The sequence below is a fragment of the Durio zibethinus genome, chromosome 27 (genome assembly GCF_047325235.1).
Source record: "Durio zibethinus cultivar Kanyao isolate XHJ-2024 chromosome 27, ASM4732523v1, whole genome shotgun sequence".
Taxonomy (NCBI): Eukaryota; Viridiplantae; Streptophyta; class Magnoliopsida; order Malvales; family Malvaceae; genus Durio; species Durio zibethinus.
Window position 1 is genome coordinate 1,686,209 of NC_143188.1, and position 130,306 is coordinate 1,816,514.

General features: G+C 30.8%; 10 protein-coding genes, 1 long non-coding RNA gene and 3 pseudogenes across 21 annotated transcripts; 6 read left to right on the plus strand and 8 right to left on the minus strand.

Annotated features, from left to right (window-relative positions):
* Positions 1-790: 790 nt before the first annotated feature.
* On the minus strand, positions 791-1,480 carry LOC149510825 (uncharacterized). Its single transcript, XR_016334870.1, has 2 exons — positions 1,168-1,480; positions 791-909 (listed from the first exon to the last, which is right to left on the minus strand). It is a non-coding gene; the product is annotated as an uncharacterized LOC149510825 (long non-coding RNA).
* Positions 1,481-24,701: 23,221 nt separating this feature from the next.
* On the minus strand, positions 24,702-27,092 carry LOC111279166 (uncharacterized). Of its 5 annotated transcripts, XM_089756720.1 has the most exons (7): positions 26,753-27,079; positions 26,377-26,494; positions 26,191-26,296; positions 25,755-26,025; positions 25,495-25,592; positions 25,179-25,358; positions 24,702-25,096 (listed from the first exon to the last, which is right to left on the minus strand). In XM_089756720.1, exons 1-2 carry the CDS (start codon positions 26,951-26,953, stop codon positions 26,387-26,389), a joined length of 309 nt encoding a protein of 102 aa, XP_089612846.1. In that variant the 5' UTR covers positions 26,954-27,079; the 3' UTR covers positions 24,702-25,096; positions 25,179-25,358; positions 25,495-25,592; positions 25,755-26,025; positions 26,191-26,296; positions 26,377-26,386. The 5 variants fall into 5 exon arrangements, with proteins under 5 accessions (XP_089612846.1, XP_089612845.1, XP_089612848.1 ...); XM_089756719.1 differs by having other exon boundaries at positions 25,495-26,025; positions 26,358-26,494; positions 26,753-27,092; XM_089756722.1 differs by having other exon boundaries at positions 25,495-26,021; positions 26,358-26,494; positions 26,753-27,080.
* A 20,388-nt stretch (positions 27,093-47,480) lies between these two features.
* Positions 47,481-53,940, minus strand: LOC111279164 (ISWI chromatin-remodeling complex ATPase CHR17-like; annotated as a pseudogene). The gene is made up of 13 exons (XR_016334762.1): positions 53,637-53,940; positions 53,265-53,397; positions 53,091-53,184; positions 52,844-52,931; positions 51,995-52,092; positions 51,680-51,859; positions 51,376-51,597; positions 50,846-50,981; positions 50,486-50,767; positions 50,332-50,405; positions 49,912-50,131; positions 49,520-49,837; positions 47,481-47,984 (listed from the first exon to the last, which is right to left on the minus strand). The product of XR_016334762.1 is annotated as an ISWI chromatin-remodeling complex ATPase CHR17-like (transcript).
* Positions 53,941-58,277: 4,337 nt separating this feature from the next.
* On the minus strand, positions 58,278-58,779 carry LOC149510826 (uncharacterized). Its single transcript, XM_089756314.1, has 2 exons — positions 58,640-58,779; positions 58,278-58,464 (listed from the first exon to the last, which is right to left on the minus strand). The coding sequence occupies exons 1-2, from the start codon at positions 58,777-58,779 to the stop codon at positions 58,278-58,280; spliced, it is 327 nt and encodes a 108-aa protein (XP_089612440.1).
* A 155-nt stretch (positions 58,780-58,934) lies between these two features.
* On the minus strand, positions 58,935-59,611 carry LOC149510827 (uncharacterized). Its single transcript, XM_089756315.1, has 2 exons — positions 59,273-59,611; positions 58,935-59,165 (listed from the first exon to the last, which is right to left on the minus strand). Exons 1-2 carry the CDS (start codon positions 59,609-59,611, stop codon positions 58,935-58,937), a joined length of 570 nt encoding a protein of 189 aa, XP_089612441.1.
* Positions 59,612-59,616: 5 nt separating this feature from the next.
* Positions 59,617-66,637, minus strand: LOC111279163 (uncharacterized). The gene is made up of 6 exons (XM_089756316.1): positions 66,071-66,637; positions 60,639-60,698; positions 60,429-60,548; positions 60,145-60,199; positions 59,984-60,063; positions 59,617-59,877 (listed from the first exon to the last, which is right to left on the minus strand). The coding sequence occupies exons 1-6, from the start codon at positions 66,635-66,637 to the stop codon at positions 59,617-59,619; spliced, it is 1,143 nt and encodes a 380-aa protein (XP_089612442.1).
* Positions 66,638-70,661: 4,024 nt separating this feature from the next.
* Positions 70,662-74,521, plus strand: LOC111279861 (lipase-like). Of its 2 annotated transcripts, XM_022866923.2 has the most exons (10): positions 70,662-70,967; positions 71,195-71,274; positions 71,603-71,668; positions 71,763-71,810; positions 71,917-71,984; positions 72,183-72,255; positions 72,339-72,500; positions 72,720-72,914; positions 73,611-73,699; positions 74,021-74,521. In XM_022866923.2, the coding sequence occupies exons 1-10, from the start codon at positions 70,901-70,903 to the stop codon at positions 74,238-74,240; spliced, it is 1,068 nt and encodes a 355-aa protein (XP_022722658.1). In that variant the 5' UTR covers positions 70,662-70,900; the 3' UTR covers positions 74,241-74,521. The 2 variants fall into 2 exon arrangements, with proteins under 2 accessions (XP_022722658.1, XP_022722659.1); XM_022866924.2 differs by lacking the exon at positions 71,195-71,274 and having other exon boundaries at positions 70,730-70,967.
* Positions 74,522-75,246: 725 nt separating this feature from the next.
* LOC111279324 (uncharacterized) lies at positions 75,247-76,351 on the minus strand. The gene is made up of 3 exons (XM_022866345.2): positions 75,733-76,351; positions 75,530-75,624; positions 75,247-75,416 (listed from the first exon to the last, which is right to left on the minus strand). The coding sequence occupies exons 1-3, from the start codon at positions 76,256-76,258 to the stop codon at positions 75,369-75,371; spliced, it is 669 nt and encodes a 222-aa protein (XP_022722080.2). The 5' UTR covers positions 76,259-76,351; the 3' UTR covers positions 75,247-75,368.
* Positions 76,352-81,231: 4,880 nt separating this feature from the next.
* LOC111279667 (E3 ubiquitin-protein ligase MIEL1-like) lies at positions 81,232-83,564 on the plus strand (annotated as a pseudogene). The gene is made up of 6 exons (XR_016334685.1): positions 81,232-81,528; positions 81,617-81,704; positions 81,842-81,898; positions 81,989-82,021; positions 82,892-82,933; positions 83,025-83,564. The product of XR_016334685.1 is annotated as an E3 ubiquitin-protein ligase MIEL1-like (transcript).
* Positions 83,565-83,984: 420 nt separating this feature from the next.
* LOC111279268 (putative 4-hydroxy-4-methyl-2-oxoglutarate aldolase 3) lies at positions 83,985-86,654 on the plus strand. Of its 3 annotated transcripts, none has more exons than XM_022866252.2 (3): positions 83,985-84,334; positions 84,428-84,535; positions 85,934-86,654. In XM_022866252.2, exons 1-3 carry the CDS (start codon positions 84,178-84,180, stop codon positions 86,452-86,454), a joined length of 786 nt encoding a protein of 261 aa, XP_022721987.2. In that variant the 5' UTR covers positions 83,985-84,177; the 3' UTR covers positions 86,455-86,654. The 3 variants fall into 3 exon arrangements, with proteins under 3 accessions (XP_022721987.2, XP_022721990.1, XP_022721989.2); XM_022866255.2 differs by having other exon boundaries at positions 85,997-86,654; XM_022866254.2 differs by having other exon boundaries at positions 83,986-84,334; positions 85,946-86,654.
* A 373-nt stretch (positions 86,655-87,027) lies between these two features.
* Positions 87,028-91,175, plus strand: LOC111280170 (uncharacterized; annotated as a pseudogene). Its single transcript, XR_016334688.1, has 11 exons — positions 87,028-87,464; positions 87,630-87,737; positions 87,826-87,980; positions 88,076-88,169; positions 88,378-88,448; positions 88,532-88,638; positions 89,211-89,332; positions 89,663-89,751; positions 89,870-89,929; positions 90,503-90,607; positions 90,740-91,175. The product of XR_016334688.1 is annotated as an uncharacterized LOC111280170 (transcript).
* Positions 91,176-92,377: 1,202 nt separating this feature from the next.
* Positions 92,378-94,125, minus strand: LOC111280148 (CASP-like protein 1E1). The gene is made up of 2 exons (XM_022867332.2): positions 93,767-94,125; positions 92,378-92,923 (listed from the first exon to the last, which is right to left on the minus strand). Exons 1-2 carry the CDS (start codon positions 94,009-94,011, stop codon positions 92,581-92,583), a joined length of 588 nt encoding a protein of 195 aa, XP_022723067.2. The 5' UTR covers positions 94,012-94,125; the 3' UTR covers positions 92,378-92,580.
* Positions 94,126-101,113: 6,988 nt separating this feature from the next.
* LOC111280147 (CASP-like protein 1D1) lies at positions 101,114-103,256 on the plus strand. The gene is made up of 3 exons (XM_022867331.2): positions 101,114-101,541; positions 102,465-102,591; positions 102,850-103,256. The coding sequence occupies exons 1-3, from the start codon at positions 101,291-101,293 to the stop codon at positions 103,072-103,074; spliced, it is 603 nt and encodes a 200-aa protein (XP_022723066.1). The 5' UTR covers positions 101,114-101,290; the 3' UTR covers positions 103,075-103,256.
* A 701-nt stretch (positions 103,257-103,957) lies between these two features.
* On the plus strand, positions 103,958-105,328 carry LOC111280195 (uncharacterized). Its single transcript, XM_022867385.2, has 3 exons — positions 103,958-104,366; positions 104,495-104,632; positions 104,815-105,328. The coding sequence occupies exons 1-3, from the start codon at positions 104,295-104,297 to the stop codon at positions 104,926-104,928; spliced, it is 324 nt and encodes a 107-aa protein (XP_022723120.1). The 5' UTR covers positions 103,958-104,294; the 3' UTR covers positions 104,929-105,328.
* Positions 105,329-130,306: the final 24,978 nt, after the last annotated feature.

The following is a 130,306-nucleotide window of genomic DNA, read 5'->3' on the forward strand; positions in this document are numbered from 1 at the left end:
AAATACCTGGAAAGGAAAAAGAAGAAAGTAAAGAGCATATAAAAGATAAACGAAACCACTTTAACTGAGCACCCTTTCCAGGCTCCACTAAAAAAAGTAAAAAACACATAAAGCTATCAAAATTCTCATTGATAGCTTGGATGGCCATTTTGGATCGACTAAGTACCCTTTCCAGGTTCTACTCGTGAAGTATATCAGACACTACTCCTTGTATTCTTTGTACTGAGAAAGCAGAATGTAGGATTATCTGTTTTTCTTGTGTTGTTATGGTCGGACAGTTTGGAAAAGTGTTCATAGGGTGTTTGGAGAGAGAAGGAGAGAACTTATAAGAAGGCTGAGTCACCAATCGAGTGTTTCCAGGCAAACCAACTTCTTCCTCCTTGAGGCACTCTTCATCTTCTTCCCCTTCAGTTATTTGCTATGCATGATGGCCCCTAAATTTAACAAGTGGAAGAAACCATTAGTATGAAAATCATTAAAAACCAAATAGAAAACAATACCAATCACTCACAACCAGTAGTATCATAAAGACACCATAAACAAGACAAATCATCATTTTCAACATCTTTCGCAAAAAAAAAAAAAAAAAAGTAGACATGTATACCTTCCTTTCACCTTCTTTTGCGATGTCATTGGTCACCTTTAGCAAAATGAGCAAACAACTCCGTTTGCTGCAAAAGATACTTCAACCGCCCTTTCCCCTAATTATTCTGCCATGAAACAAAACATTAGTGAACCATATATTACGATTAAAATTAGCCGAATGCAAACCTTTACACAGAATATGCACCATATCAGCATCAATGGCAGCATTTTGAGCATCCAATATTTCCTGAATCTCCTGCTTCTTCAGTTTCCGCAATTCTTTAGCCTCTCCTTTTCTTGCTTATCAGCCCCGTTAGACTTATCCTATACGGAAAAGAAAAGACTCAAACATCATAAAATGTAAATATAAATAACAATAGAGTTTAAATTAAGCTTCTCAGCAACCTATTAAAAACTCTAGAAGCAAAAATTATTCAAAGGTGGAAAGACTAAGTTCTACAATCATTAGCAAACCCTAACTAGAAATAATGAGCAAAAAACTAGATCCGACAACCAAAATCGTAAAAATTCGAAAGCAAAATAAAGAGAGGACGTTAAAGAGGGGAAAATGAAAAAAATTACCTCGCCAGCACCGTCAGTGTTATCATCACCGGCGGCGTCATCGTCTTCGACGGAGGCAGCGGCAGAGCGAGCAACGCCTTTGTGCACTTCTTCGTCATCTTCGTCGTCGTTGATCTGGTCGTCGATTCGCTCCTCTTCTGATGAATTGGAGCCGTTGGATAGGGCTTCATCGGATGACGCCGGCTTCGACGATTTTGCCATCTCTGTCCAAATCGAGGGATTTTTGTTTTCGAGAGAGAAGAGAAAAAAAAATACACAAGAGAGAAGGAGGCTTGGTATATAAAGGAGGCTCCAAATAAAAATAAGAAGTGAAATTAGGAGGAATGGTAGGTAGGTTCAACTACCCCTAGCATTTTTCTTTTTTAAAAGCGAGTACTGGGGTGACTGGCCCTAGATAGGGGAGACAAATTGTAGCCGTTGGATTTGGCCATTTGGGAGAGTGAAGTTAATGTTTTAAGTGTCAAACGAGGAATTTCACACCAAATAAAGAAATGAGGAATTTCAATGTCCTTGTTCTGAACTCCAGGCTCATAACACAAAATTCAATTCAAACTTGTCAAATATGTCATAATAGATAAACATAATCCCTGAATACACATTGAAATTCAATTAAAAAAAAAATCCAATCCCGAATTACAATCATTTTCCATGGATACTGGAAACATCTAAAATTTAATAAAAATAAAAATTATTACACTACGTAGAGTTATAACATCTACAACAATAACAACAATAATAATAAAGAAACAATTATCGTCAAAGCCATAGTTTAATATAATTCGACAGCTTATTCTTCAGTAGTGGAGTTTATGAAACCGATCGATCATGGCTGCTCATAACCTGAAATTGGAGGAATGAAAATAGACATTGTAAAAAGCATTATTCTCAGAAGAAAGATTCCATTGCAAAATACATCAAGTAACCACAAAATAATCAAACACTACAAATACAAGAACAGAACAAAGCAGATTGTTGGTATAAAATAACCATGTGTGGTTTTCCGATTCTGATTCTAAGAATCTAAGCTTTAGCTACGGACTCAGTTTGTAGCTCAATCACGATACCCACACATGTGCTTCTCTCCTCCCCTTATTCTTATATGATTGCGTCGTCAATGTAATACCCTGCAGATTCAAACACGCCAGCATGGCTGCTACTTTGATTCGCTCATAATTCCATAATTTGCTCTCTCTCTCTGAAACTTGTTAATTTTTACTCTAAATCCTGTCCAAAAGGTCTTATCTACGGGTCTGCTTTGTTAATGCAATTCCCCTGCCTTTCTCAACAGTGGCTTAACCAGAAAAAATTTTCAGTGTGGGATCATATACATATAACGACTCCAATTATATTTATAAACGTGATATTTTTATTCATTATTAAAGAAATATCTGACTATACATTAAAAATAAGAAGAAAGTAAAGATACTAACAGTAAGTTACAAAGAACAGAGTACCTGGCGGGAGCACATCTGAGTTTTGAGCAGCCAGTTCTACATCGACTTGAGCATCATTTGGACGGGATCTGAAACACTTATATTTGATCGCAGTTATGACAAGAACAGACCATATGGCTAGTAAAATGAAAGCCACATTTCTCTCTTTCTCCGTAAACTCGAAGGTTTCGGAGATGCTAACACCCCATGATGATGATGATAAGCTGTTATTTGCCTTCATTGTTAGTTCAAACTAGCACAAATGTTTTCTATCTAAAGAAATGGAAGATATAGGGGGTGAGTACTGCGAGCCACCAAAATAAGATGCTGGAGGACAAGGAAACAGGCAGGAGGAAGAGGAAGAAAGAAGAATAATGGCCGGGTATGTTTTTTTTTTTATGGGCATAAGGTTAATTTATAATGGTTTTGAATTTGCCGTGTGACCACTGCCTTAAAAGAGCAAAGATAATTCGAGATTTTTGATGCTGTCGCTTTTTTTGATACTGCCTTAAAAGAGCAAAGAAAATTGGAGATGCCTTAAAAGAGCATAGATAATTGGAGATGCCTTAAAAGAGCAAAGATAATTGGAGATTTTTTATGCTGTCGCTTTTTTCGATATGGAAAATTCGAAAAGTTTATATGTTGAATTTTGAGATTTTTGATATTTTAGAGGTTGGGTGTTGTTTTCGCTGTTTTCGATATTCCGAAAATTTGTATGTTGAATCTTGAAACTTCATAGGTTGGGCGTTGTTGACTTTATTTCTAATCGAGTTTATTCTATTTGCAAGTTCGAATCTTCAGATTTTTTGTTTTTTAGTGATTAACTGTTGTTATCCTCGTTGTTGTCGTTGTTTCTGATGTTTTCGGAAAATTTAAAAGTTGAATTTTTCTTCTTTTTTTTTCTGTAGAAGTAATTTTAATTATAAAATTAAGGTTGAGTAGCTTTTTAATGAGCATTTTTTTTTGTCTTTAACGTACAGAGCCCTACATAAAAAAAAAAAAAAAAAAGATTAAGGCGGAATCTCAACTTTGCATCTTTTTAAAGTTTTTTTAATCACTAAATCAATAAATTGAAGATTTTTTAATAGGCATTGAAGAGGTGAAATTCAACCTCCGGTTTGTATCACCTAAAATTATCTTACAATTCTATGATTTGGACCAAAGAAATATTGACACGAGAACATAAAGTGTTTCTCACTCTTAAAGCTATTGTTAATTGCAAAAATAATTAAATTATCTCAAACGACAAGTTTTCTAAATTAAAACAATCAAAAATTAAAAATCAATATATTTTGCTGGATCCAGCACAACCATTTAACTCCATCAAATCTTTACATTTCTCAATAATCACAAAAAAAAAAAAAACCAATAATTTGAAAATTATTTTTTTATATAAAAAAATCCAAAACTCAAACTGAAGAAACCAAAAAAAAAAAAAAAACTGGCATAAGTTTTTCAAATGATCTGATAAGAAACATCACTCTAATGTGTTTTAGCCACGTGGTAACCAAGCCCCCACTTCGGTAATAACTGAGCTACCTTGAACAGGTTATTCATTGTTTTTTTGGGCTTTCTGGAGAAGTGACAGATTTTTGAGCCAAAGTCGGTGAAGCGGTTTCTTAACAAGTTGTTTTTATAGCCTAATACTACGATTTTGGGCAGCTCTGTTTGCTGAGTGTCGTCGCCATTTTTTGGTTTTGCTTTTGTTTCTCTCCTTCACTCTGTAAAACAGTATATAAAACCAGTAGTTATTTTTTGTAACAGTGCACAGAAATCATAAACAGCAAAAGACAAAAGGATGTCAATGCTCAATCAAAAAATTACCAAGGCAACAAAAGTCAAAGATGGTTAACGAAAAAAGTAAATATAAGGGTCACTGCAATGTAAATTGTCAAAAAAACCAAAAAAAAAAAAACAAAATGATAAATAAACTATAAATAAAAAATAAGTAATACTTATTTAACATGTCAGGCACAAAACAATTGAAGGGAATTAAAACCCTACCACAAAGAAAAGATTAAAAAAAAAAAAAACTCAAACTTTAAATGATATCTATGACAAGATAAAAAAAAAAACTCAAGCATTAAAATATTGATGATATTGATAGATCATGTACTTAAATGATAAAAAATTTTGTGACTAAATTATGATAAATAGTAACAAAATATAGAAAAAGTTGAAAACTAACGACCAGGGAACATCAAACGTGAGATTTAAACTAACAACCAAGGAACATCAAACATGATATTTAAACTAGAAGCACAGTTTCCGAAGCACCATTGATTCTTATTAGCTAGGACTACTATCTTATACAATAATTTGCCAAATATTAAAAGTTGAATCTCTTATTTTTTTAACTAATCAAGAGAAATTAATAGGATTAATATATGAAATAAATTAATCACATTTTAGTAAGATTATTATATCTAATTTTTTAACATTATTTACAAATCAAACCTATTAAAAACGTCCAAAAAGTTACAAAAAAATATACAATCAAGCATCACAATTCTAAAATTAAATGTATAAAATTTATGTAATAAGACAATTAATGGTACAATTTGATTTTGTAAAATGCTAATTACGATAATAATCGATAATTTAATTTTAAATGAAATTAAAGGAAATCTAATATTATACTATTATATTTTGAAAAAAAGCAAATAACATATTTTCTTCATATTGAAATGCTCTCTAGAATGATAAACAACAATTATTAGGTTTTTTTTTTATTAAACTTGTTAAAAGATTAATTTAGCCAATTAGATTTCATTATAAAAATTACATAAAAAAATATATTGTAAAAGAAAATATAAATAATACAAATCCAATCAAAAAATTCAAATAATCGATACACAAACTTGAGAGTCAGTAAACATAATTAAAAAAAATAGCAAAAAAGTGAGCTTCACCGTCTAATCACTGAGAACAACCCAAAAACACAAAATGCTAAAGGCTTTCCCATTGTTGACCAAGAAATTCCCTCATTTTTCTTTCTTTAATTAAAAATAAATTCCCATTGTTGCCTTCTTTTTATCAATCTTTTTTTTTTTCATCATAAATATTATATTCTACATATCTTTCAATTGAGAATATAGCAAGCGAATGAAAACTCTTAAGCATAAAGGCAAATAAAAAATAACTTTATTTTTTATTAATCAATAAATTATTTTTTATTGATTAATTATTTTTTTGTTAAATAAGTATTTAAAAATATAAAAATTATTTTTCGTCAGTTATTTTCCTCAAAACAAAGATGGCATGGATGTTTCAAAATTGTCACTTTGTAGATACAAATAGACATTTTCTTTTATTCTTATTTTCTCTTATATTCTTAATTTTAATGTTGTGTAATGCTTTTATTTATTTCTTTATTTACTGATTCCTATTCTTTCCTTCCCTTTTCCAATATCCAAAGCACACCTATAAATCACGAATAATAAAAAATTAGATACTGAAAAGTAGTGATGGGTGGGATAGATGAAAGAATAGGATATGGTTACCCAAATACATATGGACCGCATACTCTGTTGGGGCCTTGTTCAGGGTCAAGCTACTGATTCCTATTCTTTCCTTCCCTTTTCCAATATCCAAAGCACACCTATAAATCACGAATAATAAAAAATTAGATACTGAAAAGTAGTGATTGGTGGGATAGATGAAAGAATAGGATATGGTTACCCAAATACATATGGACCGCTTACTCTGTTGGGGCCTTGTTCAGGGTCAAGCTACGCGTAGCAGTCAAATAGAAGGGAGGTAGAATCAAGAACAATGACTGCAACGACGAACGTGTAGATTGAACATTTGCATCCAACTTTTAGGAAACAAATACCACACGCAAACTCATAGCTAGCACAATGTAACTTCTCTCTAAAGAAATGGAAATAACTGGGTTTATAGTGCAATATGACAGGAGATTATTAAGATGCTTGTCATAAATGACCAAACTCCACACACAAAAAAAATAAAGAATACTAGCATAATATTTGATCCTTAATTTAAACTAGAATGAAATTGAAAATGATTACAAACCCAAAGATAAACTAATTAAAAGGGTAAAAATTTTCAAAGCCTTAAAAGAGAAATCTAGTAGAAGATGAAAGTTTTCGATGGTAAAAATTAGAATGATAAATAAAATCATATAGAAAATCTTCAAGATAGTCGTGATTCATAAGAGATAATGGATATTTACTTATATATAATTTATGAAGAATATTTTAAGTTTTTATTTATCAATGCTAACTAGTAACCTATGAGTTATTAGGTTCAGTGTAGCTTTCAAATATGTTTGAAAATTCACACATAAATAATCATAATTAATTATTTAAACTCTCATATTTATCTCATATTAGAATTAAATTTATTAACTTATTTTATTAAATTATAAAATCACCTTACCAAAAATTTTTACAAGGCATTCCTTCATATAGACAAAACTGAGCACTTGACAACAGAAGAGAGTTAGGTTTAATCCAAACAGGTGAATTTGAAGTTTTGAACAGCCATGGAAGACTTTCTGTCTTATGAAATGAACGGAAGGAGCCAATATAATAGATTCTTTTCAAAGACTTTTGGGTCCCGCAAACAAAAATTTTTTAAAGAATTTTTCAATATAACAACCACATTCAAATTCTAATATTGCAAGTAATTAATTAGTTAATTATTACAATCAAAGTTCATATAAATTAGTGTAGTAAATTAACAGCCACAAGAAAGCCTTTGAGTAAGCAAAAGGTTACGGAGGAAGATTCATGGAAAAGTAAATTATGGAAATAATGTGAAAGCATAGGAGCCGTGGAAAGAAATATGGTTGACAAGTTGGCTATATGGCCTAGCTAAGTGAGAGTAATGTAACACTAAACATACGATAAGCCATGACTTGATCAATCCAAAATCTAAGTCAAGCCAATTTTAATTTAGATGAGACAATAAGATAGTAAATGATAATATATTGTAATTAATTTTGCGTTATGTTTAAACTAATATTTTGGGATTAAAACATAAATAATTAAATTATTAATGTAAAAAGATTAAAATTATAAATAAAAAATAAAAAATAAGTGTTAATATAAAAAAATAAAAATAATTGCAGAATTAGTATTTTTTTTGAAAAAAAATGTGTTAGAAATATTATAATATCTTAAAAAATGTTATGATAATTTTAAACGTATTAAAAAATAAGAATAAGCGTAAAAGATATTATATAACGTAAATAATTAAGTTGACAATATAAAAAAATTTTATTATAAATAAAAATAGTTCTAAATTAAAAAAAAAGTATTAATGCAAAAAAATGAGAATAATTGTAAAATTAGAATCATTTTATGTAAAATATGTTAAAAGTGTCGTAATATAAAAATGTAAAAATAGTTATAAAATTGATGTCACTTGACATAAATTGGATTAAAATTATCGTAACACCCTAATAATTTTAATAATTTTAAACATAATAAAAAGTAAGAATAAGTGCAAAAAAAATTATTGTAACATAAATAATATTTTTGGCAACATAAACTAATAATTATTACAAATAAATAATAATTCTAAACCAAAAAATAAGTGTTAGTATAAAAAAGGTGAGAGTAATCATAAAATTAATATTATTTAGGATAAAATGATTAGAAGTGTCTTAACACTTTAAAAAAAAAGTTGTGATACTTATAAGCTTAATGAAAAGTAAAAATAAGCGTAAAAAGATATTATAATATAAATAATTAAATTAACAATATAAAAGAATTATTATTACAAATAAAAAAATAATTTTAAATAAAAAATTAAGAGTTAACGTAAAACAGTGAAAATAATTATAAAATTGGTATTATTTAACGTAAAATAGTTAGAAGCATCGTTATACCTTAAAAAAATTATAATAATTCTAAACGTAATACAAAATAACAACTAACGTAAAAAGATATTATGAAAAATATAATAAATTGGTAACGTAAAAATATTAGTATTATAAATGAAAAATAATTCTAAACCAAAAATAAGTGTTAACATAAAAAGATGAGAATAATCATAAAATTGATATCATTTGACTTAAAATATGTTGAAGTATCATAATACCTTAAGAAAAACTTGTGATAATTTGAAATATAATAAAAGGTAAGAATAAGTGTAAAAAATTTTATTATAACGTAAATACTTAAGTTGACAACATAATAAATTATTATTATAAATAAAAAATAATTCTAAACAAAAATATGTATTAATGTAAAAAGGTAAGAATAATTGAAAAATTGAAATCATTTGACATAAAAATATGTTAGAATGTCATAATGTAAAAAGGATAAGAATAGTTGTAAAATTGATGTCATTTGATGTAAATTAGATTAGAAGTGTTGTAACATCCTAATAAAGAGTTATGATTGTTTGAAATGTAATAAAGTAGGAACAAGCATAAAAAAAATATCATTGTAACATGAATAATATTTTTGGCAACATAAAAAGAATTATTATTACAAATAAATAATAATTCTAATTTAAAAAATAAGAGTTAATATAAAAAAAGGTGAGAATAATTGTAAAACAGTTAGTACTATCATAACATTTTTAAGAACAAGCGTAATGTTAAAAAAAATATTATTACAAATAAAAAACAATTTTAGACAAAAAAAAAGAGTTAACATACAATATGGTGAGAATAATTATAAAATTGATATTATTTTACATAACACAGTTAGAAGTATCATTACACCTTAACAAACAAAATTATAATAATTTTAAATATAATGAAAAGTAACAAAAAATATAAAAAGATATTATTGGAATATAATAAATTTGTAACGTAAAAAAATTAGTATGTAAATAATAATTTGTGCTCTGAAGAGTCCTTTCACACCCTGGGCACATACTATCTAAGTATTATATGTAAATATTAATAAATATTATATGTAAATACCTTTTTGAAGTATTGTATGTAAATATTAATAAATTTTAGATTATAAATAATTATTTTATGTAAGCGTTAATCTAATTCACCTAATGTGTGTTTTAATTGAAAGGAGAAAAAGGAAAGAAAAAGATATAAAAGAAAGTAAAGGAAACAGAAAAACATTCCCTTTATTTGGATAAACTTTTAATTTAAAGAAAAAATGGATGAAAACTCAATAACCTTTAGTTTTTCTTGTAATTTTATATTTTTAATATCTCAAATTGATGGAAAACTACGAAAAAAAATTGTAAAAATTTTATTTTTATAAAAAGATTATTATATCTATATTTTTATTTAACATTAAAAACTTAATCGCATTACTATTATATTGTAATTTTTTCCCCTAATCTCTCCAAGTAAGTTTCACGTCTCTTTCAATATAATTGTTTTGGTAATTTGATTTTTTATGAATAGTTGAGAATACTAGACATATAGTTTGGGGTTTATGGGATCTCATACAACTATCCCATAATTTTTAGCTCAAGTCTAATGATTTTTATATGTAGGATAAGTACTTGGTGTTTATTTAGGTTGGGGCATGCTTTTTAAAATTTGAAACTAAAATTTATGTTTTTTGTGCTTATATCATTCTAGTTTTGTTTTTTATATATCATTATTAATTAATTCGATCTTGTTATGATCTATTTATTTATAATAAGAAAGCATGTATATTAATTGTATATGGCTATTTTCAATCATAGTCTATTAAGCTTCTTGCTCTAAATCATCATAGTGTGGACCATAACCGTAAAATGACATTCATTTCATGGTAAATTGTTTGTGAATTAAGTACTTGCATAAAGATTGTAAATTATTTGATATGTGTTTAAATTAAGTATTTGTAGAAAGATTGTAAATTAGTGTGATATGTGTTGCATATGTGTTAGATATGGTATGGATATAAGAATGATAGAATTTAAGTATTAATCCATTGAATATGGGGGACTATGTTATATTAAAACAAGAATCTCCATACTATATCTAGTTGTACAAGCTCTAAATTGAAAGGCTTCAATATTTTTTTTTTCTTTCATGCAAGTGTTAGTGTATTTATTTTTGCAATAATAATAATTATTGTTAATATTTTATTATTGTAGATGGATAAACAAAGAAATGAGATAATGATTGAGTATTTGTGGAAGAAAAGTCATCGAAAGACAGTTGTTTACATTATGTGTTTAGTTATTTATAAATATGTACATAAAAATAATCATGAAAGAAGTTATTTATCATTGTATGATTCTAAAAAGAGATTGGGTTAGAGATGAAATAATGAGTCAAATTGTTATTGTTAGTAATGAGAAAGATAAAGATATTGTAACAATGAAACCTAAAATTTTTCTAGATTTATGTGCAATATTAAAAAAATATAGTGATCTAGAACTAATAAGATGAGTTATAATGGAAGAACAAATTGCTAAAACTTTTTATATATTATTTCATCATGCAAAAAATAGACAAATAATGTTGGTTAAATGATAGATAACTAATTGCCATTTACATCAAATTTTAAGAACTAGAGATTCCTTAAACAACCAAATGGCTCTCTTAAATAAAATTTATCTAAAAATAAAATAAAGTGCATGAAAATCATTAAAAACCAAATAGAAAAACAAGAGAGGGATATGTTTACCTTGAAAATCATTAAAAGGCAAATAGAAAACAATACAAATCACTTTCAACCAGTAGTATCATGAAAACACAACAAATATAGCAAAAACCATTTTTTTAACATCTTTACCAAAAAAAAGTAGACATGTATGCCTTCCTTTCACCTTCTTTTGTGATGTCAATTCGTCACCTTTAGCAAAATGAGCAAACCACTCCATTTGCAGCAAAAGATACTTCAACCGCCACTTCCCCCAATTATTCTGCATGCCATTAAAACAATCATTAGTGAACCATATATTTCACTTAAAATTAGCTGAACGCCAACTTTTCCATAGAATAGGCACCATATCGGCATCAATTGTGGCATTTTGAGCATCCAATTCTTCCTGAATCTTTTGCTTCTTTAGTTTCTGCATTTCTTTTAGCCCCTCTTTTTCTCGCTTACTAATTTCAGGATCAGCCCTGTTGTTTAAACTGTAACGTCAATATGGGAGACTATTCACTGGCAGATTTTTTGGGTCAATTAATATTAGACTTTGTTATATTTTATTCTACCATCCTTATTAATATAAATATATATTACAAATAATATATTACTAAAAGTAACAAGCTTATTAAAATATATAATAAAAATATTATTATGATAATATTATACTTTCAAGAATAACAAAACTTGATGGAATTACTAATTATGCAGTTATCTTTCAATGAATTATAAGATCTTTCTTGATTCTTTTTTACTGTTTAAATCTAAAATTAAAAAATGCATAAATCAATTTTTTAGAAGTAAAATCAATAATTAAACAATATATTTTTCATAAAAACAATAAAAATAAATATACATTTAAAAGAATAAAACCTTATAAGATTTCAATTTCTGCAAGTTCTGCCCATTCTGAAGGTGTTTCTGGTTTTGAATTAAACCTAACAATATAAAATATGAAACGAACACATATGAATATAAGACACGAATGTGATATTATTTAAAATTTTAATAAAATTTATATATTAGTTTAATAAAATAAAATATATATATTTTATATTTTTATATCGACATAAATTAAGATACATAATTTTTATATAAAATATTATATAAATACATAAATTTTAATATTTTTTATGATACGAATAACTAATGCTCAAGTGAACTATTATCTTGGTTTTAGATGTCATGTCATTTGCCTTATTTTGTTACCTTTGCACCGTTTGCTTGATTTTTCAGAAAATGACTTAGCTTCCAAATAATGACCCAAGACCCAGACAAAAGAAGTATTTGATGGAATCAAGTAGCAAAATGCAAAAACAAACTGAAGCCTGATAAAGTTGGGTCTCTTTTGATTGGGTTTTCATAGCCCAATGAAAAGCAGACTTGAGCCCAAGTAGCTCTCCTGATTAATCGAAACTCAACTCTCTCTCTTAATAGTGACTTGACAAATAAAAATTAGGTTATTGATGAATGGAACTTGTGTTTGGCTTACATACTAACAGAAATCATAAGTTCAAGTTCCCGAGAAAAACACCAAATCATTTTATCTATTTCTAATAAGCTTCGCCACATAAAATAAAATCATGCATAAAATAATAAATAATTTAAATGATAACTATTTTTTATTATGTTTAATTTGTATCTAAAAAAATAAAATTCAGATAAAAATTTATCATTCTCTTTACATAGAATAATTCAATTCTCTTAAATTATTACTTAAGTATTTTTTGCCAAAATATCAAATAAATAAAAGTTAAATTTAAAATTCAAATTCTCTCTTAATTGATAACAAATAAAGATTATTAAAATTTGAAACATTCCACAAGTATAAATTTTACATATTTTTTATAATAAATGATAAAAAATTTGGATATAAATTTAAATATCCGATATTATTTATTAAATTCTAAATAAATTCAGATATCAAATATTGGATATCTTGTCGGTTATTGAGTGTTCCAATGATTTGACAAACCAATCAAATTGAAACAAGGGTGATGTACGGAATACTACCTTCAACTCCTCCTAATTCCCATAACCAAGCTTGTGAACCATGCATATCTGTATATGGATGCAAAGGCATTAATATCAGAACAAGATTATGGTGGACCAAAAAATACCAATAAACAGATATGTATGCCTTTGCATCCATAAACAGATATGCATGGTTCACAAGCTTGGTTATGGGAATTGGGAGGAGCTGAAGGTAGCATTCCGTACATCATCCTTGTTTCGATTTGATTGGTTTGTGAAGTCACTAGATGACTCAAGAGCTGACAAGATATTCAATATTTGATATTTGGATCTATTTAAAGTTTAATAAAAAATATGACATATTCAAACTTGTATCTGAATTTATTATCATTTACTATACAAAAATATGTAAAATTATACTTGTTGAATGTTTCAAACTTTAACAATTTTTATTGATTATCAATTAAGAGTGAACTTGAATTTTGAATTTAATTTTTATTTATTTTATATTTTGATAAAAAAAACTTAACAATTTAAAATAATTGAATTTTTTTATGTCAAAAAAATTATTATCATTGTAATTTTATCTTTTTTTTAATATAAAATAAATATAATATAAAATAATTATTATCTTATTCTATTCATTATTCAATGTATCAAACACGATATCATTTTTAAAGGTTGCGAAGCATATTAGAAATAGATACTTTTCTCCTGAACTTCGAACTTATGTTTTTCTGTTATCATGTTAGCCAAACGCAAGTTCCATTCATCAATTACCTAATTTTATTTGTCAATTTATTATTAAAAAGAGAGAGAGAGAGAGAGAGAGAGAGAGAGAGAGAGAGAGAGAGAGAGAGAGAGAGAGAGTTGTGTTTCGATTAATCAAATGTTCTACTTGGGCTCAAGTTTGCTTTTCATTGGGCTATGAAAACCCAATCAAAAGGTACCCAACTTTATCAGGCTTCAGTTTGTTTTGCGTTTGGGCTACTTGATTCCATCAAATACTTCTTTTGTCTGGGTCTTGGGTCATTATTTGAAAACTAGGTCATTTTCTGAAAACTCATGCAAATGATGCAAAGGTAACAAAATAAGCAGACATCTAAAACCCACGGATAATTGTTCACTAGGAGATGCGAATATTCATATTGTGAAATATTAAAATTTATATTTTATATTATTTTATATAAAAATTATATATTTTAATTTATATTATAAAATATATATTTTATTTTGTTAAACTTAAATTAATTATTATTAAAATTTTAAATCGTATCATTTTTATATCTTATATTCATATCGTGTTTGTGTCACATTTTATATTATCAAATTTAACACAAAATCAAAAACACTTTCAGAATGGGTAGAACTACTTGTAAAAATTGGAATCCTATAAAGTTTTATTTTTTTAAAAGTATATTTATTTCTATTGTTTTTATGAAAAAAATATATTGTTTAATTATTGATTTATGCCTATAAAAAATTGATTTATGTATTTTTTTATTTTAGATTTAAACAGTCAAAAGAATCAAGAAAGATCTTATAATTCAGTGAAAGATAACTGTATAATTAGTAATTACATCAAGTTTTGTTATTCTTAAAAGTATAATATTATCATAATAATATTTTTATTTTAAGTGTAATAAATGGTTCATTAATGTTTGGTTTAATGGCAGAATAATAGGGGGAAGGGTCGGTTGAAGTTTTTTTTTTTTTTTTTGTTTGGCTAAAGATGTTAAAAAGATGGTTTTTGCTATATTTTGTGGTGTTTTCGTGATACTACTGGTTGCAAGTGATTGGTATTGTTTTCTATTTGGTTTTTAATGATTTTCAAGTTAAACATATCCCTCTTGTTTTTTGTCCCTAACCCTTCTGTTTGGTCTTTGCTAAGTCTAGTGTTTTAATAGTGCCCTTTATTAACGGTTAGTTATAAGAATTTTCATTTCTCAAACAGAAAAAAAAATTAAAAAAAGAATTTAATTATAAGAGAATTAGTGCCTCTACCTCCGAAATCCGTAGGTTATAAGAGGAAGACCTAATTTTTTTTTAAAAAAAAAGAGAAATTAAAAAGAATTGAATTTAATTAGTACCTCTTCCGCAAGAAGATGCAATTAAACAAGTAAAAATCGCCAAAATTAGCAACGATTTTTTGCCCCATAATCTGCAATTAAACAAAATTTTATTAGGAATCGTAATGAGCGACGAAAAAGAGAAAGAAAATCAAAGCAAACGAAGCAGAAACGGAACTGGTCAAGAACGCGGATTTCGGAACTCTCTCGAAGAGTTGTCATGTAGAGTTCCTTCTTTTTTTTTTGTGTTTTTTTATTTATAATTTTCTAGATTTTTTAAATATTTAATAAATATTTTAATAAATTTAAAAAATTTTAAGCTGAGACTTATTTTATATTATTTTTTCTTTTTTTTTTTTTGTCTTTTCTACCATTCTCTTTTTTCTTTTTATTTAAAAGATTTTAATTAAAGTTTTTAAAGATTTAATTTTTGTGTAAGCCAATATCAATGTGTGTTTTTTTTTTTAATTATTTATTATTTATATATTTAATAAATATTTTTAAAATTTTAAAGTTTTTGTGTGCCCAATCATTTGCTTTTTGCTTTATTTTATTTTATTTTATTTTTTATTTACATGCCCACCTATCAATGGTGTTGACTTTTTTTTTTTTATATATTTTAGTTTAATATAAATTTTTTTCGCCACATAAAACTTCACTTCTCAGCAACACATAAGGTGCTGAGAAGCTTAATTTAAACTCTATTGTTATTTATATTTAGATTTTATGATGTTTGAATCTTTTCTTTTCCGTATAGGATAAGTCTAACGTGGCTGATCCTAAATTAGTAACGCGTTTAAGTGTGACGACAGATAAGCGTGGCAGATCTCACGTTGCAATTTTACGTCAGCCAATTTGTAGTAGATGATTGGCAGTCAATTAGACAAAAAATGATTTGTCCTCGTTTAACAGTTGCATTTGACTTTCTGTAGGTATTGGTTTTCTTCGTCTTAAAGTCTCTGTACTTCTGGAATTTTAAGAATTTAGTCTATAGGATTTTTCTCTACGGTATGCTTACCTCTCGCTAGTTGCTACAAATCATTTAAGGTTTGGTTGGTAAAAACTAAAGAATCCGATTGTTTCTTTGTACAGATGAAATCTTGAAAACTTTGCCCTTCTTTTTTAAGAACCTGCAGATAATTCTAAATATTGATTTTGCTTTTCATAAGGCTTTTATATGTAAACTCTTTTTATTTCAAACTTTTCTCTTTTTATTTTATTTTTCATAAGTTTTACTACTAATTATGAGCCAAAGCCTGTGCTGGTAACTCTGGTTTTGCTTTTGCTTTTTGCCTTTTTTCGGTTACATTCTTTGTTAGGTATATATAAAAGGGGAGGTGCTTGCTAAGGTGGAACAAAAGAGTGGAACATAAAAAGCATAAACAGAAGAGCACTGCAAAAGGATTTTCAGGGAAGCACAAGTCAAAAAAGAGCTTTGGTAAGAAAAGGAGGAAATTCCAGTTCACGTTCCTATTCCACTGGAGATGGTTAATTGTTTTGAAAAAGCACAGCACGATTCTGATGATGTGGATTTATTGATTTCAATGTGGTATTTTAATAAATCCAAGCGAAATTATATTAATAACCAATCAAAATTATACATTAACAAAATCAAAAGTTACATTAACAAATTTGATAAAAAATCTTTGAAGGTGTCAAGGACTGAAATTATCAAATCAATTTAATAAGAAGTAACATTTCTATAAACTATACTTAAGAAATTAAATTTTAAATTTCGTATGACTACTAAGATATTATATAATTTGACTATTTATTAACTTAGCATGAGAGATATAAGGAACAAAATTTATTGAAGGATGCAAAATTTTATGTAGACATGTTCACCAATACCTTATAAACTCGAGGGCACAACTTCGAAATTGCATGGAATTTTCAACCCGTTTATATATCAAGCTTTATTTTGCATATATACCATTTTATGTACCTTTCTTTTGATCATGTTGAAGCATGCAAAGGAAAGGTGGACATATTGAAGGATTGAAATTTTCATGCAATTTCGAAGTGGTGCCTTTTAAAACCAGAAGTTATGATGTATATATGTTCACCAATACCTTTTGAAATTGCATGATAAATAAAATCATGTTGCAAATCTCTCAAGGAAAACTCAAAAGATATATTGTTGTGATTGATAAGAGAGAGAAAATGGATGTTCTTACCTAGCTTTTTTCATGGTGTGAACCTTAGATAGTACGAAATATTCTCTTCTTCACTTTTGATGGCTTCGGTTTGAAAACGATTCCTCTCGTCTCTTTTGAGTCTCCCTAAAGCACACTAGCGCTTGTGGCAGCAATAGTAGTGGTAAGTTGTTAATGGCTAGGAATTTTTCTTCCACTTCTCTTTGCCCTTTTATTATCCTTTTTTCCTAGTCTTTTTGTGTATGTTCTTCTTCCAAACTAAAGATATGTCAAGATAGATAAACTTAATCCTTAAATAACCAATCGTAGCATAGTAAAAACTTTATGCATATATAAAAAATGTACTCAAAATTAAACATAGACCCAAAACATTTGACCCAGAAAAATAATGTTCATTATTATTATTATTATTATTATCACAATAGCCTCATTCTTCACTTTGCGAAAACAGACGGACCATGGTTGTTGTTGATGATAACCTGACACTGGAGGAATGAAAATAAATATATACCTAACTTTAATTATATAAACTTGATATTGAAAATAAAAAAAATAAAAAAAAATAAAAAAGTAAAGCACACTGATAGAAGTCACGAAGAGGCATGAGATCCCATGTTATGAGTCTGGAGCTGCTAGCTATACGCGGATCTGAGCTCCCATCTCTACGTCGCCTCCGTAAGCTGCTGGCTCTTCGCCGTGGTTATCATCTTTTGCACCATTTCGGCAGGCTTCCATGCATTTATATATGATTAAGGTTATGAGAAAAGCAGCCATGGCAAACAAAAGCAAAGCTACAGTTGCCCCTTTCCCATTAGACTTGAAGGTTTCGGAGGTGGTAACGGTAACGCCCCATGTGGATGACGATGAGCTGTTATTGGCCTCCATTGTTAGTTGAAACTAGCTTACTTTTTTTTGTCTAAAGAAATGGAAGATACAGCAGAACGCAGGGAAAGAAAGGCAGAAAGAAGAATGATGGTACCAGTTCGTTGGAACGAAGAATGCCCAAGATCAGTTGATGCCTTTTTATAGCATCATGAAAGTGGGTCAGGAAATCTGTTAGAATTGGATGAAAAGATGTATTCCATGGAATCGGATGCAGGTATCCAAAATGAAAAGATATGAATGGAATGAGACTTAAGTTACAAATAAAACTCAAAGATATCTCCAAAAAATAACATTTCAATGCCTACCTGAACCGGAGTACCCATAATAAGAAGACATCATTAGTATTGTAAAGCCTAATTGTTTTTGAAAGGAGTGAATTTTTATTCTTAATTCAATGTGCTTCATCAATAATTATATAGCGCCAACTAAAACGATGCAAGGCAGACTTCTCCTTGATGGCCATTTTAAAACTTGTGACACAAATATCAAATTTCCCAGCAAAATTAAAATTGTTTGTATATATGAGTATATTGTTTGCATATATCTTAATTGGAGCTCAATTGAACAATCTTTTTATTGTATTATTTGAGGATTATTTTTATCAAATTATATAATTAGTCTTTGTATTTATATAAAATTTAAATTTTTGTTCCTATATAATAATAATTCACAAAAATTACATGTTTGTATTAGTTAATTTAATAATATTGGTCTAATTGATGACATCGTCACTTTGTCTCCATTAAATAGCTTACGTAACCCATTGATCATGCTAATATAGTAATTAGAATTGATGAAATTAATTGTTAAATTATACAAATAATCTCTATACTCATATTAAAATTGAAAATTAGTTTCGTACTCGCATAAAATTTGAAATTTAATCTCTTTAATATAAAAATATTTTAAAATATTTTAGTTTTTTTCAAAATATTAAAATTTAAAAATATTTTAGTTCCTCTAATATATTAGTTTTTATTATATATATAATTTATTATTAAAAATATCATATTAATAATATTATTATCATTTATATTAATTAATTATAATATTAATAATTTAAATTAATATATCAAAGTTAATATTATTTTAATTAGTATAAATATATCATAATAAGAACTTTCAATTTTGTTGGTCTTAAAAAAAAAAACTTATTTAAATAATTAAGTTTGAATCTAACTTAATAGTTTTTTAACAAAACTAATAACATGAAATTAATATAGTAAGAATATATTAAAATAAGTAAAAATAATATAACTGAAATTTATATAATTTATAACTAAATACATCAAATATTTGCTGAAAAATATTATTATATAATATTATACTTTCAAGAATAACAAAACTTGATGGAATTACTAATTATACAGTTATCTTCAATGAATTATAAGATCTTTCTTGATTCTTTTGACTATTTAAATCTAAAATAAAAAATGTATAAATCAATTTTTTTATAAGCATAAATCAATAATTAAACAATATATTTTTCATAAAAATAATAAAAATAAATATCTTTTAAAAAAATAAAACCTTGTAAAATAATTCTGATATGATTTGTATTTAAAAAATACTGTAGGATAACATGAGATAAATATAAAAAATAAAGTTAAAAGTGAAAAATTATATGGTGAAAAATAATTACTAGGCTAAAATAAAATAAAAAGGTCAACATTGCTAATAGTGTGTTTAGATTCTTAGTTTTAATAGCCTCAAATATATATGAAAACACATTTAATATTTGATTAGAGATTTAAAGTTAGAGATGCGCATGAACATAAAATTCAATGAACAATTTATGAATAAATTTGTTTTATGTTTGTTTTTATTCATTTTTTAAGTTTAGAAATGATTAATTAAAGTCTATTTGGATAGACAATTAAATTGATTCTTATGAGATTAAAATAATAATGGAGATGAAATTAATTATCGTAACAGTAAAATTAAAATTAATAATGAAGATATATGTTTAAATGTAAATGCAGTGATAATAGTTAAGTGAATTGTAATAAGAAAAGAAATGATTATTAAAAATATTAAATTAAAATATATATGTAATAAAAATTTTAAATTATTTAAAATTTATAAAATTAATAAATAATTTAAAATATTGTAACAATTAAAATATTAAATTATTAAGACATAAAATTTATTTATTCTATTAATTAATAAAATTTTTTTATAAGTTTTAAATAAAAAATCAAAATAAAAATAATTTAAGGAATTTTTGATAAAGCAATAAAACTTAAGGATAAAATTGAAAAATAAAAAACCTTGACTGACCGATCAACAATTGGACCAAAAATGGCTAGTGAATGATTGACCAATTTTTCATGGTGCTATGAAATCATTTGGTTGCCAAAATTATAATTTATACGTCCTTTGATTGCAATCTCACAGCCTTTCATGATGGTTCGATGGCCGTAATTTTATGGGGTTGGTCGTTATTAACAAATCAAATCAGTTGCCAATTACACTTAGTGGAGAACGGAGATACTCGATCAAATCAGAGAGTTGCCAACTTCTAGTGGGGCCTCCTTGTCTGCCACAGTTTTGGATGAAGTAGTTAGAATTACAGTCCCCGTCTGTTTAAAATTCTGAAAATTTATTGATTGTTAGAATAGATTATAGTTTTTTATTATAATTCTATAATTATTTAGTTATAATAAAAAATTGTATTAAAATTTATTATTTATAAATATAAATTTTATATAAAATTTTATTAAATTTTTAACCTATAACGTATGTCATAACGTCTAGATCCGGGGATCTATCGTTAGACATTGACTTTTAGGGAGTCGCCACCAATCTTTTTTATCTATGTGCGATTGGCAACCTAAAGAACCTGTCCTTTCAGGGAACACCTAAGTTTAAGGGTCCCTAAAAGAATAGGTTCAGGTCTACAAACCAAAACAGGGTTCGGGAGTTCGGTTACGTGTGAGGAAGGTTATAGCACCCTCACAACGCCCATCAAAAGATGGTACTGGCTTAAATTTGTGTTATCCAAAAAGCCTTAAAATTTTACCAAGTAATTAGTTGTTGGAAATTATTCTCAATTGACTCTAATACTTTTAGCAGAAAATTGAGAAAATTCCCTCACCTCAGGAGTATACAAGAAAGAACTACTGTTTCACTTGCAGAGGCTCCGTCGTCGGATTAGTTAAAGAAAAATCAAAATAAAAAAATCAAAATAGAAAGAAATGAAAGAATGATTTTTTTTTTGTAGAAAAAATTGATACTTTCAACTTTTCCTCAAAAATATTTTTTGGAAATTTATTTTTTTAAGGAAAATTGATACTTTCAACTTTTCCCTAAAAATATTTTTTTTTGAAATTTATTTCTGAGAAAAATTGATACTTTCAACTTTTCCCCAAAAATTTTTTTTTTGAAAATTTATTTCTAAGGAAAATTGATACTTTCAACTTTTCCTCAAAAATATTTTTTTTGAAACTTTGATTTCCAAGGAAAATTGATACTTTCAACTTTTCCTCAAAAATCTTTTTGAAAATTTATTTTTAAGGAAAATTGATACTTGCAACTTTTCTCCAAAAATATTTTTTTTGAAAATTTATTTCTAAGGAAAATTGATACTTTCAACTTTTCCTCAAAAATATTTTTTTTGAAACTTTGATCTTAAGGAAAATTGATACTTTTAACTTTTCCTCGAAAATCTTTTTTTTTGAAAATTTATTTTTAAGGAAAATTGATACTTTCAACTTTTCCCCAAAAATATTTTTTTTTTGAAAAATTTGATTTTTATTTGAAGAAAATAGAATAATAAAAAATATAAATGAATAATAAAAAGTAAAACAAAAATAAAAATAAAACTAAGATAAAAAGAATATTAAATAAACCTAATATAATAAATAAAAATAAATAAATAAACAAATAAAAAACATTCAAAGAAAAAAAAAAAACCTGGAGCGGCTCGGATCGCGGCTCGGCTCGGCTCGGCTCGAAGGGGGCAGGCACGCGTGGGTCAGAATCGGGTCGACGCTCGGGTTTCGACAAAACGCGCGGATCCTTTGATTAACTTAAAGCAAAAACGACGTCGTTTTGAGAGGGTATAAAAGGTAATCCCCTTTGTTTTTCGACAGAACGCTCCTCCCCTCTCTCTCTCTTCTTCTCTTTTCCTCTCCCTTCTCTCTAAAAGCCGAAGAACACCGGTGCCGGATTCTGGAAAATGTCGTCGGAATCTGGAAATTTCACCGGAAGTTGGCCGAAATATCACCGATTTCTGGGAATCTTCGTCGGAAATTGGGCAGGTCACCGGAAACTTCAATGTTCGCCGGAATTGTCGGAAAATTCAAATTTCGCCGAAATTTTCGTCGGAATCTGGAAATTTTCCAAAAATTTCCAGAAAAATTTTTCGTCAAAAATCTCTAAAAAAATTTTTCTCACTCCCAGAACACTCCTAAACTTTTCCTTGCTTCTTATACACCTCATTTTCTCTCAAATCAGTAGCTTTGCTTACTGTTTTCTGTGTTTCATTTTGTTTTAGGAGGTGCTTTATATAGGGGTTGATCAGGAGTTTCTGATCAATCCCAATTCCCTTTTCGACGGGAATTCAATCTTTGAATCCAGTCTGGATTCTTCAGATTGAATTCCCACTCTCAGTGGGATTCTTCAACTTTCAATCCCAGCCCTCCAAAATCAAATAAAATAAAAAGATAGATAATTAGAAAAGAAAAAAAATCAAATAATCAAAAAGGATCAGATAAAATTAACAGATAATTTAAAAAATAAAATAAGATAAACCTAAAAATATATTATAAAATAATAATAATAATAATATAATAATAATAATACATATATGACTATATAAATAAATTACATATAAATATTAACAAAAAAAATAAATAACTAAATAAATCAATATATACATATGTTAGTACATAATAATGATAATAATAAAATAAATAAAACACAAAAGAAGAAAAGAAAAAGAAAAAAAAAATAATAATACAAGAAAAAATTACATCGGGCTTACTCCCTTTGGACCAGACACAATTAATCTGGGCCTGAACCCAATTGAGTGTCTACAACGTACATCCAAAACATATCGAAAATTAACTCATAAAAATAAAGTTTCAATATCATGACCATCACCGTCAACGAAAACAGATGAAGCATGGTTCGTTTTGTTGATAAGCTGACATCGAAAGAAAGAAAATAAATATATACCTAACTTTAATTATATAAACATGATATTCAAAATAAAGAAAAAATAAAAAATAGGGTTAATTTGTTTATATTTTACTTATTTTAAATTGAAATAATCAATTTATAATTTAATTAAATTAAAATTTATAAGCAAAGATACTTTAATTTTTAAGTATTATTCTTGATTTAGATTAATGCTGTATTTATCAGGTTTTTCTATAATTTGTATAAGCAAAGGATAGCTTACTTTGTAAGACACTGCTTTAAAGTTATTTAAAGTTGTTAATTTAAAGTCAAGGTGAATAATAATCAAACCAAAGCTACGGTTGAACTGACGAAGCATGTGATGAGCTGGATTCCACTTTCTTCTCCTGTCTTAAGAATATTGAACTTTAGAACAAGAAGTTAAGCGTGTGTGCTTTGTTGAAAAATCACGACACTTTTTTCTCCTGTCTTGAGAATATTGAACATTAGAACGAGGCAAAGTTGAGTATGCGTGCTTTGTTGAATTATCATGAGACTAGCTTCCTTGGTAAGTTGTTAATGGCTTGGAATTTTTCTTCCACTTCTCTTTGCCCTTCTATTATGGTTTTTTGCTAATCTTTTTGTGTTTTATTACAATGAAAATTTGAATGTTCTTCTTCTAAACTCAAGATATGTCAAGATAGATAGATAAACTTAATCCTTAAATAATCAATCATAACATAGTAAAAACTTCATACATATATAAAAAATGTACTCAAAATTAAACGTAAACATGATTCGTTTTGGTGATAACCTACAATAGGATGAATGAAAATAAATATATACCTAACTTCAATTATATAAACATGATACTCAAAATAAAGAAAAAAAAAAGTAAAGCATACTGATATATGTTATGAGTCTCCAGCTGCTAGCTCTACGTCGCCCTGGACATCAACTTAGGCACCATATGGTCAAATGTTGTTTCTGGCGTGTTAGATGTTTGACTAAGACTGGTCAGGGCCTCGGCTACAAACACCAAAAAAAAAAAAAAAAAAATACTAGCATCAATCACATAAGATTAAGTTTCCTGATTTTGTATCAAAATAGACTAAAGTGAATATGAATCTTGATCTAACTTTTCCATATAATTTCTGACTTTTAATGGCTTCGGTTTGCATATGTTTCCTCATCCCAACAAGAAGCCCGACATGAATGCACACAAGCGCTTGCGAAACCTAGGCCTCTTGGCTACCCATTGAGGGTCATAACACCTTTTTCCGTGGGCGGATCCACCTTTGAAATTGGATGTTTATAGACACTTCCTAAAAATTAAAAAAAAAAAAAATCCTGAATATCTCTAAAATTTTTACAATTACAATTTCACTTGCTTCGGTTCAGGCACTGACATTGCCCCTTTTTCTTTGGAGGATATATAGCTTTGTGCCAATTTATTAACTTAACATGAGAAATACAAGGAACAAATTTTCAACAAAGGCTACTAAAAGTTGAATCAATTAACAAATTTTCACTTGCTTTATGCGAAGGAAAGCTTTGTGGACTTTCCATGGAATTTCCCAATGGTGCCTCCCAAATGTTGAAAACCAACTTGGAAGCGTGGCAGACTAAAACTGTGCACCTTCCACAAAGTTGTATGTAGCGCCCAGTAAAACGACGCATGGCAGACATCTCCTTGATGGCCATTTCGAAACTTCGAACTTCCCAGCAACTAGTAATTCCTCACAGCTGTATCTCTGCGAAATTAGAAGAGTAAGAATCATGATAAATAGAAAAAACAGAGAGACTAATAAGCAAAGAAAGCGTCAAGCAACTTACTCTTTCCTCGGGATTAACAAGAAACTTTACAGATCGCAACACTAGGCGAAATCAACGTATTTCATTCATCCAGTTATCCCGAGCTGATTTTGGAGCAACAACCCAATGAGGGCCAATAATTCATCGGTACTCATGCAGATAGCCCAATGAGGAGATAGTTTGCAAAGTTTTACCCAGTCCCTGCATTCAAAAGATTAGTAAACAAACGTCAGCTAATAACATATCCCTCATCAAGCTTATTGTGATCTTAAAAACAAGCATTGGCAATGAACTTAAACCATAGACAATCTTCAGAAGTTATGGTTACAGCACATACCCTTTTGTCTTCAAGAATTCCATTTATACCATTCTCATACAGTCGTATAAGCCAGTTTAAACCAGCAAGTTGGTAGTCCCTCATCTTTCCCTAAATACCTGGAAAGGAAAAAGAAAAAAGTAAAGAGCATATAAAAGATAAACGAAACCACTTGAACTGAGCACCCTTTCCAGGCTCCGCTAAAAAAAGTTAAAAACACATATAAAGCTATCAAAACTCTCATTGATAGCTTGGATGGCCATTTGGGATCGACTAAGTACCCTTTCCAGGTTCTACTCGTGAAGTATATCGGACACTACTCCCTGTATTCTTTTACTGAGAAAGCAGAATGTAGGATTATCTGTTTTTCTTGTGTTGTTATGGTCGGACAGTTTGGAAAAGTGTTCATAGGGTGTTTGGAGAGAGAAGGAGAGAACTTATAGGAAGGCTGAGTCACCAATCGAGTGTTTCCAGACAAACCAACTTCTTCCTCCTTGAGGCACTCTTCATCTTCTTCCTCTTCAGTTGTTTTTGATGCATGATGGCCCCTAACTTTAACAAGTGGAAGAAACCATTAGTATGAAAATCATTAAAAACCAAATAGAAAACAAAACCAACCACTCACAACCAGTAGTATCATAAAGACACCACAAACAAGACAAATCATCTTTTTCAACATCTTTCGCAAAAAAAAAAAAAAAAAGTAGACATGTATACCTTCCTTTCACCTTCTTTTGCGATGTCATTGGTCACCTTTAGCAACATGAGCAAACAACTCCGTTTGCTGCAAAAGATACTTCAACCGCCCTTTCCCCTAATTATTCTGCCATGAAACAAAACATTAGTAAACCATATATTACGATTAAAATTAGCTGAATGCGAACCTTTACACAGAATATGCACCATATCAGCATCAATGGCAGCATTTTGAGCATCCAATATTTCCTGGATCTCCAGCTTCTTCAGTTTCCGCAATTCTTAGCCTCTCCTTTTCTTGTTTATCAGCCCCGTTAGACTTATCCTATACGGAAAAGAAGAGACTCAAACATCATAAAATGTAAATATAAATAACAATAGAGTTTAAATTAAGCTTCTCAGCAACCTATTAAAAACTCTAGAAGCATAAATTATTCAAACGTGTAGAGACTAAATTCTACAACCATTAGCAAACCCTAACTAGAAATAACGAGCAAAAAACTAGATCCGACAACCAAAATCGTAAAAATTCGAAAGCAAAATAAAGAGAGCACGTTAAAGAGGGGAAAATAAAAAAAATTACCTCGTCAGCATCGTCAGTGTTATCATCAGCAGCGGCGTCATCGTCTTCGACGGAGGCAGCGGCAGAGCGAGCAACGGCTTTGAGCTCTTCTTCGTCGTCTTCGTCGTCGTTGATCTGGTCGTCGATTCGCTCCTCTTCTGATGAATCGAAGCCGTTGGATAGGGCTTCATCGGACGACGCCGGCTTCGACGATTTTGCCATCTCTATCTAAAATCGAGGGTTATTTTTCATTTCGAGAGCGAAGGAAAAAAAAAAAAACCAAAAAGAGAGAAGGAGGTTTGGTATATAAAAGGATGCTCCAAATGAAAATGAGAAGTGAAATTAAGAGGAATGATAGGTACGTTCAACTGCCCCTAGTATTTTTCTTTTTTTAAAAGCGAGCATTGGGGTGACTGACCCTAGTAGGGGAGACAAATTGTAGCCGTTGGATTTCGCCATTCGGGAGAGTGGAATTAATGTTCTTAAGTGTCAAATAAGGAATTTCACACCTATTATAGCGAAACCAGGAATTTCAATCTCCTTATTCTAAACTCGGTTCTCATAACACAAAATTCAATTCAAACTTGTCAAATATGTCATGATAGATAATCTTAGTCCCTGAATTACCAATTATAGTAAAATCTTCATGCATGTATGATATGTCAATATATATAATGTACTCGGGATAAAGCACACCCAAAACACATTGAAATTCAACCAAAAAAAAGTTCCACTCCCAAATTACAATCATTTTCCATGGATACTGGAAACATCTAAAATTCAGTAAAAATGAATATTGCAACACAACAGAGAGTTCTAATAACAACAACAACAAACAAACAAACAACTATAGTGAAAGCCACATTTTAATATAATTCAACAGCTTATTCTTCAGCAGTGGAGTTTGTGATACGGATCGGTCATGGCTGCTGTTGGTCACAACCTGAAATTGAGGGAATGAAAATAGACATTGTAAAAAACAGTATTCTCAGAAGAAAGATTCCATTGCAAAATACATCAAGTACCCACAAAATAATCAAACATTACAAACACAACAACAGAACAAGGCAGATTGTTGGTATAAAATAATCATGTGTCGTTTTCCGATTTTGATTATAAGAATCTAAGTTGTAGCTACAAACTAAGTTTGCAGCTTAATCACGATACCCACACGTGCTCCTCTCCTCCCCTTATTCTTCCATGACTGCGTCGTCAATGTAACAACCTGCAGATTCAAACACGCCAGCATGGCTGCTAATTTGATCCGCTCATACTTCCATAATTTGCTCTCTCTCTCTTTGAAAGTTGTTAATTTTTGCTCTAAATCCTGTCCAAAAGGTCTTATCTATGGTGTCTACTTTGTTAATGCAATTCCCCTGCGTTTCTCAACAGTTGCTTAACCAGAAAAAATGTTCAGTGTGGGATCATATATATATATATATATATATATATATATATAACGACTCCAATTATATTTATAAACATGATATTTTTATTCATTATTAAAGAAATATCTGACTATATATTAAAAATAAGAAGAAAGTAAAGATACTAACAGTAAGTTACAAAGAACAGAGTACCTAACGGGAGCACATCAGAGTTTTGAGCAAATAGTTCTACACCGACTTCAGCATCATTTGGACGGGATCTGAAACATTTATATATGACTGCGGTTATGAAAGGAGCACAGATGGCTAGGAAAAGGATAGCCAGAGTTCCCCCTTTCCCTTTGAACTTGAGGGTTTCGGAGATGGTAAAACCCCCTGAAGATGATGATGAGCTGTTATTTGCCCCCATTGTTAGTTCAAGCTAGCACAAATGTTTTCTATCTAAAGAAATGGAAGATATAGGGGTCGAGTAAGCCAGCGAAATAACAAGATGGAGGACAAGGAAATAGGCTGGAGGAAGAGGAAGAGGAAGAAAGAAGAATAATGACAGGGTATGTTTTTTAATGGAGTAAGGGGCTTTGAATTTATAGTGCTTAAAGTTAGAGGTGTGTGTGAACACAAAATTCAACGAATAGTTTATGAACAAATTTGTTTTATGTTTGTTTCTATTTATTTTGTTTAAGTTTAGAAATGATTAAGAGAGATTAATTATGATCTATTTAGAAGAGATGTTAAATTAGTTTTGACGAAATTAAAAATAATGATAAAAATAATGTTAATTATTATAACGATAAAATTAAAATTAGTAATATATAACTATCAACCCATATTTTATTTTCTTTTGTTTTTATTTTTTATTTTTTTTGGTTTTTGTACTTTTTTTTAATTTTTTTAATTTTTATTTTTTCATTTGTCCTCAACTTAAGCCATAAAATGAAGATGTCGAAAACACTTCTGCTCGGTGGGAAAATTGTGTGAAACCTAGCTCCCCTACAAAATTATTTCAATATTTTAAATAAAAAATCAAAATGCAAAAAAATGAAAAGATAGCTTGGATTTTTTTATCTAATTATTATAATTTTGAGGGCAAAAATGAAAAAAAAAAGAAAAAAGAAGAAATCAATGACAAGATTGGAAAAGGAGGTGCGGTGGGGACGGATTAATTTAGGTCCAGTGAAAAATTGCTTGCGGTATTATTTAAATAAAAAATATGGTGCCAATTAAAAAGTAAGTGTCCAAATCGTACTGACCGCCAAATGGAACCCAAATGATCCACTTAGAAATTTTGACAAATATTGTCCTAAGTGTCCACAGACAGTCGAAATGAACTCAAATGATTCTTAAATGAAAATCTTAACAAATGATTTTAAAGCAAATTGTCAAGTGAAAGCAAATAATAATTAAAGCAAAGCTACGGTTGAACTGATCCAAGCAACCGATTAAGCTGGAAATCCCCCCTCTCTCCTGCCTTGAGAATATTGAACATTAGAACAAGGCAAAGTTGAATTCTTTGTTGAATTATCATGAGATTAGTTTCCTTGGTAATGGCTTGGAATTTTTCTTCCACTTCTCTTAGCCCTTCTATTATGCTTTTTTGCTAGTCTTTTTGTGTATGTTCTTCTTCTAAACTCAAGATATGTCAAGATAGATAGATAAACTTAATCCTTAAATAACCAATCATAGCATAGTAAAAACTTTATGCATATATTAAAAGTGTATTCAAAATTAAACATACACCCAAAACATTTGACCCAGAAAAATAAAGTTCATTATTATTATTATAGCAACAGCCTCATTCCCCACTTTGCGGAAACAGACGGACCATGGTTTTGTTGATGATAACAAAACTGACGTTGGAGGAATGAAAATAAATATATAACCCAACTTTAATTATATAAACTTGATATTCAAAATAAAGAAAAAAAATTAAAGCACACTGATAGAAGTCACGAAGAGGCATGAGATCCTATGTTATGAGTCTGGAGCTGCTAGCCATACGCAGATCCGAGCTCCCATCTCTATGTCGCCACCGTAAGCTGCTAGGTCTTCGCCCTGGTTATCATCTTTTGCACCATTTCGGCAGGCTCCCATGCATTTATATATGATTAAGGTTATGAGAAGAGCAGCCATGGCAAACAAAAGCAAAGCTATAGTTGCACCTTTCCCATTAAACATGAAGGTTTCGGAGGTGGTAACGGTAACACCACATGTGGATGACGATGAGCTGTTGTTGGCCTCCATTTTTAGTTGAAACTAGCTTAATTATTTTTATCTAAAGAAATGGAAGATATAACAAAACGCAGGGGAATAAGGGAAGAAGAAGGATGACGGACCAGTTTCGATGACAAAGAGTCCTTTTATGCGGGCGAAACAAAATGAGAATGTTGCAGTGACGTCAGCATGCTGATGAAATTAGCAGAACAGTCGAGTTTTTTCCCATAATAAAATAATTTAAAATCTATGATGACGGACCAGTTTCGATGACAAAGAGTCCTTTTATGGGGGGCGAAACAAAATGAGAATGTTGCAGTGACGTCAGCATGGTGATGAAATTAGCAGACAGTCGAGTTTTTTCCTATAATAAAATAATTTAAAATCTTTAATCTTTTATAAAGGTACTTTTAATCTTTTTTTCTTAAAATGAGGTATTTCATATCATGTCATCTAATTTTTTTTCCAAATCAGCAAAATAAGAGTCACAATAAAAAACACTAGGCTTCTGCACTCAGTCAATATAGGGATTTTAAGTAAAACTTCTTCATTTTTTATGGATAGTTGAAGCCTTTGGTTCATTAATCAAAGCAGATTCCTGGTTTAGTTTTCTTTGAAGCAAACGTAGGAGATCGACACAAACACCAACTGATAGGGGAGACAAATTGTAGCCGTTGGATTTGGTCATTTGGGAGAGTAAAGTTAATGTTTTAAGTGTCAAATAAGGAATTTCACACTAATTATAGCGAAACCAGGAATTTCAATTTCCTTATTCTAAACTCCAATCTCATAACACAAAATTCAATTCAAACTTGTCAAATATGTCATTATAGATAAACTTAGTCCCTGAATTACCAATTATAGTAAAATCTTCATGCATGTATGATATCTCAATATATATAATGTACTCGGGATAAAACACACCCAAAACACATTGAAATTCAACCAAAAAAAAAAAAAAGTTCCAATCCCGAATTACAATCAGTTTCCATGGATACCGGAAACATCTAAAATTCTGTAAAAATGAAAATTGCAACACAACAGAGAGTTGTAATAACAACAACAAACAAACAACTATCGTGGAAGCCACATTTTAATATAATTCAACAGCTTATTCTTCAGCAGTGGAGTTTATGATACAGATCGATCATGGCTGCTGTTGGTCACAACCTGAAATTGAGGGAATGAAAATAGACATTGTAAAAAGCAGTATTCTCAGAAGAAAGATTCCATTGCAAAATACATCAAGTAACCACAAAATAATCAAACATTACAAACACAACAACAGAACAAGGCAGATTGTTGGTATAAAATAATCATGTGTTGTTTTCCGATTTTGATTCTAAGAATCTAAGTTGTAGCTACAGACTCAGTTTGCAGCTTAATCACGATACCCACACGTGCTCCTCTCCTCCCCTTATTCTTCCATGACTGCGTCGTCAATGTAATAACCTGCAGATTCAAACACGCCAGCATGGCTGCTAATTTGATCCGCTCATACTTCCATAATTTGCTCTCTCTCTCTTTGAAAGTTGTTAATTTTAACTCTAAATCCTGTCCAAAAGGTCTTATCTACGGTGTCTACTTTGTTAATGCAATTCTCCTGCGTTTTCCAACAGTGGCTTAACCAGAAAAAATGTTCAGTGTGGGATCATATATATATATATATAACGACTCCAATTATATTTATAAACATGATATTTTTATTCATTATTGAAGAAATATCTGACTATATATTAAAAATAAGAAGAAAGTAAAGATACTAACAGTAAGTTACAAAGAACAGAGTACCTGGCGGGAGCACATCAGAGTTTTGAGCAGCTACTTCTACACCGACTTCAGCATCATTTGGACGGGATCTGAAACATTTATATATGACTGCGGTTATGAAAGGAGCACAGATGGCTAGGAAAAGGATAGCCAGAGTTCCCCCTTTCCCTTTGAACTTGAGGGTTTCGGAGATGGTAAAACCCCCTGAAGATGACGGTGAGCTGTTATTTGCCTCCATTGTTAGTTCAAGCTAGCACAAATGTTTTCTATCTAAAGAAATGGAAGATATAGGGGTCGAGTAAGCCAGCGAAATAACAAGATGGAGGACAAGGAAATAGGCTGGAGGAAGAGGAAGAAAGAAGAATAATGACAGGGTATGTTTTTTGATGGGAGTAAGGGGCTTTGAATTCGTAATTCGTTTGTGTTCATTTCCCACAAATATGTTGACCGAGTGAACCCACGATATTGTTACGTACGAAGGTTTATTTTATTTTATTTTATTTTTTTGTTTCTAGACGGGGTATTGTGAGTTTCTTTTATTAGATTTTTATTAGAATATAGGAGGTTTTTTCTATTTCTTATAAGTTTCTTTGACTTTCCACTTCTTTAGTTTTTTTTTTTTTCCTACTTCTTTCAGTTTTTTCCACTTCGCTCTTGCGGGTTTTTCTTTTATTAGAATTTTATTAGAATATAGGAAGTTTTTTCTATTTCTTATAAGTTTCTTTGACTTTCCACTTCTTTTAGTTTTTTTTTTTTTTCTACTTCTTTCAGTTTTTTCCCCTTCGATCTTGCGGGTTTTTCTTTGACGTTCTACTTCTTCTAGTTTTTTCTACTTCGTATTGCAGGATGTTTGTCTTTGGCTTCAATAAATATGTTTAAAGTTGAATTTCAAAGTGATTTTTTTTGTCTTTTCTTAAATTTTTAATGCTATTTTTGGATAAAATTTATCATTGTTCTTTTGTTGTTTAATTGAATCTTTTTTTTTGTGAGTTTTTTTAGGTGATTTTGATGTAATATATTTTTATATTGAATGAGATTTCAGTTTTATAATTTTCAAAGTTAAATGTTATTTTCAATGTATTTTTTTTAATAATATCTCTTTTCATATTGTGATATTGAATTAAATTAAATTATTTTTTTGCTTTTGGATTTTCATTGTTATTTCAAAGTTTGTTTTGATATTTTTGGATAAAATTCATTGTTGTTTTTGTGATGTTTAATTGAATGTGAATTTTTTTTTTAATTTTCTTGAATCGATTCTCATGTTATACATTTATTGATTTGGACAAAAAAAATAATTGAGGTTGAGCTCGAACCCCCTACAATTAGCACTCTTACAATCCGACATACAATGTATTGATAGTACACAAATGTTTACATGGAGGATGAAGAAGGGATTTTGTATGCTGATGTGTCAGGGCATTGTCTTATTTTATCACTTTTTCTCATCCCATTTTGTTTTTAAAATTTCTTTTTATTCATATAATATATATATGTATATATTAAATAAATTTAAATTGAAAAATTTTAATTTAGATTTTTTAAATTAAAAGGATATAATTAAGTTGATTTCTATCTATTTATTTTATTTTCTAAGATAAATATTTAAAATTGATTGTAACAAATATTAAGTTATAATTTTTGTAAATTAAAAATTTTTCAATTTAAATTTAAATTCTAGTTTTTATTAAGCAAGATAAATTAAACTTAAATTTTCAATTTTGAAACATTGTAAAGATGATATGTATAATGATGTGAAGCATCAAAATTTTTTTTTAATCATAATTATATCTCATTTTGATAGAAATTGAAAAATAAAAATATATTATCTCATTAATAAAAATATATTCCGAGATAACAGCCAAAATTAAGTAAAAATATAAATTGCAACCCCAACAGAGAGTACTTCAACAGTTTGTTCTTTGGCAGTGGACTTCGTGAGAACAGACCCATGTTCGACTTGGTGTTGGTGACAAGACATTGGCAATATTCTTGGAAGAAAGATTCCATTACAAAGTACATCTGAGTTTTTTTTTTCCATAGCAAGATAAATTAGAATCTTTATTTACTTTTAATTTTATTTTTTTAAATAAGGTATTTTAAGTGGCATCAATTGTGTAAATGTTTATTTGGCAAGAACTATCATTAAGAGTGTTCATAATTTCATTTTAATCGAATTAATCGATCAAATGATTTAATTCAATTAATCAATTGATCGTTAAATTAATTTTGATAAATTAATGAAAATAATTTTAAAGAATTTTAATTTTTGATTAATTCGATTTTCAAATCGAATTAATTAAAATTTTAATCGAAATATAATATAATTCAAATATAAAATAAAAAATATATGAAATAAATCATTTAATTTCATAAGTTGTTAAAAATTTTAACATAATACTTTGATATTTGAATATTTTGTTGAATAATTTTATTTAATTTGTTTAAAATATAAAAAATTAAGAGTTTAAAATATAATTTAATTTAAATGTATTTATTATTCAATTAATAAAAAAAATTAACCGAATCGACTAAATTAAATTTGATCGATTAATTTTTAAATTTTAAAAATTTGATTCGATTAATAAAAATAAAATAATATAATTTGATTATTTTTATTTTAGATAATTCGATTTTAAATTAATCGAATCGATCGAATACATACCTTAACTGTCATACTCACACGGCTATTAAAATTTTTTCATTTTTTGTTTCTTATATCCTGTCGACCTTCCCTACAAATAGAACAGAGAGATTAGTCTGTCAAGTGTAACTATAACCAAAATAGACAGAACACAATGAAACAGGCCACTATGCACGTACATTTCTCACTATGAGCACAATTTCAAATGAAAAGCTAAAGGCATTACTGGCCTCTGTTAAACAAAATCAACTTGCGTTTTAGATCACAAATCCAACGGGCAAAGCAGTTTGTTATCATGAAGCTAGAAAGACTTGTCTTTGCCTTTCATAAGATTGATTGAAGTTTGTTTCTTCTAACCCTTTCTTGACAATCCTGCTATGCTAAATCAGAAAGAAATAAAGCTTTCAGCTATGTAAAACTAGCTGTACATTTTTTACTCAACCAAAGCTAGTAGATTTTGGAGCTTCACTCCCTTGGAAAAGACTTTGTTATTTATAAGTTTAAAAGACTCTGTTATATATAATTTTAAAAGACTCAGTAATGGTTGATTAAACAAAATGATTGGCATTCTCAACGTCAGCTTTCGATTTCTTCTACCCCTTACTAAAATGCTGAAAGTTTTCTCACCATCATTCTTCCTTATATGCACTACCTTCAGCACTTTTGTTTGGACTGCTTTATCGGATAAGTCCATTTTTTATCAGCAATTTGATTAACAAGCAGTGATGGTATAGAAAACTCCTTTGGATGACCAGGTCAAACTGCCTTAGGAATGAACCACTGGGTTCACATTGCACAGCCATGAGAATTTTTTTTATATTTTATTTTTGTAAGCAGCCTAAATTTTTCATATAAAAATGAAAATTTTGACAAAAAACAAAGGAAAATTCAGTTCATGTAGTAATTTTGTCCATGTAAGCAGTAATACAATGATGATGTGACTTAAATACCTTTTTTAAGGAAAAAATATTAAAAGAACCCTCATTTGATAATAAAGATTTCAAATCAACTTGGTATGAGAAAAAACTCAAATATATCAAGTAACCATAAAATAATCAAAACATTGCAAACACTATAACAGATGACAAGCGGATTGTTGGCATATTTTTCTTCAATTAATCAATTTTATCATCTAAAAGCAGATGAAAAATATGTCATTTGCTTCAACTACTATATTATGTTCCACTTTATTGGGCAGGGACCGAGGTGGGGACGAGGGCAGGTGCCCCACTGAGACGGTAGAACTCTTCGGATTTATTATATGCATAAAGAAGGCAGGATTTCTGTTCCATGAGGTTCTTAATAAGGTGTCCGGGGCAATATTGTCTTATTGATCACTGGTTTTTCTTAAATAAGTCTCTCGTGGGCCAAATGATAAGGGTAATTTTGCATAAAGAAAGAGATTTATTTCTTACAAAATTGAATTATCCGAAATTTTTTTTGACTTACAAAATTGAATTACGCATTAGCGAATATCCTTTCTTTTTCCAAACTTTTTTTTTTAAATGTTTTCACATTTGTATGGAAGAAAAAGTTGGCTTCGCATTTATTAGAGGGAAGGTTAGAAAATAAAAAAAAATAAAAAAAGGAGATTCCTGGTCACCTTCCTATTCCAATGGAAAAGGTTTTGGCAAAGCACAACAACGGTAAGATTTTGTTGAATAAATGCAAGCATGGACAGCGTGAAGGCTACAGATTTTGGATTAGAAGGTTAGGCATTGGTTTTTTTTTTTTTTTTTTTTTTTTTTTTTTTTTTTTCACTTTGTAAGTAATTAGATTTTTTATTGATAAAATTTAAAAATTATATTTTGGTGGAAAAATTTTTATGACATGTATTTATTGATTCTTACGCAACATCTCAATAAATTAAACACGCATGCGGTCACCTTTTAAGCAAAATGAGCAAAAAAATCGGTATACTTCAACCGCCTCTTCCCCCTCCTATTTTGCCATGAAACCAAACATTAGTGAACGCTAATACTAAACTTTGTTATATATTTTTTAATTTTGTTATACTTTACGAACTAAAAAGTAAGTGTTCAAATCGCATCGACCGCCGAATGAAACCCAAATGATCCACATAGAAATCTTGACAAATACTATCCTAAGTGTCGAAATTACACTGACAGTCGAAATGAACCCAAATGATTCTTAAATGAAAATTTTCGCAAATAATTTCAAAGCAAATTGTCAAGTGAAAGCAAAAAATAATTAAAGCAAAGCTACGGTTGAACTGACCGAAGCAACTGAATGAGCTGGAATCCACTTTCTTCTCCTGCCTTGAGAATATTGAACAGTAGAACAAGGCAAAGTTGAGTATGTGTGCTTTGTTGAATTATCATGAGATTAGTTTCCTTGGTAAGTTGTTAATGGCTTGGAATTTTTCTTCCACTTCTCTTTGCCCTTCTATTATGCTTTTTTGCTAGTCTTTTTGTGTATGTTCTTCTTCTAAACTAAAGATATGTCAAGATAGATAAACTTAATCCTTAAATAACCAATCGTAGCATAGTGAAAACTTTATGCAGATATCAAATATGTACTCAAAATTAAACGTACACCCAAAACATTTGACCCAGAAAAATAAAGTTCATTATTATTATTATTATTATAACAATAGCCTCATTCTTCACTTTGCGAAAACAGACGGACCATGGTTGTTGTTGATGATAACCTGACATTGAAGGAATGAAAATAAATATATACCTAACTTTAATTATATAAACTTGATGTTCAAAATAAAGAAAAAAAAAAGTAAAGCACACTGATAGAAGTCACGAAGAGGCATGAGATCCCATGTTATGAGTCTCGAGCTGCTAGCTATACGCGGATCCGAGCTCCCATCTGTGGACATCAATTTTATCTCAAAAAAAATAAAAATAATAATATTATTAAATACAAAATACGAAATACATAAAAATATATATAAAATAATACAAGAAATAAAATAAAATATAAAACAAAAAAATACAAAAAAAAGAGAACAGAAAACAGAAAAAATCACGGATGGCTGCCACCATGCCCTATACTCATCCCTCACCATGCTCTACCCACCATCCTTTTGATCATCTAACCTTATCACTGTCATATGTGGCCAAAAAAAATAAAAGAGGCATGGGATTCGTGCTTACACCTCATACCGAGCCACATGCCCTTTCTTCAAACACATACGATTGGAGCTTTATAAATAAAGCTCCTAGCCAAACCAAAGAAGAAAGAGAGAAACGGAGAGAAGGAGACGCTGCCAAAGGGCAAAAAAAAAAAAAAATTAAACAGTCCTCCCTGTAGGGAGGAACCCAGCGTCGAGCTTCCTGCACGAAGAGGAAAAAAAATAGTCAGTTTCATAAAAAAAAAGAGTCAGAATACAAAAAAAAAATCTCACCGAAACTTTGAAAGTAGATCTAGAGAATTGGGGACACTTTTTTGTGAAAAAGACCATGGATCTGAACTCAAGAAGCCGAGAGGGACATTTTGATGTTTTTTGAGAATTTTTTTACCATAAGTTACAACGGTCGGTGACCGACGAACGAAGGCGACAGCTACGGCAGCGGTGACGGCGATCGGTTGGCACTGCGTTCGACTGAAGAAGAAGGAAAAAATAGGCTTTTTTTTTTAGAAGAAAGAAAAAATAACCGAAAAAAAAATTTGAACTTTTTATATAAACGGTGAAAACTAAAATGACGTCATTTCGATAAATGCCAAAACGATGTCGTTTAGGTCAAGGAGGACCCGCGCGTTGACCTGGACCCAACCCAGGGTTCGTGCAACCGACCTGCTAACCCGGCTTTTAACGGCTCTAAACCGATTTGATCAGACCGGACCTAATCGCTCCCTGGACCGGCCTTAACCTCACCTCAACCGGCTCAACCGAATCACCGTTGAACCGAACCTTTTTCGGTCCAATCGAACCGTCATTGACCGGACCGTTGACCGGTTCGGTTTAGGTAAAAATTTTTTTTTTTTGAATTTTTTAAATTTTTTTATATTATTATTTTTGTTATTTTGAGTATTTTTTTATTCTTGCATGATAAATTTCTAAATTTATTAGAATAATTATTTAATTGTTTTAATAATAATAAAATTGAAAACAAGTAATAATTAAAAATATTATTAAAAAATAATTAAAAATAATAATAATTATTATTATTTTTCTTGCCTAGATGTTGGAGGGAATAAAAAATATTTTTTTAAATAAAATAATTTCGCCTAGATGTTGGAGAATTATTATTAATAAATTTTCGTAAAAATATATATATGTAAGAAATTTTTAATTAATTTTTAAAAATCATTAAAATCGAACTTGCTTCGAAAATTCGCCTAGATGTTGGAGATTTTTAGAGATGTTCGTATTTTCTTAAAAACGAAACCTTAAACACTAATTCTTAATTTTCAAAATCCTAGGTTTCTAAAACCCCTAAAATCCAAAATCTTAAAGTCCAAAATCCTAAAGTCCAAAACCCCTAAAATCCAAAATCCCTAAAATCTGAAACCCCTAAAATCCAAGCCCTTAAAATCCAAACTCTTAAATCAAAACCCCAAACCTCAAAATTTAAAACTGAAACCCTAAAATCTTCAAACTCTAAAATCAAAACCCTAAACCTTAAATACCTTAAAACCAAACCATAAAACCCTCAAAACTTAAATCCAAACCCTTAAAATCTGAATCTTCAAAATCTTGAAACCCTAACCTTGAAAACCTCTACCTAAGCCCTTATTCAAAACATCTTAAAAATCCTAAGGACACGTGTGAAAATTTTATTTGAAACAATTTGTTCCTGAATGCCCCCTAGATGATGGGGTATTTAGGAAATTTTTCTTCGTTAAGTCTTTTCACATGATTTTTTAATTTGCATTAATAATAAGATTAATAAATAAAAAGTATAATAGTAAATAAGGATCTTAAATATAAACAGTCTCACCTAAGCTCTGCCTAGATGTTGGAGAGTCGGGGTGGTCTCATTATACTTAAGAATCCAACTTTTAAATTGCATTTCATTTTACATGACATTCATTAGCATACATATGTTAACGTGTTATCATCGATAATTGTCTACAATATTCTCTCTTTAATTTTTATTTACTATTTGATGATAAAATATTTTATAATAAAAAAGAATAATACATTTTGAAAATTTTTTTTTTGTGATATTATAAAATAAAATAAAAATAACATTCCAAAAGAAATAATTCTTAGTACTCTGCCTAGATGTTGGAGAGTCACTAACAATTATTTTTTATAAAGATTGTTATTTCATTTTAAGGATTATTGTGTTAAATCTTAAGCGAAAAAAGTTATCTTAAATTATGCCTAGATGTTGGAGAATTTTAAGATAATTATTTAACTTAAAGATTTTCTCAATATTTCTAAATAAAAATTTTAGCAAAAATTTTATTTTTTCAAATGAAGAGAATTAGTGTTAAATTTCAAATTAAAACCACTTTTATCCAACGTCAAAAATAGCGCGTAATTAAATGGTATCAATTTATAGGCGTTGTAGGGGTGCTAATCCTTCCCCACACGTTACTGACTCCCGAACTCAACCTGATTTTTTGTAGATCAAAATTTATCTTTTTGATAAACTTTAAACCCGTTTTTATAGTTTTATTAAAAAGATAAATTTTTGAGTGACCAATCACACCCTAAAAAAGATTGGTAACGACTCCTTATTTATTCCGATTTTAAAATTCTTTTACATTTAACGGTCCTGAAACCGTTACGACACTATCTCTACGTCATCGCCGTAAGCTATTGGCTCTTCCCCCTGGTTATCATATGTTGCACCATTTCGGCAGGCTCCCATGCATTTATATATAAAGCAGCCATGGCAAAAAAAAGCAAAGCTATAGTTGCCTCTTTCCCATTAAACTTTAAGGTTTCAGAGATGGTAATGGTAACACCCCAAGTTGAGCTATTATATGCTTCCATTTTCTAGCACAATGTGATTTTCCTCTCAAGAAATTGAAATGACCATTTGTAGTCGGTAAAAATGCAACATGCGAAACAAAAGGCAAAACTAAGGGCTTTCTCCTTTGTCTTGGAGTGGCGTTGCCAGTTTTGACATCTGGGCGTTGCCAGTTTGCCGCGTTGTTCGATGTATGATAAGATGGGTTAAGCCATACAGGGCCCCAGCTATCACGATCACACTGTAATGCCCCTTTTCGTTAGAAAAAATTGTTCCTGATTCGTTTATGTGTAATGTCCATTGGGGCTTTTTGTCTTCAGATGTCAAGATTAGTAGTTTAGAACTTTTACAAATGAAACGTAAAAAATGAAATTCAAAACTATTTTCTCCTTTGCTCATTAGTTCACTTTATACTCATGTTTTTCTTCGAATTTCATGTAATAAAAGATGTAGATACCCAATTTGTTTGGAGATCTATTTGTGATTTTTACTAATAAAAAATAAAAAAATAAAAACAATAGATAATTAAGTTTGTGTGAAATTGTTGGAACTAATTTATAAAGTAGAAGTTGAGTTTAAGGTTGAAATTATAAGAAAATTGAAATTCTTTTATGGATTGAAGTTTTCAGATTTAAAACCTTATAAATACATACCCACATAGAGTAAACAAAGACACACAAAAAAAAAAAAACTGAGAGAGAGGTAGAAATAAGAAAAAGCAGTCAAGAAAACTTTTTGAAAATTTTTTGGATTTAAAAAAAAAGGAATTTTTTTTAAATTTGAAAAATTCGTAAATTTTGGTGACTTTTTTTAGTCTTTATCTTAAGCTAAGCAAAGCCAAACCGCTTTTTTGAGCCATTCTAACTTTTCTTCCTACAGTCAAGTTGAGTCTTCTAGCCGCTAAGTTGAGTTGTTTTCCTATTTGGTATTTTTTTATTTTTTTCTTAATTTATTTTATTTATTTTCATAGTATTTTTGCATGATGAAATTTAAGAAAAAATAAAAAATTTGGGAATAAATATTAATTATCCAATTGTGAAATTTTTAGAAATTTAAAATGATAAATTTTTATAAAATTTTTAGGTGAAAAATTTTGTCTAAATTTGTCTCAAATTGTAGAATAATTTAGATAAAATTTCAATAACAATAATTAATATTTATTTTCAAACCAAAAAATAATAAAAAATATAAAAATTTAATAAAATTTTGGAAAAAATACAAATTTTCTAATGATGAGATTCTTAGAAATTTTAAATGGTAAATTCTTAAGAAATCTTTAGGTGAGGAATTTTCTCTAAAATTATCCCAAATTGTGGAATAATTTAGATGAAATTTCAATAAAAGTAATTGTATTCTTTTTCAAATAAAAATTTGGGTTGAAAATATTAGACAATTATCCAAGGATGTGATTCTTAAGAATTTCAAATGGTAAATTTTTAAGAAATCTCTAGGTGAGAAATTTTCTTTAAATTTGTCCCAATAGTGAAATAATTTAAATGAAATTTCAATAAAAATAATTGTCATATTATTTTCTTTTCGAAAAAAAATAAATTTTTTTTTTAAATAGGCTCAAATGGTGAAAACTTTAGAAATTCTGAAAAAGAAAATATTTTTAATTGACCAAAATGGTGAAAAATTTAGAAATAAAAAAATAATAAAAATAATTTCTAAATAGGTTCAAATGGTGAAAAATTTAAAATAGAAAATATTTCTAATTTGACCCAAATGGTATAATAATTAGATATATTTTTTATAATAAAAAATAATTAAAAAATATTTCCGACGACGAAGCCTTTTCAAGAAATCAAATGAGATTCTTAAATACTCTTGAGATACAAAAATATTTTTAAAAATTCTGTCAGATTTATGGAGAGTCTTAAAAATTATTTCTAATATTTGAACATAAAAACTTAAACCATTAGAATCAAGACAATATGATAAATTTAAAATACTATGGTACTATCCTTTGGATAGACATGTGGGGGTGCTGTAACCTTCTTCACATATAACTGAACTCTTGAACTTTATTTTGATTATTAAACCCGAACCTATTCTTTTAGAGATCCTTAGTCAAATTTAAGAGTTCCTTAAAAAGATAAATTTATTATATGATCAATCACACCTAATAAAAAAAAATTGGTGTCAATTTCTTAATTTGTTAAATCTAGCTATAGATTTTAAGATCTATATGTTATGACAAAATATTCATAAAGAAAACTTATAAGCCCAACCTGCAACCAAAAACTGATTGGCGGTGGCTTGGAAGGTAGTTCGGCTCTACAAGGACTTTTATAAAGCCAGCAAAACATGTATGCTTATGTAAAATAACTAAAAAAAAAAACAGCTTGTAGACCCCAAAATCACTCCTAAGCATAGCCATTTAGCAAACCACCAAAAGCCTATATGAATGTTCTAAAGTTGAAAACCAACATGAGTCAAAAAATGAGTCCGAAAAGAATCCATAACTACTATTGATAGATGGTTTATGGAAATCTTTAATACCTTCGGAAAGGATAATCAGCGGGAGATGATGATCTGGGTAGCATTTACATTTTCGTATATATGGAAAATGAGGTGTGCGAAGGTTATTCAAAAAAAGGAAGCTTGCTGGATATTCCACAGAATTTCCAAATGGGCCTCCCAGATGAATATGAGACTCTGCATCTGTTTCTAATTGAGGAAACACTGTATCTTCTTATGGTTTTCACTTTGTTGTTATTGCTATTGATTTTCCATTACCATAACTTGTGTTATACGATGACATAAGAAAAAGATCTTGAAAAAAAATGAATAAATGGCTATAATTAACCTACATTTAAATGATGATTATGACGTTCCTTTTTCAAATTTTAATTGAAAATATGTGTTAAAGCTATTATGATTATAAGCAATTTTTACTTGAAAATATGTGTTGTAACTTAAGATGATGGTAATTTTAATGTGATTCTTTTATCAAATTTGTTAAAATAGAGTCGATCAGCTTGATATATATAGACATATACTACTCTTTAATTGATCAAATGAGAATTTTTTATGGTGAAAATTTGAATGAGGAAAATAAGAAAATATTTTAAATAATTATTTTCAACGGCAAATAAAATCATGTTGCAATCAGAGGAAAATTCATCAAATAGGCTATAGGTATGATTCGAGATGATGGATAAATAATTTATTTTAGGTCTTTAGTTAACGTTGGTTAATTTTTATTATTTTCTCTTGACATGCTTTTCCAAAAACTTTTATCCGTTTTTGACCAACCCACATATGATCGATCTCTTTTTTTGGTTTTCTATTGGTTAGGAATTTGAATGCACTTATCATTAATCATTTAACTTCTCCAATCAGTTTTTATATTTATTAGGACAATCCTTGCTTAATTGGTTTGAGAAGATTTCATTTGTTTTTAAGCTATAACTAATCCTAACATTGTTCTTTTATAAGCAATACGTGTGATGAGAGGATACTAAATCATTTTGACATTCATATTTAGTAATATTGGTCCAAACAATATTCATTAAAGAAATAAAAGTGGAACGACAACAACAAGAAACATTAGATATTTTCACAAACCTAAAATATAGCAATCATTGTTGTTTCTATCAAAATGTTTGGGATAATTAATCACTCAACTTAATATGATTACAACGTTGAGATCATGTGTAGTTTAAATCTTTAAAGTGTGATTGATTAACTAAAAATGTATCTCTTTAATAAAGTAATAAAATGAATTTAAAATTTATCAAAAGAAAATTTTAATTTACGAAAATAAAAATAAGTTTAAAAATTGGTTATGTGTAGAAAAAGATTAATACTTTCACAGTATCTATGAAAATTAATATCAATTAATCATGCGTTATCTTTAATATTGGATAAAAGAGTCTTAGTTTGAAATTTAATAATAATTTTTTTCATTTTTTGAAGAAAAAAATTAATTTTATTAAAAGTTTTTATTTAAGAATGTTGTAAAAATATTTAAATTAAGGAATTACCTTAATTTTTAACATTTAGGTAAAATTTTAAAATTAATTTTTTTTACTTAAGATTTATTATAATATTTTTTTAAAATAAAAATAATATTTTTTATAAATAATAATTGTTAGTTTTTCTCCTACATTTACACATAATAATAGAAATAGAGCGGTTTCCTCGTGCTGAATTGGTAGTGGGTGCACGGCGGTGAAGTCAATGGTGAGGGGGGCTGTAGGTTCGGCTCGGGTGTGGTCCCCTGATGTAGATGGAGCTCTGTGTGAATTCTACTCCGCGAATCTTCTTTTTATGGCTGTGAATTTTTTATTTTTCTAGAATAAGAGCTTAGATCAAAGGACCAATGAATTCAATTTTTTTGGAGTGTTCTTGCAGGCATTTTTCTGTTGATTTCTAGAGTGTTCAGCTCAACATCGTTCCTGGTCCAAGGGTTTCGAAAAATTCTGTGTTAAATTGACAGTTAAAAAAAAAGAAAGGATGAAATTAGTGAGCTAGAAATAGGCTTGGTAAAATGATTAGTTTTCGGAAAACGAAAAAGTAAGGATAACTGGTGCTGACCTTCTCAATTTTTCATTTTTTTTAATATTCTAATTAATTAAATTAATTAATACTAATAAAATGTAATTGGCTTTAAAAGTGAGCATTTCAATTCAAAATTGATCTAATAATAAAATTAAATTAGGTTTAACTCCATGCCAAAATATCAAAAAATAATTAATTTAAAACAAAATTTAATCGAACTTAATCAAATAATTTAATTAAAATATTTAAGTTGACCTAATTTAAAATATTAAAATCAAGTCTAAAAATCAAACAAATTTGAATAGATCCAGTGTTTATAGATTGAAATATACGTTAGTGGAAGGGAGAAATAGGAAAGTCAAAAAAGAGAAAAAAGACAAATAATGAATAAAACAAGTAGAATATGCAATAAGCAACTTCCTTCCTTCCTTCCTTCCGCTTCAACGCTCTTTTGGGTGTCCCAATCCAACAATTTTCTATTTTTCTTGAATCAAACTTGTTGTCATCCTGTATCAAGAAGAAAACAAAAGCACCAACCATTAATAAATGGCACTGTTAAAATACTAGACTTAGCAAAGACCAAACAAAAAGATTAGGGACAAAAAACAAGAGGGATATGTTTACCTCGAAAATCATTAAAAACCAAATAGAAAACAATACCAATCACTTACAACCGTTAGTATCATGAAAACACCACAAATATAGCAAAAACCATTTTTTTAACATCTTTACCAAAAAAAAAGATACTTCAACCGCCCCTTCCCCCTATTATTCCGCCATGAAACCAAACATTAATGAACCATATATTACACTTAAAATTAGCTGAACGCCAACTTTTTCCATAGAATATGCACCATATCGGCATCAATGGCGGCATTTTGAGCATCCGATGTTTTCTGAATCTTCTGCCTCTTTAGTTTTTGCATTTCTTTTAGCCTCTCTTTTTCTCGCTTATTATTTTCAGGATCAGCCCCGTTGCTCAAATTGTGGCGTCCTTATGGGAGACCATTCACTGGCGGATTTTTGGAGTCAATTAATATTAGACTTTGTTATATTTTATTATTTTGTTATATTTTATTCTACCATCCTTATTAGTATAAATATATTTTACAAATAATATATTAATAAAAATAACAAGCTTATTAAATTATAAAATAAAAATATTATTATGATAATATTATACTTTTAAAAAAAACAAAACTAGATGGAATTACTAATTATACAGTTATCTTTCCATGAATTATAAGGTCTTTCTTGATTCTTTTAACTGTTTAAATCTAAAATAAAAAATGCATAAATCAATAATTAAATAATATATATTTCATAAAAATAATAGAAATAATATACTTTTAAAAGAATAAAACTTTATAAGGTTTCAATTTCTACAAGTAGTTCTCCCATTCTGAAAGTGTTTTTGGTTTTATGTTAAATCTGATAATATAAAACACGAAACGAATATCATCTGAATATACAATACGAAAATTATATGATTTAAAATTTTAATAATAATTAATATAGATTTAATAAAAATATATATATTTTATGTTTTACCATCAACATAAATTAAAACACATAATTTTTATATAAAATATAATATAAATATATAAATTTTAATATTTTATACTATACAAATATTCAAATCATCAGCTAAACTACTGCCCGCGGGTTTTAGATATCATGTCATTGGGCTTATTTTGCTACCTTTGCACCATTTGCATGAGTTTCAGAAAATGACCTAGTTTTCAAACAATGACCCAGACAAAAGAAGTATTTGATGGACTCAAGTAACCCAAATGCAAAACAAACTGAAGCCCGATAAAGTCGGGTCAATTTTGATTAGGTTTTCATAGCCCAATGAAAAGCAAACTTGAGCCCAAGTAGCACACCTGATTAATCGAAACACAACTCTCTCCTCCCTCTCTCTCTCTCTCTCTCTCTCTCTCTCTCTTAATAATAAATTGACAAATAAAAATTAGGTTGTCGATGAATGGAACTTGTGTGTTTGTCTAACATACTAACAGAAAACATAAGTTCAAGTTCAGGAGAAAAGTATCTATTTCTAATATGCTTCAAAACCTTCAAAAATAAAATCATGTTTGACATATTGAACAATGAATAAAATAAAATAATAATTATTTTATATTATATTTGATTTGTATTTAAAAAATGAAATAAAATTACAATGATAATCATTTTTTTGACATAGAATAATTCAATTATCTTAAATTATTAAATTTTTTTTGTCAAAATATAGATTAAATAAAAATTAAATTTAAAATTCAGCTTTACTCTTAATTGATAACAAATACAAATTGTTAAAGTTTGAAACATTCTACAAGTATAAATTTTATATATTTTGTATAGTAAATAATAACAAATTACAAATTCAAATATTTAATATTTTTATTAAACCTTAAATGGATCTTGATATCAAATATTGAGTATCTTGTCAGTTCTCCGAGTCGTCCAGTGACTTCACAAACCAATCAAATCGAAACAAGAGTGATATACGGAGTACTACCTTCAACTCCTCCCAATTCCCATAACCAAGCTTGTGAACCATGCATATCTGTTTATGGATGCAAAGGCATAAATATCAGAACAAGATTATGGTGGACCAAAAAATACCAAAGCGTAGAAAAGATTTAAAGACACCATGAAGCGATCGCGTTCTTCATAGTACAGCTTCCCTTTGTTTTGACCCATACTGGATCTTCATTTCCAGCCATGGATTCTTGTATCGATCCAACTTCTTTCCAATTGCTTTCATGATCTCATCTTTTTTAGAAATTCTGGGTCTCCTCTTTCAATGTTCTTAATTATCCTATCATAATCTGTAGTATAATAAAAATAAAAAAGTAAAGTAACATAAAAATCTTGTCCGGAACCAGCTATTAGAAATAGTTGAACCAACCAACACTATTCTATGATCGATAGAGCACATGTAGTCACATACATAACGGGAGAACAATTATGGGCATTTGATGTTGAGTTTAAAGTAACAAATATAATAACTCAAAAATAATATATCATAATAAATTTATAGAAATAAACAATAATTAATAATTTAATAACATAAAAAAATAAAACACATTAAGATTTACGTAAAAAATCCTCTTCTATAAAAAAAAAAAAAACTACGGATTATCATAAAAATCTTTACTATCAAATAGTAGATACACAAAATTTTCTTTAATTAAAACTAAAATTAATCAACAACTAGAAAGATAATTAGATAAATTTCACTAAAGAGGCGACATAACAAATATATCATGAATTTATTTTTAGAAAGCTTTAAATCTAATCTTCACCGTTCATAATATAGAATTCTAAATTATAAATCTACTGACAAAATTGTAACTCGATCAGATCATAGATCGATTTTTTGTTCAACCAATTCTCTTTTTTCCATTTTCTCTCTATTTTTCTTGACTTTTCTTCTTTCTCTTGGTTTCAATGCCACACCTTATGTTTCTCTATTACACAACCTCTTTTGTTGTTTAAGGTTTTATTTAAGTAAGGCTCTCTTAGGTTAGCCCTTTTAATTGGCGATAACCAATGAGGCTAAACCATATTCTTTCTAACAATCTCCTCTTCTAATCCCATTAAAAGGAGATTCATCACCTTAATAGTTTTATCGATCAAGTTACTGTAAAACTCAAACTTTTTTCAAAGAAATATCTTAATCAATATATTTGTTACATTCTCATTAATATGAATTTTCTTCAATAGCATATGTTGTTTCTTAATAACTGAACGTAATTAATGATATCTAACATCAATATATTTCATTTTAACATGATACATGACATTCTTACTCAAATCTAAAGCACTCTAATTATCATAAAACACCATAAAACATCATGTACTCTTCCTGTTTCAACCTCAATTCAAAAAAAAAAATTTTCATCCAAAGCATTTTATCCTATTCTATTTTTAAAATTTCTTTTTATTTATATAAATATATATGTATATATTAAATAAATTTAAATTGAAAATTTTATTTAAATTTTTTAAATTAAAAAGATGTAATTAAGTTGATATCTATCTATTTATTTTAGTTACTAAGATAAATATTTAAAATTGATTGTAACAAATATTAAGTTATAATTCATGTAAACTAAAAAAAATTCAATTTAAATTTAAATTTTAGTTTTTACTAAGCAAGATAAATTAACTTTAAAGTTTCAATTTTGAAACATTTTGAACATGACTTGTGCAATGATGTGAAACGTCAAAATTTATTTATTTTTATCATAATTATATCTTATTTTAATAGAAATAAAATAAAAATATATTCCGTGGAAACATCAAAAATTAAGTAAAAATATAAATTGCAACCTCAACAAAGAGTACTTCAGCAGCTTACTCTTTGGCGGTAGACTTCGTGAAAACAGACCCATGTTTACTCTGCAAACAAACTTCTTACTTTTCTGCTCTGCAAATCATCCTTGTTGAATAACAAGAGCATCTAGGGCAAGCTTTTTGTCAGTAAGCTTTACTTCAAAATAGTGTACTGCTTCATAGTAAACAAACAAATAAGCCTACCCAACCGTAGGCTAACTTTTGGACTGTTGGCAAACAAGGACACTTGTCAAACGTCCTGCTGAAACTGAACACTTGAACTTCCCTCGTTTGACTGATCCTTTGAGCACGACCATGTGTTTGCAAATCAACTTGTGGGTTCCTGCAATATTCCCCTAGCTTCACTGATCCAAAGAGAAATAGAAGAGAATAATAAAAAAATGGGCAGATGCTTACCAGGCGCTATCATAAAGGATAACAACATATGCAGTAGAAAGATTGATGCCATGGCCTCCAACTCTAGTTGATACCAAGAACACAAAATTTTCCTCCTGGCTTATTATAAAGGCTTCAATGGAAGTATCACGATCTTCTCCACCTATATTACCATCAATCTAGCAATACAGATACCCAAGAAACACAAATAGTCTTCAAGAATATCCTGCAGCCTTATCATCTGAATAAAATAAATTCCCATAGAAAAATCACAAATAAGAATTGGGAAGGGAATAAAAACACGTGTATTATAAAATGATGCAAACAAAAGTAAAAGAATAACATGGTTAAACGTCTACACCGATAACTGACTAATTTCACATACACTGCACTGGAATTTATATATAAATTAGATAAATTCTAGACAACCCTTGAGATTACCTGTGGAAATATCAGAACTCTAGAATCACGCTCCTTCAGCTTTGAAAGCAACTTGTCCAAGAGAATCATTTTACCTGGAAATAAATCAGTAAGGTCAGTTTCAGAACCACTTACTTTCAACATCAATGGATCCAATATCTTCCAGTAAACTTACCAGCATTGGTTACAAGATGCTCTCCTGTAGTATATGGAGGTCCAGTTTCAGCACCTTGGAAAAGATATGGTTGATTACAGCATTTACGAAGCGGCATTGCAATGTTCAGAAGACGACTATGCTCTCCACCAGCATTAACAACTTCAAGATGTTTTGCAGCAAATCCCCGTAGAACTGTTTCTGCATCTGGGACATTCCTACTTTCAGGATGGTTTCCTTTTTGCAAGGCAAATCTTTTCCTGCATCTGATTTCAATCTACAAAGGAGAAACGGCCTAAGAAACTAAAGAGGCGGAAGAATGTTAATTATTTGTACAAACCCACAGGCCAGGCAAGAGTAGAGAGAAGATTTTTAACTTGCCTTGTGAAGTTGTTGAACGATTTCTTGCTGGTCATTTTCACCAGAAATCTAAAACCACTCATCAAATGTTTCGGCTGAACTAAGAATCTCCAGCAGTAAATAAGTCAAGAAGAGATCAAAGCTCATGGAGATTATTCTGCACAAGAAAAGGTACCGAGATTATTACATCTGCCTAACAATAAAGTACTTAAACGATTTGATTAATAGTATAAAACAAGACAGGAAAAGCTGTCACTATTGACCCAAGCTTCCAGGAATTCAATTTAGCACAGCTATAAGAACCACAAATAAAGTAGGAAAGAAAAAGAAATAAAAAGGTAAAGATCATCAAAATCATTTGAGTTTGCAACTAAAATTGATCCATTTCAACTTAAACGCAAGCACCGGACCAAAAAATAGCAGAGGCATTTAAAGAGCACCAAGCAGACATGAATGGAATGAGACTTAAGTTACAAATAAAACTCAAAATATCTCAGTTTAACTTACTCAAATTGGTAAGTACTTCCAGAAAATAACATTTCAATGCATGCCTGAACTGAAGTATCCATAATAAGAAGACGATAATTAGTATTGCAGAGCCTCATTGTTTTTGAAAGGAGTAAATTCTCATTCTTAATTCGATGGGCTTGATCAATAATTATATAGCACCAACTAAAACAAAGCAAGGCAGACTTCTCCTTGATGGCCATTTCAAAACTCGAGACACAAATATCAAATTTCCCAGCAACTAGTAACACCTCACAGATGTCTCTCTGCAGAAATAAGAGAGTAAGAATCATGATAAATAGAAGAAACACAGAGACTGATAAGTAAAGCATGTGTCAAGCAACTTACTCTTTCCTCAGGATTGCCAAGAAACTTTACAGCTCGTAAGACTAGGCAAAATCAGCATACTTCATTCATCAAGTTACCCAGGGTTGATTTTGGAGCAACAACCATACGAGGGCCAGTAATTCCTTGGCACTCATACAGATAGTCCAATAAGGAGATAGTTCGCAAAGTTTTACTCAGTCCCTGTACTCAAAAATTAGGAAACAAACATCAGCTAATAACATATCCCTGATCAAGCTTATAGCGATCCTAAAAACAAGCATTGACAATGAACTTAAACAATAGACAATCTTTAAAAGTCACGTTTACAGCACATACCATTTCATCTACAAGAATTCCATTTATACCATTCTCATACAGTCGTTTAAGCGGGCTTAAACCAGCAAGTTGGTAGTCCCTCATCTTTCCCTGAATATCTGAAGAAGAAAAAAAAAATACAGAGCTTATAAAAGAGAAATGAAACCAATTGAACGGAATACTTTTTCCAGGCTCCACTAAAAATGTAAAAAGCATATATAAAACTCTCAAAATTCTCATTGATAGCTTGGATGCAATTTTGGATCAACTGAGTAGGCTTTACTGAGTTCATTTGTGAATATAAGTGAAGAAGAACTAATGCTTCCGTGGGCATCAACTGCAATATGCTGAAAAACAGTTGCTGGACTTTTTGGTTTGCCAGCATGCATCCAAGAATTACACTCCCTCCATATGTGGTATATGTAAACAGACCAAGCAAGTCTAAGCAAGATAGAAAATAGAGAATTGCCTTTCAAATTTGATATTGCCTAGCTTAATTCATCTTGTCAGCCACCGGGATCCCCATGAACACCAGAAATTTGTAAAATACTTTGCCAAACTATCCGAGCATAACAACATGAGAAAAACAGATGATGCCTGCATTCTGCCTTCTCATTACAAAGAATACAGGTAGTAGTGTCAGATACATCCCATGAGTGGAGCCTGGAAAGTCAGTAATAGTTGTGGTTTAGGTGTTTCTAGCTAGTTCAGTAGCTGCTGTTTCAGGTTTACTCCAGTTTGTAAACTTCGTAGCAGATTTTTCTGCTTTCTTTGGATGATTAACGAAAATTCAATTATCCAAAAAAAAAAACCCATTGAACTGAGCCCTCCAACTGATGGGTCTATAAGAGAGGGAGAGAGAGAACTTACAAGAAGGCTGAGTCACCAATCTAGTGTTTCCAGACAAACCATCTTCTTCCTCCTTGAGCCACTCTTCATTTTTGATGCATGACGGCTCCTAAATTTAACAAGTGGAAGAAACCATTAATATGAAAATCATTAAAAACCAAATAGAAAACAATACCAACCACTTACAACCAGTAGTGTCATGAAAACACCACTAACAAGACAAATCATCTTTTTCAACATCTTTAGCAAAAAAAGTAGACATGTATACCTTCCTTTCACCTTCTTTTGCAATGTGGATTGGTCAACTTTAGCAAAATGAGCAAACAACTCCGTTTGCTCAACCGCCCTTTCCCCCTATTATTCTGCCATGAAACCAAACATTAGTGAACCAGATGTTACGCTTAAAATTAGCTGAATGCGAACTTTTACATAGAATATGCACCATAGAGGCATCAATGGCGGCATTTTGAGCATCCAATGTTTCCTGAATCTTCTGCTTCTTTAGTTTCTGCATTTCTTTTAGCAGTCTCCTTTTCTCGCTTACTGAATTCAGGATCAGCCCCGTTAGACAGATCCTACACAGAAAAGAAAAAACTCAAACATCATAAAATCTAAACAACAACCTATTAAAAATCCTAGAAGCAAAAACTATTCAAAAGTGGAAAGACTAAAGGCAGAAAAGTAAAATCTTACATTCATTAGCAAACCCTAACTAGAAGTAAGGAGCAAAAAAGTAGATCCGACAACCAAAATCGTAAAAATTCGAAAGCAAAATAAAGAGAGCATGTTAAAGAGAGGAAAATAATAAAATTACTTTGTCAGCGTCGTCAATGTTAAAATCAGCGGCGGCGTCATCGTCTTTGATGGAGGCAGAGGCAGAGTGAGCAACAGCTTTGAGCTCTTCTTCGTCTTCATTGATCTGGTCGTCGATTCGCTTCTCTTCTGATGAACTGGAGCCATTCAATATGGCTTCATCTGACGAGGCCGGCTTCGACGATTTCGCCATCTCTTTCAAAAATCGAAGGTTTCTTTTCTTTTCTTCCCGTCTTTTCGAGAGAGAAGGAAAAAAAATATAAAAGAGACTTTTGGTACAGAAACGAAATTCCAAATAAAAATGAGAGTGAAGTTATAGCCGTTGGATTTGGGAAAGTGGAGGTTAAAAGTTTTGACTGTAATTTCCTACCAATTAAAGGAAAAACGAGAATCTTTTAATAACAACAAAATCTTTTCAATGTCCTTCTTCTGAACTCAAGCCTCATAACACAAAATTCAATTCAAATTTGTCAAATATGTCGAGATAGAAAAACTCAATCCCTGTGTGACCAATCATAGTAGAAACTTCATGTATATATTAGATATCAAAATATATAAAAGCACTCAGGATAAAACGCAGCCAAAACGCATTGCAATTACACCAAAAAAAAAAAAAAAGTTACAATCCTGAATCACAATCACGTGATGTCCAGTTTCCATGCATACTGGAAACATCTAAAAGTAAGTAAAAATGAAAATTGCAACACAACAAAGAGTACTTGTGATTACTCAATAACAACAACAACAAACAAATAATTATCGTAAAAGCCACATTATTATTATAATTCAACAGCTCATTCTTCGGCAGAAGAGTTTGTGATACAGACCGACCATGCCTGGTGTAGGTGACAACTGAAATTGGGGGAATGAAAATAAAAATTATGTAAAATGCTGTATTCTCAGAAGAAAGATTTCATTAAGGAAAGATCTGATTATATATTCAAAGTAAGAAACCATAGTGATATTCTTTGTTTCTCTCATCATCTATGGATTCCAATCTAATAAAAAATAATTAACAGTAAGTTACCAAGAAAAGAGAGCCACGTACATGTCAGTCTCAAGCAGCTAACTCTACATCAGCCTGGACATCGACTTCAGCATCATTTGGACAAGATCTGAAACATTTATATTTGATCGCAGTTATGACAAGAGCAGACAATATGGCTAGCAAAATGAAAGCCAGAGTTCTCCCTTTCCCCGTAAACTTGAAGGTTTCGGAGATGGTAACACCCCATGTCGATGATGATGATGAGCTGTTATTTGCCTCCATTTTTTAGTTCAATCTTGCACAATATTTTCTATCTAAAGAAATGGACGATGGATTAATACTTACAGAAAGCACAGCAACACACAGGGTAGAAGAAGAAGGGATACTTGTATGCTGGGAGGAATTCCATGATGTTCTTAGAAGGTCTCCAGGGCAATATTTTCTTATTTTATTACTTTTTGTTTTTTCAGACTTTCCAAATGCACTTTTTCTATTTACATTCTTTTTTTTTTTATAAAGGAAATTACTTAAATATTATATTGTATGCTGGGAGGAATTCTATTCCATGTCGTTCTTAGAACGTGTATTGTCTTATTTTATCACTTTGTTCTTTTCTTTGACAGTTTTTAAATGTAGTTCGTTTCTTTACATTCTATGTTTTAAAATTTTATAAATAAAATTACTTAGATATTCCTTTTATAAGTTTTCGATTATCCATACGTTATGAGTCTCGAGCTGCTAGCTCTACGTCGCCCTGGACATCAACTTCAGCACCATTTCGGCAGGCTCCCATGCATTTATATATGATTGAGGTTATGACAAGTGCAGCCATGGCAAACAAAAGCAAAGCTATAGTTGCCCCTTTCCCCTTAAACTTGAAGGTTTCGGTGGTGGTAACAGTAACACCCCATGTTGTTGTTGTTGATGATGAAGTGTTATATGCCTCCATTTTTTGATGAAGCTATAAAGCACAATGTAATTTCTCTCTAATGAAATGGAAATAACTGGCTTAATATATTTATAGACAGCAATATGCAGTGGCAGGACGAAAAAAGGAAGAAAAAAAAACCCACTGAGTTTGGTTTTGTATGGGCATAAGGGTAATTTTGTTTTATATGTGTAGGTGAGGATTACCAGCTTTCCAATCTGACAAGACGGCAAGACCCACCGAATGAAACGATTATATTTTATGTACATAGATGATGGAATCACGTGATACACCTCTACGGAGTGGAATGGGATTCTTCATCAGATTCTTCATCGTGTATCAAAATAGAATAAAAGTGAATATGCCTGCCACGCTTAAACCCAAAGATAAACTAATTAAAACGCTAAAAATTTCCGAAGCCTCAAAATAGAAATGTAGGAGATGAAAGACTTCAATGGCGAAAATTAGAATGAGGAACAAAATAATTTAAACATTTTGTGAATGATAAATAAAATTATTTTGCATATCTAAAGGAAAACTCAAAAGATAAGCATGATTCATAAGAGATAATGGATGTTTACTTACTTATATGTAATTTATGAAGAATATTTTTAAGTTTTTATTTATCATTGCTACCTATATTACTTATAAATTATTAGGTTCAATGAAGCTTTCTAATATATATATATATATATATCGAGCAATGTATGATATTTTTAAACGTTCCTATAAATTAGTTTGGCATGCATTTGCTATAAACGCTAAAAATTAATATGATTTTTTATTTTTTTTTAACTTGCAACTTATAAAACCATAAAAATAAATAAAATTAACAACTTTCATTTGGGAGAGATTAATTTAAATTTATTTAATATAAATAAATACAATGTTAAAGGTTTTCAAATTTATTTAATGGTGCCTTGGCCCCTGAAACTATTTCTGCGAAATTTCCAACTTCTTTTATGATAAGCATATTATATCTGGAAAAAAAAAAAAAAAGAAGAGAATTTGTTAGCTTAAAATGTGGAGAATGAACATGACGTTGATTCTTGCTTTGTCTTGTCTACTTTCTTACGTTTGGGAGATTTTGTGCACGGTGCCAATGATCCAAGTGTAGGTTCAGTTTTATGCATCATTGGCATTATCATTGTCGTTTTTTTTTTTTTTTTCTTTGACTAGATTACTTGTCCGTAGTCGACCGAATATGACTCCAAACAACTTTTTTTCTCATGCTTATAATATCCCACTGCATCGCTTGAGAATGCTATGATTTGATGGAAACTTTCGGGAAGCTGCAGTCAAATGAAGTGGCCTTCAACTTTGACCTTTAATCAATTCAATCAAACGTCACCCAGATAACAACTCTCTCTCTCTCTCTCTCTCGCTCTCTCTTTTAAGACTTAATAATAGATATTACATTTTTTTAAGGTCCATAATATCTATTTATTTTCTTAATAAAAGTAATAATAATAAAACACCCGCACGCTTGGTGCTTCATCATGATCAAAAGAAAGGTGCATGAAATAGTTATATACGCAGCAGCGGCGCAAATAGCTACAATAATAATTGAAGCACAGTTGATCCCACATGAAAAGACGACATGTGTGTTTGTAGCGTTTTAGATACAAGTAGAGCTTTTTTTATGTTCTTGTTTTGTCTTATTTTATCAGTTTTGATTTTTTAAGGTTTTCAACTTTGTTCGTGTGCCAATGTGGATTGAAATTTGCAACTTCTCTTATCCATACGTCATTGCTGATGATCAATACTTCACTTTACAATGACCTGTTCATTTTTTACAGATATTAAATTTTTTTTTAGCTGTGGATTTGATGTGCTCAAATAACTAAATTGAATTTTGTTCAACTTCTTTTACAGATATTAAATTTTTTTTTAGCCAATACTAGAATTTTATTAAATCAAGGAAGCCAATACATAATGATTATTTTTTAAAGTTTTATTTTGTGAAATTTATAAAACCTTTCAATAGTATGAAAAAAATTTATTTTTTAGTAAAATTTTTTAATAATTTGATAGGATTAATTTTAAAACTTATTTTTGAAATTTATAAAGTTTTTAATAATTTGGTAAGATTTTATTTTTTTTAAGTAAATTTTTTTTAATAATTTGATAAGATTAATTTTAAATTTTAATTTTTGAAATTCGTAAAACCTTCTAATATTTTAATAAGATTTTATTTTTTTCAAAATTATTTTATTTTATTTTGTTTATGAATCTTAATTAAATTTTTTAATAAAATCATTTATTTATTATTTTTAAAAAAATTAAAAATCTTCTAATAGTTTGATATGATTTCTTTAAATCTATTTTTTTTTAAATTCATAAAAATCATTCAATAATTTGATAGATGTAATTTTAGATATACAAAACAATTAAACTTAGAAGCTAATTTTATTTAAAACATATTTAAGTTTTTATCATATTTAGATATTTTATTAACACTTTTCTATAATCATGCATGAAATAAAGTGAGCAAGCAAACAAATAAATGATACAAATAAAATAAGAAAAGAAAGCAACGTACCAAAGTTTGATGCACGTGGGCTTTTAGAATACAACTCACCAAGTCAATTTGTTGGTTTATTAAACTTTTTTTTTTTTTTGGATAATTTGTAATTTTATTGTCTCATAAGCAGTGGATTCACTACTACCAATGAATTATACAACAATTTTAGGTACTTCAAATTATAATGCAAAATTTTCTCTTTTTAGATCTCATCTCGAACATAATGTTTTCTTAACTTCATCAAATGCAATATTGTATAATCCCCACAATCGAAGTTGACCATATCCTTGACCTGTTTCACAATCCGCTCCCTTGCACATTCTACATTGTTAAATTGTCTTTGATTCCTTTCCTTCCATATCATGTATAGATATGCTTCCCAAGCAACTCTAAGTAGGATAGAGATAAGTGATTTCTACTTGAGTTTCTCTACTGCCCACTTAAACTCATTTTCCTAGCTAACTACCTCTCTACTTAGATTACAAAGTTGCAAAACCTACTTCCACACAGCCTTTGAATAATTGCAGCTAAAGAAAAATATGATTCCTACTTTCACTTTCTTACTTGCAGAAAACACATCTTCTGTCAGTAGCAATCCTCCATTTAGTCAGCCTATCCTTTGTTGGGAGTCTATTAAGAATAGCCATCCAAGCAACAACAGCACATTTGGGGACATGAAATTGACACCAGAGGAGTCGTGCCATTCTACCTTTGCTTGTTTAGGCCTTACCTCTTCCCAAACCTTATCAATAGAGTAATTCAGGCCACTTGTGTTCCAGACATGGGCCATCTTCTGTTGGCACCAAGAACCTGACAGCAATACATCTTAGCTGAAGTAGTTTTTCTAATACACCAGCTACTATTTTGAGCAATAAGTATCTCCCACAAACTTTTCCCTTTGAATACATAACAGTTTATCCATGCTATCCAAAGTGAGCCAGTTGGTGAACAACGACCATAGGTGCCGCAGAATGCATGCTTGACTCCAATTCCAAGTTAGGAGCTCCTTTAAACCAAGACCCCCTTCTGACTTAGGTCTACATATGCGTTGCCATCCTACTCTAGTTCCTTTAGCTGAACTTGAATATCCCTTCCAAAAGTAACTTGAACATAGCTAAGTAATCTTTTTTATGACCTTCTGGGGAAGCACAAAGTGTCTGCACTGATAGTTTTGCATCCTGAAAAGGACTGAAGTACCAACTGCAATCTTCTTGCATAAGACAAATGTTTAGATACCCAACTATTTATCCTTGCTGTGATCCTCTCTATTAATGGTGTACAGTCCTTAATAGTAAGTCTTCGTGTGACTAATGGAACTTTAAGATATCTTACAGGAAATGTTCCATGTTTGAACCTCGTTGCCTGTAACATACTTAACAATTCTGTTCTTGGAACACCTGTACTAAATACCTCACTTTTTGTGCTATTGAGTTGAAGACCAAAAAAGGAGTGGAATAGCTGCAAAATGCTCTGAACACCAGTGATAGACTCCAAATTTCCTTTGGTGAAGATGAGCGGATTATCAGCAAAGCACATATGGGTCAATTTTTGCACTTAGGATGATATGAAAAAACCCCATGAATTGCTGCAATATCCAATAATCTTGATAGAACATTCATTACAATTACAAAAAGATATGGTGAAATAGGGTCCCCTTGTCTTACTCCTCTTGCACTTGAAAAATAGCCTACCAAGCCTCTATAGATAAAGAGAACCTTAGTGTTGTTAAACAGCATTGAACCCAGCCTAAAAATCTCCTTGGGAATCCCATCGCCAACAAAACAGATAGTAGAAAATCCCAGCTTAATGAATCAAGCTTTCGTCAAGTAAATCTTTATTGCACATCTTGGGGAGAGGCAAGATCTGTTGTACCCCCTAACTAGCTTTTGAGCCAAGAGTACATAATACATTATCTGTTATGCTCCCTTTTATAAACGCACTTTGGCTGCTACTAATGAGAGATGGCAGACACTTTTGCAATCTGCTGGCTAAGATTCTGATGATGCACTTGTAAATCATAGAACAACATGAAATTGGCCTATGGTCGGATATATTGACGAGGGATTAACTTTTTTGTGCCAATGCTAATGTGGTGGAGTTGAATGCAGGTAACAAGTTACCATGCTGAAAGAAATACATATGGCTTTAATTATGTCCTCCCCAACTATACTTCAGGTAGTTTTAAAGAAGTATACATTGTATCCATCAGGGCTTGGTGCCTTATCATTCTGTTGGGAAAACATTGCATCCAAAATTTCATTTCTGGTAGCATTCTGTGATAGGTTGGTTTTGCCCACTTCTTACAAGGTGTCCTGTAATATTTCAGTTAATAACCCTGTGAACATCCTGTTACCTGCACATCCATCGTTCCTAACAATTTCTCAAAAAATCCCACAACCTCTGCAGAAATTTGTGAGAATGTTTCTAGCCTATTCCCTTTGCTATCATAAAGCATCTTTATGGCATCTCTCCTCTGCTTAGTGGTCACTATCTTGTGAAAAGAACTTTGAATTCTGAATTCCCTCCTATTTCCATCTGATTCGTGATTTCTGTCTCAACATACTTTCTTTTGCTTGAAAAAGCTCATGTAGCTCTTGGATGAGCTTTTTCTTCTTCTCAATATCTGCACTAGAAGATTGTAGCAGGTTGGCAGTGTTAGGAAAATGGGGTCCAGTCCCATGTAAGTGGTTTTGGACCAAGTAAAGGCCATGGGCCTTGATCTTTTATTTTACACAGAGCCCTAGCTACTTAATAAAAAAAAAGAGGTGGGGTTGTTTTGTGTGTGTGTCGAAAACCAAGCAGAGAAAGAAGAAAAGCCAGGAAAAGCAGAGAGAGAAAAAGGAGAAGGGAGAGTTGGTTGAACGGAAGTCGATCCGTGGTCCGATTGAGTTGGAACCTTGTCAGGAGGTTTATGATTCAGAGTTTGACATTCTGAACGGTGAAGATCGGGTTTGAAGCTCTCTAGGAACAAATCCAGGGTGTATTTGTTGAGTCACTTATTTGGTGAGATTTCTCCAATTGTTTCTCTAGTTGTTGATTAGCTCTAGTTTTAGCTAGAGAAGAACTTTGTATAACTATTATTTGATAGTGAAGATTTTTCTGGCGGCCCGTGGTTTTTTTCCCTCTACACTGGAGGGTTTTCCACGTAAATCTTGGTGTGCTTTATTTTTCTGCGCATTTGATTATTGATTGTTGTCTATTGCTTCTGTATTATTGTGATTATTGCTTCAGGCGCAACAAGTGGTATCAGAGCGAGGGTTATTTTGAGACATCGATACAGAAGCAACCCAGGATAGAAGTAAATTCTGTTTGAGATCATGGAGGGTGATACAGGTTCCATGATAAAATTGACAGCATCAAATTATTCAATTTGGAAGCCTATGATGGAGGATCATCTATACTGTAAAGATTTGTATGAGCCAGTATTGGGTGATTCGGCTAAACCAGCAGATATGAAAGATGAAAGCTGGAAGAAGCTAGGTAGAAAGACGCTGGCTACAATCAGAAAATGGGTTGATATCAGCGTGTTCCATCATGTAGCGCAGGAGTCAGATGCTCACATTGTTTGGGAAAAATTGGCAGCATTGTATGAGAGAAAAACAGGTATGAATAAAGTTATGCTTGTTAAAAAGATTGCAACTTTACAGTACAGGGATGGACGATCTGTTACAGAGCACTTGAGTGATTTTCAAGATATATTTAATCGGATGACTACTATGGAACTTAAGATGGATGATGAAATGAAGGCATTATTTCTTTTGGGTTCATTGCCAGACAGCTGGAATACTCTAGTTGTGACTGTTCTTAATTCAGCTCCTGATTATAAGGTGACATTGGAGATGGTAAAGGACAGTATGCTTAATGAAGAAGCGAGGCGAAAAGATGTAGACCCTGGAAATCAAGCTCTAGTCACAGAGAACAGGGGTAGAAACATCGACAGAGGTCAGGACTCAAAAGGCCGTGGTAAGTCTAAACATAGATCCAAGTCTAGAGGTAAAGTGAAGTGTTTTCATTGTGGTAAGGCGGGTCATATAAAACGAAACTGTAGAATCTTAAAGCAAGAGCGAAAAGATGAGAAAGGCAAGAGTTCAGATGATGGCAATGTTGCAGCAGTGAATTCAGATAGTGATTCAGTTACTTTGATTTGTACACATGGTGATTGCAATCATGTTAGTGATCCCGGCATTGAGTGGATAGTTGACACAGGAGCGGCATATCATTGTGTTCCTAAGAAAGAGTTGTTTACAACTTACAAAGCAGGAGACTTTGGTTGTACCAAGATGGGAAACAAGAGTGTGTCGCAGATTGTTGGGATTGGTGATATTGTTGTACAAACTAGTACAGGCTGCATGTTAACTTTGAGGGATGTCAGACACATTCCAGATATGAGAATGAACTTGCTTGCTATTAATGTCCTTGATAAGGAGGGATATGAAAGCCGACAAAAGAATGGACAGTGGAAGCTTCTCAAAGGATCTATGGTAGTTGCAAGGGGAAAACTATGTTGCACAATGTATAAGACATGGATGCAATTGAACGGTAACCAGGTAAATACCGTTGAAAATGATGCTTCAGCAAACTTGTGGCACAGGAGGCTGGCACACATGAGTGAAAAAGGGTTACAGGTTTTGGCAAGGCACTCTCTCATTCCCTTGACCAAAGGTATGTCTCTCGATTCATGTGATTATTGTTTGTTTGGTAAGCATCATAGAGTTTCTTTTCGTAAAAGTTCTCAGAGAAAAGAAAATAGATTGGAATTAATTTATTCTGACGTATGTGGTCCCATTGAGGTTGAGTCATTAGGTGGTAGCAGATATTTTGTTACTTTTATTGATGATGCTTCACGTAAGATTTGGGTGTATATGTTGAAATATAAAAGTCAGGTACTGCAGTATTTTCAAAAATTTCATGCCATGGTTGAAAGGATGACAGGGTTACCCTTGAAGTGTATTCGAACTGATAATGGTGGGGAATACACATCTAAAAGCTTTGAAGAGTATTGCTCAAAGCATGGGATCAGGCATGAGAGGACAGAACCTGGAACACCGCAGCATAATGGTATAGCTGAAAGAATGAATCGCACCATTGTGGAAAAAGTCAGATGTATGTTGAGGATGGCAAAATTACCAAAGCCATTCTGGGGTGAAGCAGTCAACACAGCTTGTTATTTACTTAACAGGTCACCATCAGTTCCTTTGGGCTTTGACATTCCAGAAAGAGTGTGGACAGGAAAAGATGCTTCATACTCTCACTTGAAAATTTTTGGGTGTAAAGCATTCATGCATGTGCCGAAAGAGCAGAGATCAAAGCTTGACAGTAAAGCTACACAGTGTGTGTTTGTAGGATATGGTGATGAGGAATTTAGCTACAGGGTATGGGATCCAGTAAAGAGAAAGACAGTCAGAAGCAGAGATGTGGTCTTTCATGAAAAAGAAACCATAGCAGATCTTGAAAAAAATGAGAAGACTACACGAGTTACTGTTGAGTGTGATGTTTCAACACCGACAGGGATTTCACAGGAAAGAGCCACAGATGGTGAAAATGAGCCAGAAACAGAACTTGGGGATATGGATGAGCCAGCTACAGTTGGTGATGAGCCAGATGCTATTAGTTTTGAGCAGGGGGAGCAATCCTCTCTACCTGAGAGTGTTGAGCAGGGGGAGCTACCTTCAGCATCAAGTGATGTAGAGTCTCAGCCCAGAAGATCTACTAGAGAGCGCAGGCCATCTACCAGGTATTCAAGTTCAGATTTTATTTTAGTTACCAGTGAAGGGGAGCCAGAAAGCTTTCAAGATGTGCAGGCTACTCCGGATAGAGAGCACTGGTTAAAAGCAATGAAAGAAGAGATGGAGTCATTGCGAAAGAATGGTACTTATGATCTTGTTAAACTTCCAACAGGAAAGAGGCCATTAAAGAATAAATGAGTGTTCAAGTTGAAAAAGGATGGTGACAAACTAGTGAGGTACAAAGCTCGATTGGTAGTAAAAGGTTTTTCTCAAAAACCAGGCATCGATTTTGATGAGATTTTTGCTCCAGTTGTAAAAATGAGTTCTATTCGAGTGGTACTGGGATTGACAGCTAGTTTGAATCTTGAACTTGAGCAACTTGATGTTAAAACTGTATTTTTGCATGGTGATTTGCAGGAGAACATTTATATGAATCAGCCTGAGGGTTTTGAAGTGAAAGGGAAAGAGCACTTAGTTTGCAAATTGAAGAAAAGCTTGTATGGCTTGAAACAAGCTCCACGACAGTGGTACAAGAAGTTTGATTCTTTTATGGTGAGTCATAGCTATAAAAGAACAGCAGCGGATTCTTGTGTGTATGTTAAACAATTCTCTAATGGTAACTTCATTATCCTATTATTATATGTTGATGATATGTTGATTGTAGGACAAGATGCTAGTATGGTTTGCAGGTTGAAAGAACAATTGTCTAAGTCTTTTGATATGAAAGATTTAGGTCCAGCAAAGCAGATTCTTGGTATGGACATTATCCGGGATAGGAGAGCTGGAAAGCTGTGGTTGTCACAGGAAAAGTATGTTGAACGAGTGCTTGGTAGATTCAACATGCAACATGCTAAATCAGTTAGCAGTTCACTTGCCAACCATTTTCACCTAAGTAAGAAATCTTGTCCAGTGTCTAAGGAAGAGCAACTAGCTATGTCTAGTATTCCTTATTCTTCTGCAGTCGATTCTTTAATGTATCTTATGGTTTGTATAAGGCCTGACATTGCTCATGCAGTTGGTGTAGTGAGCAGATTTCTTTCTAATCCAGGGAAGGTTCACTGGGAAGCAGTGAAATGGATTTTTAGATATTTGAGGGGTACCTCAAAAATGTGCTTGACTTATGGAGTTTCACAACCAGTTCTAGAAGGGTTTACTGATGCTGACATGGCAGGCGATCTTGATGGTAGGAAATCTACTTCAGGGTATTTGTTTACTTTTACAGGAGGAGCTGTATCTTGGCAGTCTAAGTTGCAGAAGTGTGTTGCTTTGTCAACTACAGAGGCTGAGTATATTGCAGCAACTGAAGCATGTAAAGAAATGCTTTGGATGAAACGTTTTCTTCTTGAATTAGGGTTGAATCAGAAAGAGTATGTGGTATTTTGTGATAGCCAGAGTGCTTTAGATTTGAGTAAGAATACCATGTACCATGCTAGAACAAAGCACATTGATGTTAGATATCATTGGTTACGTTCAGTGATTGAAGAACAGCAGATGCTATTGAAGAAAGTCCATACTGATAAAAATGTGGCAGATATGTTGACTAAGATACTTCCCAGGGAAAAGCTTGAGCTTTGTAGTAACTTGGCCGGAATGAGTTCCCTGGCCAAGGTAAGTTCCAAATGAAACTGCTATGGTGATGAATCTCCTCCTAATGGGGCTGGAGGGGGAGATTGTTAGGAAAATGGGGTCCAGTCCCATGTAAGTGGTTTTGGACCAAGTAAAGGCCATGGGCCTTGATCTTTTATTTTACACAGAGCCCTAGCTACTTAATAAAAAAAAAGAGGTGGGGTTGTTTTGTGTGTGTGTCGAAAACCAAGCAGAGAAAGAAGAAAAGCCAGGAAAAGCAGAGAGAGAAAAAGGAGAAGGGAGAGTTGGTTGAACGGAAGTCGATCCGTGGTCCGATTGAGTTGGAACCTTGTCAGGAGGTTTATGATTCAGAGTTTGACATTCTGAACGGTGAAGATCGGGTTTGAAGCTCTCTAGGAACAAATCCAGGGTGTATTTGTTGAGTCACTTATTTGGTGAGATTTCTCCAATTGTTTCTCTAGTTGTTGATTAGCTCTAGTTTTAGCTAGAGAAGAACTTTGTATAACTATTATTTGATAGTGAAGATTTTTCTGGCGGCCCGTGGTTTTTTTCCCTCTACACTGGAGGGTTTTCCACGTAAATCTTGGTGTGCTTTATTTTTCTGCGCATTTGATTATTGATTGTTGTCTATTGCTTCTGTATTGTTGTGATTATTGCTTCAGGCGCAACAGGCAGTTTGCACCTTTGCCAACTTCTCCCTCTTGAATTCAACTTTCTCAACCAAATTACCAAATTGAGAAAAGTTAAACTGCCACAGAATTGTCTTTAGCCGTTTGAGATTTCTATACAATCTGATCATGGGGTTTCCCTCCACTGTTGGCTGCCATGATTCTTCTACCAACTTCAAGAAATCAGGATGCTTTGCCCCAAAGTTAAAAAACTTAAATGGCTTTGGTGGACTTTGACGCGGCACGTTCGTCTTGAGTAAAGCTAGGTAATGGTCTGAGACTTTAGAGGCCAGAAACTCTACCATTGAATCTGCTGCTTTAGTCAACCGAATATCATTGATAAGCACTCTATCTAACTTTCTAAAAATTTTATAATTGCCCCTGGTGAATAAAGGACCGGTGAAACGGTGATCTGTAAGGGACAAGTCCTGCATGCATTTCTGAAACTCTTTAGAACCAACACTTGCAATTTGTGAGCCATTATATTCTGATCTCTTTGATGGATGAGCTATTATTTTATAGTCACCAGCCAGAGCCCAAGGACAAAGCTGCAAGGTGCCATAAAGGGAGTGTAGATGCATCTAGAGTTTCCTTCTTTCAACCTCGTTGTTGCTTCCATAATTGAAAGTCAGATAAAACTTACCAATGTCAGATGTTATGCAACATGTTATACTTTAGTCTGTAGCTATTAGTTCAACGTGCAACTCAGATTTCCAGAGTAACCATATCCTTCCATTGTAAGCATAACCATAATTGTGAAAATGAAACCAGCCAGAGAAATGATTCTTCAAGATTGGCTCCATATTTTCTTGCTTTACTCTAGTTTCCAGCAAACAAACAACATCTATTCTCAATCTCCTAATTCTACCTACTACTTCCATTTGCTTCAAAGAAGCATTAAGCCCTTTGACATTCCATACGAGGAGATTCATGAAGATATGGAGGAGGTTTGACCTCCTGAAGTAGTGTGACCTACCTTAACCTTATTCTTTCCTTTATCTATAGGCCTTTTCTTCTTGCTCTTAAGCTGTTTCCTTCTTGCTCTTAAGCTGTTTCATTAATTCAGCCACCCCAGCAGATGCTACTCTTACTTTCCTTGGTGAATTGCAACCAATCTCTTCCTCCTTGCCTTCTCGGGAATCAACAGGCTCAGATCTAATATCCTTATCCCTGTCCCCCTCTTCTACAATGCTAAGAATGGCAAATCTGTTTATGGAGCTTGATTTTGCCTGCACCCTCACTTCTGAAGTTGAACATTTCTTCATTGTAATATCCACCTCTTTTGCAGTTATTGCTGCCCTGAAACCTCTTTCTTTGGCTACCAAGTCTTTGTTACAACTACCTCAGGCTTATGTGGGCAATCCTTATCATTATGTCCAAAAGCTCTACAATGCTAACACTAAGAAGGACCATGGTCAGAGACGGATCTAGGGTGGGGGCAGCATCTTGAAACTTGAATATTTCTATTAGTAAAAGATCCCAAATATAAATGATTATTGTATTTTGTCCCCACTAAAATTTCAAAATAACAAGTAGGATTATTAGAAATAAACTTAATTTTTAATTTTTTTTGTTTTTTATCCCCACTAAATGTAAAAAAAAAAAAAAAAGCATGGATCTTTTATAATATTGAAATGTATATGAATATATTAACAAAATAAAAAAAGTAATTGAATAAATTAATAATTCAAAATATAAATATAAAATTTATCTCTTTACTATACTTTTTTATTTTGTTAGAATGACTTTTTAATGGGTTACAAAACATGTTGTATCATGTCATATTTAATCCAATTTATTCGATAAATTTGTTAATTATGTAATATTATATAATTCCTTTAATAAATATATTTGTGTATATGTTTAAATTTATAATTTGTTTATTCAATTGTTATAATTATGTAAGTTTTAATATTCTACCTAGTGTGGCATAACTAAGACAAATAAATGTGATTTTTTATAACTAATTTTTATATAAAAATGATTTTTTTAATATTTTATAACTTTCTAAAAATATTTTTATTATTTTATATTTTTAGAAATATTTGACATTATATTTTAATAAAAATCATTTTAGGTTATAATAATTTGTAAATAAATATTACCTAATAATTTACTCCCACTAAACTAGAATCCGTCCCTGACCATGTTACATCCCCTGAGATTGAAGTAATAGTGCCATCTCGAAGAATGACGTCTATGAATCAGGGAATATCCACATCAACTTCCATTTCTACACAGATTTTTGCATAAGCTAATCTCCCTCGATTTGCTGAGATTCAATGGGTTCCCAAGACCATTAGCAATGTAGCTCAATCCCTTCTCTGGATGCAATTCCAATGGAACATTACTCAAATGTATCCACATAGGCAGCCTATCCATCCTGAACTCCAACGTTTTCATTCCTGGCTCCCATTTCCGAACTATAATAGGTTTATTCTGGATATGCCATGGACCTAACTCGATAAACCTATCGCGATCTTGATTTGATGTAAATTGAAGGATGAACAAATTTGCCCGTCGGTGTAACACTCACAGAGCCATCTTTCCCCCATAGCATAGCAACAATTCTTTGGAATTGGCTGAAATTAGGAACAATCACAAGCAGAATCAATTTAAGATAAGTACAATAGCCTCCAAAAAGCAATGAATGGAGCTCAAATCTGCTAATTTTGAACGAAAATTGATTGAATTATCCAGAAATTGATGAAATAGACCAAATTACGATAAAATGGCGAGACACCCTCGGCTCAAGAGAGGCCTGATATCGTGAACCAAAATTTCAGTATTAACACAACCCTTAATGCAGTTATGGAAAACTAAACTAAAAGGAAAAATTACTGCACCTTCACTTTGTTTGGTTTATTAAACTTGTTTCGCCTTTACTTTCCTATTTCTTTTTTTTGTTTTTTGTATATATATAACTAAATTGAATTTTGTGCAACCTCTTTTACCGATGTTACATTTTTAAGGTGCCACGGAGACAGATCGTATCTATTTTTTTCTTTAAAAAAAAAATTAAACACCACAAGGTGTGCTGCAGAAAACCACGCATGGCGACATTGCCTATTTTTGTCAGTTTGAAACTTCCAACACACTTTTTTTTTTTTTAATCCGAGCAACACTCTTGTTTTGAGGTACCGTACTCTTTTGCTTTAGTTGTCAGTGTAAAATATAGCTTGTTCAATCGTAATTACTGTTCATTAGTTTTTTTTATTGTTACTCTTATCGTTGATTATTATTCAAAGTTTGTTCTTTCATGCAATTGTTTTAAGGGTTTCCCTGCAATCATTTTTTAAGCATAATATTTTTAAATGCATGGAATACTGTCTAGTACTGTTATGTTCCTACTTTTCTCCCTTTCCCTTCGTTTTAATTGGAGGAAACTTCACTTTTCTCCCTTTTCCTTCGTTTGACGGATCCTATGAACACGATCATGTGCTTGCAAATCAACTTGTGGTCCCTGCAAGATTCTCCTAGCAGCACTGATCCAAAGAGAAATAGAAGAGAATAATAAAAAAAATGGGCAGATGCTTACCAGTTGCTATCGTCAAGGGTGACAACGTCTGCAGTAGAAAGATTTATACCAAGGCCTCCAGCTCTTGTTGACAACAAGAACACAAAATTTTCACCTCCCGACTTATTAAAGGCTTCAATGGAAGCATCGCGGTCTTCTTCACCTGTATTACCATCAATCCTTCAATACAGACACCCACGAAACATCAAATAGTCTTTAAAAATATCCTGCAGTCTTGTCATCTGAATACAATAAATTCCCACTGAAAAATCACAAATAAGAATTGGGAAGGGAATAAAAACATGTATATTAAAAATGATACATACAAAAATAAAAGAATAACATGGTGAAATGTCTACGCCGATAGCTGACACATTTCACATACACTACACGGGAATCTATATATAAATTAGATAAATTCTAGGCAACCCTCGAGATTAGCTATGGAAATATCAAAACTCTAGAATCACGCTCCTTCAGCTTTGGAAGTAACTTGTCCAACAGAACCATTTTACCTGGAATAAATCAGTAAGGTCAGTTTTCTATGGATCCAATATCTTCCAGTAAACTTACCAGCATTGGTTACAAGATGCTACCATCAATGGCAGTGGACTTCGTTAAAACAGACTACCGTGCTTGGTGTTGCTGATAACCTGACAATGGGTAAACGAGGGAACTCTACATGGCATCTCTTAGAAAGAGAACTTTTAATCAAAATAATCAAAATTAATATAGTATGGGTATCATTAAAATAGAATTGGTTGTTTAAAACAAATTAAATTGACACACAATAATGAGTGTTTACAAAATTAGTTTTATTAACTCAACTAAAGCAAAAATTCAAGCAAAATTAAATATAATTAATAAAAATTATTATATATACGTTGAGATTTAGTCCAATCGTATCTAAGCTCTTTGAAATTCCAACTTGTGAACGGTGGCGGATGCAGGTTACCGTTTTACCAAATTACCAAATTACCCATCCTCAGCAACCTAATATCTAACAATACACAGCCAAGTAAAGTTCAACAAGGGCAATTAAGGTAATTGAAAAAATAGAAAACCGAAAAAACTGGGAAGGAATATTCGTGTCGGACACTATTTGATTCCCTCCGCTTCCATTCTCAATAATTGACCCCACAAAACGAAATCGCTCATGCCAACCGGAGCCATACGGTCGCCGCGAAGAAACGAGGATCCAATCTCAATTGGCGTTCCGAAATCCGCGTTCTTGACCAGCTCCGTTTCTGCTTAGTTTGATTTGATTTTCCTTTTCTTATTCGTCGTTCGTCACGATTCCTAATAAATTTTTGTTTAATTGGAGATTATGGAGCAAAAATCGTGGCTAATTTTGGCGATTTTTACATGTTTAATTGCATCTTCTTGCGGTAGAGGTACTAATTAAATTCAATTCTTTTAATTTCTCATTTTTTAAAAAATTAGGTCTTCCTCTTGTAATTATAACGAATTATTCCTAATTTATGCAATTAAATGTTAAAATCAGCTCAAAATTTGCTACCTTTACTTTTTAATTATTTTATTAAAGGTTATGTCTGATTTTGTAGCTTTTGAGTTTTTAAAAAATTTAGTTCAATAAGGAATTTGCTTTCATTTACTGTAGAAATGCACGTCAAGAACAAGGATAACCACGCCGTCTACAATCATACTCTTGCCACTATTTTAGTGGAATATGCTTCCGCGGTAAAGTTGTTATTATTACTTTCTTTTTATTATTGGATTTGAGCTTAAAAGTTTAAATAATTTTCCAGGAAATTTTAGTTTCATGCCGTGGTTGGTGATATAATGAGTTAATGTATTCTTTGTATGTGTATCCGTGTGCCATAGTTCCGATAAAATGACATACAAGTCCTGGGATCAATGTAAATGATCCCTTCTCGTATGTTATAGAATAGACAAGTCAATGAGTAAACTGCTGTTGCCTAGAAGTTATATAAGAATTTCCGTTTGCTTCTTTCATATTGCTTTGTGTTTCTTTCTTGTTTAACTCATGCAAATTCTGTTCCTGCAGGTGTACATGTCGGATTTGACAGAACTTTTTACTTGGACATGTGAAAGATGCAATGGTTTGACTGAGGTACTTGATTTGCGAGTGGTTTTTCTTTAATCTTGAATGTTCAGGTAGGTTTCCACTTGAATCGGTTGTCCTAATAGTCCTTTTATGGAAACAGGGATTTGAAGTTATTGAGATTATCGTTGATATTCAGAACTGTTTACAGGTGATTTTCTCATTGTGTGTTTGGATATTTATTAGAATCATGACCTATGTTACACTTTGGAATACTTTTGTTTGTAATTGAGATGAAAATGACTTCAAATTGATAGGCATTTGTTGGGGTGGCAAAGAATCTTAATGCCATTGTTATTGCCTTTAGAGGAACGCAGGAACACAGGTACTAATATTATTTTCCTCTATAATATTTGCTTAGCAATGTTTTCAAAAGCAGGTAATGTTCATGGCATGATAACATAAATGATAAAAAAGATTTGAAGTATGTCGACATCATAATATATATATATATATTTTTACAAATGTAATGAGCTTTTTTTTTTTTTTTTCCTGTTTGATTGATTTATTTCTCTGTTCACAGCATACAGAATTGGGTTGAAGACTTATTCTGGAAACAACTTGATTTAAATTACCCTGGCATGCCTGATGCTATGGTACGCATGACAAATTTCTCCCAATTTTTGAATTTATGCTGGAATGATTGTTATTAATCTTTAGTCTTTTTTTTGTCATTCAGGTGCACCATGGGTTTTATACTGCTTACCACAATACAACCATACGCCCTGGAATTCTGAATTCTATTAAAGAAGCAAAAGAATTTTATGGAGACCTTGACATAATGGTAACAGGTCACTCAATGGGAGGGGCTATGGCTTCCTTTTGTGCACTTGATCTATCGGTAATCTAAAGCCTTTCTTGATACAGCTGGAAATATGTTATTATTGCTGTTCTTTTCATCATGTGGTAAATGTGAAACCTTTGTGCTTGCTACATGAGTTTGCATTTTGTACCATGGTTTTTCCAAATCTTTTGAGTTAAATTTCCTTGGTTAAATTTTGGAAGCTTGCCTGGTTACACTGTCAGAGTTGTAATAACAAAATAAATCTTTTATTCCCAGGTTAATCATGAAGCCAAGAATGTGCAAGTTATAACATTTGGACAACCTCGTATTGGGAATGCTGCCTTTGCTTCTTATTATGGCAAACTTGTGCCAAACACAATCAGAGTTACGAATGATCATGATATTGTGCCTCATCTGCCACCATACTATTCTTATTTCCCTCAAAAGACATACCATCACTTTCCAAGAGAGGTAAGTGTCTGTGTTTGTTAAAATAAATTCTCTATTTTTTTATTATTCGAACAACTTAAATTGACAATGTTAGTGGAAAATTAGGTCTGAGAGCTTGCTAATTGGATTATTATTGTTTTTTGAATATTGAGAAATTTAATGTTATGTAACTTTCTGTGGAAAAGTTTTTCTAATGCTGAGGAAATCTGGATTGTTGCCAGTAGACATCCATCTGTTGTCTTGACTCGAGTAACACTAAATGTGAATGTTGGCATCCACAAAATGTTGTTGCATGTTCCTAATGGTTCTTGGAAGAGATTTATTCTTTGTTTCTCCATTCCCATTATCAAAAAATTTTGCCTTTGTTCTCATTTGTTCATTATTTAGCCTTTGCCAATTCGCTCTCTTGAAGGTTCTAGTTTACCTTTTAGGGTCTCATGGTGCTAATTGTTATGGCATTGCATGAATGTAAATATATAAACAAGGTCTTTGTTTTCAGTCTGTCAACAATTTAACATACGCAATATAAGGATGCGCTTATGCTCTGTTGTTTGACACTTTAAAATGCCTAAAGTTTCTGTATCAAAGTGTGGTGGATAGAGGACTGATGTTTGATGCATGAAAGACTGCAGCCCGATTAAACAAAGAATGGCATTGATACGTTTGTTAATCTTTATCTCTTATTTGTAGGTGTTAATCTTTATCTCTTATTTGTAGGTGTGGTTGTATAACCTTGGAGTGGAAAGTCTGGTTTATAGAGTTGAGAAGGTCTGTGATGGTTCTGGTGAAGATCCAACCTGTAGTAGGTAAGCCTATTTCTGTATGTAGATTTTGGCCGTGAAGGAAATTTATCAGGAGTTTAAACTTCATCTATTAAGCAACTTTAACTTTTTGAATTTATTAATTTGATTAAGTATTAAATTAATTGATTAAGTGCTGCAATTTTTTGAAAATGTAAGATGAGGGCATCTCTTATGTGTGTGTTGTTTCCCCTCATCTTCTCAGTGAGAAAAGGAATTGATGGATGGATGATTACTCTTTTGCTAAATGAGAAGCGGGCTGACTGCCTTAGAATTATCACTTTGAAAATCTATCATGAACTCTTCTACTTTCACATTCAATTGCAGGTCAGTGACAGGGAACAGCATCGCTGACCACTTGAACTACTACGGTGTTGATTTAATGTGCCAACAATGGAGATCATGCAGAATCGTGATGGATCCTCGTGTTTCGGAGTATGGCAAAACAGATCACAAAGGAAATTTCATTTTGTCCAGAGATCCGGCCACACTTGTTCTGAAATCAAATATGCGGTCAACTGAAGGGGAAGTTACATCCAGTGCATAATTTATCGGGAAGTGATTTCTCCTTGGAAGATGGCTGGTAGCACAATTCATTGATTCCCACTTCCGATAACTACTTTTTCATTCTTCCATTGAAGCCATGTAAAAAAACCATTGAAAATGAACGTTATCGATGTGGGTTTGGGGGTGAGAAGTAGGAAGGAATGTGTGTAAAACCGTAAATAACAATCCCAATGTGTACATTCCTTCCTTTTTTTTTTTTTTTTTATGTACATTTATGAATATTGGTTTCTAATGCCAGCTAAAAATTGTCTCTACATACAACCGTGTTTCTTTTTTTTTCACGGCAATGATTCTTTGATGCTAACTCTAATTGATCATGACGGTAGTGTGATATATTGATAAAGTGTTGAATTTTTAATTCTTGCAAGTAAAATTTAAATCTTGACAGTTTTAAGTTAGAAAAACCTCTCATTCAACTTGAAAGAAAGCCCTTTAATCGTCGACGGTTGTGATGGTGTGGTATATTGATAGTGCATTGAACTTGTAATTTCCCTAATTAGAATTCAAATCTCACGGTTTGATGTTAGAAAAAAAAAAGAAGAAAAAAACCCTTTCAATTCAACTTAAGGGAAAGCCCCGTTAGTTTTTGCCCTCTGAGGAGGGATTACCTGCAATATGCTGAACAATTCGCCTAACAAATGACCATCACCTTTTAAACAATACCAATCACGACCAGGAAGCTCTCTCCCTTAAGGTTGAATTTCAGATTCTTTAGTTTCAGTAAACCAGTTAATGCATGATTTATCTTCTTTAGACCCGAAAAGAAGACCGAACAATTGAAAACAGTTTTATTCCATGTTAGAATTAGTTATGGCAATAAACTGACCAATTATGATCAAAGCTTAACTTTGTTGTTTGGAGATCATTATAATTTCACGGCTTAAAGCATTTTTAGTTCCAAATCTTGAATTTCTTCAAATTCTAATGGCAATATCCACATTCCAAGAAAAAGTCAGCATGGAAGATCAATGAGTATTATAGTTTTCATAGCTTAAAAGCATTACACATGTTTCTCTCAGCAGGGTTTCGAGGAGGATTATGATATTAATACATGAAACTGAAGTGTAGTAACAGTCTGATAAATACAGATAAGACTGCTTAGAAAGTTTCATTCTGTCTTCAAATCCAGGGCAGGTGAACCGGCTGGCTTTTCTTCCTGCACCACAGAAAAGAAAAAAAAAATTGAGTGCTTCCAATTTTCTTTTCTGCAGTAATATCAAACTTGTAATAATTTAACTAGGAACCAGAACTGGTTTTAACCATTAATACCTCTTTCTGAACTGGGGTTGAAGTTTTAGCTTTTGTAGTTTCTGCTGTTTCTGTTTCTTTTACCATCTTCGCTTCCTTCACAGTTTCAGGTTCTCCTGAACATACATTAAGATATCAAATTAATCAGGTAATGGACAAGAATTACTGCCATTGAAGCAAGCATCATTAACAAGTAAATGGCATTCTTAGTTAATGTCACAGACCATTTCCAGTTTCTTCTTTTGTCTCCTCCACATTTTCCTTTTTAGTTTCTACTTTTGTCTCTTGAGCCGATTCTTTTTCATCCAGAGTTTCTTCTTTTGTCTCTTTGGGCAGTTTTTTAGCCTCCAAAGCATCTGCCGGTTTCACATTCTCATCAGACAGGCTCTCTTTCCCAGCCTCTTCTGGTGGAGAGTGATACTCAGATCTTCCAGAAATTCCCTTAGAAGCAACACCTTCAATAGGTTTCTCATTCTCTTTTGCAACCCCACTTGTCTTCTCCTTATCGTTCTCTCCATTTTCTTCTTTCTTCAATTCTGTACTTTCAGCCACAGCCCTGGAAATGTCTGCAGCAGAGTCCTGATTGATATTCTTGCATTCCTCTTTCACCAATGAGCTTGTGTTGCTATCAAGTTCGGTTGTTTCTTTAATGGCTTCTGAAGTACTTTTCCCCCTCTTAGATCCTGCTCTTGAATTCTTCCGGCTGATGGTGTTTCCGGTTGCGACATGTTTGGATTCACCACAGCCCATTTCTGTAGATTCTGAGTGCAGAGAGGAGGATTGCACTGCCCCTTTTAATCTGCAGAGAGGCTTGGAAATGGGAAAATTCTTATTCTGGTTTCTGTTGGAGCCATAGCTTGCATGGGTGTAATTTGATGCCTACAGTTTTAGCTATAATAAAAAACCGTTTTTTTTTTCCGTTGATTTTCTGAGGCTGAGATTAGCCTATTTGGCAAATCATCAATAGAACAAAGCGTATTTTTAGAATTGCAAAATAGTAGTAGTCCAGCAAGGTTTTACATTGGCATGCAATGGTGGTTATTAGCTGGATTTAAACCATATGGAAAATGGAAGGAAATCAACAGCTTAACTAATTAACCAAATTCAACAAGGTTTTAAGATGTTTTTGGGTGAGAAGGCCGTAGCCAGGGATAGTAGAAGAGATTATAGGGTGTTGGTTTTGAATCTCAAGCTTAATGGATCCGTCTCTTAATGATGGTTGTATGAATCTGAGTTAAATCTCGGATTCAAATTTTTAAGAAAATTATTCGGTTATATTATTTATTTTACATTTAAATTATTCAACCGGATAGGATTATCACAAAACAATGTGTGACATGGTTGGAACTACATAAGATAACAATGTTTCTTGGTTCAGATCCTGTAAACTGTTTTTCATCCACTGTTTTTTGGCTAAAGATGGTAGGCTAGCAGGAAAGAGGAAAAGGGGTAATGATAAAAATTTTATTAATCTAATGATTAAAATTCATAAGTCATAACTACATTAGATTAATAAGTTTTCCATTATCATTTTTTTTATCCTTCCTATCAAGCAAAACTTCAAAAACCTGAAAAGTTCTTTTGCCATTGAGAGTAATAACATGTGCAAATGAAAATATTTTATGAAACAGTAACTTTACTTCAAGGCACTAGGAGAATCAACAAACCGATTTGTGAAGTGATTTTAACATCATTCATTGTCATGCAATGGGGGGGATATTAGCTGGATTTAAACCATATGGAAACATGTAAGGAAATCAAAGGCTTAACTAATTAACAAAATTCAACAAGGTTTTGAGATTTTTTTGGTACAAAGGAGCTGTAGCCGGGATAGTAGAAGAGATTACAAGGTGTTGGATTTTGAATCTTAAATTTATTGGATCCATTTTTTAATGGTGATTGAATGAATCAATTGGGTTAAATCTTAAATTCAAATTATTTTTTAAAATTATTCAATTATACTATTTGTTTTACATTTAAATTATTCAATCGGTTAAGATTATTATAAATCAATGAATGTCATGTTTGGAACTGCTTAAAATAATTATGTTTCGTACGCACAAGTTAAAGTCTCGTAAACTGTTATTAATCAACTATTTTTTTGGTTAAAGATAGGTGGTTAGTAAGATGGATGGAAATTTTGTTAATTTAATGATTAAAATTCATAATTACTTTTTCACTTTGTAACTTAATAGGTTTTCTATTCTCATCCATTTTCCTCCTTCCTATTACGCAATTCTTAAAAAACCGAACAAGTTCTTTTGCCAACCTCAACTTTTGCCATTGACAATAATAAGATATGCACATGGAAACATTTTATGAAACAGTAACTTCATTTCAAGGCAATAGGAGAATCAACAAACCGGTTTATGAACTGATTTTAACCTCATAATTCAAGACCCCTTGGTCTGAACCTAAAATTTGGTTGCTTTTCTTGATCAAAAAGGCAAAGATCCAAAACCAAGTTGCAGATCCTTTTTCTTCATTGGCTGATAATCACACGAGCATTCAATGAATGAAACTTTGCTTGAAAACTTGTTTAACATATACTAACATCCATAGTCAGATTCAAAAGCTAATACTGGTAAATTTTGCCTGACTGGTGTATATATATGAGCCATAAGAGAAAAAATAACATGAATTTAACCCTCTGGATTCGATCCTTAAACCTCAATCACTACATTCAGAAGCTGTGCAATCGATTAGAAGTCTCACATACAAACAATGATAATTGTCGCTCTTATCAATTGTGTAATTTGATTCACTTGTGGTGAAGTCTCTCTTATGGTAATTTGTATATTCCCGTTGTAGAAAGCATCGGTAATTCATCAAGTCGTATTTTACACGTAAATTAAATATTATAATTTATATTAATATAAAAAATATTTTTTATTTTTATTAAATTCATATATGATTTATATATTTTTGTATTATTTATATATTATATTATCGTATTTTAAATTTATTGGATTTACGTGTAACCCCAATACCTAGCAGATCTAATCATAAAATCATTCAAAGGAATATCAAGAGAAGTGCAAGTTGAGCTTTGTTTTTATCTCAAGCTCTTTCAGGATCCAATTCACATGGCACTGCACACTATGCACAGAACTCCAGAACTTGCTCTTTTTTTTTAAAGAGTTTAAAAGCAAAAAATCAAATTCACCTCCTAGTTAGAAAAATGTACAAAGGGATTATTCGTTGGGAATATTGACTCAAATCATATAAAAGATTTGTTTGAGATTTGTTAAAGATTTGTCATATATTGCTTGATGGACAAGAGGACTTGCAAAAGAAGAATTTCAAAAGAAAGAAGATTCTTAATAGGTAAGTTTGATTTGCAAGAGAAAAATTCTAAAAGGAAAGGAATTCTTAATAGGCAAGTTTGACTTACAGGAGAAGAATTCTAAGAAGAGAGGGATTCTTAATGGGCAAGTTTGTATGGTTATAATTATGTGAAGTCTCTACAGGGTTAGATATGAGAAAAAGATGTAAGAGAGTTGTAGGGTTTTATGGGATAGACACCCTATAAGAGTATTGGGGCTCTATGGGTGTGTATGTTTGTTTGTGAGTGGACTAGAGGAGACTAAGAGGGTCCACATAGGTATGATGTATGAGAGCATATGGGTATGTGTTTGGTTATGTTGAAAGAGTGCACAAGAGTTTGGGTTTGTGTTTGTTTGGGTAGAGAATACTTCATAGGACTAGAGGAGATTGAGAGTGTCTTATGAGTATTGATTGTTGAGTGAGGTTGATGATTTGATGCATGTTTGTAATTCTCTACAACTAGTGGATCTTGTTTCTCATCCGTGGATGTAGGTCAGTTAGACCGAACCCCGTTAAATTGTTGTCTCTTGTGTGTTTGATTTATTATTTGATTTTGCTTTCGCTGGTGTGATTGGATTGGAGGCTTTTAGCCCAACAAATGGTATCAGAGCTGTGGTGATCCTCAACAAGTGGTATCAGACCTGAAAGTTCGAAACGTGAGAAGAGTTGAAGATTCAAGATGTGAAAAGAGTCGATAGTTCGAGACATGGGAATAGTTGACAGTTTGAGATATGAGAAAAGAAAGAGTTTGAGTTCGAGTTCGAGTTTTGAAGATTGAAGATTGGTTTGTATGAAGCGTGAAGACACAAGAGAAGAGAAGATAATTGTAAGACTTTCATTGCAGGTGGAGCCAAGCATGTCTAACATGAAGACAGATGATTGATGAAATTTGAGTCAAGGTGGAGATTGTTGGGAATATTGACTCAAATCCCATAAGAGATTTGTTTGAGATTTGTTAAAGATTTGTCAGATATTGCTTGATGGACAAGAAGACTTGCAAAAGAAGAATTCCAAAAGAAAGAAGATTCTTAATAGGTAAGTTTGATTTGCAAGAGAAGAATTCTAAAAGGAAAGGAATTCTTAATAGGCAAGTTTGACTTACAGGAGAAGAATTCTAAGAGGAGAGGGATTCTTAATGGGCAAGTTTGTATGGTTATAAATATGTGAAGTCTCTACATGGTTAGGTATGAGAAAAAGATGTAAGAGAGTTGTAGGGTTTTATGGGATAGACACCCCATAAGAGTATTGGGGCTCTATGGGTGTGTATGTTTGTTTGTGAGTGGACTAGAGGAGACTAAGAGGGTCCACATAGGTATGATGTATGGGAGCATATGGGTATGTGTTTGGTTATTATGTTGAAAGAGTGCACAAGAGTTTGGGTTTGTGTTTGTTTGGGTAGAGAATACTTCATAGGACTAGAAGAGATTGAGAGTGTTTTATGAGTATTGATTGTTGAGTGAGGTTGATGATTTGATGTATGTTTGTAATTCTCTACAATTAGTAGATCTTATTTCTCATCCGTGGATGTAGGTCAGTTGGACCGAACCACGTTAAATTGTTGTCTCTTGTGTGTTTGATTTATTGTTTGATTTTACTTCCGCTGGTGTGATTGGATTAGAGGCTTTTAGCCTAACAATAAGGACACCTCCAGATCTGATATTGTAACATCATCCAAAATTATACATCAAGATAAAGAATTTTTGTACTTTTATTGAAAAATATATATCCCTTCACGTACTACACATATGGATACTGTTTTCAATTTCTTATATTAAGTGTTAATGAACAATGAGTTGAAGCCATTAACAGATCCCTGTTAATAAAGGGTAGGTGCTAGAGATTAAGTTAGAAAAACAAACCCCTCCAAAGCAAACCAATGTCTGTCTTTATCCATCAAGCTTGACTACGATATTGTCTGAGCAGGGCATAATTCTTGTTAGTTGTTGTTCTTGTTGTGTGAACATGCGTAATATCAACCATGAACACTAAACGATGAATTAATTAAATTTTATTTTATTTTTTATTTTTTTAATAATCAATAATAGTAGAACTAAGAAATGTCAATTTTATAGGAAGACGGTAACCATTAATTTTTTACATTATTTCTATTAAGAATTTCAGTGAGTAAAAATAACAATTGAACTCATATAATTATTATCTATAAATGTATTAAGATCTTTCATTACATAATTATATGTTTCTAGAAAATAAAATTTTATTTTAAAACAAAATCATAATTGTACAATTGGATTCTTATGTGTTGAACATGTATGTTAAAAAGCCAACAAAGAAAAGTTACAGACTGAAACATGATTCGCTGGGATTGCGGCCCGTGGACCCTTTTCTCATAGTCACCACTCTCCACCACCAACCTTATCCTCTCTCTTCCCAGATACATATTATTGTTTCCGTTACCAAATTATTGCCTTTTAATGTAAGATATTATATTGTAATACATAAAAAAATATAAATGAGTGGCCTTTTCTCCAAGACAGGACATTTTCGATTTTTCCTCTTTTGAGGATTACGACAAACCAACAAATCCATCTTCCCAAATCAGGAAAGTCCTCCTCTTTCTGGGATTTCTCTCAAAAACCGGAAAAAAAAAGCCCCAAATCTTTTTATCCAATACTGATGGCGATGGAAGTCTCTTCAGCCAATGAACGCCTCCATTTTGGGAAGATGGGATATGGGTATCTCTTCTTTCTTCTTATTATTCCTTCCCTTATTCTCTTTTGGCTTCTTTTCCATCTATGATATCTTTTTTTTGGATTTTTTTAGATGTCAACATTATAGGAGGAGGTGTAAGATTCGCGCTCCACGTTGCAACGAGGTTTTCTCGTGTCACCAATGCCATAGCGAGGCTGCGGTATTTTTTTACTATTTTTTTTCATTCCCTTGTTTTTTTCTCTGTTTTATCTTAAAAAGTTTCCAGTTTTCTCACTCTTTATGCAATTTCTTGATCTGGGTATTTATGGTTTTGGCTATACTAATTGGTCTGTCCAGAGCATGTTAAGTAACCCCTTTGACAGACACGAGCTTGTTCGACAGGATGTCAAACAAGTAAGACATTGAACATCCTGTCTTGTCAATTCAGTGTTTTTTCTTAGTTAATCATGATAACGATATGTCTTTTTTCCATTTTTTTTTAAGGTTATCTGCACGGTTTGTGACACAGAGCAGCCGGTATGTGTGCTTCAGATTTTTAACTTTTTAGATACAAATAGACCTTTTGTTTTGTTCACGTGTTCTCTTATTGCCTCAATTTTGATGTTGTGTTATGTTTGTCTAGGTTGCTCAACTTTGTTGAAATTGTGGTGTCTATATGGGAGAATATTTCTGTGAAATATGCAAGTTCTTTGATGATGATGTAAGCAATAAGAGAATGAATAGGTGTTTGATCCTTGTTTGCACTTGTCTACTGTTTCTTGCTTTTCCTTGATGTTTACCTTTTGATTACATGGGATGTAGACCGAGAAAGGGCAGTTTCATTGTCATGATTGTGGAATCTGCAGGTTAGTTGCCAAGTTTATGTATGGGTATGACTAGGGATGTACACTAGTCAAGTCACTCATCATCTATTCAAGTTCGATAAAAAATAAAAAAGCTCAAGTTTGAGCTATTTAAGTAATAAATGAAGTTGAGTTCAAATAGTTTAATATCTTATTTGAATGATTTGTGACTTTAATCAAACTTAATCAAATTTATATTTGATAGTATATCAATTTAATTCGATTTGATTATACTTGTAAAAATGATTATTGATTTTTTTTATTATTTAAATGCAAGTGGTGGGATCTAATTGAATGATTCGTTTGCATAAATAAATAGAGTATTCAACAAATAATTTATAAATATATTCAAATTTTATTCGTTTATTAAATTTAACAAACGATCACAAATAATATTTTATGATTTGATAATTAAGAAAAATAAATCATGAATATTATCAAAATTCGTTCATGTTTAATTTGCTTACACCCTTACATTCGAGGTTTTTTTTTTTTTTTTTTTCAAGCCGATTCATAGTACAATAATCATTTTGTTTGTTGTCAGATCGAAGCAACTGTAATGCCTGAGGATTACCGGTACAAGAAGGTGCTTTGTTCTGAATTCCTGTTCATGTCTGAAAAACCTGTTGCTGTACATGAGTGTTGTCCATCTGAATTGATTTTACAATTGAATGCAGGTTTGGATCCTATGTAATGACTGCAATGACACAACAGAAGTTTACTTCCACATAATAGGACAGATGTAGTCATTGTAAATCGTATGATACCCGCACAATTGCCCCTCCAGTGCGCCTTCGATGACTAGATCATGATCGAGGAACCTACCCAGTGAGGTCAATGCATCTTTGATTGCATTTCCAATCATTTTAATGTGGTTTTCATTGGATTGATTATGTATCAGCTATTATGATTCAAATGACTGTAGCGTTTTCATGTCTTTCTCATAAACTTCTCTCGGCTTGTTCTTCTCCCATTTTGGAGTTCAAAAGAAAACTGTGTGAATGGTTCTTCGGTTGACGTGTACGAGAATAAAAGACAATTTTTTTTATTGAGAACAGTGATTATCGGTGAAATATTAAATTTTTATACGTAATTTTTTAATAAAATAAAATATAAATATATAAATTATAATATATAATTTTTATATAAAATATGATATAAATATAAAAATTAATAATATTTTATAGAATATAAATATATAAATTATTATATATATCATCAATGTGCGTTAGATTTTTTAAAATTTTAAAATTTTAAAATATTTAAAAATTATAAAATTATAAAATTTAATTTAAATCCAAATTAAATTTTCATAAGATTCGATGTGAATAGATTTATGAGATCGGTTCGGTTTATTAATATTTTTAATTTAATTTATTTGTTTTTTTATATATTATTTTAATATAATTTTTAATATATTTAAATATAAAATAATTATTTTATTCCATAAAATTAATAAAAATATATAATTTAATTTAATTTTTTTATATTTTAATTCAAATTTAATATATATTTAATATTTAAATTTAATTAGAATCATTCAAAAAAAATTTTGATATAAATTAAGCATTACAATTTCGAATTAATTTTTAATCTATATATATATATATTATCCCTACGAGCCAGTAGCTCCGCAGGAGTACCAAGGACCGCCACTCTACGGAACCAAACCTTCCTCCGTCCCCTAAAACGCAATTATCAGCCATCGGTCATCACCTGAGAGACAAAAAGGCAACAACGAACTTTCCTCTCTAAAACCCACCGAGTCAACCCGCTCCGTGATCTGACTCAGCTCTTAGTCGGTCCCCCAATTCAAAAAGGAAAAAAAAAATGCGCGTCCTTCCGAACGCTGGCAAACTCGCTATGGTTTTAGGAACACGAACAATTCTCCTTGATTCCAAGCACCGATTCCTACCCTCTTTGACTCAATTAAACTCATCTTCTCTCTGTTCTCTTCAATCCCAACTCCACACCGACGCTTCCTCAGGTTCCTTTATTTTCATTTCTTTTCTTTGAATAATTTTTGTTAAATTTCAAAGTTAAGCCATTTTGTATGAATAATTTTTGTTGAATTTCATAGGGATATGTAGAGGTAGTTATTGTCAAATGTCACAGCATCCGGTTCATTCGGTGATGTCAAAGACATGTTTTTCCACGAAAGCAGGAACCTCCAATGGCAATTCGACCGGTACTTGATTTTCTCCATCTTAGTTTTAGTCCTTACGTTAGTTATTTGTTAATTTCATGCAATGGAATTCAATAAAAACATGTCTTTGCTGCCCAAAATTTGATAATTTTCAATGAATTCGTCGTGCTGTTGTACTTATAATATGGTGGACTATTGTATATGTTGCAGAGATCTTTACCAACCTACCATAGTGTCCGCTTTGTCCCTAAGATCTCACAGTTTATCTCACAAAAAGGGTCTCCCAAGTTTTGATTTGAGTCTTAAATTATGTATCATGGTAGATCCTCAGAATATCCAGTCATGGGATCGGGATCTCACGTACACTCCTTGAGGGTATCTAGCATAGGAAGGAAGACTAAAGTCTGAGGTTTAATGTATGGACACTATTTTCAAACTGGTTTCATTGGTGAAATAACCATTGTTTGCAGCTTGTTTCTAGGACCAGACTTTGTCTGGATGCAGCGGGGTGTCTGATTACTAAAACTCACAGAATCTTGATGATATGCTTTACCTCATTCATAAGTGTAATTTTGTTTTTGGTTGAAGATTTGCTTGGAGTGTAATGTCTTTGTGGCCTGTCTACTGCTTTAATAATGTAAATTAACCATTCCTTTTTTTTTTTTTTTAAATTCTCTATTGGATTTGAGCTTGATGTTATGGTACGTATTTGTCCACAATGTTAGGTCGGAACCATTCATTTCCCAGTAAAAATCTGGCTCATGGCATTAATATTATGGAGGTGGGGTGAATTGATACCATTCTAGGCCCTTTAGTTCTAGGATTGCTTAGTATTTCAAGCAACAATAGTTGCAGATTTGCAGTAGACATCTGGATCCAACATAAAGCATATATATGGGATCAACAATACCAATGACAGCCACCACTGTACTATTTGCATATATAGACTAAACTCCAGGGCTGTTTGTTTTTTATTGGTGCTTAAAAACCAACTGCTCTGATATCTGGAGTACAGTTTTCTGGTAATTGCTTCAGTAGGGTGGCTTAGCTATTCTTTATAGGTGAAAGGGAAGAAAGATTGGTGGCTATGGGGCAATTATGGAGAGGATCCGACAATTAAGTTTTGGAAGCTTTATCTTTTTTCTTATTTGGTTCATGATGAATCAGAACATCATAAAGGAATTTACAGGATGTGCTCCACTTGTGTAGTTAATTTATGTACTTACTATTTATGATTCTTGTTTGCGTGCTATTTTTATTGAATGCTTGTTTTAGCCTGCAAACAAGCTGGAAATGCTGTTAAATATATGTTTAACAAAAATGTAAAAGTGCAGAAAAATCTAGCTGTCTAGCTGAGTTTCTTCTTGTGCAGTTGTTATTTATGTTAACATCTTCATGTTTTTTTCTTTTTGGCCAGAAATCTTTCTTATTGTTGGATAGCTGTCCCTGCAGGAAGACTTACGGCTGCCATTGCCACTACTGACGCTTGTGATTCAAATGCAGCACTTTTGGCAAGTGGTGACCTGCGTGCTCTAGATCCAATCTTCAAGATCTATGGCCAGCGTCGTGCATTCTCAGGGCCTATTATAACCGTTAAGGTGTTTGAGGACAATGTGTTGGTCAGGCAGCTTCTTGAAAGCAGAGGTGAAGGCAGAGTTCTGGTTATAGATGGCGGAGGAAGCACAAGATGTGCTTTGGTTGGAGGGAATTTGGCAGAGTCAGCTCACAACATGGGGTGGGCTGGTATTGTTGTGAATGGCTGTATTAGAGATGTGGATGAGATTAATGCCTGTGATATTGGAGTGCGAGCGCTGGGTTCGAATCCCTTGAAATCAAACAAAAAGGGTGTTGGTGACAAGCATGTTCCGGTTCACATTGCCGGAACCTTGATTCATTACGGGGAATGGCTGTATGCCGATAGCGATGGCATTCTTATCTCAAAAACGGAACTCTCTATCTAAAGCAGTAGTTATGGAGCCGGAGGCCAGAGCCAATAGGGGGACTGAGTTCTTAGTCACTGGTATCATCCTAATTCCCAGAAGGGTGGGTTATTAAGTTGGATGTGATCGTTGTTGTTTAATCATATTTCAGCTTTGGCATACAAATAAAAGTTGTATTGTTGAATATGCAAGGTTAATTGAAGTTTGAATTCTTAGGTAAATTTCAATTTTCAAGTTTCCCCGTCAGCATAAAAATGAAAATATACATATATATATATACACGTGTGTGTGTGCACGTGTGTGCATGTGTCATGCCTTAGGCGGGTGTACCAAATGCAAAGATTAGGTTGGAGCCCGTGACACGCGCATATGATATGTTTCATGTGGTATATAAAATAAATACATGATAATGATAAATTTTTAAAATGATATTGATATTTTGATAAATTAAACAACAGAACATGAAAAACAAAATTTCTTTGAAATTAAACGAAAAAATTACTGAAATTCAAGACTATTAATGATTCATACTTGAATTTTGCTTGCATTTTATTTTCGTTATAATAATTACAAATAAATAAAAATTAAATTGGAAGTTGGAATGGGATTTATTTCATTTGGATAAAAAAAAGAACTCAAAAAAAGTCAACAGGTCCATAGAAGAACCATAGACCGCCACTCCATTGAAGTTAATCCTTCCTTCCCCTAAACCCCCTTGTCCTTTTATTCTGGTCGAATCTTCCGTCTAAAACCCTGATCAGCCACTTCCTGAGAAATACAAAAGAATCCAAAGAGTTTTCGACTCTAAAACCCGACGAGTTAATCCCCTTCGTTACCTAACTCAGTTCTCAATCCCTAACTTAAAAAAAAAAAAATGCAAGTCGTTTCGAATGCTCGCAATCTCGCCAGGGTTTTGGGAAACCAGACGATTCTTTTTAATTCAAATCACCGTTTCCTCTCCTCTTTGACTCAAAACAACTCATCTCCTCTCTCTTCTCTTCAATGCCAACTCCACATCGATGCTTCCTCAGGTACCGTCAAAATTTCGGTTTTTATTTATTTATTTATTTTTAACTTTTGTTTTAGTTACTTCTTGTTTGGTTACCGAGAAACATTGAGAAATGAAAATTCCATAGTTCTCACAGATGAAGAATAAAAAAAAATCGATTTTGTATTTTTTTAAAAAAATTTGATAGTGATGTGTCGAGGCAGTTATTTTTCAATGCCACAGCATCCGATTTATTCGATGATGTCAAGAACATGTTTTTCTACGGAAGCAGGAACCGCGAAAAGCAATCCAACTGGTAATCGATTTGCTTGATCTCAGTTTAGTTTCAAATTGTCTTCAAACCTTTCTTTTTTTAAATGTTTGGTTTGCGTTGTTGATTAAAGAGGCCGTCAAGGAACTCTACGATAACATGCTTCAATCTGTAAATGTTAGAAGGACAATGTCTCCGAATGCTTCGCTATGGTCAATGATTGTAAACTGCAAAAATCATGATGATATTAAGCTTCTGTTCGATGTTCTGTAGAATCTCCGAAGATTTGTGAGTTCCTTATCTTTGCTGCCTGCCTTGTTTTTTGGTAGTTTTATTTGCAACTTTGGTTGTTTATGGATGTACTCTCTGGCTTTTGGTTGCTGCGATTATCGAACCTATGGATTCATTCCAATTTTAATTGCGATCTCTGCCAAGAAGTTACCAGGGCATGTGCTCATGTGGGGGCCATTGATTTTGGCATGCCTTAGTGTTCCTCAAAAATAAAGTAGTTGGTTCTTCCTGCTATTTGATTTTTTGTAGACCCTGAACAATTTTCTGTAGTTTGACTGCTAGTCTTTAATACTTGGTTTGTAGAACTTTGTAGCTTATTTAAAATATTAGCAACTACCATATGATGTTTCTAATATGACTATATGAATATGATTTAGCTTGAATGATTATGCAGGAAAGAAGGCTTTGTGGCAGCACAATGTGTATGGATTGGCTCCTAGTGTTGCGTCTGCACATCATTTATTGGTATAATTGACTCTCTATCAAATTGTTCAATTTTCATTTGGGTTTTGTATTTTTTGTACATTTAATTTAATGTTGGAATGCAGTCGTATGCTAAGGTTCATAACGATGCTAAACCGATGGTGGAGGTAATGCAACTTTTGATAAGGAATAACTTACCATTGCAAGCTGGCACTGCAGATATCGTTTTCAGGTGAATTGGTGTTTTGTTATGACACATGTTTCTCTTTTGCATTTACTAAATGCCCTAACAATTCGTTTCTCAACAACAATTATTTTTTCTTTTCCCAATAAAATTTGAGGTCAATGTGAAAAAAATTGACTGGACATGAAACGCTTATTTTCTTTAAATGTATATAACTCTATTCAAGTTTGTTCCTTGTCCAAGTTCCTGGGCAAGCACACTCATGGACATTCAAATCTGAGATGCTTAATGTGATGTATTTGTATATGATTTTGCATTATTGGATAAATTTATTCTTTAAATGAACAAGCTTTATATCACGAGCTTTCTAAAATATCGGTCTTTTATTCCATTAACTGCCCCAAACTTCTGTGTTACAAACTTAGTCATTGATCTATAGAGTGTCCTTTTTTTTGGGGTGGGGGGGGGTAGGGAATGGTATTATAAAGCTGTTTAATTGCAAAGAAACTAGAAACTTATTAGCATATATGTTCTCCTATCTGGTGTTACAAAGATTCTTGTATTATTTTCATGCTTCCTTTAAGTTGATTTAGTATTTTATTTGGATTAAACATTTGCAGCATTTGTTACAATACAAATAATTGGGAGTTGATCTCTAAGTACTCAAAGAGGTTTATCAAGGCTGGAGAAAAACTATGACAGACTACATTTGACACATGGATGGAATTTGCTGTCCAAAGAGGTCTCTAATCTCTTGGTTAATAGTTCCTATCTTCTGTATCTCTTCAGATTTTATGTGATTAGGCGATGGTGGTTGATAAGAGTATATTCCAGTTTGTGACCTACAAAGCTACTGAAATATACTTTTTTGATAGTCTTTAGCCTTGAATATCTACCCTTCTGTTTTCCATCTTTTTGTGTGCGGCTGCTATGGGGTCTGAAAATTAGGGGGCACTGAGAAAGAGGGAGAGGGAGAGGGAGAGAGAGATGAAGCTTGCTCTGGATTAATGAGTTACTTCTAGAATATATCTTTTCTCGTACTTGGGATTAATCTATCATTTCTTTTTTAGAGGAGACACTGAGTCACTATGGAATATTGAGAAACTGAGATCTGAGAAAATGAAGCAGCACACTCTCACCACGGGTTTTGCATGTGCCAAGGTAATTTTCATTCTATGCCTGGGTATGAAAATTGATTTCAATAAATAAGAGAATAATATGATTGTCCTGTTTAGTTTCTGTTCATTTGGTTTATTTTTAATTATTTATGTATTTGTAGGGTTTACTATTAGAACGTAAGGCAGAGGATGCTGCAGCTCTTATTCAAGTCCTTAATCAGGTAAATCAGGTGTCATATTACTTTGTGCCTTATTATGTTTTGAAATTTAGGTTATCCTTCTCCTATTGAGTCTCCACCCTTCTTGAGCATGCTGAGAAAGGGGAAATAGAATAAAATGGAATTAAAATAAAAAAGAAGATACATGTACAAAATGATTAATATTGAGTTAGTCTCTTAAGGAAAGTATCAAAATTTTATGCCTCCTACGTACTGAAGTATCAAAATTTTGTGCTTTAATTTACTCCTAATTTTTCCCATAGAAATGGTCATGAGAAATCCAGATTCCGGATATTTATTACAATTTATGGGGTGATGCTGATCATATCGAGTAATACACTAGGAGGGAGGGGAAGTTTTCTTACCTTGTCTCATTGAGTTGTGAGTTGATTTATTTTGAACTTACAGTTCTGATGGTATCAGCATCATCTTGATATTCAGCTTTTCATTGCTTAAGTGGAGTAAATAAGAAAACTACTAGTTTTTGCTATTTCAAACATATTTTTATGTGCCTTTGAATGCTTTTTGATTCTATAATGTCTGTGAGATTAAACTTTTACTCTTATGGAATGCCAGACTCTATCAGATACAAAGAAGCCTGGTAGATTGGTTGAAGTTGAGAAGCTGGTAAATGAGTGGCCTTTAGAAGTTATTAAGAATAAAAAAGACGAGGATAGGAAGGTATACCATTTTAATTCTTTATCTTTCCCCAAAAAGGGAAAAAAAAAAAAAAAAACCTTGTCATTTCTTTCGGTAGAGTGTGTATCCTAGAATCTAAGCTAACTGTTATCCTTCATTTAATCAATTTGTCAGTTATCGGCTGCTTCTTTGAAATCCGATATCTCTGTCATGGTTGCTAGTCTACTAAACATGGGCTTCGCGGGGAGTGTAAATTTGGAAGATCTAACCAAAAAAGTTTTATCGTAGGGCAAGGAAGATCAGACATGAAAGCTGAAGCTATATTGACACTTTGTGTCGACAGAGCTGAAACTATTTTTGACATTTCAGAGGTTGTTGCCACAAAGTGAGATTTCATTCATGATCACTGGCTTCACACTCCACTGCTAGAGTGCTTGCTAGCTGCACTTAGTTGTAATCAAATTTTGTCAATTAATCTTTTGAGATTCGTTAATTTCTTATTAATGATTGAATCCCGAATAAGTCAACGTTGTGGAGACAGAGATATTGATTGAGGAATTCCTGTTTGAATATATTCTGATGGATCTTCCCTTCTGCTACTTTTGATTCAGATGAATTCTTCATCTCTTCCAAACCTTTTTTTTTTTTTTAATTTTTTTGTTCTAGAGACTGGATATATGCATTGGTTTCACCAACAATATTTCCTATGTAGCCTAAATGCAAAAAAAGTCAAAATGTGCCATAAGGTCATGTAGTTTTTGATTTTTAGAAATTTAGTCATTCTAGAATTATTCAAAAGAATTTAGTTTTTATAGTATTATTTTTTAAAGATTTCAGTTCAATAGTTAATAATGCATAAGGATTAAATTTTTTTAAAAATAATACTATAAAAATTAGATTTCTTGAAGATAATATTATAAGGATTACATTTTTTAAAATAATATTATAATAATTAAATTCTTAAAAATCAAAGAATACAGAAAAAAAAAAGTAAAAGCTCAATATTATAGTTCTGGTTGATCAAAAAAAAAAAAAAAAGAAGAAAAACCCATCATTCTTGGCAAACAGATCTTCAACATATGAAATGAAAAAGTCATTGAAACTTAAGGTTTTTATGAAAAAAACAAACTAGGAAAATGGCTTGAAAGATCAAGAACAAGGAGATGGCAACCGGTTTTAAAAAGAAGACGTGATCTTTATATTGTTGAGTCATTAGAACCTGAAACAAACAGCTTCCTGAACTAAAATGAGCAGCATTAATTTCAAATACTATGGACATCAAGTAATCAACAAGCAAAGGATTAATCCATTAAAAATCCGAAATTTAATTCAATTCATGAAATCACTCTTAAAATTTGGTATCCAACGAATTTGAAATTCGAATTTCAAAACTTATAATTCATTTTCTTATTTTAGGTTGCGGTCTCTTATACCTTAAAAATGTTAATCAAACATGAACAAAACAAAAGGCATCGAATATGACTGTGGGGAAGAGATTACCATAGACAGAAGAAGATCATATGTCTCGGCAATCTTCTCCCTCCTATCTCTTTCCTTCTTAAAGCTCTCAGTCACTTCATTAGCTTCTTTTTGGCCTGCCAGGTTTCCAACAGCTGGAACCCTTTGCTCAACAATTGCTGCAGCCTCTTCCATTAATGATGAAAATTGTGATAATGGAGCTATCATTTTGTCACTATAACCTTCCATAACACCAAATAACATCTCATTTATTTCACTCCCTTCCTCTTCTTTCTTTTTCGTCTTTTGTTGATGTTCCATGTTCTTTTTCTATGAAGAAATTATGATGAAAAATGAGAATAAAATCCATCCAAAGTAGAACAAAGCATATAATAATACAATGGTATTGGAGTCGGCTTCAAAGTTGAAAGTTTCAAGTTCGAACTCTAGCCATACCCCAAAAAAAGTCCCAAATTCTTATAACAATAATAATTAATAATATAAATAACAAATGAGAACAGGTTTTTTCACATAAAACATTAATTCATTTTTAATTTCTACTTTGCATATCTCTTATGGGTGGTGAGAGCAGCGAGGGCTGCCAAAGCCATAAAGCCAAGTGAACCAACAAGAGACAGAACGAGGGAAACGGCAGCGTGGTCACAGAATTTGTCAAAAACATTGCAAACTTTGTTCCATCGAACGTGGGAGTTCCCTTTGTAGGCCATGAGACCAATGGCCATGGCAGCTCCATTGCCAGAAAATAGCAACCCCACCATCACCAGATCGAGGACAATGATAATTTGGGCCAATCCCATCTTTCCATTTCGGGTTCCCAATACAATGGGCATAGAAATTGCAGCATATGAGCATGCTATGATATTTGACACCATGAAGTACCTATCAATAACAAATTGTAACATTTAAATACGAGAAAATATTACAAACGATGAAACAAAATACGTCTTTAAAAAGAGGATCTCCTTTAGTTTTAAAATTTGTTTTCGTTTATCATTTTCACTTTTATTGTAAATCTGATTATTAAAATAAATATAATTAATTTTGCTACCCTTATTTTCTAATCTTTTAAAAGATAGAAAATTTTATATAATTTAATTATTTTTACCTCATAAAATTAGAATATAAGAATTTTCAAACCAGTTATTTACTTTATTCACCATTCATATTTATTAAAGTGAAAATGACAAAAGAATTCCACTACAAAGGGGTCATGCATGTTCTTAACTTCCAAGTCCCCACCTTCATAAATATTCAAGGACTTTTCACAAGTAGTTGGAATGGTGGGAGCCTGAGAAAAATATTGTAAATTGAAATATTTATTAGATTTAGCAATTAGTATAAAAATATCTTGTAAAATATTAATAATTTATATATTTATGTTATTTTTATACAAAAATTATATATCATAAATTCATAATTCGTGTTAACAAAAAAATATATATAATATATTTTTTATTTGTTAAATCAATATATGCTTTTAATTTAAAAAAAAAAAAAACATAGTAAATCTTGTTATAGTTGTTGGTGAAAAAAAAATTAAAAGAAGATAGACCAAGGAGTGTAGAAGTTATAATTTTGGAATGTAAAAGTAAAACAACTATATCTTTAATTGTGAGATAGACATGTTTAAAGAAGTCAGATTCAAGATCTAAAGTTTGTTAATAACTTGACCTCAAATTTTACTTTGGACTTCATTTCTCTTCCAATGATCTAATCACTTACACATAGGCAGACAAGTATTGCCACTTAGCTTGGGCTGCAACATTGATAGGAGGCAAAGTTGGTGTGATCTGAATTGGAACGACCTTAGTCTGCTTATTCACCCCAAGAACTATGGCAGCTGCAAGTGTTAGCAGCATTGCCAAAACCCTAAGAACCAAGTCACATTTACTCACTGTTCTTGACATGCCTGTAGCCCCTTTGCTCCCATCAACAGTACTCACCTTGTTATAGCTTTGGCTCTCCATTTTTACAACAACTATTGTATATATATATGGTTCAAGAAAACCTGTCTCAACTCTCAATTTCCCTGGAAAGAAAGAATGTAAAGACACTTAAGGGAGAATAGAGCTGTGACAATGTTGAGAAGAGAGAAATGCTTTAAATAGAGAGAAAAAAAGTGGGTAGCATTAATAACAGCCAACAATTTTTTTTTTTTTTAGTTTGAAACAATGTTTAAAAAAATCGGAAAAGATTGCGTGAAGTATTATAGGTGAAGTTTGTGAAATTTTTTATTAAAAATGAATAAATAAAAATTAAAATTGATAGGTTAAAATATTTTATTTTATAAATCAAATGTATAAAATTTTAATAAATTTTGATATATTTATTAAATAAATATTTTTAGTAAAAATATTAAAATATTAACATAATTTTTATCATTAAATAAGTATTAATCAAATTTGAATTATAAATAATTTTTTTATATATCATTGATCTTCATAATAAACTTTATTAATCTATCGATTTAAATTTTTTATTAAATTTTTATTTATTCATTTATAATAAAACAATTTTATGAATCTTACTTATGAAACTTCACGTAAGTTTTGTCAAAAGAAAAAAAAAAAACTTAGATATCAAATTTGATTTTGGAAAGTTACTGTGCTGAAATTAAGTTTGGTTAAAAAAAAAAAAGTTTGCTGGTTGTTGTTTTTAATATTTTTTTTTAAAATATAAGAAAGTATCAAATTTTAATAAACATATTTTTACATGATAATTCTGAAATTGTTTTGAAAGTATACAATCAGAGTTTGAGAAACTTCTAAAACATTTTTTACACTTATTTTTTGAGTTAATTAGTGGTAATTTTTAGATAAACATGAATATTTTCATTAATCTTATATACTTGCCCTTCAACGAAAGATGAGTTTCCCAATTAATAGGAGGGTAGATGAGACCTAAAAATGTAATTTAATTATAATTATAATCACAAAATCTTAATTCATATTAAATAAATAAAATTATTTTAAACATTTTAATTTAATTTTTTTTAATAAATTTATAATTTAATGATCGTGCTTTAAAAAAGTCAAAATTTTATAATAATCCTCACAAAATCTATAAATCAAAACTCTTATATATCGATTGCAAAAAAAGATAAAATCCGTCAATATTTTGAACAAAAAATCCATCAATATTGAAGTTGTGTGTGGTTTAAATTTTATTGTTAGTCAAATTTTTGTACTAAAGGGTGATATCATTGCATTTAATTTTAGGGTCCAAACTCCAAAATTCAAAATTCAAGTAAAATTTCGTACACATTTGGAGTCAAACTTAAAAAAAAAATCTCAAAAGTACAGACTTTAAATTAAAGTGATTAAAAAAATCAAAATCAATTTAAAATTATAATATTAGATTTAATTTGGATCAATTTTTTATTTAATTCAAATTAAATTTAAATATTAAATATATATTAAATTTGAATTAAATTTCAAAAAAAATATAAAATAATAATTTTTATTAAATTTTAATATATTAAATTTTATATTAAAATAATATATAAAAATAAAAAAAATTAAAATTTAAAAATTAATAAATCAAATCAAATCAATAAAATTTGATTCGATTTACATTAAATTATATAAAAAATTAATTTAAATTTAAATCAAATTTTAAAATATATAATATAAAATTTTTTTAAAAAATTGAACCATTTGATTGAACCCATGATTACTTGTAAGTTGTTTACCGAAAACTTGCAATCAAAAACTTGCTTGAGATAGCTGACACATCATAAGCTCAATCACAAATTTTTTTTTTTTTTAATTTTTCATTATTTTAATAATGGCTTGCAACCTCCTTTTGTTGCTATTGTTCGAGCAATTAAAGATCGACGACCATTCTCATAAATATAACATTGCGAAATATGTATCTAAAGGTGCTAAATTTAAATTATATTAACTAATGTCTATAAAGTTGTTATAAATGATAAAAAGATCTTCGAATTTTTAAAATTTAAAATCTAAATCTCATAATAATTTAATTTTAATTTATTTTAAATATTAAAAAATATTTTATACATCATCAATCAAAGTTTTAAATTTCATCAACAGAATAAAAAATTATCATATATTCTCTTATAATATATTTTAAAAAATTAAAATAATAAAAATATTTTAAATTTGTTATAAAATCTAAAAATTTCATGAATAATATATAAAATAATAATCATATATGTAATCTTATATTAAAAAATTTATCAACGATAAAGAAGTGCTCCTAAAACTCGATGCTTAGAGCATTTATTGTATGCTGAAAATACAGTTAGGCAGCATTAAATTTTAGAACTACTACCTATGTTTTGACATTTGAGGTTCAGGTTTCAAGTCTTTGGAAGAAATATTAAAGGTTTGATTTTGAATTAAAATTTTATCATCATGATATAACAAAAAAAAAATATTTGAGGATGAGGATAATCAAATTTTCATTCAAATTCTTCTTATGTTATCAGTCCTTTTTAAGTCTTTTAATCAACTTTTTTGTTTAAGAAAATCTCATAAATTTCTGACTTTAATCAATAGCCCTGTCAACCATCATCTCTTCTACTCTTAAGCTAGTAGTATTAATCGATTATCCAGCACCATTTAAAAAATGAAATATGTTTAATTAAAATTTAATTTAATTAATTTGTATAATTATTTTAAAAATATATATAACAAATTTAATATTTAAATTTTAATAATTATAATTATATTTTAATATGCGATTACGATATCTTTAAAAAAAATTTTAAAAATTCGTGGATCAAAACTCTTTATATATTAGGGGAACCCTACAAAGCAACTGTTTTAGGTTGCTTTCATTGACACTAACTGACAACTATTTTTTTTTTTTTTTAATTTTCAAACGCTTTGATAAAGAAAGCATTTAATTATTTTAAGACTCTAATTGGATAAAATTCTTCTTTCGGATGCTTTTAAGTTTAAATTGGTGGTCTCCCCTTCCCTATATATCCGTCATTAGTCACATCCCATAGTTTTACTCTTTCCTTGTTTATCTTTGAATTATATTGTAATCAACCCCAATGGACCATTGTGCAATCAATCTATAGCCAGCATACTTGATTAAGGACACAACTTAATTATTGCAAATTGCAATAAAAATGGAAGAATTAATACATACTCTTCCCTTCTATATTAAATATACTCTTTCCTTTTTTTCTTGATACAAAAGGTCACGGTAAAACCCAATACTAATTTAAAAGTGACATTTAATATGTTTAAAATTTTTTAATTTAATATTTGTAATTTATTTTTTTATCTTCAAATTATGATTTTTTATAAAAAAAATTCGATAGTTTCCCATTAATTGGTTTTATGCATAGAGATGATAACTGGTTGGATCATAGTAGATTTTTATTTATTTTAAATTCGATCTGACTTTTTAAACTTAATATCACAACCCGACTTGATTTGATATTAAAATATCATTTTTATACTTAAACTCAATCTGATCTGTATATGTTTAAAATCGCAACCAAATTGACTCGATTCGAAATTAATAAATATTAATTTTTTAATATAAAAAGTTGTAATATAAAAAATATTTAATATTATTTTTAATATAAAATATTTTGAAATATAATATAAAATTAAATAAAAAATAATATCTATGAGTTGAGACAAGTTGGGTTTGCATAAAATTTGATTCCAACCCAACCCTAACTCAACCTCAATTTTTTTAAAAGATATACAATCTGCTCTAATTCAAGCTCTAATTAAAAAAAAAAAATTCTATGAAATTGGATCTAATCAAAACCCAATAAATACATATTGAATTACCAACCTTATCTATACAAATAGAGTATTTTTTAATTTATCTAAATTTAATCACTTTCACTAACATTCTCATAAGCACATTCTTTCACGTCAATTTGGTTTTTAAGTTTCCAAGCCCATGTTTTGAATTTTAAATCACTTCCAATCTACAATTTTCCATCTATTCCCTTCATCTAGTTTCCTCTCTAATTTCCAATTTATATATTGTCTAATATTTTAAATTTCTCAATGGCAATGAAACTTTATATTTAGCAAATGATGAAGCAGTGCTCCTGTAATATGTCAGCAGGCCAGAGAAAAAAAAATCAAATAAATTACTACTGGGGCTGAGATATGGACGAATTTAAAATTGGTCAAAATTCTTTAATTAAAGCCAACCACCAAATTAAAATATCTTCAGAAAGTTTGACTTAATAAATATACAAATATTTTTCAAAGCAAACAAAAGAAAAGTCTCATGCATTATTGATAAGTTCCAGCTTCTGGAAACATAGATAAAAATCATTAAATAATTTTTTTAATATTTATTATTAAATGACATAATAAAAAATAATTTTTTCTTATCGTACAAATCACTTTCCATCAACTTCAAAATTCAAACTCATGGCTTTTAAGATAAAGTTTTGGCTAGCAACACGAAATCAAAACTTATCACATTTGTTTTGGTTTGATGTGGTGCTATATCAACCACAACTATATTACACTTATATATAAAAAATTTATTAAATAATCAATCAAATAAATCAATAAATTAAAACATCACTAAATAAATATAATATAAAATTAAATTAAATCCATAAACAATAAAATTTAAACCTAAAACTTTAAGTTTAGAAGACTTTCGTTGCCAACAACACTTGAATATAAATGTTACTAACTTCTACAAAGAAAGTAAGCCACTTTGTTGTGAAGTTGTCATTTTCTAATTGGGTTTGTATTTTCTTTACATAAGTCTAGGCATTATAGGGAGAAATTGATTGGGTTTTGACTTTGAGCAATTTAACATTAAGAAAGGATAAGGTTTTTGTCATACCATTTTCGAAGAAGATAATTTTATTGCAACTTTCAAGCTTTTTCTTGCTGTACAACCATCTAAATGTTAACACCTCATATATATTAATTTAAAAAATATAAGAAGTATAAGAATATTTATAAATTTTTTTATCGAAGACATTCAGACTGAAATTTTTTTAATTTCATAATTGAGATTAAAATTGTGATGTATATCCTTTAATGTATATTTAAAAAAATAAAAAAAATTAATTTTAAAAAATAAAACATATATTACTATCCTAACTTTGTTTGTAAAATTAAAAAACTCTATTCAATTTATCAAATAATTTTTTTATTTTTTATTTGAAGCATCAGAATTTAAACTTCAATTATTAAAATTAAAATTCACATTCTACCAATTATTCTCGTAATTGTTATCAATAAAAAAAAAATCAATGACTTTTAGATTTTCATTGACATGTAACTTGGTCAATTGGTCTTATCTGAATATAACCCTAGTGATTTTTACGCAATTGCAATGACAAAAAACATATGACTTCTATTCAACAAAATAAGACCAATTAGATTGATACAATGAAAGATAATTAATAAGCTCTCTCTTTCATTTTGACGTGTAAAATTTTTATAAATTTTTTCTTGCTTAATACTCCATTTTTCTTTCATAATATATATATTATTTCTATTCCATCAAAATATGATGTGATTTTTTAAGGTAACGTGAAATTTTATATGATAGGACAATATAGGAAGAAATGAGGGAAAAGAAAAGAGAATCTATCATCAATGATCACTCAGCTAAAACGACATATAATTAAGAAAAAAACGTACCCAATTCGAATTATTTTAATACAAAAAAGTTAAGGTTCTCTTTAAATCTAAGCACTTTAAATCATGTCAAATAGTACATGTTTTTGAATTCTAGAATGTTTATTGATGACAATATGAAAATATATATAAAAAAGAAAATATATAAATATATGAATATTTATATTTGGTTTTTTGGGCTAGTTTAAATTTTTGATTTTTGATTTTAGAGTTGATTAATTAAAAATAATAATAATTTAATTTCAGTTCAGTGGGGAAAAGATTCTACCTAAAGTTTCCAATGTTGTCTTCTATACGAAATTTCTAATTATATATGTTTCCAGCAGTAATATTGTAGGATTATAAAGATTATGCATCCTGGCCGCCAGACTGAAAGGGAAAAATTGATCCCATATGCTTCCAAATGCCGACCATTTTTACTTACATTTCCTATTATGTCAAAGGATTAGAGTCGTTTTTTTTATCCTTTAATCGATCGATCGATCGAGAGAGAGAGAGTTAACTCAATTTTCAAATTGGATATTAAAAATAAGATAATTTTAAATATAATACAGTAATATTATATAAAAATGATACGAATAAAAGATATAAAATTAATATGATTTATAATTTTAGAAAAAAATATAAATAAATTTAACAAAATAAAAAAATATATTTTATATTTTCATGTTGACACGAATTGTATTATGTAATTTTCGTATAAAATATGATATGAATATATAGATTATTAATATTTTACATGATATGAATATATAAATTATCAACTCTATTCAACACAAAATAAGCCTTTTTTCCGAACTAAATTTGTTCTATGCTAAATCTTGATTAAGATTTTTAAATTATAGATGTTGAAATTTGAATCTTAAATCTATTTGATGTTATCTTTTAAAAAAAATTAAATAAACAAATTAAATTAAACTCATGATTCTCATGAACCTCCTACTTAATATTTTCATACATATGAACACAATCCCTGTGAGGCAACTTTATTTCTTGAGACCTTTCTTATGTTCCAATTGATCAAAGTCATAAATTTGATGTTCAAACGAATAGTATATATTTTTATATATAGCAGCAAATATACAATTCATGTTTTGAAGGTTACACCCAACCCAACCCAGAGTGCCAGCAGCCGACTTTTGTGTAATTGCAAAGAAAATTTGACAAGCAACTAAAATTAACAATGTAAAAATCAAGACAAGTCGCAACAATCATGTTGACAAACTATATTTTCCAGGTAAGAAAATTCTTCGCAATCTTTCTTCAGAATCCAATAAAATCAGAAACTTATGCGTATGAACATATCTCATGGCCAGAAAATATTATTAAATAAATTAAGCATACTGTCCCCAATTCAGTGAGAAAGCAGGAAAGTCTCCAAACAGCTATAACATACTATTCAATTTTTCACATTGAAGTTATAAATTCACTTGGCGTGCTGGGAATTCCTACCAAATTGTTTTTTATCAGGTCAGACCCTTCTGGTCTATTCTCAAACTCCATATATACACATATGTACAGACCATTTCTTCAGTTTTTCATTACCCTCCATCGCCAACAGATAGCTGAGGAGTTGCCATTATTGAGGTCAGAGGTTATTGACAAGGCTGATCTCCCAAGTTAAACCATGGAAACGGAATACACTGGTAAAAGTGCAGTCCCACCACCAACGGCTGAAGCTCCACCAGTAGCAGCTGCTAAGGGCACTTTCAACTATTCTGTTGTTGAGGTTGCTCTTAGGGTCTTATTGTTTGCAGCCACTCTAAGTTCTGTGGTGGTCATGGTTACGAGCAAGCAAACTGAGCTGGTTCCTGTGACAAGCATGCCTACAGTTAGGGTGCCAATTCCAGCCAAGTTCAATCATTCACCTGCCTTCATGTAAGTAAAACTTCCTCCAAGTAATATGCTTTCAGTCTAGTATAATTCTTATAGTTTGCAAGTTTTGCATATAAGAGGCTTATTTGTTTAGCAAAAACGTGGCTTCAATTCTTAACATGAAGTAATTAGAACATTCTAAGTCAACTTACTTGTGGGATGGTAAGTAACAGATTCTGGTGAAGAGATATTTGAAGATACTTAAGTTTAAGCTAGTGTTTGCTGGTTTAGCCCTTCATCCTAGGCTCATGGCTGCAGCAGAGAAAGTCGATAAAATTCTTTCTAGACATAAAATAATTAAACGCGAATATATGAACCGTCAAATTTACATGTAAAACTGGTTGTTTGATCGGGTTAGAAGTCAGGATCAGTGAGCTTATCCTGTTATCCATGACAAAGAGGGCCACGGAGGAAAAAATAAGATTTTGATATGGCTAATTAAAAGATAATATGGGATGGCACAAGGACTTATTCTTTTATTGTGAAATCATTTCTCAAAATGCGACATAGTTTCTGTCACTTTCGTTTCCTAACCTGGGAAACAACTTACTTTGAAGAAAGTGACTTTTTCTTTATAAATTATTCCTAACAAAAAATAAATTCCTTTTATGAAAGAAAAGGTAGGTAAACCAATACCAAGTCATTTTAATTAATTATTTATTAAGATTATTACGTGTACTTGACTGGTGGGGATGATATATACCAGTGAAAGAAAATTTTTTTGTACAAAAAGTTTAGGTGAAAGAAGGCTGCTAAGAAAAAATTGGCCAGGAGTATTAGTATATTAGAGTCATAATAAGAATAAAAAAACTTTTTTATTACCAAATTTATCTTAAAATTTTTGAAAAATTTTCTAATAGAATGAAACTAGCAATCCCTATATGGAATTCTAGTGTTTTAATTTAATAAATTATATCATTGTGCAGATACTTTATAGCAGCATTATCAGTAACAGGCCTATACAGCATCATTACGATTCTGGCATCAGTTTCAGTCGTCCTGAAGCCTACATATTCCAAAAGCTTCCTACTTTTTTTTGCATTCTTGGATGTGGTAAGCTTCGTCTTAATTGAACCCATCAGATAAATTAGCAAATATTTTGTCAATGCTGTTTGTCATAGATAAAGCAGTGAGCCTAAGGTTAATTTGATTGATTCATTTAATTATTTTTAAAAAATGACATTTAATAGATTTAGATTTCGAATCTCGATATCTACAATTTTCTTTTGTTCTACGCATCAGTTTTGTATAAAATAATAAAACAAGTTCATTACTAACAAATTTATTTCCAATGCCATTTATATGATGCAGGTGTTTGTAGGGATTGTTGCCTCAGCAACAGGTGCAGCAGGGGCGGTTGCGTACATCGGATTAAAGGGTAACAGTCACGTCGGCTGGACCAAAATCTGTGGTGTTTACGACAAGTTCTGTCGACACATAGGAAGCTCGGTTGCACTCGCATTGTTTGCAGCCATCCTGCTGGTGTTGCTCTCCATGATGTCAGCCTTCACCCTTTATAAAAAGATCCGTGACTAGACAGACTCCCAAGTCCAAATTTCAGCAACAACATTTCAGAATGTTTTTGTGTGTGTTTATCTAGAACTAGGTGATGTTTTCTTCAATTTGTTTGTGCGTTCTCATTCGTGTTACATGTAGTAATTGATTGAATGACATTTAAATGTTCTTATAATTGAAACTGCCATGTGAATATTTAGCAACTCCATTTCTTAAAATAGACGGACCCTTAAAAATCAATCCGTATATTAATGGATTGTGTCGATCCAGTATTATTATTTATTATCCTGAACCGGAACAACTCATTAAAACTGAAAGTATGATCATTTGCTTAACGTGATAATATTCTTTTTGCCTCGTCTAAGCTACCAACGCCTAATATTTTTAAGCTTAAAAGGCCGTCTCTCAAGCCTTAACCATGTAGAATAATTACCCCTTTTCTTCTATTCCTTGATTGGAAACCAAGCATTACCCAGTTCTTCCCTTTAGAAAAATGGCAAAGAGGCTTCAGAGGACACTGAATTCTTGGCTCTAGATGGCCGAGCTCAGTGGGTTAAATTAGAGTGATTATAGTTTGGATTAAATCGGATTTGATTTAATTTTTTTGAATAATATATAAAATTATGGATTTATAAATTGGATCTAAATTTGAATCAAATTTATATATGATTTAATTTGATTCAAATTAAATTTTATTAGTTCGGTTCATTAATTTTTAAATTTTATTTTTTATATATTATTTTAATTTAATTTTTAATATATTTAAATAAATTTAGATATAAAATAATTATTTTTATTTTATAAAAATTTAAAATATATAAATTAATAAAAATATATAATTTAATTTGATTTATTTTTTTAATTTTTTAATTTAAAATTTAATTTAAATTTAATATATAAATTTAATATTTGAATCAAATAAAAAAAATTAATTCAAATAAGACGAAAACTTTTTTTTAAAGATTTTTTTTCTCATCCAATCAAAGGAAATGTCATGCATTTGAAACGACGCTGTTTCTAACTTGAAATCACAACCTTCCACGTGGAAAATCACTGTGTCCAACATCTCAAAACGGACAGGGAAGTGCGGACGTTGCAATAATCCGACATTAACAAGCTTCGTTGACTTCCCCAATGTTTCGGTCGAACCTAAAAATCCACTTAAACAAAAATCCTATCTTCAGAAGGAAATTAATGATTTCATCATATATCTCCCAAAAATTCAGTAGCCAACCAAAAACATGAAGCAATCTGATTACACATATAACTCACTCCCAAACGATGTTGCTCTCAAAATTGCTTCTTCCCTTGAGGTTTGCTCTCATTTCACTGTGTTTTTTTTTTCTTTCCATAAAGTTTCGGTTTTCATTTTCTTTTCTTCTTTTTGGGTATTGTTGGAATGTAAATGAAATCTTGGTTTGTTGGGCCGTCGGGTTTTCAGGTGCCGGATCTTTCCTCGTTGGGCTGTTGCTCTCGGGTTTGGCGGGAGTTATGTGGGTCGGATTGCTTATGGGAGCTAGTTTTCAAAGAAAGATGGCCTCTTTTGTATGAAGATGTCTTGAAAGACCCCAACTTCAAGGTTGTAATTTCATGATTCATTTATGTAATATATGGTGATTTGGCTTTGGAATTGTTGGTTAAACCCAGATTTTTTGGTTCTTATATCAGTTGATTTGGGCTAATTGCTTTTGTTTTATAGCAATTCAATTAGGCAATTCAATTCTTTGTATTGGTTTGAAAATTTTGAAACAATGATGGCAGGGGTGGAGGGGATTTTACATAAAGCAGCACAAGGAGATGGCGAGTAGGGCTGCATCAGTTGTTCAATTTGTCGAACAATGCTATTGGAGTCACTCGAGTTTATTGACTATGTGAAAGCAACTGAATCCCTCAGATTAATGCCGTTTGGATTTAAAGATGTTCAAATGTTCCTGTTCAAACCAAAGCTGAATGTTTTGCTTAACCTGTTTGGACTACACTACTGCCTTAACTGCCTTCAAGTGCCTGTAACGTTTCCTTTTATGCATTCCTCTTCTGTTCGTTTTGTTTAGATTGAAATAGCGTTTTTGCTGTCTCTTTTATATGTTAAACCTGGGAAATTTAAAACCATTAGCTTGGCAGATGGAATAGGCAGGAACTTAGTTATTAATGGATAGTATATCAGTATTGGTTGTTCCATCTGTTATAGAAATTATGTTTACAGTGGAGACTGGCTGTAATAAGGTCTGAAGAATTCAATTCTCTAGTAATTAGTGGATAGGAAACTTGTTTTATTTGGTGATGAAAACACAAGTTTAAATATATATAAAATGAATACTTGCATCTCACACTCCACCATGGGCCCTTGCAGTTCAATTGACTCAAACTCGAGCATGCTTCTCTGAACCTTGTGCTACAAATTTGTATAAACTTAAAAGTAATTTGTGAAGTACGATAAAAGGGAACCGACAATTGTGTTTTGTCCTGATAAAATTATGCATCATAATTTTTTTGTTTAATGATTGTAAAAACCGAATTTTGTTCAAATTCTTCAAATTCTCAATTTTTTTTATTTTATTTTGTTTAATTTTATTAGTAATAATAATAATAATAATAATAATAATAAAAGATAAAGTAGGTATGGTGCCGTGCACACATCAACCTAATCACCTGCCCTTACATGGCACCATGCCCTCTAGACCCTAAGCCAACCCACTCCTTTACCCTACAGCCACTAGCACCAATCACCTACCTGGCACCAATCGCCAGAGCCTCCTGCACCTAACACCTACCCCAAACCACCCCCAGAGTCACCTGCCATACTTTGCCAGACACCTGCCCCCAAATCCAACCGTACCTACCACCATCACTTGGCAGCGAGAGTTGCAACCAAAGCTCTATAAGTAGAGGTTCATGCACGCTAAACAAAAGGAAGGAAACCCTACTTGAAACCCTGCCTCAAAGGTTTGTCAAAAATCACCACCAAAAAAACGAAAGAAAATTTTACAAAAAAAAAATACCCAAAAGCCACAAGCAACGAAAAAAAAAAGAGTTTTTGTCCAAAAAAAAAAAAACAAGAGAGTTTTTGTCACACAAAAAAAAAAAAAACACAAAAAGAAAACACAAGATCAATCACAGTCCTCATGATAAGGAACCTCAGTGTCGGTTTCCAAAAAAAAACTAAAATCAATAGAAAAAAGATTTTTGATCGAAACTTAAAGATTTGAGTTAGGGAAATTAATAGGGTTTTTGGTGAAAAAAAAATTTGAATAGAAAAAGAGAAGAGTCAAGAGTTTTTTTTTTTTTTTTTGTGCATTTTGAGTTTTTCGATTATGGGCGACCATCAACGACGACCACCAACATGGCGGTTGGCGCTACGAGCAGTGGCCTACTTATAGTGACGAACGCCCAATTTGACTTTTGGTTTAGAGAAAAAAATAGATTTTCTTTTTTTAAAGAGAGGAGGGAATGAGCAAAATTTTTTTGAGCTTTTATATAGGTTGGGGGGTCCAAAAATAACATCATTTTGAACCCCTTAGGATCCACGTGCTAGCCTGTGAACAGATTTACGCAACTAGCTCGTAACTCGCCTCTGTTTTAAACCTAAACTAATTTAACTAAACCACTATTGGACCACCGATTCGTCTGAACCGCCCAATGTTGATCGGATTGTTAATTAGTTTGGTTCAGATAATTTTTTTTTGAATTTTTTGAATTATTTTTTTATATATTATTTTTGTTATTTTAAGTTTTATTATTAATATTTATGCATATTAAAATTTTTAAATTTGTTAGGATAAATATTTGTTGTTTTTATAATTGTCGTAACGTCTAGATCCGGGGATCTATCGCTAGACATTGACTTTCAGGGAGTCGCCACCAATCTTTTTTGTCTAGGTGCGATTGGCCACCTAAGGAATCTGTCCTTTCAGGGAACACCTAAGCTTAAGGGTCCCTAAAAGAATAGGTTCAGGTCTGCTAACCAGAACAGGGTTCGGGAGTTCGGTTACGTGTGAGAAAGGTTATAGCACCCTCACAACGCCCATCAAAAGATGGTACCAGCTTAAACTTGTGTTATCCAAAAAGCCTTAAAATTTTACCAAGTAATTAGTTGTTGAAAATTATTCTCAATTGACTCTAATATTTTTAGCAGAAAATTGAGAAAATTCCCTCACCTCAGGAGTATGCAAGAAAGAACTATTGTTTCACTTGCAGAGGCTCCGTCGTCGGATTATTTAAAAGAAAAAAATAAAATCAAAATTAAGATAGAAAGGAAGGAAAAAATGATTTTTTTTTTGTAGGGAAAATTGATACTTTCAACTTTTCCCCAAAAATATTTTTTTGGAAATTTTGATTTTCAAGGAAAATTGATACTTTCAACTTTTCCCCAAAAATATTTTTTTTGAAATTTTGATTTTCAAGGAAAATTGATACTTTCAACTTTTCCCTAAAAATATTTTTTTTTTGGAAATTTATTTTTCTTTTAAGGAAAATTGATACTTTCAACTTTTCCCTAAAAATATTTTTTGAAAATTTATTTCTAAGGAAAATTGATACTTTCAACTTTTCCCTAAAAATATTTTTTTTTGGAATTTTTTATTTTTATTTAAAGAAAATAAAATAATAAAAAAATAGATAAAAAGAATATTACATAAACCTAATCTAATAAATAAAAAATAAACAAATAAAATAAACAAATAAACAAAGAAATAAAAAAAAAAAAAAAACTGGAGCGGCTCGGATCGCGGCTCGGCTCAAAGAAGAGAAAACGGCTCGGGGGAGCGGCTTGGCAGCTTGGCTCGACTCGGCTCGGCTCGGAGGGGCTGGCACGCGTGGGTTAGAAAAGCGGGTCGACGCCCGGGTCGGGTCGGGTTCGGCAAAACGCGCGGATCCTCTGGGTTACTTAAGGCCAAAACGACGTCGTTTTGGGAGGGTATAAAAGGCACTCTCCTCTGTTTTTCGGCAGAACGCTCCTCCCCTCTCTCTCTCTTCCTTCCCTTTTCTCTCCCTTCTCTCTAAAGACTGAAGAACACCGGTGCCGAATTCTGGAAAATTCGTCGGAATCTGGAAATTTCGCCGGAAGTTGGCCGGAAAATTGGTCGATTTCTGGATTTCTCGTCGAAAACTGGGCACTTCGCCGGAAACTTCAAAGTTGGCCGGAATTGTAGCCGGAAAATTCAAGTTTCGCCGAAATTTTCGCTGGAATCTGGAAATTTCCCAGAAATTTCCAGAAAAATTTTTCGCAAAAATTTCTAAAAAAAATTCTCCTCACTCTCAGAACACTCCTAAACCTTTCCTAGCTTCCTATATGCCTTTTTCTTTCAAATCAGTAGCTTTGCTCACTGTTTTCTCTGTTTTCATTCTGTTCCAGGGGGTGCCTTTTATAGGGATTGATCAGGAGTTCCTGATCAATCCCAATTCCTCCTTGGACGGGAATTCAATCTTTGAATCCCACTGGACTCTTCTGATTGAATTCTCATTTCCAATGGGATTCTTCAGCCTTCAATCTCAGCCCTCCAAAATCAAAATTAAATAAAATAAAAAATTAGATAATTAGAGAAGATAAATCAGCAGATATTATAGGATAAATAATAATAAAAAAGTATATCAGATATATAATTAGATAAGTAAAAATACAAAAATGAATAAAATAAAAAAGATAAAAATATATATATATATATACATAAATAATAAAATACACATAAATATTAACAAAAAATAAATAAATAAATATATACATATATTAATACATAATAATAATAATAAATAATACAATACATAAAATACAAAAGAAGAAGAAAAGAGAAAAAAAAATACAAGATAAAATTGAATTGGGCTTACCCATTTGGGCCAGGCCCAATTGATTTGGGCCGGACCCAATTGGGTGTCTACAGCTGCCCCTCTTTGCACATTTTCTGTGAAACAGAAATTGCGCAAAGACGTAGACACCCAATCAAGACTCAACTCAACATTTTTTGGTTTTTTTGTTTTTTTGTTTTTTTTGTTTTTTTTGTTTTTTTTGTTTTTTTTGTTTTTTTTTGTTTTTTTTTTTTTTTTTACCAAAGCTCCTCTAAACAGAGGCACCACGACTTTTGAAAAGTAAATTGCTCCTCTAAACAGAGGTACCACGACTTTGGAAAGTAAATTGCTCCTCTAAACCGAGGCAACGAACTTGAAAAAGTAAATTGCTCCTCTAAACAGAGGCAACGAACTTTAAAAAGGTAAATTGCTCCTCTAAACAGAGGCAACGAAACTTTGAAAAGTAAATTGCTCTTCTAAACAGAGGCACCACGACTTTGGAAAAGTAAATTGCTCCTCTAAACAGAGGCAACGAACTTTGAAAAGTAAATTGCTCCTCTAAACAGAGGTACCACGACTTTGGAAAAGTAAATTGCTCCTCTAAACCGAGGCAACGAACTTTGAAAAGGTAAATTGCTCCTCTAAACAGAGGTACCACGACTTTGGAAAAGTAAATTGCTCCTCTAAACAGAGGCACCACGACTTTGAAAAGTAAATTGCTCCTCTAAACAGAGGCAACGAACTTTGAAAAAGTAAATTGCTCCTCTAAACAGAGGTACCACGACTTTGGAAAAGTAAATTGCTCCTCTAAACAGAGGCACCACGACTTTGAAAAGTAAATTGCTCCTCTAAACAGAGGCAACGAACTTTGAAAAAGTAAATTGCTCCTCTAAACAGAGGCAACGAACTTTGAAAAGTAAATACTCCTAGACAATCATGTCCGAAAGAGTTGAAAGTTGTGTTTGAAGAGATTTCAGGAGATTATGCCCAAAGATCTTATAAATCAACCCTGATACCAAGAGACATCCTATCTCAAGGATTAGGAACTTACCTGACAAGTTTCTTCTCAAACTTGCAAAGTCTTTTCATATCTGTCTTTTTCATGTGAGATGTTAGAACACCCCTGCTTCTTGAATTTGTACACTATACTTTCCTGAAAGTAGTGTATGTTATGCAAATGCATATGAATTTCAATGCATGCTATGCACATGTTGGCCAATTAATTCCTGTTCAATGTATGGTACTCAAGTTTCTCAAGCCTTTTTTTTTTTTTTTTTTTTGGCATCAAGCCCTTTGATTCCTCAAAGATCCAATGACATTGTTCTTCTAAGATCGAACCAGTGTAGCTCTCAATCGTCCTTTCCACTCACATTCTTTCCTTGTTCTGTTTTTCAATACTTTGGAATAAACTTCATCAATCGATCATCCCTTGACCATCATTCAATGAATTTCTCAGCGCTAGCAAATTTCAAAACAAATTTCATCCACCATCACTGGGTCCTTGTCTCAGCATCAACCATTCCAAAACAGACTTTGTCTACTGATTGTCTTCATCATTCAATCATATCTTGCAAGTCATATCGATCAATTTATCACTTTTCAAGATTTGCCCCATCATCTCTTTTAGGTTTCTACCATTTCTTCATCATCTTAGATTTCCTTTCAAATGAATGTAAGATTCTTTTAAGCACATATTCATTCATTCATTATCATTTCAAATTTTGACAAATACAATGCAATCAAGCATTTTCTCAATTCATTCTAAGGGTATAACAATAAGAGGACAGAAAGTGAATTATGGTAAAGATAATCAATGGAGATCTATTTTGGTAGAAAATAAATGGGAAAGGAAATAAATTGGATGTCATTGAGGTAAATGGTATGTCCAAATGATGAATATTCAGACAATTTTCAACATTAATCTAGGATTCTTTTTCAAAAACTCATTCATTTACTGTTGAAGTCATCTTGAGCTTGACGAACTCTGCCCCAGTCTTTGAGGGATCTTCAGATGTCTTTGATCTTTCTATTCATGTGAGCCATTTGACCTGGATCTTTTTTTTTTTTTGGTACCAAAATCACCCTTTCAGGTTTTCAATTTGGATCTCTTTTTTCATTTTTTCATTTTCTCATTTTTTCTTTTTCTTTTTCTTTTTTTTTTCATCATCTTTTTTTTCTCATTCTTCACCTATTATTGACATCCTTCATACATCAAACTTTTAAGGTAATGTAGCATGATTCCATCGCTTCATCATGAGCATGCCTTCGCTCAACATATGATCATTCAAGTTGAGTATTCACACTTGATCCAAATGGACTTTTCAAGGTTGTAATGTAGGTCAAGGTGAAGGGTCATAAAAAAAATGGATATAATAGGCTCAAAACATGTATTAAAAAGGTTCAAGACCGAAGGATCATTTGATGCAGCTTGGCATTTTGCCCCACATCGTTTCGCTATTTTTTCTTTCCTCACACAAAGGATTCTCATTACTTTGCCCCAAGTCATGTGTGGCATTTATTTTTTTCTTTTGCTTTTCTTTCTCTTTTCATCTTTGAGACCTTTTATGGTTTTTTTTTTTTTTTTTTTTTTTCAAAAATTACCCTCCAGTGTAGAGGGTGATCCTTGGTTGGGGTTCTTCAAAAAAATGATAAGCTCAAAGGGGTAACAATAAATGGTTTTTCAAATGGTAAAAGAAAGATGGCCATTTTTCATCTCAATTGTGAATACCTTTCTTGAACATCATCTATTGAACAAAGCTCATGAACTTGTATAAAAGATTACACACCTTCAAGACATATCTATTTCACCTTCAGTAATAGCTTACTTTTTGCTCAAATCATCTCTTCACATTGACGTGGATGAGTTCTCAAAATTAAATCTTAGAATTATTGTTATTATTGTCTAAATATTCATCATCTGAAATTTAAGAATGGGGATGTGAAGTTATAGAAGGTAACAAAGCATGGAGTAATGGTCAAGTGAAAGAGAAAAATGTAATGAAATGCATTGACTTGCCTTTATTAAAATGATAACAAGTGAAGTCATATTGCAAAAAAATCTAACATTGTTTGAAAAAAAAAAAATCCCAAAATGACAAAAGAAACCTTCAACCAGCCTTATCTCCATTGATATCTTGCCCCTCAATTCATTGTGAATCTCCAGATCCTTTCTGTTCTTGACTTTCGCTCAGTACACTAACATTAGGTTCTGTTGCTTTTCCTTGATCAAAACTTACCATTTCATCGTTGATCAATCGTTGCACCTTATACTTTAAAGTAGTGCAATTTTCAGTAGAATGGCCAGTAATTCCATAATGATAGTCACAACGGGCTGTAGGATCATACCACTTTGGATAAGGTGGTTTAAGTGGTTCCACATGGCTGGGGGCAATCAAGTGGCTATTATAAAGTTCTCGATATAACTCTGTATAAGTCATAGGAATTGGATCAAATACAAGTTTTTCTCGAGTAGTCCGTTGTTCTCGTGAGTCACTTGTTGGGTTAGTAGGACGAATTTAGGTTCTTGCAGGAGCTTGAATGTTGAGGCGGTAAGTGGATGAATAAGATGGTTGTGAAGCTAGCTGGTATGGGTAGGATGATGTATTATTCACAGCAGGATAGTATGGAGAGTAATCTTGGGATGGATAGGGTTGATAACCCCTGAATTGTTGTCTATCAAAGCTCACAGCTTGAGATTCAGCTTCTTTCTTTTCTGATGTCTTCTTGGTTTCTCCTCCTCTCAACTTGCCATTTTTTATGGCACTTTCAATAATTTCTCCAGAGATTACCATGTCAGCAAAATTCTTTGTTGCATTCCCTATCATCTTTTCATAATAGAGAGGTTTTAAAGTGCTAACAAACAGCACTGTGGTCTCTTTCTCTGTCAGTGGAGGTTGTACCTGTGAAGCTATATCTCTCCATCTCTGGGCATATTTTTTAAAAGACTCGTTTGACTTTTTCTCCAGATTCTGCAAAGACAAACGATCTGGAGCCAAATCGATAATGTGTCGATATTGACTGATGAAGTCATGTGCCATATCACTCCAAGAGCGAATACGAGTCCTATCCAACTGAACATACCATCTGGCGGCAGAGCCAGTAAGACTGTCCTGGAAAATATGCATCAAGAGTTTTTCATCATGTGCATGAGCTGCCATCTTTCTGCAATACATAGTGATGTGGGTTTTGGGGTACTTTGTACCGTCATATTTTTCAAATTTCGGTACTTTAAACTTATAGGAAATAACCACATCAGGAACTAGGCAGAGCCCAACAGCATCAATTGACCCATAAAAGTTAAATCCTTCTACAGCCCGTAGCCTCTGCTCTAACATGCTAATCTTGAAACTTTCCTCAGCCTCTACTCTCATCTTTTCCTTCTCCTTCTCTTCTACATCATCTAGATCAGGAATTGGTTCTGCTGCCTTTTCGGTGAAGACATGATTTATATAGCTATTATACTGCCCTGGGTTAAAAGCTGATGGCATTCCAGGGTATGTTGGATATGCAAAATGTTGTGGTAGGACCTCTTGGGCAGACTGGGCTTGAGGTGGGCCAAAACCTGAAGGGTACAATGGGTCAGCCACTTCTTGCTGGCTTGTACTTCCTTCAACTCCTTTTCCTTTATTCATATTATTGAGAGCCTCCAGAATTTTGCTAAGTTCATTTTCAATCTTCTCCTGAGCTTTTTCTAGCTTTTCAAATCTATGAGAACTTTCTTCTTCCATTTGCCTTGCTCTGGATCTTGTGTTGTATGGATGAGCAGGGTTTTCGCTAGATGGAGCTATCCTCGGACCTTGAGTACCATACTTATGATTAGAAATGTTATGCTGTACCTTATGTATGATGCTTTGATACACAAATGAAATGTACATTTTTTGAATAAAATCTAGTATGAAATGAATGCAAATAATTATGTTGAAACATGATCATGAAAAGAATACAGATGCATACAATCAGACAAACAACATAGTTAGTTTCGTGGATGAAACGTAAGTGATGTTGATGCATAATGTTACATATGATAAAAATAATACACAAAGTTAAACAATCAAAATGATTAGACAAACACTCTTTTTGTGTCCTAATTTCAGGGTATATCTATCATTGGATAGAAAGGGCTCTATCTTAGGTGTAGGCACTCTTAAGGTTCACTACATGCGGTTTTAAGGTCAAAGTCTAAAGGTCCTCAAATTGTTCCTTACATCTTTGTCCATCACAGACTAGTAAGGCACCCTAATCCTCACCCATTACAGGCTACAAGCGGAAAAGGTTCAATTTGAGTGGGAGTATTTCGCTGGCCACTGCGGAGGCATTAGACCTCACAAAAGCAATAGGTACTTTACTCCCTCCTAGAGGGACGGAGCTCGGGTGTAGAGCTCATGTTATGCACATGCACATGAATGACATAATTAACCAAGCAAATAAACATGAATAATAATAACATATATATACAACAAGGTTCAATTTCATTTGGCTTTTGGATAACACAAATTATTTGCTGGCCTGACTCTCAAGGTCCCCAGTGGAGTCGCCAAGCTGTCGTAACGTCTAGATCCGGGGATCTATCGCTAGACATTAACTTTCAGGGAGTCGCCACCAATCTTTTTTGTCTAGGTGCGATTGGCCACCTAAGGAATCTGTCCTTTCAGGGAACACCTAAGCTTAAGGGTCCCTAAAAGAATAGGTTCAGGTCTGCTAACCAGAACAGGGTTCGGGAGTTCGGTTACGTGTGAGAAAGGTTATAGCACCCTCACAACGCCCATCAAAAGATGGTACCAGCTTAAACTTGTGTTATCCAAAAAGCCTTAAAATTTTACCAAGTAATTAGTTGTTGGAAATTATTCTCAATTGACTCTAATACTTTTAGCAGAAAATTGAGAAAATTCCCTCACCTCAGGAGTATGCAAGAAAGAACTACTGTTTCACTTGCAGAGGCTCCGTTGTCGGATTATTTAAAAGAAAAAAACAAAATCAAAATTAAGATAGAAAGGAAGGAAAGAATGATTTTTTTTTTGTAGGGAAAATTGATACTTTCAACTTTTTCCCAAAAATATTTTTTTTGAAATTTTGATTTTCAAGGAAAATTGATACTTTCAACTTTTCCCTAAAAATATTTTTTTTTTGGAAATTTATTTTTCTTTTAAGGAAAATTGATACTTTCAACTTTTCCCTAAAAATATTTTTTTTTGGAATTTTTTATTTTTGTTTAAAGAAAATAAAATAATAAAAAAATAGATAAAAAGAATATTACATAAACCTAATCTAATAAATAAAAAATAAAAAATAAAATAAACAAATAAACAAAGAAATAAAAAAAAAAAAACTGGAGCGGCTCGGCTCGGCTCGGCTCGGAGGGGGCTGGCACGCGTGGGTTAGAAAAGCGGGTCGACGCCCGGGTCGGGTCGGATTCGGCAAAACACGCGGATCCTCTGGGTTACTTAAGGCCAAAACGACGTCTTTTTGGGAGGGTATAAAAGGCACTCTCCTCCATTTTTCGGCAGAATGCTCCTCCCCTCTCTCTCTCTTCCTTTCCTTTTCTCTCCCTTCTCTCTAAAGACTGAAGAACACCGGTGCCGGATTCTGGAAAATTCGCCGGAATCTGGAAATTTCGCCGGAAGTTGGCCGGAAAATTGGTCGGTTTCTGGATTTCTCGCCGGAAACTGGGCACTTCGCCGGAAACTTCAAAGTTGGCCGGAATTGTAGCCGGAATTGGGCACTTTGCTCACTGTTTTCTCTGTTTTCATTCTGTTCCAGGGGGTGCCTTTTATAGGGATTGATCAGGAGTTCCTGATCAATCCCAATTCCTCCTTGGACGGGAATTCAATCTTTGAATCCCACTGAACTCTTCTGATTGAATTCCCATTTCCAATGGGATTCTTCAGCCTTCAATCTCAGCCCTCCAAAATCAAAATTAAATAAAATAAAAAACTAGATAATTAGAGAAGATAAATCAGCAGATATTATAGGATAAATAATAATAAAAAAATATATCAGATATATAATTAGATAAGTAAAAATACAAAAATGAATAAAATAAAAAAGATAAAAAAATATATATATATACATAAATAATAAAATACACATAAATATTAACAAAAAATAAATAAATAAATATATACATATATTAATACATAATAATAATAATAAATAATACAATACATAAAATACAAAAGAAGAAGAAAAGAGAAAAAAAAATACAAGATAAAATTGAATTGGGCTTACCCATTTGGGCCAGGCCCAATTGATTTGGGCCGGACCCAATTGGGTGTCTACAATAATAATAATTAATAAAAATGAAAACAAAAAATTAAACTAAAAATAAATAATGAGAAATCAAGTTTAAAATTTTTTTTATAGTTTTATTAAAAATTAAAATAATAAAATAAAAAATAACTAGATAATAATAATAATAACAATAATAAAAATGAAAATAAAATAATTTCATAACTTTTATTTTTTAAAAAAATTTGAAAAATAAAGAAGAATAATTACAAAAAATATATAAAAGAATAAAAATATATAAAAAAGTGGCAATGAAAATAGAATAATAAAAATATTTTTCTTCCAGCCTAAATGATGGAGGGAATAAAAATTGTTCTTTTAAAAGAATAATAATAAATAATTTCGTCTAGATGTTAGAAAATTATAAAATAATAAGAATAAAACAAATAATTAATTTATTAATAAATAATAATAGTAATAAATTTTTATAAAAAGAGAAATATACAAAAAAATTTTAATTAATTTTTGAAAATCATAAAAAAATGAACTTGCTTCGAAAGTTTACCTAGATGTTCGTATTTTTTTTAAACCCTAAAAAATTTAAATTCTAATACCCTAAAACCTCAAAACCCTAAAATTTCAAAACCTTCAAATAAGACCATATATATTAAAAATTTGTCAAGACCTTAAATCTATCTTAAACCATAAATTTGACACGCAATCTCGAATCATCACCTGAAAATCATTCAAACTTTAAAACTTTGACCTAAGCTTTACCCAAAACTATTTTAAAATTCTAAGGGTATATGTGAAAATCTTACATAAAATAATTTGTTCTTGAATGCCTCTTAGAAGATGAGGTATTTAAAAAATTTTATTTCATTAAGTTTTTCGTACGAGTCATTAATCTGCGATGATAATGGGATTAAAACAAAAGAAAAAATAAAATGGGATCTTAAATATATATATATATATATATATATATATAGTTACACCTAAATTTTGCCTAGATGTTGGTGAGTTAAGATGGTCTCATTATATTTAAAAATTCAATTTCAAACTTATATTTCATCACCTTACATAACATCCATCGGCATACACACATATATTCATTATTGTTTGTACTAAGTTCATATATTTGTAGTTTTAATTATCGTTTGCTAGCTAATCATCATTAGTTTTTTCGCACAAAAATATTGTTTTAAATGTAGTTTAAAAATGTGAAATTATAAAATAAAATAAAAATAATATTTCGAAGGAAATAATTTTTAGTATTTTATCTAGATATTAGAGAGTCATTAACAATTCTCTTTTACAAAGAGTGTTATTTTTATTTTAAGGAATGTTGTGATAAATCTTAAGCGAAAAGAGTTATTTTAAATATTACCTAGATGTTGAAGAATTTTAAAGTAATTCTTTAACTTAAAAATTTCCTTGATATTCCTAAATAATAAACTTTAATAAAATTACTTTCTTTACAAAAAGAAATGAAGGAAATTATTATTAATTTTCAAATTAAAATCATTTTATCTAATACAAAAAATAGCGCATAATTAATATGTACCAATTTATGGGCATTGTAGAGGTGCTAATCTTTTTTCACACGTAATCAACTTTTGAATCTAATCTTGATTTTGTAGATCAAAAATTATCTTTTTGATAAACTTTAAACCTTTTTTTATAGTTTTATTAAAAAGATAAACTTTTGGATGATCAATTATATCTTAAAAAAGATTAATAGCGACTCTTTCAATTCTTCTCGATTTTAAAATTTTTTAATCTAGCGATTCTAAAATCGTTATGATAGCTTGGTAATTCTATTGGGGATGTTTTGAGAGTCAAGCAAAAAATTTAAATTATGCACTATTAACAAGTGTTGGATTTAATTGATTTTATTTTATATTTAATTTAATTCTCTTTATTTTAATTTTTCAAAAAAAAAAAAGCTAATAAATATAAATTGCATGTTAGTTATTACTTTGTTTTGATTTTGTGGTTATGATTTATTTATGTTATTTTGATTAATATGCCATTTTACACACTTTTGCATATATATTTACATGTATGATCTCTAAACCCAAGCTTTGTCTTTATTAGGAGAAATAAACTAGCTATGCTTTCGTGAGGTGATAATCTTCGTAATTGCTAGTGAAATACTTTCACTCAGTTTGAGCCATTTCTGTTAATAGCTTGCAATGGGCGAGGATCGAGGAGCCTTACTAGTCTATAATGGATGATGATGTAAGGAATAATCTGAAAACCTTTAAATGTATAAATCCTAACCTAGCATATCGTGAGCCATAAGGATCTAGCCTAAGACAGTCATGTTATCTTTTTTGAGAAAATTACCTAAAGTTAAGATACTATGTATGTTCTGTTCTATTATATGCTATGTTTGATTATTTATTTATTTTATAAACATTATTGACTTATTTAATTATTTTGTTACCGTTAATTTTGCTGCATGCATCATTTAGGCATCATATTTCTTAAGGGGGTATTGTTTTAGGCTAGTCTTTATCAAGAAAAGCTTTCATGAAGCCTACAATGATATCATACATGTAAAAACTATTTAGAGTTTAAAAGCCAATCAAAAAGTACTCAGAAAAAAGAAAAAGATTGTTTAAAAGATGGTTATATCTTGATGTTTCGTAGTTAGTATATATGGATCTCAATCGAAATGACATGTTAGAATTGGAAGCTATTTAGAAACGATAGGGAATAAAAAGAAAGGAATTCTTTTCTAAGAAATACATGGATGTGGCAATGATTATGTCAGTAAAAATTGATGAATAGCTTATTTGAGCCGTGATGCAATTTTTGGATTCATCCTATTGATGTTTTGTGTTCAACCAAGAAGATTTGACTCCTACGATCGAGGAGTACTCATCTTTGCTTCGGATAGAATCCATCGATCAAGACATGACCTACTAAAAAGAATAAAAGATGATCAGGTTTAGGAAAAAGTTGGCTAGGATCATGGAAGTTAGGATCGAATAAATTAATAAACATAATAATGAAAAGAATGAAATCGAGTCAATTCTTTTGACTTTTATACTAGCACATATAAAAAAGCATTTGAATGACGATTGTGAGTAAGACATTTTTTTTTATGATCTATGGTTTAGTAATATTTTTCAAAGTACTGGGGCATGTAGAAGTGTTGGTGATTGATTTCTTCTAGCAATTGGGCAAGGGCATAAATTCATCTCAACCGTCCTAGCCAAAACCATTAGAACATTAAATTACTGTTGAAAGAAAAATGTATGTCGATTCATAAGATGTGCTTAGCTACTCTACATTTGGATTCAAAGTCATTTTTGGGAAAAAAAAAGGGGTCATTTCAACTTTTCTCTACTTAGTTTTTCTTGATCAAAGAGTTTCTTACTAAAGAATAACAGAGAGATTGGATAAAAAAGCATCGGATGTCATTCTTTTTAAATCTCACGAGTAAGGCCATAATGTGAAGGGCACCATAGATTCTTCATTTCGTCATATTATACTATTGTGGTGACAAACTATAGGTCCCATTGCTATGGATATATGGAGTAGCTAGCTACACACATCATATAGTCCAGAGACCTTACAATTTTCAATAATTTATTCTTATGACTTATGGACTTAACCTACTTAAATTCAATTATAATGCACCCAATTATGTGGCAGAATGATATCTTTCATGGAGAGTAAAAATAATCAATGAAGTTATGCCATTGTCGAATGATGTTTCGAAATAACTATCCACCCCCACATTGAAGCTAGGGTTGACAACCATCGAAATTGCCCAGCAAGAATTTACAGTAGAAAGGAAGAAAATGGATAAAAAAAAAAAGATGGTGATGTTAGAATAGGTTGTACAAACATATTTTTAAGATTCATTAATCTTGATTTGATTTATGAATTAAAAGGTTTAGGTTCAAATATTTCTATAATATTATAATATATAATTTTAATAGATGTAAAAGTATGATTAGGAAATTCAGTGATAAATATCCAATTTATAGATAGCTCATGAGTCATATTTCTAATTTCTGACTTTTTTGTCATTATTATAAGTCTAAGGTGATCTTCATTTGTAAATTTCTATCCTTTCATAGTTTTATTTGTAATTGGTATCAAAGTTTTATAAAGAACCTTATATAGATACCATAGTCTGTAAAAATTCGTGTTGATATATATATATATATACATATATTCTATTTGATGTCTCCAGTTTTCAGCTATCATTGTAAGTATTTTATTACTTTCTCAGTTTTTAAACTTTAAACTTTATGTTTTAAAACATATATATGTATTTACTATCTCTATGCTAGTGTTGTGACCTTTAATTTAGTCTTAAAAATCTTTGTAAGGTATACAGACGATTTTAGTTACTAGGAAAATGAAGCAAAAAGTTAAAAATTATGTTTATTTAGAAAATCTCATAATTATAGTCTGCATGGAGATCATTAATTAAAAAATTATATATTGACAATCAGTCATAGTGTTAATAGTTTAGTTTATTTATAAAAGACCAGAGCAAGTTTATATAGTTTCCAAGCCACCATGATAGAAAAAGCAAAAGAATTGCTAAATGAAATCTCACCAAATTTATAGACTCCTTATATCACTACTACAACAAATGGTAAAAGGATTTTTGTGAAAAAATTTTATGATGAAAATAATCCAAAGTTAGAGCTTGAAGCAATCGAACTTCTAAAAAAATTATCTATAATGGAAGATCTTGGCTACCTTATTTCTTTATTACTCTAGTATCAAGAAAGATGAGAACAGTGGAACAAGTCAATGACAGTTTCATCAACATCTTTTAATCTAGAAGATGAAGAGGTTATAAACTTGAAAAATCATCAAGATGGATAAAGAAGACAACAAGTCAACACTTGCTATTAAAAAAGCATATATGTATAAGTACAACAAAAGTAATTGTCATTAGTACAACAAAAGTAATTGTTATTATCTCTTTTTACAATTTTACTTCTATTAATTATGAATTTGTCAAAGTTAGGTAAGTTTTTTTAAATACTACCTAATCTAATTAATAGAAATTAATTATTGAATGTAAGAATAAAAAAGGATATTGAGGATAATAAAAAGGTAGACTCTGCCTCCCACTTCCTCTGGTTTTTCCTTCTTTTTATATAGTTTTGCCCTAATACCAATTACTAATAAAAGTATGAAAAGATAGAAATTTACAAGAGTGAAAGAAAAGAAAAGAAAGACTAGAAGAAGTGGGAGGGAGAGTCTACCTCTCTATTATCCTTTGTATCCATTTTTATTCTTATATTCAATAATTAATTTCTATTAATTAGGTTAGGTAGTATTTAAAAAAGCTTACCTAACTTTGACAAATTGACAATTAATAAAAGTAAAATTGTAAAAAAAGATAATAACAATTATTTTTGTTGTACCAATGATAATTACTTTTTGCTGTATTGATACATATCTGTCATTTAATAGCAAGTGTTGACTTATGGTCTTTTTTATCCATCTTGTTGAACTTTTAGGTTTATAGCATCTTCATCTTTTGGATTAAAAGATGCTGGTGAAGCTATCCTTAGCTTTTTTCACTATTCTCATCATTTATGATACTAGAGTAGTAAAGAAATAAGGTAATCCTAATCTTCTATTCTATATAGTTTTTCTATAAGTTTGATCACTTTAGGTTCTGGCTTTGGATTATTTTCATCATAAAATTTTTTCACAAAAATCTTTTTACCATTTATTGTAATAGTGATATAAAGAGTCTGTGAATTTGTTAAGATTTCATTTAGCAATTCTTTTACTTTTTTTATCAAGGGGATTTGGGCTGGAAAATTATATAAACTTACTCTATCAAATTATGAAAGAGCAAATTTTATATTTTCTTCATTTTCATTAGGGGCTAATAAATTTTGTTCATAAAGCACTTTTTTGAATTTTCATACTTGATAGGGTTGAAAAAATCTCTCTGTGAAAAAGTCTTATTAAAATAGTTATTTTAATATGCACATAAAAAAATATTCATTGTTTTTAACAAAATAAAAAAAAATTATTTAAATAAAGGTAGGAAAATGCCTTATTAAATGAAAAGATAAATTTTAAAAGGTAATTATACCTACAAAACCCATTTCGATACTGATTATATCATAAGGGTCATGATCTAATCTTAATTTAATTTTATGAATTTCTCTTAAATCTTTTTTATTTTCTAAAATATAAAAAGAAAATATTCATGAAATTTTTCATGAAGTAGATGATCTATTTTGTTTAATTTGAGATCTGATTTAATTTGTTTAATAATATTAGAATCATCTTTTGTCTAAGAAAAAAGTATATCATTTTTTTAGTTTTTCTTGTAAAACTTTCTATTTTTTAGAGAGATTTTTAATAAATTGTTTTCCATAATTGAGAAGACCTAGAAAATATTGAAGTTGTTTTTTATCTTCCAATTTTTCTGAAAATTCTTTGATTTTTACTATAATATGATCTTATAAAGTAAGACCTTCTAAAGATAAATTTAAGTCTAAGAATTCTATATTATTTTTTTCAAGCTCTATCTTTTTAAGGCTTAATATTATACTATATTTTATAAATTCTTGAGCTATAAGATTTAGGTATTTACTATGCTCATTTAATGTTTTAGAAAATATAAGTATATAATCAATATATACCATACAAAAATATTTATATTTCTAAAAAATGGTGTCCATTCATCTTTGAAAAATTTGTGAAGTATTACAAAGTTCGAAGGACATGACTTTCCATTGATAATTGTCTTTTGGTGTGCTAAAAGCTGTTAATAGTTTTGACTCTTTGGTTAATATTATTTGTCAAAATCTTGATTTACAATCAAATTTACTAAAATATTTAGCATTTTTTACTAAGTTTATTAACACATCTTTTCTAAAAATAAAGTATCCATCAAATATTAAATTTTGATTAAGCTTTTTATAGTTGATTACCATTTTGGCTTTTCCTTTTTCTTGTTTAGCATGATTTCTTACCATAAGTGCTGGGCTTGAATTTTGACTAGTAATGGGTTTTATAAGTCTTTTTTGTAAAAGTTCATTAATTTGTATATCAAATTCATTTATAACTTATTTAGTATAGATAATTGGTTTTACTCTAATTATTTTTTTTGAATCAAGAATTTTTAAACTACAGAATCTAAGACTTTTAGTCCATAATTTTAATGATTACTCACTATTTTTTTAAAAAAAATTGTATATAACCAATGTGTTGCATTAATTGAATTAATTTTCATTTTCTTGGTTTCAAGTTGGAAATCATAATCACATATATGTTTATGATTTTTTACTAATAGCATTTTTATAGATTTTTTATCTATAGTAAAAACAATATTATTGATATTCAAACAAAAAGGTAAATAATTGTATAAAAAATTATTTCTTAATAACATATCACCATGCATAAAAGGAAAATATAAAATTTTTGGGATTATAAATTTTTTATTCATTAGATAAATAGAAACATTTTTTGCTTTATATCTTATTATGATTTCTTTTCCATTAATTCTTATTATTGCTATAGAATGTTTCATTGGCTCTCATTTTTCTAATGATAAAACATTACTTCTACAACTACATATGGTTGTTTCGGTGTCTATTAAAAATTTAAATAGTATGGTTTATATTGTTTAAATCTAAATTCTACTTTAACATAATTGTAATATATTTTTAGATGATTTCTTAAACATGTAATAATAAAAGATTTTACTTTAAAAGTGTGACAATTTTATTTGCTTTAACATAAAATATAATACCTTTTATTTGCTTCAACATAATAGTAAAAATAATTGTCATTATTTCTTTTGACAATTTTACTTTTATTAATTGTCAATTTGTCAAAGTTAGGTAAGCTCTTTTACATGCTACCTAACCTAATTAATAGAAATTAATTATTGAATGTAAGAATAAACGGGGATACGGAGGTCAATAGAGAGTCAGACTCCTTCCCCCACTTCCTCTAGTCTTTCTTTCCTTTTCTTTCACTCTTGTAAATTTTTATCCTCTCACACTTTTATATGTAATTGGAATCAAAGCTTTGTAAAGAACCTTATATAGATATCATAGTCTGTAAAAATTTGTGTTGATAGATATATATTCTATTTAAGGTCTCCAGTTTTTAGCTATCATTGTAAGTATTTCTTTACTTTCTCAATTTTTAAACTTTTAGCTTTATGTTCTAAAACTCATATATTTATTTACTATCTGCAGAGACCCACACCCAACCTGCAAGATATTGTTCACATTGACTCGAAAGTCTTATAGTTTTGTTTCACAAAAGGCATCTTATAAGTTTGGATTTAAGTCTCAACTTATATATCATACAATATCCATACATTCTTTCAATGTGAGATTTAAAGCATTACAATCTCCTCACCTTTAAAACTTGATGTCCCTGTCAAGTCGAGTTCAACCATACGATAAAGATCACACCAGATGTTGAAATTCTAGAAGTGGCTCTCCACCATGTAGCACTTAGTGACTCCCATGATGTAGTACTTAGTTTCTACTGACTGGTGATTACTTTAATATCATTTGTGGAAACCCATACCCAACTTACGAGATATTGTCCACTTTGACTTGAAAGTCTCACAGTTTTGTCTTACAAAACGTACCTCACAAGTTTCGGTTTAAGTTTCAACTTATATATCATACTATATCTATGCATTCTTTCAATGTAGAATTAAGGGTGTTACACTATCTTTGTGCTAGTTTGTGGCCTTTAATCTAGCCTTAGAGATCTTTGTAAGGTATACAAACAGTTTTAGGTACCAAGAACATGGAATAAGAAGTAAAAATTGTGTTTGTTCAAAAAAACCTCATAATCATAGTCTGCATATGGATCCTCAATTTGAAAATCATATATCGACAATCAACCATAGTATTAATAGTTTAGTTGATTTATCTAATATTTTCTTTAAAAAATTATTTAATAAAATTGATATACTAGAATAAAAAATAGATAGTTTAGGATAAGTTACATGTTTAGATTTAACTCAAGATTTTAAACAATTATTAGTTAATATTAATAAAAAATTAAAATTATTAAAAGTTGATAAAAGTCAAACAAATGATTTTAGACCTTTATATTTTGGTAATGTTATTCTTACTCTTAATGATGATAAACTATCATCTTCTCAACTAACTAAGTTTTCTAAAATTGAAAAATTAGATTTTAAATCCTATAAAAGTCTTATAGAACATCTTAGGTATAAAATGAAAAGAATCATTGTTCCTACAAAAATGATTGATTATTGAATATGATAAAAGAACTATATAAAATACATATAGAACTTTTTAAAATTTTAATTATTATTTTATGCTTAATTATGATATTACAAATGAAATTAGTTTAGATGAAAAAGATAAAGAAACAGATAAAATTTTAACTACTAATCCAATAGTAAAAGATGAAATTAGTAGTACAAAATTCGCATTTGCTGAAGAAATAGATGAAGAGATTGATACTAAGTCTACACATATGGATCTTAATTAACAAAAAATTGGTAATGGAAAAAAAAGTATGAGAAATTTCTAACCAAGAAATTGATGATAAAAATAGGTTTGATAATAGAACCAAAGATATTTATAAAGATGAAATTAAACAAACAGGAACATCTTTCAAAACTGTTACAGAATCTATGTCACAATCTAGTTTTATAGAATCTTTAATAAAAGAACTGTAGTTCAAGGAGGAACATATTTAGATCTTTAAAAAATCTTTATAAATGATTATGGAAAAATCATAAAAGATTGGGCACAATCTATGGCTATTGTAGTAAACAATTACAAAGACAATTGGTCTAAAGAAAATTTTTTAAGTTATTTCTGTGGAACATTTCAAGAAGGTGTTTTGCAATTTTTGCATAAATAGGAAAACTCCGAAGTAGGAAAAATTCAAAAAAGAACCTTTTTAAATCAAATTACTACTATATTAAATTTGTTAAAAAATCTTACAAATCTACTAAAAAATGAATTTTATGGAAGAGTGGAACCAGCTGATCAAAATAGTGAAGCTAATTATATATTAACTAAAATAAAATCATGTGATATAATACATTTAGAAGAATTTTCTAAAATATATATTCATGAATCCTAAAATTTGGAGGAATCACATTCTAAATTTTGGAAAGAACAATATTTTCATAAATTACTATCACCATATGATGAACTCTATAATCAATAATATCCCAAATATTTAGAACTTCATAATTATATAAAAGAGAATAAAAATTATATAGATTTTATAAGAAATAGGATTTATTTTGCTTCTATACAAATTACAGAATATTCCCTTAAAACAAAGGCTTCTAAGCAAGTAAAAAGTAAATTAAATGATAAACAATGCACAAAAATATTAGAAAATGAATGGGAATTTGGATGTAAATCTTAGTTTAAAACCTATTCAAAGAAATACAAAAAGAAAAGAAGATGTAAATTGATCAAACAAAGGCCAAAAAAGTATAAATTTGACCTAAAAAAAATTTATTAAAAAAATTTTTTTTAAAAGAAATCCAAATGCAAATGTTTCATTTGTGATGAAGGAGATCATATAGCACCTCGATGTCTTAATAAAGGAAAAAGTGCTAAAAAAGTTATTAAAACTCTCGAAGAACAAGATTTATAATTTGTTTTGGAAAATAAACATATTCCGATTCTAATGATGATGAGTATATTTTTATGCTTAATACAAGCAATAGATAATAAAACTTTATCAGAAGTTAATAATCAAATTAATTCTGAAACTAAAGATATACCTATTGAAGAACAACAAATGATAAAATTAAATAATGTCTTAGGACAAAATGTTACTACTTCAGATGAATTACAATCATTAAAGAAAGATGAAATATATAAACTATCCATAGAAAAATTTAGTGGCAATACCATAGCTACTAATTCTAATCAAAGATTTGCAGTTATCCCTTTATTTACCAAAGAAAAAAATCAGAAGAATTAAACAAAAATATCCTGAAGTTAAATATATACATTTAGGAATAATTATGATAACTATAAAAGCTTTATTCAAAATTGGTAATTATATACCAATAATAGCAGTATTAGCAAACAAAAGATTTGAAAAACCTATTAAAGCAATAATAAGAGGAATACAATCAAATCTAGTATCAATAGTTATTTGATTTAAAGTAAAACCAAACTATTTTATTTCTATTAATGACCCATTAATAGAAGATTGCCTCTGAATAATGGCAAAAAATCTAAAATTTTAAACCCTAAAATCTGAAACCTTAAAACTCCAAATCCTAAAACCTTAAAATCTTAAAATCCTAAAACCTTCAAATAAAACCCTAAATCTTAAAAATCTGTCAAGGCTCTAAATCTATCATAAATCCTAAATTTGACAACAACCCCAAATCATTACCCTAAAATCATTCAAACTTTAAAACCTTGACCTAATTTTTATTCAAAACTATACCAAAATTCTAAAGATACATATGAAAATCTTATGTGAAGTAATTTGTTTTCAAATGCTACCTAAAAGATGGAGTATTTAAGAAATTTTATTTCATTAAATTTTTCGTACTTGTCTTTACTTTGCAATGATAATGAGATTAAAATAAAAGAAAAAATAAAATGAGATCTTAAATATAAATAGTCACACTTAAACTCTGCCTAGATATTAGGGAGTTAATGTGGTTTCATTATATTTAAAAATCTAATTTGAAAATTGTATTTCATCACCTTGCATAACATCCATCGGCATACACGCATCTATCCATTATTGTTCGTATTCAGTTTATATGTTTATACCTTTAATTATCGTTTACTAGCTAATTATACTATCATTAGTTTTCTACACAAAAATATTTTTTAAAATGTAGTTTAAAAATGTGAAATTATAAAAAAAAAAAACAAAAATAACATCCCAAAAAAATAATTCTTGATATTCTGTCTAGATATTGGAGAGTTACCAATAATAATCTTCTGCAAAAGAGTGTTATTTTCATTTTTAAAAATGTTGTGATAAATTTTAAGCGAAAAGAATTATTTTAAATTTTACCTAGATATTGGAGAATTTTAAAGTAACTCTTTATCTTAAAATTTTCTTGATATTCCTAAATAATGAATGTTAATAAAATTACTTTTTTTTCAAAAAGAAATAAAAAAAATTATTATTAAATTTTAAATTGAAACCATTTTATCTCATATTGAAAATAACTTATGATTAATTGGTACCAATTTATAAGCATTATAGAAAAGTTAATCTTTCTGCACATGTAACCAACTCTCAAATTTAATCTTGTTTTCATAGATCCAAAATTAATTTTTTAATAAACTTTAAACTCATGTTTATAATTTTATTAAAAATATAAATTTTTGAGTGATTAATCACACCCTAAAAAAATTGATAGTGACTCCTTTCGTTTTTTTCAATTTTAAAATTTTTTTTCCTAACAATCTCGAAACCGTTTATGACAATGATATTTTAACATCATAATAGACAGCCATCACTTGTCATGGAAGCATTTCAGAGGAGCAAGATTTCTGATCGTCAAGTTTGCATCAAATGGTGGAAGCTTGGCAGATGGTTCAATGGCTTTTGGTTGCGAGATGAGTCTCATTCTTGTCGTGTTTCTCTAGAGGATCTTGTGACAGCAAAAGACGAGGAGGCGCTGCAGGTACTTGACCGAGGAGCCATTCATGGTGTTTTACGAGTTCAAGTATCCGTTGCTAATTCGACATGAAATCTTTGGTCTATTCAAAGCTCACAATGCCTGTGTTAGATTAATGGACAATGATGAGCAGATATACATAGTGTTCATGTCATCATTGTACAATCTATACTAATAGGTATGTAAGTTGATGTGTATGTCTGTATGTCACAGGTCGAGACTTAAGCACCGAACGCGCGCGGCTCTGGGACCCGGGCATCCACTCATCCGACGTCCCAAATCAGCCTAACCGCCACGGTTCACACTCTTGTGAGGTATTATCCGCTCTGGCCACCTTGGCCTCACGGTTTTGTCCTACAAAAGGTGTCTCATAAGAAAGAGGTGGTGTGAACCCTTTTATACCCCAGTGACCCTCTTATTATATTCGATGTGACGGTTTTGTCTTACAAAAAGTGTCTCACAAGGAAGAGGTGGTGTGAACCTTTTTATACCCCAGTGACCCCTCTATTATATTCGATGTGGGATTCAGGACTCCTTCTTAGGTCTGTGACATTCTCTCCCACCCAACCTCGTGACGCTTTTGTCACGGAGGCTGGCCACCCTGCATACCTCCTTCGAGGTGCTTGACATGGATCAAATGGTATAGGGTTGGCTCTGATACAACTTGTCACAGGTCGAAACTTAAGCTCTGAACCCACGCGGCTCCAGGACCCGGGCATCCACTCATCCGGCGTTCTGGATCAACCTAACCACCACGGTTCACACCTTTATGAGGTATTGTCCGCTCTGGCCCCCTTGACCTCACGATTCTGTCCTACAAAAGGTACCTCATAAGGAAGAGGTGGTGTGAACCCTTTTATACCTCAGTGACCCTCCTATTATGTTCGATGTGGGATTAAGGACTCCTTCTTAGGTCCGTGACACGTATATCTACCGCATGATAATATCTAACCTTCATTTTAATTTCTTTTGTACAAGTTACTTTTTAAAATAAATAGGAAATGTATATACATTTGTGATCATGTCATCTTGGTCGGTGGTAACAATGAGGAATTCAGTAGTATAAACTGAAAAGCTTGAGATTCTGATCCTGTTTCTTCAATGGTTTCATCCTTCAAAAATTTGCTCTCAAGGGAACATAGGATTAAATAATTGGAGTTAATTTAATTCTGCCTCAAAATACAAATACAGATAGATGAACCATTTCCACCCAGATTGAGGAAAGAAAAACTTCTTTTAAGAATCATATACGGTAAAAGGAAAAGGATTGTTTGAAACAGTTATTCTACATATGTCTATTCTAATCAAATCATGCCACCTAATCACAGGTCCGTGTAATAAATGACAGCCATTACTCTGCACCTGATTGTTATCAGAGTTCATCTGTATGGCATATTAAGGATAAATTTCACAAGTGAAGCTGGAAATAAATTCCATATTTGGGCAGAAGAATTTACAAAGCAAGAAGAAGAAACAACAATAAATCAGATTACAAACATGTTAATCAACCATTCATTAGATAACCATTCATCAGATTGGAAAAACGTATCCAAAGTCTATGCAGAATATACAAAACATATTGAAGCCAACAGCAGTTTTCTAAGAAATATG

Coding starts and splice junctions, on each gene's coding strand:
- LOC111279166 (XM_089756719.1), bottom strand. CDS start 26,953: ATGGCAAAATCGTCGAAGCCGGCGTCGTCCGATGAAGCCCTATCCAAC. Junction 26,495..26,752: donor ACACTGACGATGCTGACGAG/GTAATTTTTTTT, acceptor TTTTCCGTATAG/GATAAGTCTAACGGGGCTGA.
- LOC111280147 (XM_022867331.2), top strand. CDS start 101,291: ATGGAAACGGAATACACTGGTAAAAGTGCAGTCCCACCACCAACGGCT. Junction 101,542..102,464: donor AATCATTCACCTGCCTTCAT/GTAAGTAAAACT, acceptor ATCATTGTGCAG/ATACTTTATAGCAGCATTAT. Junction 102,592..102,849: donor TTTTTGCATTCTTGGATGTG/GTAAGCTTCGTC, acceptor TATATGATGCAG/GTGTTTGTAGGGATTGTTGC.
- LOC111279163 (XM_089756316.1), bottom strand. CDS start 66,637: ATGCATCTACACTCCCTTTATGGCACCTTGCAGCTTTGTCCTTGGGCT. Junction 60,200..60,428: donor TAGGAACGATGGATGTGCAG/GTAACAGGATGT, acceptor TATTTCTTTCAG/CATGGTAACTTGTTACCTGC. Junction 60,064..60,144: donor ATTAGCATTGGCACAAAAAA/GTTAATCCCTCG, acceptor TCAGAATCTTAG/CCAGCAGATTGCAAAAGTGT.
- LOC149510826 (XM_089756314.1), bottom strand. CDS start 58,779: ATGGCACGACTCCTCTGGTGTCAATTTCATGTCCCCAAATGTGCTGTT. Junction 58,465..58,639: donor AGAAGATGTGTTTTCTGCAA/GTAAGAAAGTGA, acceptor TATCCTACTTAG/AGTTGCTTGGGAAGCATATC.
- LOC111279324 (XM_022866345.2), bottom strand. CDS start 76,258: ATGGGCTGTGGTGAATCCAAACATGTCGCAACCGGAAACACCATCAGC. Junction 75,625..75,732: donor AAAAGAAGAAACTGGAAATG/GTCTGTGACATT, acceptor ATGTATGTTCAG/GAGAACCTGAAACTGTGAAG. Junction 75,417..75,529: donor CAACCCCAGTTCAGAAAGAG/GTATTAATGGTT, acceptor TCTGTGGTGCAG/GAAGAAAAGCCAGCCGGTTC.
- LOC111280195 (XM_022867385.2), top strand. CDS start 104,295: ATGAAGCAATCTGATTACACATATAACTCACTCCCAAACGATGTTGCT. Junction 104,367..104,494: donor AAATTGCTTCTTCCCTTGAG/GTTTGCTCTCAT, acceptor TCGGGTTTTCAG/GTGCCGGATCTTTCCTCGTT. Junction 104,633..104,814: donor TGAAAGACCCCAACTTCAAG/GTTGTAATTTCA, acceptor CAATGATGGCAG/GGGTGGAGGGGATTTTACAT.
- LOC111279268 (XM_022866252.2), top strand. CDS start 84,178: ATGCGCGTCCTTCCGAACGCTGGCAAACTCGCTATGGTTTTAGGAACA. Junction 84,335..84,427: donor CCACACCGACGCTTCCTCAG/GTTCCTTTATTT, acceptor TGAATTTCATAG/GGATATGTAGAGGTAGTTAT. Junction 84,536..85,933: donor CTCCAATGGCAATTCGACCG/GTACTTGATTTT, acceptor ATTGTTGGATAG/CTGTCCCTGCAGGAAGACTT.
- LOC111279861 (XM_022866923.2), top strand. CDS start 70,901: ATGGAGCAAAAATCGTGGCTAATTTTGGCGATTTTTACATGTTTAATT. Junction 71,275..71,602: donor TAGTGGAATATGCTTCCGCG/GTAAAGTTGTTA, acceptor CTGTTCCTGCAG/GTGTACATGTCGGATTTGAC. Junction 73,700..74,020: donor GAAGATCCAACCTGTAGTAG/GTAAGCCTATTT, acceptor ATTCAATTGCAG/GTCAGTGACAGGGAACAGCA.
- LOC149510827 (XM_089756315.1), bottom strand. CDS start 59,611: ATGTGCTTTGCTGATAATCCGCTCATCTTCACCAAAGGAAATTTGGAG. Junction 59,166..59,272: donor ATGCAAGAAGATTGCAGTTG/GTACTTCAGTCC, acceptor TACTTTTGGAAG/GGATATTCAAGTTCAGCTAA.
- LOC111280148 (XM_022867332.2), bottom strand. CDS start 94,011: ATGGAGAGCCAAAGCTATAACAAGGTGAGTACTGTTGATGGGAGCAAA. Junction 92,924..93,766: donor CAATACTTGTCTGCCTATGT/GTAAGTGATTAG, acceptor TGTTATTGATAG/GTACTTCATGGTGTCAAATA.